The 144,179-nt window shown below is 44.5% G+C and overlaps 3 protein-coding genes across 5 annotated transcripts in view; all 3 read left to right on the top strand.

The window, feature by feature from the left end:
- The window catches only part of GCLC (glutamate-cysteine ligase catalytic subunit), a 26,059-nt gene extending 6,736 nt beyond the window's left edge, over positions 1-19,323 (top strand). The window contains exons 2-16 of the mRNA XM_053381053.1: positions 2,196-2,308; positions 3,928-4,110; positions 4,591-4,704; positions 6,826-6,884; positions 6,971-7,107; positions 7,478-7,552; positions 9,287-9,403; positions 10,890-11,028; positions 11,450-11,562; positions 12,199-12,291; positions 13,418-13,522; positions 14,800-14,881; positions 15,276-15,379; positions 16,249-16,369; positions 17,188-19,323. Of these exons, the coding sequence (XP_053237028.1) occupies positions 2,196-2,308; positions 3,928-4,110; positions 4,591-4,704; positions 6,826-6,884; positions 6,971-7,107; positions 7,478-7,552; positions 9,287-9,403; positions 10,890-11,028; positions 11,450-11,562; positions 12,199-12,291; positions 13,418-13,522; positions 14,800-14,881; positions 15,276-15,379; positions 16,249-16,369; positions 17,188-17,387 (1,755 nt within the window). The 3' untranslated portion in view covers positions 17,388-19,323. The remainder of the gene's footprint in view (positions 1-2,195; positions 2,309-3,927; positions 4,111-4,590; positions 4,705-6,825; positions 6,885-6,970; positions 7,108-7,477; positions 7,553-9,286; positions 9,404-10,889; positions 11,029-11,449; positions 11,563-12,198; positions 12,292-13,417; positions 13,523-14,799; positions 14,882-15,275; positions 15,380-16,248; positions 16,370-17,187) is intronic.
- Positions 19,324-54,904: 35,581 nt separating this feature from the next.
- ELOVL5 (ELOVL fatty acid elongase 5) lies at positions 54,905-124,753 on the top strand. 3 transcript variants are annotated; one of them, XM_053381076.1, is made up of 8 exons: positions 54,905-55,033; positions 99,589-99,654; positions 102,436-102,623; positions 109,339-109,416; positions 116,116-116,287; positions 119,684-119,808; positions 120,542-120,676; positions 122,091-124,753. In XM_053381076.1, the coding sequence occupies exons 2-8, from the start codon at positions 99,597-99,599 to the stop codon at positions 122,220-122,222; spliced, it is 888 nt and encodes a 295-aa protein (XP_053237051.1). In that variant the 5' UTR covers positions 54,905-55,033; positions 99,589-99,596; the 3' UTR covers positions 122,223-124,753. The 3 variants fall into 3 exon arrangements, with proteins under 3 accessions (XP_053237051.1, XP_053237048.1, XP_053237050.1); XM_053381073.1 differs by lacking the exon at positions 54,905-55,033 and adding an exon at positions 55,812-56,025; XM_053381075.1 differs by lacking the exon at positions 54,905-55,033 and adding an exon at positions 85,091-85,110.
- Positions 124,754-141,495: 16,742 nt separating this feature from the next.
- GCM1 (glial cells missing transcription factor 1) overlaps positions 141,496-144,179 on the top strand; it is a 14,902-nt gene continuing 12,218 nt past the window's right edge. The window contains exon 1 of the mRNA XM_053381077.1: positions 141,496-142,100. Coding sequence (XP_053237052.1) covers positions 141,999-142,100 — 102 coding nt within the window. The 5' untranslated portion in view covers positions 141,496-141,998. The remainder of the gene's footprint in view (positions 142,101-144,179) is intronic.

The raw sequence follows: 144,179 nt of genomic DNA, 5'->3' as shown, positions 1-144,179 counted from the left end.
TGTACAGGATTTTGCAGCCTTTGCTTTCTGTTAGTTGGTTGGAGTAACAAGCTTTAGGTGCCGGGATTTATTTTATACCTGCAATTGTGTGTCTAATATTGTTCTGGACGGAACAAATACATATATGCAGATGACTGGAAAAATAATGTTAATGCATGCAACCAATTTCCACACGTCTCTAATATTATTCCCCTACCCACCCACTCCCCCCAAAATAAAAGTCACTAAGTTTGTTCCCTAAACACAGCTTTGGCAGAATCTGAGAATTTGCTGGTAGCCTTACCAGCAGACTCAACAAACACAAAAATATAGCCAAACAGTATTTAGGAATTCAGTCTCTTACTACCACAGTTGCCATGCATAGAGCTTAGAGGTGGAGATGAAGATACAGGAGGTTTGGAAAGCTTAGTGTACAGTTAGTTATCAAGGATTCCTATTTAGGAAAGGTGTATTGTGTTTTCAGTTGGACAAAGCAGTACTTAGTACTGAATTTGCCACAGGGATGCCAGTGATACCACTAGCAGGTATTTTCCCATCCCTGCTGTGACACATAGAAACAGACTGGACAATCAAGTGCCATGGCTTGGTGAGTTTCTATGCCTGTGATCTGTCACTGAAACTTACTGTAGGATTACATCTACTCACTGTGGCTGGGAAGAGGCAAATGTACTCTGTACTGGTGCAGCCATTCTTTAACAGATGCCTCTATCACAGCTTGCTTGGGTCACATAATGCCTGAGATTCCTCACTTGTCAGAATTTTTCTAAAATGCAGATTCCTTGAATTAGACGTTTTAGGTTATTTCCCCAGTATTTCCCCTTTCTGCATTGTGTATATTTGTGTCTGCAATCAGTAGCTCATGGATAGTGACTAAATCCCATTTGGCTGAGAATATGTTTCAAATTAAAACCTCAGTTTAGGACTTCAATGTTAGTAAATTGAATCACATATTTGTAAATTGAATCACATGTTTGAAAAGTGAAGTAGGAAGAGGCCTTCCCCCCCCTTCCTGAATTCACAAGGGAAAACAAATTGAAGCATAATAGAATTCTACAAAAGCACACATAAACAGTCCAGTTAAGAATCCCTTTTGTGTATTATGGGTTCAACCATAATAAACATCACTTTTTAAAAAATTGTCTGTTTTTATAGTATTGCCCTGCTTTGCGGTACACTGTTCAAAGAAAAGCACACTTTGTTCTCTACAATCTATCACATTTTTTCCCTTTAGTTGTGTACAAAATACTGTAATCTCTAGGTTTAGTTCTCTATAGTAAATCTAAACCCCGCTTCCTGGTTTGTGGTATGTGTTGCACATCCTTTAGTTATGTTAGACCACATGACACAGATTAGGGCACATTGCTCTGGTACAAATAGAGGGGAAATGGCTAACAGAAATACCTATGGCACATACAGAATCGCTTGTACAGTGGTACCTTGGGTTTCAGACGCTTCAGGTTACAAACTCCGGTAACCAGGAATTATTTCCTCCAGGTTGAGAACTTTGCCCCAAGACAAGAACGGAAATCGTGCGCCAGTGGCATGGTGGCAGCAGGAGGCCCCGTTAGCAAAAGCACGCCTCAGGTTAAGAACGGTTTCAGGTTAAGAACGGACCTCTGGAATGAATTAAGTTCTTAACCCGAGGTACCACTGTACTCCATGCAATATATAGATTCATGTATGCATATTTACAGTTGTGTGTCTCACACCAGTAAAAGCACATCAGGGATTGAAATGAGTCTTTTCCCTTAGCCGTGTGATTATGTAACAGGCTAGTGCATCTATGAGGAAGCAACTCTTAGGCTTTTTCTAGTGTGTTTTTGAAAGAAACAATAATCTGAAAGGAATAGCATTAGTGCCAAATTGAATTTTCACAAATAAGGGAATGGAAGACAGCAGATTAGTTCCCCAGGGAGGGAAATTGTCATGGGTGGATTCCCCACCCCCCACCCCGATTGAAAACATCTTGAGGATGCTGAAAAGCTACAGTGACATCTGCTGAGTATTGTCACTTGTGGCTTTAGGGATTTGCAGGTTTGTAATCTTATTTGTGATAATGAAAGTTCAATAAAACACCTGAGATTTCTACCTACAGAGCATTGCCATGAAACCATCAATGTGTTTACAAATGATGGCTAGCCTGCCATATTCATCTAGTGTGCTAAATGTTGTGTGTTCTTGTTTTTGCACATCAGGTGGAATACATGTTGGTAGTATTTGACCATAAAAACAAGAGAGCGCAGTTGTCCCTAACTGGAGGAGACGTTCTTCATACTTTGCAAGAAAAAGGAGAAAGAGTAAACCCAAAGTAAGTAGCAACTGTCCTTAGAATTGGTTCACTTATTTCCTGAAGTTCAGGTGATTTTCTAAGTCAGTATCCAAGCAGTAAACAGAACGTGGTTTGTATGTTATTTGCCATGTGGCAACTAGCGTTTATCAAAGTGGTCAGCTTTGATATAGGTTGTCATTTTGCATGCCAGAACACTGTTAATGCTGATGTCTCTGAGCAGTATTTCTCAGTTCGGATGATTGGGACTCCCAATAGGCTGGTTTCGCCGCCTGTCAGCCAGGAAGAGAGGGGACATGTGACACACAGCAATGTGGCCCTCCAAATGTTTGTCACATGCTCCTGGGTCTGGGTAGCAGGAGTTAAACCCATACTATTGGAGACATCTCAGCCCATGTAGTAAGAACCTTCATGGCAGCATTCAAAATTCACCAGGCACATTTTGCACCTGGCTATCAGCCACTTTGGGACGCAGGTAGCGCTGTGGGTTAAACCACCGAGCCTAGGGCTTGCCGATCAGAAGGTCAGCGGTTTGAATCCCCACGATGGGGTGAGCTCCCGTTGCTCGGTACCTGCTCCTGCCAACCTAGCAGTTCGAAAGCACGTCAAAGTGCAAGTACATAAATAGGTACCACTCCGGCAGGAAGGTAAACGGCGTTTCCGTGTGCTGCTCTGGTTCGCCAGAAACGGCTTAGTCATGCTGGCCACATGACCCGGAAGGTGTACGCCGGCTCCCTCGGCCAATAAAGCGAGATGAGCCCTAGAGTCGGCCACGACTGGACCTAATGGTCAGGGGTCCCTTTACCTTTACCTATCAGCCACTTGCGACCAAGTGGGAATGCCCGGACGTGGCGCCTGGCATCTTCACCATCTCGAGGTGCGTGCCTGGGGGATCCTTGTATCTTCACTGTTTTCACACACTAACAACACATCCTGTAGAATTCTATCCATGATATTTTATCTGCACAGTCTGAATGGATTTCAGGAACCAAAAAGTTGTATTGAAAAATATGACTTTCAAGCTATCTGGCCCCTAATGGCAACTAGGCATTCCGTTTTGGCAACCGTAACCGTAACTCCTTTAAGGAGCCATCATGGTAGGTCATGGTAGGCCAAAATTCTCTTTCTCATAAAGATGATGGTCTTATAAACCTAAAGTAGACTTAGTCCACTCTGGGCAAACTGATCCAGCTGAGCAGGTTCATAAGCCTATGTCAGAAAACACATGACTCCAAGCTAAGCATTCATTCTTATATTCGTCCTTTATACCTGACTTCATTTAGCAATGTTGTCTTTTTGACTTTCTTCAGTAAGGTTTTATTTTGGATTGTTTTATTTGATGATTCAAATGTGCTGTAAATGGCTTTGAGTTACTATCTTAAAAATATAAAGCGGTATAGAGATGATGTTGATGATGATAGACTTACAGCAGTGGTGGCCAAACTTGGCCCTCCAACTGTTTTTGGACTACAACTCCCATCAACCCTAGCTAACAGGACCAGTGGTCAGGGATGATGGGAATTGTAGTCCCAAAACAGCTGGAGGGCCAAGTTTGGCCACCACTGACTTACAGTCACAGTTGTATGCTGTCCTTGCCGTTGGTCAAAAAGATTTCAAATGCATCATTGCTTCCTTCACAGCCATCCAACTCTGTGGAGGCCAGAATATGGAAGCTATATGATTGAGGGGACCCCTGGGCAACCCTATGGAGGGACAATGTCTGAATTTAACACTGTGCAAGACAACATGAGAAAGCGACGCCTGGAGGCTGCTTCTGTGCTGAAACAAAACGAAGCTGTTTGCACTGTGACATCATTTCCAAGGTTTGTCTCCATCCTTCTAATATGGGCTGAAACAGCATTAATCATGCTGCCCACCAGGGCTGAGTGTGCCTTGCCACCTGGTGAGAGATTCACAGCAGCCTGAGAAGCCCAGGAATAGCAGGCATTCCCCTTGCTTTTTCTGTCCTCCTCCGGGGTTTCTTGCAAGCTAAGAAAGCCATTGCCTCTTCCTCCCAACTCTTTGCACAGAAGGAGGGTGTCTTACAGCTGGTGACTTATCTAACAGGGCTTTTGTCAAGCCCTCTATCTGCTTCCTAATCTGGAGATTAGTGTATTTATACAGAGTACCTGTAACTATTTCCACTTCTGTCCATGTGAGAAAGTTGTGCCCAACCCCGAAGTATTTTGTCTTTACGTTACTTTCCTTTTCATTTTGTTGTGACGTGTTTGTAGTAATTTCCAGCTTTTATATGTTTTTGATTATTTTTAAAAGCCTTTCACGGTTTGCTTTGAAATGTGTAGACTGGGCTGTCCAGGATTTACGATACCAGAGTGTGTGCCTACCCCTGTTGAGACAGGAGCTTCCAAGTCTCTCTTCTTCCCAGACGAAGCCATTAACAAACACCCCAGGTTTAGGTGAGTATATTTCGGAATGAAGAGAGTTGTCTTTTCTCTCTGGATGTGAAAGTCGTAGAATAGTATTTCCCTTTGGGTGGAAAGCAAAAGTTCCTGAGGATGTAGTGCTTTTGAAAACAAGCTGCGTACTGCCCTCCTTCTGGGTGCACACCAGAACTTCTTTTTCCTGTGTGCCCCCTAAAGCTGTTCTGTAGAAGATTTGAGGGTGGCATGCAGGGAAAGGTGCATGCGAGGCAGCACCATTGAGCAGCCAGACATCCTTCCCAAATGGAACTGCTTTTTTCTGAATACCACCTGAATAAAGTGTACACTCATTGATACTTATAAACTCCTTCAGGTTTAAATTTCTTTGCTCAGTAATATATGTAGAATATGTATATGTTGACTGTGGCCAGCTTCTGGTACAGTTTTATTGACATCTGATGAACGTTCCTTACATTAGGAGCAGGTAGTTGAGACTTGCACACCCCTTTCCCCTCAGAGGACTTTCTCTATTTATAAACTGGTTGAGGCTGTGCAGAGGCGTGTGTGTGTGTGAAGACCCTGACGGCTTGCTGCCTCCTGGCAACTGCTGCTGCAGCAGAACATTAAATTATAGTTGAAGATAAATATTCTGCTCCCCCGGCTTTCTCTTACAGCTTCCTGTTGTAGTTGTAGCAGAATAACAATGACTACTTGCTACTTTGCCAAACCTTTATTAGGCATTACAAATATAGGCCATCATGAAACATCCATATCTAAAATTTTAAAATATATACAAATAAACAGGCATGTAAAAATATGTCATTATGAGGATTTTCATGGGAGTTTCTTCCCGCTAAATAGTGCCATTCACTACTCTGAGAGATACTGTTGATAAAAATTTGCAGTTACTTCCAGGTTAATGTCAGACAGATAGAATCTGATATTTTCATTGTGCCGTGACGTTAGACTACGCAAAAGGGAAAGCACGTGTTTGTGTAGCTGGTTGTACCATGGACAGTAGAAAAGAATATGTTCTGCTGTGTCCGGCACATTCAAAAAAAATCTGAAATGTCTATCATTTCTGGGGATGTTTAAATATCTGCCCTTGACAAAAGTTGAGGGGAAAGCGTTCAGTTGGGCTAATTTGAAATGTAAGTGACCCTGTTATCTGTTGTATTTAAACCATAAAACTTGGGGGAGCAAATTGTATTTACAGCTAACTCAGTATTTTGTTTTTCAATGTCCCTTAATCTGATTTTAATATTACGATAATTGTATTGCTCACTTGAATTATATGAGTTCCAAGTCAATACCAATAGATCTGATTTTTTAATGTAAGTGTTGGAACCATCTGGATTTATAAGAGTCCTTAAATAAGTCAGAAATCAGACTCGAAGGCTGGAAATGGAAATGGCAATGCAACCAGTATTTTATAGTGCTAGCCCACACCCAATATTCCATCGTGTGTATACCTAGTTCTGTGCACATCGTCTCATACTTGATTGAACTTGGGAGACCCAGGATATGTCTCAAGAAACTTGAGCGTATCTTATCTAAATCACTATTATATGCTTGTACAGTGGTACCTCAGGTTAAGTACTTAATTCATTCCGGAGGTCCGTACTTAACCTGAAACTGTTCTTAACCTGAAGCACCACTTTAGCTAATGGGGCCTCCTGCTGCTGCTGCACCGCAGCTGCATGATTTCTGTTCTCATCCTGAAGCAAAGTACTTAACCTGAAGCACTATTTCTGGGTTAGCGGAGTCTGTAACCTGAAGCGTATGTAACCTGAGGTACCACTGTATCTGTATTGGGATCCCAAAAAGTTGCTGGGACACCACTTTAGCTTGAAAAATTTGAATAACGGTTGGTATAAATTTGTTACCTTTCTGAAAATAAAAGCAAGCTATATATAGTAGCAGAATATAACATTTCTGCTTCAGAGGGTTCTTCATCCAGGGAGTCCTCTGAAGCAGCAGTGCTGTTCTGATACAAACCTAGCTGAGTAGGAAGATGGTCCGCAAAGGAAAATCCAGGAAAAAATTAAAAGTTTACACCTAAGTTTAAAAAATAAAATAATATTCTGCTAATCGCTAAAAAGGGTGTGTCCGTTGTTTGTTGAGATGGCATTTCAGCAGGTTCCTTTTCCATTTTAGTACTTTAACAAGAAACATTCGACACAGAAGAGGAGAAAAAGTAGTGATAAACGTACCAAGTAAGTGAGCAAATAATTTGCTTTTCAAAAAGGGAAGTAGGACCATTAGCAACGGGTTTAACTTTTTGTCACCCTGTCTAATGCAGTATTTAAAGACAAGAATACGCCGTCGCCGTTCATAGAAACATTCCCTAATGATGATGGTGAAGGGGCAAGAGCAGTCAAGCCTGACCATGTCTACATGGATGCCATGGGGTTTGGAATGGGCAACTGCTGCCTTCAGGTAAACTCGCGGAAACAAATGCTTTAGCAAATGTATATATTTTTGCTAGTGCTTTTAAGCAATATTAACTTCCATATTAAAGCCTGCAGCTCCTGCTTACATAAACTGATTGTATAGCCTACTGGCTAGCCATCCCTAGGAGGGAAGTGAGCAAGGAACTGCTTGGGAGACCATACTGGGATTTCCCATTACAATTGCGTCTTCATATCTGCATGAAGGGGTTGGTTGCAGTTGGTTAAAATAGTGCAAGTGAGCATAGGCTTTTGCAGCTTTGGTGTCAGGGGGAAGTTGGTTCTACAGCTTGCTGAAGTGACCGTGCATATTTTATTTCTTTTGGTTTAATAGCGGTTGGCTTGATATCATCCTACAGGTAACATTCCAGGCTTGCAGCATCTCTGAAGCAAGATACCTTTATGATCAGCTAGCGACCATCTGTCCCATCGTGGTGAGTGAGCGGTAGAATTTATTCCACCAAACATTATATAATTCATAAAGAAAATCAACATAAAGCAGGTCAAGTGTGTGTGTGTGTGTGTGTGTGTGTGTGTGTGTGTGTGTGTGCAGGTCAAGTGAAATTGGGTATACCGTATTTTTTGCGTATAAGACTCACTTTTTCCCTCCTAAAAAGTAAGGGGAAATGTGTGTGTGTCTTATGGAGCGAATGCAGGCTGCGCAGCTATCCCAGAAGCCAGAACAGCAAGAGGGATTGCTGCTTTCATTGCGTAGCGATCCCTCTTGCTGTTCTGGCTTCTGAGATTCAGAATATTTTTTTTCTTGTTTTCCTCCTCCAAAAACTAGGTGCGTCTGGTGGTCTGGTGCGTCTTATAGAGCGAAAAATACGGTAATTGAAACCCATTGAAAAATCCTGCAAATGCCCCTCTCTGCCCTTTTAGTGACGTTTCAGTGATATCTTTGTGGGGTCACTTCAGGGTTCGGCGCGATGCACATATACACGGTCGCACACATATTGAACGTGTGTAAATGTGCGTGTGTGCCCGCATTCTATTGAGTAGAACAACCTTTGGGCTTCAGGTTATATTGGCCTTAACGGTCATATCTCTTAATTAGATTTTTGTCATAAGTAAGGATAACTTTTGTTTTCAAACAAGATATTACAAAAAGTTAATGGCTTCCTCCTGGCGTGTAAGTGGTGTCACTGCTGCGCTTACCAAAGAAGTTCTGGTAAAATAAGAGTTTGAAAAATCCTATTTTACTTTCACAGCATTTGTGAAACAGGCACTTAAAGTTGAACTCTTTGGTGCCTCCTCACTGTGGAAACAAAACGATATAAGGGAAGTGGCGCTGTTTTAGGAAGTGGTAAGGGAAGACTGGTGGTGAATGGCAGTAGTCAATAACGAAATTATGTATGAATTATTATTTTAGTAGATCATGCTTTATCTTGTGTTCTGTGTTAATTATTATAACGCATTTCGTATATTTTATAAATTTTATTTTTAAGGGAAAAAATCAGCAAGAGAGGCAGGGCAACAGAATATTTGTTGCAAAGGCCCATGTACCCCATAAGATCCAACCCTAACCTTATGGTGTTCAAATGCACAGGGCTCTGCACAGGTTTTCTGAATACTACCAACTTGGGGGCACTTTGCAAGAACTGATGGAGGATGAGAACACAGGGGTTCAGAGAAGTGGTCCAATCACCCTAGAATGAGATTTGCAGAGCAATTTGTGCACGATGTGTTACGTTATGCCAATAAAATGCTCTCTTTTGAACTGGTTATGCTTGCACAACTTGCTTGCCTGGGGATAAAAAAAGCCCTGTCCTCCTAGGTGAAGTCTTTTTGCCAACTGATGGGCAACACCGAACGAAACCCAGTTGTCATTTTTTAAAAAATAGAATGAGGTATTCCTCATAGGACTCCCTCTGTATATGCTTCTTCCTGGAACATAAATATGCAGCTGTAGTACACTGAATGAGATAGTGCATGCTAGATTAGGAAGAGGGAGACTATATTAGAGAATTCTAACCGAAGCTCCACATTATATGTGTTTTATTAGCCAAAAATGTGCTGCTATTCAGTAAGATACAGCTCTTGTAGGAGTTCTCTGGTTGAAGGCAAGTTGTGGGGGGGACGTGCCTTGTGTTTCGGAACGAAACATCTTTAGATTTAAATGGCGATACATTAGCAGCTTTCTGTACTTCCTGACGCTGTTCTTTTAGATGGCATTAAGTGCGGCAGCTCCCTTCTACAGAGGCTACGTGACAGATATCGATTGCCGTTGGGGAGTGATATCTGCCTCCGTAGATGACAGAACGAGGGAGGAGAGGGGATTGGAGGTAAGTGCACACAAGGACCTGAGCGATAATAATAACAGCCTGTGTAGCAAATGCTTCTGCAGTATGTATTAAGAGTTTGCGTTGCCTTGGGACAAAGTCCAGGGCAAAACGTGAGAAGTTTTTTTGGCTTGCTGGAGATCTCTGTAAAGGAGCATGAGTCAAAGCGGGGACCTCTGAAGTGTTTTGTGGTGCCTTAGCTGTCCAGGCATTTTAAAAAGGGGGCTACAGGCACTCAGGAAAATGACCATAATCCACTCTGGATTGGGCTGTACAGTAGTACCTCGAGTTACAGACACTTCAGGTTACAGACTCCGCTAACCCAGAAATACAGACTCCGCTAACCCAGAAATAGTACCTCGGGTTCAGGATGAGAACAGAAATCATGCAGTGGCGGCAGCAGGAGGCCTCATTAGCTAAAGTGGTGCTTCAGGTTAAGAACAGTTTCAGGTTAAGAACGGACCTCCGGAACGAATTAAGTTCTTAACCCGAGGTACCTGTGTGTGTGTGTGTGTGTGTGTGTGTGTGTGTGTGTGTGTGTCATCCCTTAGCAAAAAAACCAAAGCAAAAAACACTCTAATGCCATTTTTTAGCTTTCTGTTAGTGAAGGGGAAGGAATGAAGAAGACTTGGACCCCTTGAACTGGGTCTTCCAAGTCAATTTGGGCTGCTTTATGAAGCACCAAACTGGGATTCAACCCAAATGGCATGGTCAGTGCGCACTCCTAGTATATAGCCTTAGTTACAAAATGGTTGTTTTTAAAAATTCATTTAAAATCAAGTTTTAAATTGAATACAGATTTGGCTAGTTAACAAAGGTTTCACGTGGGTTTTTTGTTTTTTGTTTTTTTTTTTAAAAAAGCTCTTTTGGCACAGGAATGGGGAGCTTGTGGACCTGCACACCTTGTTGGACTACAACTCCCATCATCCCTGACCTGTTATGATGCTGGCTGATGACTGCTCCCAACAGTTTTCCATAGATACTAAATAGGGTTTGTAACAAAGTATTGCAGCCAGTTTCTACGCTCTGAAACCACCCCCTTGAAACCAAACCACGGTTCAGGATAATGCTGTTGATGATGGTATCAAGAGCCGATGAGAAATCAATCAGAATTAACAGGGTTGCGCTCCCGTTGTCTTGATAAAAGTCATCCATTGACAAAGGTCCAGATCACAAGCAGTAACCAAGGTTTGTTCTTAGCTTATGGCTTGTGGGTTGCTTGGTAGAAACACCATGAGCATTGGTTCAGACAACAGAACCAGCTAGACTGGGGGCTGTTTTCTCTTTGTGGCGCAGCAGTGAGTGGGGGAAGAGGGGGAATTTTTAAATAGCATACACCAACTCAGTGCTTGTTCACGTGAAATCATTGTTTGTTGTTTAGTGTGGCGTGAACTGGGCCTGCTTTTGGTATCTATTGCCAGGTAACATTTATAATTACTAGATATGGTTACTATCACTAGATTCCCCCCCTTCTTCTTAAATTACACAGCCGTTGAAGAACAACCGCTACAGAATCAATAAATCCAGATACGATTCCATAGACAGTTATCTCTCTGAATGTGGTGAAAAATACAATGACATTGATTTGACGGTAGATAAAGAAATCTACGAGCAGTTAGTAAAGGAAGGTAAGTTTATTTGAAACTGCGTGACAGTGACGTTTATGTTGATTTCTGTCTTAACAATATGTAATCTGTAAGAAGGGCTTCTTGTGATGAATTTTGCAGTAGCTGTGCTTGAAATACCATGGCGCGTAAAGTAGGATATTTATAAAGGAATTTTCTGAAGAGCACACCTCATCTAGAAAACAGATTTTGTTCTTAAGTAGTAGGAAATAATGGATTAGCAACAAATAGCAACACTACAAGCCACAAACCATAATTCCCTTTATATTCGCAAAAGCTCATGGGTTTATGGTGATTATTCCACTTCTCAAATAATTCTTAGTGAAGCAACTGCAGGCAAATATGAATTCACCTAGTTATCATATTTGACAGGCCAGTTTTCTTCTTAATATTGAAAAGTGTCCCAATTTCTTGATTTTTATAGGCATTGACCATCTGTTGGCCCAACACATTGCTCATTTATTTATCCGTGATCCTTTGACTCTGTTCGAAGAGAAAATACATCTGGATGATGCAAATGAATCTGACCACTTTGAGGTTGTATCTTATACTAGTGTCCTAATAGTAAAAGCTGTCTTTTTTCTGCTTAGTGTACTATGGACTGCTGTAGAGCATGCAACATGCAACTGCATTCAGATAAGCCAAGTGATTTGCAGTAGTTTGTGGTCCATGGACATTTCTTAAATTACAAGCGTATCCATGTTTGAGACATAGAATAGACCCATTGTCTAAATTTAAATAATCAGATATCAGCAGAAGTGCAGAGTGAACCAAAAATATCTAAACATACGGGTAAGCATTCAGAGCAAAAGTCAGTATTGACTTAGAGAGACTCCTATAACTCATCGGGCACAGTGCAAAAAGCAAGTGAAAGGACAGACAAAGTGTGCTCTCACTGGAACCAGCATCCTGTCTGAAGAGCTGCATCAAATTCTACTGAAGAAACAATAGTTTAAAACGACAGAAATGTGCTCACAATCTTAGTTTCAAATTATTGCTCTTTTGTTGGGGTAGAATAAAAGCCAGCATGGTGTGCTAGTTAGAATTTTAGACTAGAACCGGGGAGGCCTGTGTTCAAATCATGACGCTCACTGTGTGGCAAAAACAGTTTAATTACCACTCTTGAAGCTGTTAGAGGTCATAGCCTTAATGTGTATTTATTGTCTCTCGCAGAATATTCAGTCAACAAACTGGCAGACAATGAGATTCAAACCACCGCCTCCGAATTCAGACATTGGATGGAGGGTTGAGTTCAGACCAATGGAGGTAAGTAAGAAGCATGTTTCATAGATAGTACTGTTAAACCACAAAGCCTAGGGCTTGCCGATCAGAAGGTCGGCGGTTCGAATGCCCGCGACGGGGTGAGTTCCTGTTGCTCGGTCCCTGCTCCTGCCAACCTAGCAGTTCGAAAGCACGAAGTACAGGTAGATAAACCTTCCGATGGGAAGGTAAACGGCGTTTCCGTGCACTGCTCTGGTTCGCCAGAAGCAGCTTAGTCATGCTGGCCACATGATCCGGAAAAACTTTCTGCGGACAAACACTGGCTCCCTCGGCCAGTAAAGTGAGATGAGCGCCGCAACCCCAGAGTCGGCCACGACTGGACCTAACAGTCACAGGTCCCTGCAAATGAAAACTTTACAGTCCAAAGCATAGAGTTGAAGGGGTTGTAGCTGTCTATTCACATCTGTCATGTATGTCTTTTTAAAGAAACATCAACGGTTTTGATAAGGTGTGCAGTTCAGCTTCACTCAGATCAGTGGTGATTCTTGCCACTTGATTTCACTGCCTGGTGTGTTGCACCCAGTCTCTGTCCAAACACAAGTAATAGGTATGGACATCTTAAAATCATGAAGGGCAACTGCTTTTATATCATAGCTTAATTCCCCCCCCCCAAGAATATAATCCACAAATGTTAGCTTCTGGGTATAGAAAATAAAAGTGAGTGCGTGTGTCACTACTTTGCTAACGCTACAGTAATGGAGACTGTTAGCAGTCCTGGGAAGAAATTGTGTGGTGAGGGGAAGCTCTGATCTATACATCACTTTCCAGCTTCTAACTGGAATTTCCTTCACTCTGGGGCAGAGGCCCCATGTTTGCCTGAATGCAAGATTCCCCCCCACCCTGCAAGGTAGAATCCACTTAATCTAATGGGTTGAATCCTTGCAGGCTCAGGGATATTCTGTGCCCGAGAAAGTATGGGGTGTCTACTGTTTTTGCTCCATTGTGGAAGAGGGCACAAGCCCAAAGGCCATTCCCAGTCTCCTCACTGTTGTGTGAGTTTCAGAGCAACAGAGCAAAAAAGATTTCAGACTGTGAACTTGCTGCTCAACCATGTTAGTGGTTCTTCTGGCACACTTGTCCATCTTATATTCGGTGATTTCTCAATCCCTAGGTCCAGTTAACAGACTTTGAAAATTCCGCCTACGTTGTGTTTGTAGTGTTGCTGACTCGAGTCATTCTCTCCTACAAACTGGATTTTCTCATTCCTTTGTCCAAGGTAAGAGGAGCATTTTCTTCCTCGGTCTAATGTATTCAAACTGTGAAAACAATTTTTTTCTCACCTAAGGTGAGGATTGACTTAAAGTACACATGCTCCCCTTTGTATGTATTACAACTTTTTGTATTTTTTAAAAAAAATTGCTTTTGTTAGTCTTTTAAAAATTCTGTTCATGGTTTGGGATCCAAGCTTACGTGAACAGAAGGCAGCTCACACAACTGAATTTTCTCCATTCTCAAAAGGCTTCTCTGGAGTGTGCCTTGCAAACAGTGCCTTGCAAATGGCATAGGCTGTGCTTGAAGAGGGATCCCTTGAGAACAGGGAATTGCCTAAATGTGTGTGGAGGCACTCTGTTGGCACAGTGGTCCTCTCTCCAGTTCTGCGACTGTAGTTGCAGAAGTAGGGTTCCACTCCAAAGTATAGTTCTGTTAGCTTTCCTAATATTCTGATTTTGTGGTTTTCGGAGACCCTTGCCCAAATCAGCTTCTTTGCTAAAAAAACCCCCCGTGTCTTGCAGAAAATTCTAGGCTGTGTTGTAGGATGTGCACTTGGCCTGGAAAGATGCCTAATACTTCTCGGAAGCTGCAGGGTTTGGTAGTTTGCTGTAATAGTTTTGCAAACCTCGCTTGACAGGGTGAGCACATTATGAAGCCACATTACGACCAGGTGGGACGTTTCTCTATCTAGTCCAGTATTGTCTGCACTCACTGGCAAGATCCCAAGCAGAAGTCTTTATCCTTTTAACAGGAGATGCTGCGAACTGAACCTGGTGCTAACAAAGCACGCCAACCCATTTTGCATTGAACTTCCCGCAAGAAATCAGACTTTCAAGCTGAGCACTCTGGTTCCATGTGAATGTGAAGCTGTGAAAGGGGGAAATGTCTCTCTGTGTGTGTGATGTCTAGTTGCTTTCTATATATTTAAACTAGTAAGTGAGTGAACAGCTCAAAGTCGTCTCAAATTGCTAAATTCCTCCCTACGGTTGTGTACACGAATAAACAAATGTGTGCCCAGAATAGCTTGTGAGGTGGCAACCATTTTTCATCGTAGTTGCTGTCGGAGGAACTGCAGTTGTGACCAAGTAGATGGCTTGCTGATTCACCCTGAAGTTTTTCCCAAGTGCCACTTGTGCAAATGATTGCGTTTAGGAAGCCAGATGTGTAAGCCAACCCTATGAAATGCAATTTCCAAGACTCTCAGACCTAGACTGAACATTTTCCTTGCTACTACCATCTAGTATATAACCTTTCCCCCCACCCCATGTCTCCTTTCGCTAGGTGGATGAGAACATGAAAGTAGCTCAGAAACGGGATGCTGTTCGGCAAGGCATGTTTTATTTCAGAAAAGACATTTCTAAAGGTAGGCTCCTGTCTGTCTGTCTGTCTGTCTGTCTGTCTGTCTGTCTGTCTGTCTGTCTGTTTGCTGGTCGGCTTTATTAGACACTTGAAGTATATACGATGACCAGTGATTAAGTTAATTCTATGAGAAAATTAGTTTTAGAAAACTGTTACAATGATAGACACTGAAATTCAGCCAGGGGGATTTGAGGAAGTCACTTAACAATGTTACTAAGATTGGATTAAGTACAATTAAGAGGTTTGTTTGTTTGTTTGTTTGTTTAAAAATTTTGGAAAATCAATTAAAAGGGGGGGGGAATGAAGTATATATGATGAGCATGAATCTAACGGTTTTCTCTAGCTGTTCTGTGTTCTCTTTCCTCCCCCCCCCCCCAAATGTGTCTTCGTCTGAAAAGGTGGCAATGCTGTAGTGGACGGATGTGGACCAGCTCAAAATGGTACAGAGACAGATTCTGAAGAATATACCTTAATGAGCATAGATACAATAATCAATGGAAAGGTGAGGACGGCTTCTACATTTTAAACAAGGCGGAAGCTTCATATTAAGATCCATAAACAGACTGCAGGGAAGTGTAGACGCTTTCTCTTGTCTCTCCTGGTGTATACCTTTGATGCTCTGCTCCTTGCTCCAGCGACTTCCAACCAGCCCAGTACCCACCCACTACCCTCAGGGAGTTTTCAGTCTTGGTGTATGAATAGGGATGGGATGGAGGGCCTTAACTTCCTTAACTCTCTCTGGATTGGGCAGGGGTAGGATTCAGTAACGTCGTGGGCCTAAAGCATTCAGGCAGGAGTCTCGGATTTGGGACTCCTGAGGACAGAAGATGATGGATGCTGATTCACAAGACATATGTAGAGCCCTGTTGGATTGGGCAAAGCCCCGTCTACACAGACCAACCAAATACCTTCAGGATATGGCAGTGTAGTTTTGTTAATTCATTTTGAAATTTATATCCCACCTTTCCGCCGATAATCTCATGGTGGCGTACATGGGAACTCCCCATTTTATCATTAGAAATAACCCTGAGAGGCAGGTTAGGTTGAGACAGTGACTGGCCCAAGGTCACCCAGATCTTAATTGGCTGAGTTGCCTGTCTTTCATTTTGACTTAGCCTATAAGACAAGGGTGGGGAACCTGTTGCCCTCTAAGATGTTGTTGGACTACAACTCCCATTATTCCATTGGCCATGTCTGCTGGGACAGAAGGGAGCTGGAAGGCCACGACAGGTCAAGTTTATGGGGTCTCAAACTAAATTTTCTTAAACTGTTAAGACAGGTTGAGAATCCCTTGGAAGAGGAAACCTTGGGTTTGAAGTATTCGACTAAAAGGAAAAACCTTTTATTTCAATTATGATCTGCCTCTTGCAGGAAGGAGTATTTCCTGGATTAATTCCAATTTTGAACTCTTACCTTGAAAATATGGAAGTGGATGTAGATACAAGGTGCAGCATTCTAAACTACCTGAAACTCATTAAAAAGAGAGCATCAGGTAAGGAAACACTCTTGGCATCACCAGCGATACAGGTTTTTGGAAGTATTTGAATCGGAAAGCTTTTAATGTCCTAAGTAGAATAGTACATGATGCAGCCTGCTTTGGTTTTAATTTAATTTTACTTTATATGACCTTCTCTTTTGCCAACTCCTTTTATCACATTCATGTCTATTTATTTGCAGCAGCCTAAAAGTTAACTACAACTCTGACTGCAAATCACCTTTCCATTTTATCCATTTGTTTTTGCTAAATAGCAAAACCCCCATGGAAGTAAAACCTTCAGAAATTTAAAACTCTGTAGAAAAACAGGAATGCAAAAAAATGTTTTTGTGGATGATGATAGAGAAACTTGATAGAACTTATTTTATTTACAATGTGGTTTGAGATGTACAGTCGTACCTCGGAAGTCAAACACCTTGCGAGTTGAACGTTTTGGCTCACGAGTGCCACAAACCTGGAAGTGAGTGTTCTGGTTTGTGAGTGTTCTTTGGAACCCAAGCATCCGACACAGGTTCCGCAGCTTCCTGCAGCCAATTGGAAGCTGCACCTTGGTTCCGGAACGGATTCTGTTCGACTTCCAAGGTGTGACTGTATCTGAAATTGGTGTTTTACTATTGAAACCCAATGAGTGCTTTACCTGTATTCCTTGCGTTGGATATGCAGATGGTTTGAGACAGCACCTTGGACCTTGTATTCAGTTATAAAATGGCCTTGCAAAGTAAGTTACCTCTTAAAACAGAAAGCGAAGGGATGGGTATATATTCTCACAGTAGATAAGAAAATGTGAATTTGTGCGATGTTTCCTTCTCCCCCAGGAGAATTAATGACAGCCGCTCGATGGATGCGAGAGTTCGTTGCGAACCACCCAGCATACAAACACGACAGTGTGATTACCGAAGAGATTAATTACAGCCTGATTTGGAAATGCTACCAAATCGCCGAAGAGCAATTTGAATGCCCTGAACTGCTTGGTAACAAAGTAAAATACAGCGGAAATAAAACCAGCACTTTTTGATGAAAGGTTTTAATCCATTGGGGGGGCATTCTCTGCTAAAGCACTAGCTATATTTACTGGTGTGAATACCTGCAGTTTCATAGTGTAAAGACCAAAAATGGTTCTACTGCACTATTAAGATGGGCCAATCTGCCTAATATTCTCTTAAAACTTCCTACGATAGGTGTATTCTTATATTTAAGGTTTATACTGTGTACATGTAAATAGTAAAATATTTTTTTGATTTAACATCAATGTATTTTAATAACATTATACTGAAAGTCATTGTGAACCAGCTTGTAACTTTTTATATGCTTATTCTGGAAGAAAAAGAAAAAGTTCATGTTCTCAAACAGCTTTGCAAAGGTACTGTATGGGTACTTGTATATTATCAGCATTCCAGACCTTGAATGTTTACTCTGACTTTTGTTACCTGGGATGCACTGAATCTACTGTACTTTAAAGAAAAGAAAAGAAATCAGAACCCGATTCACATAGATATATCTTCCCGTTCTGCCAAGAGAAGAGATAATAGCAGTGCCGATCCTTCTGCTATGGAAGGCGGAATCAGTAGATATTAATTCTACTATTGTAAATGAAATACGGCAAATCTAAAATTCTCCCTCCTTTATTCAGTTTGGGTATAAATCGGTATGTTCCTATTCTAAGAGTGCTCTTGCCCTTTTTGCAAAACTCTTGACACCTTCAGTTAAATGGGAACGTGTCACTGATGTGTTGCTTCCTAATAGACAGAGAATCTTTTAAGTTCCTTCGAAATCACTTGTTGCAGAGGAGTAATTAGTAATTGGCACACGCCTCCTCTGTGGTTGAAGGTAACATGACCCTAGTTAGGATAACAGAAGTTACCATAACTCCAATATGTTCTTACCTCGCTATTTTCTGGCTCAGTTCATGCAGTGGTGGTTTGTAACCTGATGTTCAGACTCAATCAGCAGGCTGGGGAAAGAAGCAATTTTTGGTGATTTCTCTCCCCCCCCCCCATTGTTCCAGAAGGTCCCTTCAACAGATTCTGGGGGATGGGGCGCTACAGGGCAAAGGGGGAGGGAATCAACAGTTGTGCACCTCCATTTTGCTGCTGCAGTCTTTCCACCTCATGTATCTTCCCAGGGCATAAGATCTGGAGCCATGATGGAGCATCAGGCAAGCACCTTACCCCATTCTTCAGCTCCACTATACTTGCAAGCAGCTCACTGCATACCTGGAGAGACCCCAATCGCATATTTCTTCGCTCTTTTAAAAGCTTGAAAGGAAAACGAGAGCTTCAGTTCTGTCTTAAAGTCTAGACTTGGATGCGGCACAAAAATAAGAGGATATTAAATTGCAGCAAACAGATTGCAAGATAAGGTTTTCTCTCTCTTTGTGACGCAGTTAAACGTGCCCAACATTTCTTATAACCTGCATCCTCTTTAGTATATAACTAATGATTTCAAGAAGAATCATGAAATGCACTAATATATCTGTGAGTCAGGAACCTCTGAAACATAAAGGAATTGTATAGAATTTAAATCTAAAGACAATGGCTGTGATTTGTACATAATAATAACCTGAGATTTAGAGGGAAAGAAGAGGCTTTAATATTAGCTGCTTAAAGTAAGACTACAGTAAGTCACTTTTACTGTATGATAGGTTATGAAATACTTAATAACAAGCGTATATAAATATCCTAAGGTGTAGTGACTTACAAAGAGTCCGTGGGGAAAAACTGCAGTAAAACTGCATTGATAACCATATGCCTGCTGAGAGATTAGAACTCATTTGGTGTTCATAAGTGTGCATTAGGAAGTGCTTGTATCAGGTTGCAGCTGAGGGGGCAAAGGCTCACTCATCTGTGGAATGAACAGAAATTTGCAATATATGGTGGATGTCTGAGTGTAAATCTAATTCATAGACATATTTTCCACAGAAGTTGAAAGCAAATAAAGTTTTTTTAAAAGAACCTAAATTGTTTTGTCTGTTTCCTTCGCATACCCTTCTGCCGTTGGCTTAGCAGCTGCGCTGCCACCACTCCTGAGGAAAGGTAAGCTGCTCCTATATGAAGTTACAGTTCAGCTTCTTTGAGCATCCATGTGGAAGGGAAACTTGAAATGTCATCATTATTATTATTATTATTATTATTATTATTATTATTATTATTATGTTTTGTTTGTTTCTACCCTGCACATCTGGCTGGGTTTCCCCAGCCACGCTGGGCGGCTCCCAACAGAATATTAACACGATAAAACATCAAACATTAAAAACTTCCCTAAACAGAGCTGCCTTCAGATGTCTTCTAGAAGTCAGATAGTTATCTGATGGGAGGGCATTCCACAGGGCAGATGCCACTACCAAGAAGGCCCTCTGCTTGGTTCCTTGCAACCTCACTCCTCTCAGGAAGGGAACCACCAGAAAGCCCTTGGCCCTGGACCTCAGTGTCTGGGCAGAATGATGGAGATGGAGACACTCCTTCAGGTATACTGGGCTGAGCTTTAAAGGTCAGCACCAACACTTTGAATTGTGCTCGGAAACGTACTGGGAGCCAATGTAGGTCTTTCAGGACCGGTGTCATGTGGTTTCGGTGACCACTCCCAGTCATCCTCTAGGGATAGGAGGATTGCACTGTGGCATAACAGTTACAGTGTTGGACTAGGACCTGGGAGGGCAGGGTTCGAATCGCCATAGAGCCACGAAGCTCACATGAGTGACTTTGGGCCAATCACCATCTCTGGGCACCTAACTTAGCTGACAGGGTTGTTGTGAGGATATGATGGGGAGGAGGAGGACAACCCAGAGCACCTTGAGATCTTTGGAAGATAAAGGCAGTATAGAAATGAAATGAATATATGTATGGAAGGAATGAGGAAGCAGTACTGTAGTAGGGTGAATGGCTGTGGGATAAATTACTTGGGCAAAGAGTTGAAGCGGCATGGCAATTGTGAGCTAGAGAGCTGGGGCAGGGGAGGCTATATAATAGAGAATCCAGAGGAGAGCTGTTCAGTGTTGCATTTGATGTGAGATAAAGGGCAAGCGCTCTGAAATGTTTCAACATCTCATCCATGTTTTGTCATGATTCCAACATACCTTTCACCTGATTTGTGAAGAGCTCAGGGTATAACAGCATGGCATGTTTCAAACATTCCTAAACTTGCCCTAGTACAAATGTTGAGGCACTTGACATCAGCATGGCTGCTTGTTTGATTGCCTGAAGGGGAAGGGCAAGACTGCTTGATTTAAACACACACACACTGAAGATTTCAGCAGATAGCAACTGCCTTGAGGTGCATCAAATCGGCTGGCATCTAGGTGTGGATTGCTGAGGCTCTCGACTAGCAGAGAAGGTTCAGAAGGTACATGTCTTGCTAAAAGAGGGAATGGTGATAGAGAAATAGCAATACAGTGGTACCTCGGGTTACATACGCTTCAGGTTACAGACTCCGCTAACCCAGAAATATTGCTTCAGGTTAAGAACTTTGCTTCAGGATGAGAACAGAAATCCTGTGGCGGCGGCGGTAGGAGGCCCCATTAGCTAAAGTGGTGCTTCAGGTTAAGAACAGTTTCAGGTTAATAACGGACCTCCGGAACAAATTAAGTACGTAACCAGAGGTACCACTGTATATGGTTAATTCTACTGGTAGCAAATACCGGTAATTGCCACCCCTTGGAAGCAGCATGTAGTCTCTCAGTGTTAAAAGTGGGATGGACTTTTCTGATTTCTTTCAGGCAGTAGTCTTCAAAGTTTCTGGACCTGGGACTTTTAAACACATATGCATGTGAAGACCCACTTCTTAACAGTAAACAAAAAAGGTTAATAAGGTGGGTTTGCAACAGTAGCCATTTCCATCTTAGATCAGGCCATGACCTGGTAGTGGGTCCCAATGCACCAGTTAAAATCCAGTTCTGTAAACCAGTCTTTCCCAAACGTAGGTCTCCAGCTGTTTTTGGACTACAATTCCCATCATTCCTGCCAGCTAGGAATGATGGGACTTGTAGTCCAAATAGTGCTGGAGACCCACGTTTGGGAAACACTGCTTTAAAGCAAGAGGTCCTTCAGCACATAGGCAACTGTACTGCTCCTACTCCCCTACACCCAGGGGTCCTTTACCTTCTACATCAGGATCATTTCCCTGCAAGCAGTCACCTACCTCTCTAATCCCTGCAGTGCCTCGTATCTGCGAAGGAGGAATTGGCCACCCCTCATGCTCTTCTCGCAACCCTTACCACTATCTGCCTTTTGTGCTTCTCGCAGCGGAAGGTGGTGTCAATCTTCAGCTGAGCTACGGAGTGTGTAGCGGTCAGCTGAAATACTGTGCTAGGAATGAAAATAGTTTAATTTCCTGTGCAGATACGATGAGCCAGAAGAAATAATGACAAGCTACCAGGGGGAGTCTGACCCCTTTTGTTCAGTGGGCTACATTCCGGCCATGCTGAAGTCAAGATTTCTATGCACACAAGGCCTCGCACATCTTTCCATCCAGCCAAGCAAGGGGCATCATCGCAGTTCAGAGACACAATCCAACTAAGCAAAAGTCCTCGGGGAGGATGCAAAGCTGGGCCGGTGAGAGATATGGCTTGTGGCCTGGACGGAGTCCCCTGGCCTGGATGCAGAGGTCCCTCAAAAGGGGTTCTCCACCCCTGCTGTATAATGGCTTGAGCCAACTGAGTAGAGCAGCTACAGTACTACTTGTTGTCGGGCATACGCTGGCACAGAATTCCTTGAACACCGTTCTCTCTGCTCCGATATGCCATTGCGATGAGCCATGAGATGAAACCCAAAGGGCACTTGATGGGACAAACTCTTGAAATCAATTATTTCAAGGACTGAGTATCAAATTCTCTGTTATTTTATTTGGGCTTGCTGCTGCTGCTGCTGCTCAGAATCAATCCCCCCCCCTCCCAAAACAATTCACAGATAGGCCTTATGATACCTGGTATATCCAGCTGGTGGCAGCAGTGCTTTTCTTAACATAATGCAGTGGAATATCCTCTATCCTGTGAAGGTGATGGGCAGATGCAGAACCTTATTTTCAAAACGATGACCAAGGGCAACAGTTGTAATTTTGAGTGTGTGTGCGAAGGTTCCTGTGGAAATTATTCACACCTGCCATTGTCTCTTAATTTTCACAGTGAGTTCATTTCCCCCCAAACTTTCAAATGAGAAACGTTTTAAAATTAAAGCCTGAAGTTTTATTACACCACCCAAAATCATGAGGATTTTGTTCCAAAAGCCTAATATCTGGTGATTCCAGAGTGAAGGAACATAAAAAATACCTTTAAAGCGCAATGCTTCCCCTCAAGGAATGATGGGCACTGTTGTTTATCCGTCACAGAGTTACTATTCCTAGCTACGCTTAACAAACTACAGTTCCCAGGATTCTTTGAGGAGGGGGGCAGAAATGTACTCGGAAAGTTATAGTGTGTGTATGTAGCCTCAGGACATGTTTCTGTGCTCTGGTGGGGACGTCTGCCAGGTCAGCTTCCATTCTTTAGAAATGTATCAAATGAATGTTTGGTCATTGGACAATGTGTAAAGGGAGCTTTTACTGAGTAGGTGCTGCCTTTTCTGAGCTTTGCAAAACTTTTAACTTGTTTAAAACATCCGGTTTTATCAGCAAATTATAATTTATTGAGGTTTGATGATTAAATGATCTCTAAAACATGATAAAGAAAAAGAAAAGAAAAGCAGCAAGCTCAAAGCCCTGTGCAAGCATTTGATCTTCACACTGTTCCAAATACATTGGGGGGGGGGGGGAGAGAGCAAGGCTGCACTTGTAAAAAAATCCATGCAATTCAGAATCCTAAAGTCACAGGATTCCAAAATGCAGCAGGACACTTGTCGTGCTTCCTGCTTTTACGCCTCACCCCTCCCACACTGCACTGGAGCCTCCACAGTTTGGCAGGGTCAGCAAGCATAACCCTCCTCTTCCCTTCACACATGTGGGATCAAAGGGTTGAACACCCAGACGAGGTGGTGATGACCCACCATCAAGTTCTTCCATGAAGGCAGGAACTCCCAAGCACCTCATTTTAGAAACTAAGCGCTTGGCTGAAATGCATTTAAGATTGCCTCGCGAGAGCCTTGCATTGTATCACAATTGGAACTAGAATGGACTAAGGCCTTGTAGTGTTTTGCTTCTCCTTTCTGATTGTCCAATACTTTAGGGAGCTGTGAAACCAAGTGCAGAAATGTTTGTACAGTGGTACCTTGTGTTAAGAACTTAATTCATTCTGGAGGTCCGTTCTTAACCTGAAACTATTGCACGGTGCACATGTTGCATGGGGGGGGGCGAGTTTCCTGGACATTGACGGGGTTTGCTCCTGAAGGGGAAAGTTTGGGGTTGTTTTGGTGTTATTGTTGATATTTGTTAAATTTGTTTGCTGCCCTTGGATCAGTTCAGGACATGAAAAAGCACCTCATACCGGTACATAATACAGTGGTACCTCGGGTTAAGTACTTAATTCGTTCCGGAGGTCTGTTCTTAACCTGAAACTGTTCTTAACCTGAAGCACCACTTTAGCTAATGGGGCCTCCCGCTGCCGCCACACCGCTACTGCGTGATTTCTGTTCTCATCCTGAAACAAAGTTCTTAACCTGAGGTACTATTTCTGGGTTAGCAGAGTCTGTAACCTGAAGCGTCTGTAACCTGAAGCGTCTGTAACCCGAGGTACCACTGTACATCTTTTGTGTGAAAAGCAGCCAACCAAGAGTTTCTTGGGTTTTTTGGAGCGGGGGAAGGGGACAATCCCTACACCGCAGACTTTAAAACTATGAACACAAGCCTTCAGAATTTCACACCCTTGAGGTGTCAGCCAAAAGCAGCGCAACTGTTCCTTATTTCAACCGTGCTTAGAAAGAGTCTTGTTTTCTAAGTGTACACAGAGCTTAGCTATGAATGGAAAAGATTAATGGGGTGGGCCCTCTATTACAGTGAAACGTGTTAGGGCAAGTATTGGCTTAACAGTGTGCACATAATTTAAGTTTCCCTATTTGAATTCATATCCATTGGTCGTTAAGTGGGGAAATGATTTTTGTGGCACATGTTTTGGCACACAACTGCACCCAGTATGGGGGCAAAATATGTGGTCTAAACCACTGAGCCTCTTGGGCTTGCAGATCAGAAGTTTGGTGGTTCAAATCCCTGCAATGGGGTGAGCTTCCGTCGCTCTGTCCCGGCTCCTGCCAACTTAGCAGTTTGAAAGCACATCAAAGTGCAAGTAGATAAATAGGTTCTGCTGCAGTGGGAAGGTAAATGGCGTTTCCATGCACCCTGATTTCCGTCACAGTGTTCTGTTGCACCAGAAGTGGTTTAGTCATGCTGGCCACATGACCCGGAGAAGCTGTCTATGGACAAACACCGGTTCCCTTGGCCTGCAAAGTGAGATGAGCTCCATAACCTCATAGTCGCCTTTGACTGGACTTAACTGTCCAGGGGTCCTTTACCTTTTTTTTTACCTTAATACTTATGCAAAACTAAACTTAGGAAAATTACTTATCAACCATGTACGCCATGCAGTACACAATGTATAGATGCCACCACGTTGGCTACTACTTGTTGTTGTTTAGTCATTTAGTCATGTCTGACTCTTCGTGACCCTATGGACTATTACTGACTGGCTGCAGCTCTCTAGGGTGTTGGACAGGAAACATTCCCAGTCTGGCTGCATGAGAGGGAGATAGTTCTCTGAGACTATATGTATGGTGAATGGGCATGTGTACATTAGTCAAAACTGCAGACAAAAATGAATATATTAGGAGAAAATTGTACTGAAATGCCGAGCGATTTTGTGAGAATTTTAAAAATAAAACAATTAGCAAATTGCTGCAGAACTGTGGAGAACTGAATTTAAGATTGGAAAAATGAGAAACTGACAGAACCTACATGGGAATATCCATCTATTCCCATTCTCTATTATTTAGTGTCTTAGAAAGATAGGCGAAAGATTATAACAATGGTGGAATTAGGAAGAAGAAAAAAAGAAGAAGGAATGTTTCAAAAACCACCAGCCTCCAGTATTATGGGTTGAGGAGAAGTTAATCCCTAAGAGGATTCTTGTAAAGTAAGTGAGGCATGAACCGTTCAAACTATACAGCCCCTAGTGCGATGCCTGATAATGTCCTGTTGTAACTTGTCAAATTAAAAAAAAGGAAATGCTTCAAAGACAGAGACAACAACTTTTGAGAGATTAGCTCTGATCCATGCATTCAAATTGGTGTGAAATCCATATTTCTCGTTACTGCAAAAGGCTGAAGGCAGATATGGGACTGCATGTGGTTTGCCTTGTGTAGCTCAGATCACCTGTTTGGGGCAGGGGCAAGAAGAAATGAACCCAACACTCCTAAAATGCACACGCAACATGTGTGTGTGTTTCATCCTGTTGACTCAGGGATTTGCTATTCCTAACATTTAAGTGATTCTTTGATCATTGATATCACATAGACTTACTGGCGTATATCAAGTTGCTAATATGTGAGTGACCTCAACAAATATCTTAATTGCTACTGGGTTAAGATTTGCTGCTGAATGTGTGTGTACCATTTGCATGTAACTGGAAGTTGATATGATAAACTGGCAAGTTCATAACAACAGCAAGTTTATGACAATTTGTGCAAAGATAAGTTCTTTGGGCTGTTCTGGTGCTTATTTTTGCTTTTGCTTCAAGGGCTTGTATATTACCCCCTATATTTGGGTATCATTCGCTCTGCATGATGGATGTCTTTTGCAATTTTATTCTAAAGGCAGACTGTGGTGCACTTTATTTATCTCATTTTATTATACTATTGTATAATAAGGTAAAGGGACCCCTGACCATTAGGTCCAGTCCTGGCCAACTCTGGGGTTGCGGCGCTCATCTCGCTTTGTTGGCCGAGGGAGCCGGCGTACAGCTTCCGGGTCATTTGGCCAGCATGACTAAGCTGCTTCTGGCGAACCAGAGCAGCTCACAGAAATGCCGTTTACCTTCCCGCCAGAGCGGTACCTATTTATCTACTTGCACTTTGCCGTGCTTTCAAACTGCTAGGTTGGCAGGAGCAGGGACCGAGCAATGGGAGCTCCCCCCATCGCGGGGATTCAAACCGCCAACCTTCTGATCGGCAAGTCCTAGGCTCTGTGGTTTAACCCACAGCGCCACCCACGTCCCGTATACTATTGTATACTTTGATGCAATATACTAATATCGTTTCCAAGCAGTATACAGCAGAGATATAGCATATATCATGAAATCAGTTATAAGTAACCCTTTTAAAAATTTCAACAGAAAGTAGAACAGTTGGATGTCATCCTAGAGTGAATGTTTTCAATCATTCCTTTTATGTAACTGATGGGTGGAAAATCGGAAGTCCTTTTTATCTCTCATTTCTTTCTTTTTCTTCTTCTATTTCCTCTCCCCCCTCTCCTTTGTTTTCCTTGGTGTGATCTGCTCTGGGCGATTATTGGGGTCCAAGGGTTACACACACTTGAAGGTGATGCATGGTTGGTGGAAGACCCTGAACGAGAGTCAGGAATGGGAATATCTCTGAGGTTGAGAGGCTGGGAGAAGAAAGGAAATATCCAAAATGGAGCTGAGAGGGTTCACCTCTTTCTGTGGGAGACAAGGCTTTGGAGCTACATTTGAGAGAGGACTCTGCCTTTTCTTTTCTTTTCTTTTCTCTTTCTCTTTTTATTTTGATTAGTTTCTTTTCTTGTATTATGAAAAAGCTTTAATCAAATCTGTAGGAATAATGGAGGACGATGGGAGGTTGAATGCAGGTGAGCTGTGCACAGGCAAGCAAGCAAGCTGCCAGCTAGCTCTGCCAAAGCTCTTTTTATTAGCAATACACAAAACCAGTCAGATACACTATGGACTGTGACTTGTATGCATCTTCCAATCCCGAGATCGTGGGGTGGTACAAAGTTATTTGGGCACCTGTTTCTACCGCTTCATTTTCCCCTTGAACAATGTATGACGAAGGAGACAAAGGTCACGACAGACCACTAAGAAAGCAAAGGTTAGATAGAGGGCATGATGTTCAGACAGCTGTGGCTTTGTCTGCGGGTAGAGGTGTGCTCCACATCCAGCGATCATACCTTCAAAATCTGATTGGGGGGGGGGGACTCACTTAAAATGCGTATTGAAATAAAAAGGTATTCATTCACTAGACACTGGAAGTTCAAAAAGAAGGGGAACTGTCTGTTCTTAACCAGGAGGGACAGCTACAGAATTGGACCCGCAGTACTGAATACATGCAATGCATCTGATCCACAGAGGACCCCTAACACTAATTTCCCTGAACATCTCAGCGATTGGGCAGGGATATAAAGGATCTGCCTCACCTTACAAATTATTAAGGTTCTGAGTCTTTTTTGACCTATTGTCAGTCAGGGCCTAGAGTAGACGTAGGCTTTGAAGTGAATTCAACAGCTACAACTCTGTACCACAGGCTACCATGTAAAACAGAAGGACGACCAAGAAAACTTAGGATGTGCCATTGCATGCCTTTCCAGGGGACTTGAAGGTTTCAGTCTAAACATGTGAATGTTTACTCCATGGGCTTGCTCCCAAAAAATGAGGCAAAGAAGAACTGGAACTGAGCTTTTGCTGAATTGTGCCCAAACCCCAATGAGCTCAACAAACGTTACAAGGACAGAAGACACATTTTTCTCCTTGTCTCCTTGGTAGGGAAAATGACTTTATTCAATGCATGAGAAAGTGTTGATGCTGCAGGCATTCGGTTTCCAGCACACTGTATCTTGGACAAGGTCAGAAAAAATACAGATGATAAAACAAGGAGTTGGGAATGAGATTTCCTTTTTCCTGGGTGCTACCGATAACTTACCCTTCTGTGGGGAGAGATTACGGCCATTTATAAGATGCAAATGACTTCAACGACAACAAGAAAACAATTCATAACATTATGCTTGGGAGATTTGCTTTTTTCAGAAAATAAATAAATTGCAGTTTGAAACCGTTGTGTTTCTAAGAACAATGTTGCATTCCTCTGCTTTTCTTTGTCTTCTTTGAAAGCACTCACTGTACTCTGGAACAAAATGGCATCTACTGTGCTTTTCAGCAGAGAGATAAAGACTTTCTACGGTTCAATGTGCCAAAGCTCATCAGTCTTATCTTAATTTCTCTGACCTTATTTCTCAGAGCTTGGATACATGCTGAAGAATATGACAATTCAGACGAAGGAGTTTTAGGTACAGGAAAAAAGATGGTGGCTGAGATCTAAGGAGCTGGTAAAGTGGAATTTTTGGCTGCTTCTTGTAGTCAAAAGGCAACTGGCTGCCTTGACAATAGATCTCTATTTCCCTGCGTTTCAGAGATGCATTGTTTAGGTGAGTGGAAGCACTTTCCCAGTGAGTTTTGAGGCATGTCCCAAATTTGTCTGGGATCGACTATTTTCCCTTGTAAATCTTCGTGGTTATCAGATTTCAGACATGCAGGGACAAACGAGACATAATCATCATCCTGTGATGGGAATTCCCAGTACCATTTTTCTGTTCCAAAATGCCAGAAGAGGAGGGAGATTCTAACCTAATTCCTCTGTGTCGCAGCCCTGATCCAAATCCCACCCCTCCCCAAGCAGTTAGTCATTAAGAGGAATTTCCCCCTCCACTACTAATAATGATATCTTCAGCAGAGATTTGGGCTGGAGCCTTCTGTAGCTATTGGGGGGGGTGGGATTTGGATTGGGAGGTCTATAGCATGGGGGCAAGGAGTTAGACCCACAGCAGGACTGTGATCAAAATTGTGGAGACGGGCACTGCTGCTTCTAATTAATTTAAAAAACAAGGGTATTCCAGTTGCGGAGGCCTCACAACACACCTGCTTTGAGCCTCACTGTACCATATCTAGTTAGCTTTCTGTTATTCTGTTTCTGTGGACTGGTGTTGGAGCAGATGAGCAAAGAAGAGAGATGCTTCTTTTGGAAGGGAAGAACACTTTTAAGAAATTGGGGGACAGGTTTTTGGTATAGCATTCTCTCTATCTCTTCTTCCTTTCTTTCTTTCTCTTTCTTTCTTTCTTTCTTTCTTTCTTTCTTTCTTTCTTTCTTTCTCAGATGACCTTAGCTTCACTAAATGACTATTAACAGACTGCTGAGACATCATTCTCTCTCTCTCTCTCTCTCTCTCTCTCTCTCTCTCTCTCTCTCTCTCTCTCTCCCCCTTGTTGTTGTTATTATAAAACCAAGGTGCGAATGGGGAGATCTGACCTAATGTGATCTGCAAAGACCTGCTAAGATGCTTCCTGGCTTCCCAGTAACAGCCCTAAAAGGACCAATTAAACCTATTATTTTAAGGATATTATCTGTGCCTGCTGGATCAGTTTCCTCCATTAATTGTTATGGGTCTCGCAGGAACAGCCATCCAGCACACTTTAAAAGAATGGATGTGCTCCAAAAGAGCTGGAATACATCTTCTGTATGAGCGGCTTTTTGTTTCGGATGAATTTGCATGCAGTCAATAACAAGGCTGTTCAACTGGAGCTGAAAAACAGCCTTACAATGCCAGGCCCTGAATGGATCCTCTGTTAAAGAGGATGAACCAATTAAGCCACGGGAGCACATGAGAACTCTGATTGGCTTCCACAGGATTGGACCAGTCCATAAGCATTTTCTCACTGGCTTTGACCCCCTCGGGCTCTGCTCTCAAGTTGCGATGAACACAACTTGAACTGCGCTGGAAAGGGGGAGTGGAGGCAACAGCGGTAGCAGGATCTCTTGGCTTTAACAGTGATCAAAAATATTAAATTTCTAAATGTTCAGCAGAAAACGTTCACTTTTATAATGGCTAAACGAATGCCTTTGTACCCCTGCGTTGAGAGAAAACAAAATGCTACCAAGGTGAATAAAATCAGAATTTCTCCCAGCATTGAATCAAAGTATCCAAAAGGCCAATTATTAAGACAAAGGTGTGTCAAGCGGGGTGCAGGCCACCCAGTGTCAGGGATGGCATACTTAGTGCTTCTCACAGTGATGACCTCAAACACACATTTTTACTCTCCTCACCGCCACCGCCCCCCAAACGGATGAGCTGCAGACTTCCATTCATGCAAAAGGAATGTACTCAGAAGAAGAACACAACTGGGACTGAGTCTAAACCTGCTCTGCAGACCCCAGCTGCTCCTTTATTTTGTTATTTAGGTAGCTTATGCATCAGCTAGGTTGCTCAGTTCAGATGGACACTGATTTTGCAAGGAAAGGCATCAAAATGCAGTATGCCATACAGGACAGGTATGGGTTGCGGGGTGATGTGGGAGAGATTCTGCTTGAACAATGCCCAGAAACCCTTGACTCAAAACAGACTCTGAATCACAGGAAAGCCCAGAGTGGATAAGGTGGTTGTTTGTAATGTCAGTTTCCTGCCATGTGAGAACCATTAAAGTCAAATACTGTATGCATTCATGCCCACAGCCATCGATCGGCCCATGAGAGTATTTTTTGCAAACTCTGTCATGTGGGCCTGTGCTACAGCTTCTTTTGAAAAGGAAGTGCTTTGTCATGCTATCATTCCTACAGACAGACCTTCACTTAGTGAGATTACGCAAGAAAGGGGAATAGCTCAGTTGGTAGAACAGAAGACTCTTAATCTCAGGCTCATGGGTTCAAGCCCCAGGTTGGGCAAAAGTTTCCTGCATTGCAAGGGCGTTGGATGACATGACACTTGTGGTCCATTCCATCTCTACAATTCTGTGATTCTATGACTCCCAGAGAGGAGTTTGCAGTTACTTTGCTTTCCCCAGAGTCTGGCTTAGTGTGTCATCTGAACCTGGACTTCTTCTTAAGCTCTTTCCTCTTGCTAAGCCCCACCTTCTGGTTAGTGAGGAGAGAGCTTAGCCAAACAACACGCTAAGCTGCAACTGTACTTCACAGCTGCAGAAAGGACCATAGAGAAGCCAGGCACCTGCAAGCTCCTTGTTTGCATGGTCTCACCATGCCACGCTTTGCCTTAGCTGGTGCTGTGAACCAGACCATTGTGGCTTGCAGGACACAGTCAAAGAGAGACAGAAACACAGGCTCCTCCTTGCCACAGGAGCACCACACAGGCATCGTTGCTCAAGGATTTTTCCAGCAAGGGCTTTTCCTTGGCCTATTTGCATATTTTGAGTTGCCATTGAAAGCCATTCCGCTGTGTTAGGGAGCCTGCTCAGTAGACCTGGGTTTCACAGTTTTGTGAATTAGGGTCTTTAGACAGTGGCAATTTGTCAGATTTATCCATAGAATCATATAATTGTAGAGTTGGAAGGGACCCTGAGGATCATCTAGTCCAACCCCCGGCAATGCAGCTGTCCCATACAGGGATCGAACCTGCAAGCTTGGTGTTGTCAGCACCACGCTCTAGCCAACTGAGCTATCCAGGCTGTGCTGCATCCAGTAGCTTACATTCACATAGTTCCCCACTCTGATGGGGTTTTCTCTTGTGGAAACAGGTGATGATATTCATTCATTAGCTAGGTTTATTAGATCCAGACTTCAACGACTTGATTATTTCTATTATTATTATTATTATTATTATTAATAATATTATTAGGGGGTCGTATTGATTGGCTTGAGTTGCCCAAAGCTGTATGTTATGCATATGATTTGTGGCATCACCTCCCATTTTAACACCTTAGGTTACTCCCCCCTCCCCACAGGTCTCCTGCAACCTCTTCACTTGGACTGCAAAGTGAACTGAACTGAAGCCATTTTAAAATCCGTACGGTATAGGCAATATTGGGGCAGAGCATTTCCCAGGCTCATGTAGTTGGCTGTCAGGCTCTTGTTAGCTTGCAACAACTCATCACCAAAAGCGTGCTTGTAAAATACGTGGTTAAAATTTGCATCAGTGCCGGGCAGAGAGGGGAGGAATGCCATATTGTCGTTTGGTTTCTGAGTTTTCAGATATGAGTAAGCAGCTAATAAAATAACGAATCATCGTTACCGGATGCTAGCTGGCAGCCTATTGGCACAGTACAAGATGTTTTAGTTAATTAAGTTGTGCAACAGTATCATCTTAACATCAAAGCATATGGTTTTATTTGGGTGACAACTGTAGGTAGCGAGTGTCATGCTGAAAACGTATCATAAACAATGGCCTTAAAACCCCACTATATACAATGTAATGTTTCTGTTTCATTCTGGCCACATGTGGCAGCTTCTCAGGTAAAAAGGTAAAGGTAAAGGACCCCTGGACGGTTAAGTCCAGTCAAAGGCAACTATGGGGTTGCAGCGTTCATCTCGCTTTCAGGCCGAGGGAGGCGGTGTTTGTCCACAGACAGCTTTCTGGGTCATGTGGCCAGCATGACTAAACCGCTTCTGGCACAACGGGACACCGTGACGGAAATCAGAGCGCATGGAAATCCTGTTTACCTTCCTGTTGCAGCAATACCTATTTATCTACTTGCACTGGTGTGCTTTCAAACTGCTAGGTTGGCAGGAGCTGCGACAGAGCAATGGGAGCTCACTCCGTTGCGGGGACTTGAACCGCCGACCTTTCAATCGGCAAGCTGAAGAGGCTCAGTGGTTTAGACCACAACAGACACCTGAAGCATAATAGAAAATGATTCATAAAGTAAGTGATATTCAATATCACTATTAAATCTCCATAGCAGACAAGAAAACCGACCTGATCCAGCACCCCTTTCTGCATGTCAAGGGTGTTAGCCAACTGAGTTCAGCTCAGAAAAGACCTATTAAAATTAATGGATCTAAGTTGTTCATATCTAGTAGTTTCAATGAATCTACTCTGAATGGAACTTTATTATACATACATACATACATACATACATACATCATACATACATACATACCCCACCCATCTGGTTGGGTTTCCCCAGGCACTCTGGGTGGCTCCCAACAGAATTTTAAAAACACGATAAAACATCAAACATTAAAAACTTCCCTAAACAGGGCTGCTTTCAGATGTCTTCTAAAATTCAGATAGCTGTTTCTTTCCTTGACATCTGATGGGAGGGTGTTCCACAGGGCGGGTGCCACCACCAAGAAGGCCATCTGCCTAATTCCCTGTGACCTCACTTCTCTCAGTGAGGGAACTGCCAGAAGAATAGGATACAGTTCTGAGTTCCTCAATGCACAAAGGAAGTAACATCTCTCTGTAGGCATCCTTTGGCACTGTCCCTTCCATTGAACTGATTGGGGAACTCTGCTGGCATGGAAATCCACAACAAAAGTCACCATAGAGCTCTGGACATGGTCCAGCATGTGAGGTATTAATTAGATTCCATTTAATTGAGCCTTGCTTTTACAAAATGGTAGTGGAGTAGAGCTTCTTTAAGTTCTTTAGATGGCTGAACCAGTTTAATTAATTCCCTCACCTGTGCAAGCAACAATTATTGCCCACAGCAGAGGGTCACACATTCTCCCTCATCTATGTTGCACAGGAGCATAATAATAATAATAATAATAATAATAATAATAATAATATGTTTATTTATACCCCGCCCATCTGGCTGAGTTTCCCCAGCCACTCTGGGCGACTTCCAATCGAGTGTTAAAAACAATACAGCATTAAATATTAAAAACTTCCCTAAACAGGGCTGCTTTCAGATGTCTTTTAAAGATAAGATAGCTACTTATTTCCTTCCCATCTGAAGGGAGGGCATTCCACAGGACAGGCCCTCTGTCTGGTTCCCTGTAACCTCACTTCTCGCAATGAGGGAACCGCCAGAAGGCCCTTGGCGCTAGATCTCAGTGTCCGGGCTGAACGATGGGGGTGGAGACGCTCCTTCAGGTATACAGGACCAAGGCTGTCTTGTACAAAGTCCATTCACTGGACCATTTACCTCGAGTAGTCCATACTGGCTAAACAGCCAGTCTCCAGGTTTTCAGAGATGAGTAATTCTTAGCCTTACTTGAACTGGGGACCTGTCTCATGTCTTCTGCTATGAGATTCAGCACTGGTATGATGGAACCCCGTGCTGACTGTCCTCTTCCTCTCCTCTGGATCAAACTGCAAGGCTAATCTAATAAAAATATGAATCAATGGGATCCAAAGCACCAGTTATTCTGCTCACACATGGTCCACCCCAACATTGGGAGGCCCCTGGAGTCCATGAGACTGCTGAGGCCGACACAAAAAAGAAATATTTGCCCCTCTCCTCTTTCTACTTATGCAACACGGTGCTGTGAGGGTGTTTGATCCCAGTCACAGGCAGTAGTTCCCATTCAAGCATACTGACTCAGAAGATTAAATAGGATTTATGAACCTTGTTTTATAAACTCTAGATCAATAACGAGAAAAATAGCTACAGAGTGTGTCCTCTAAACCCTAGTAAATTGCTGAGAACTGCAAGGCAGGTTTGCAACACACAGGAAACTGGAAATGTTCTTTCTGCACGAAAAACTTGAATTTGCCTTTGGATAGGTATTTATAGTGTTAGCACTAAGAAGAAACATTCCTGCCTTGTTTCTGGAGCATTTTCTTTAGAGAGGTGAGTTCAAACAACATTAGTGTGACAATTCTGAGCATACGAACTTAGTAGGCGTGGGGAATCCCTTTCTCAGCCCATTTTTGATACCATAAAATGGACGTAAATCCCACTTGGATCCCTGGAGTCTGAAAGGGCAAGCTGACCAGATCATATATGTGGTGTCTTTGATGTGTAAATATACCTTGCTAGCCTCTCTCACCACCAAAGGAACACAAGTGAATAGCAAAGAGAACCTGTACAAGTGCCGCTGACACAAAACCCCACACATACATTAAGTAGAATAGAAACATCACCACCCACCCCCACTCACCATGCCCCCCTCCACCTCTTCCCCCCTTTTTTCCTAATGTAACACTAATGTCTCAACAAATGAAACTGATCTGTAGAAAATGTAACTTGGAAAAAGAGACATTGCGCATACTTTTGTAAACCAAGAAAATTTTAAATAAAAATACATTTTTTAAAAACTAAGAAAATGTGGAGTTAATTTCCGATTCTTTCCTGGGGGTGCTACATTTTTTAATTGCCTGTCGAATGCTAATTGATCTTTCTCTGTCCTTAATAGCCCATCCTGTGAGCGAAACCTAAATCCTGTTAGAGGAACCTAAATTGAAGCCATCCTTGTACCCATTATTAATATAATGCGGGGGTTCCAGCTTCAGAAGAGTTCCTATAAGAACCTTGCCTTGGAGGAATTAGCAGATTGAGGAACATGGAGAGAGAGAGAGATAGAAAGTCCTTTCCACTCCAGGAAGTGCATATAGAAATGCCCTTCTTCTCCCTACATTAGCGAGCTCTTGGTGCCACCTTTGCTTGTGCAGTGATTACACCAATCCCTGCTCTCATCTCAGACCTATTTGCTTATCAAGCAACCAACACGCATCACACACACAAAAATGGTCAAAGAATCCCACAGTTAACAAACCTGGAAGGAAAGGGCAAAGAATGAAGGTAGGGAGGAATAAGAGCAACCACCACCACTCCACCTTACATGCTCCCACCATATTGGTGGGTATTTTTGCTAGTTTCATATATCCTTATGACGTTCGAGACATGCATAGTCCTGAAAAGGCTGGGTTCCGTTAATTAGTGAGCGGTACATAGTCAGTACAATCTGCATTGTATTTCTGGCTGTGCAATAAATCACAAGAAGCAGAAGCTGTTTCTAAAAGCACACCTATCTGTATTCGAGAAAACGGTGGGTGCAATATGGCTGAGCATACAGCATAAAGTAGAACAGAGAGTTTCATCCTTCTGTTGAGTCAGCAATGATTGGGTCTGGAATATGCTCTATTAAAACAAGAAAGTGGAGTTTCTGCAACTCTCAGCTTGCTTTAATTATAACATCAAGGTAATGCTGCTCTGTCTGAGCTAACTGGGTGGCACCAAGAGAGTTTGTGCGCATCTGTGATAGTTACCTGAAATGTTCACAACGGGTTGGGTCCAGACCCAAGCAAGTTGAACTTGGAGCCCATTGAAATCAGTGGGACAAGGGAGTCGTTGCTTAAATTTGATCCCATCAGAAGCAGTGGGACTTGCGTTCAACTGACTTAGTGGAACCCTATGTTTCGGATATGTTACATTTCTAGTCCAGCACTCTATGTCAACCTGCACCACAGCATCTTCTCTGCATGCCTTACCCAGCAAGCCACCCCTGAGCCAAGGAGATAAGTAACTATACAACCTTTAGAAGACATCTGAAGGCAGTCCTGTAGAGGGAAGTTTTTTTAAAATGTTTAATGTTTTATTATGTTTTTATATATGTTGGAAGCCACCCAGAGTAGGGTTGCCATATTTCAAACAGTGAAAATCTGGACAGAAAAGTGTTTGAGCTTTTTATTTTTTTGGCAAAATCGCAAAAATAAATGCCGTTTTTGAGCTATTTTTATGGGAACTTGGCAAAACCTGCACTGCCGACATGGACTGCCATACGTCCAGATTTCCCCACATATTTCTTCTGATTGCCACCCAGACACTGCTGCCAACTGCACTATTCTGGATATGTCCAGGAAATTCTGGACGTATGGCAACCCTAAGCCAGAGTAGCTGGGGTAATAATAATAACAGCAATGAAATAGGACATCCCCATTTTCATCAGAGAAATGTTGGATGGTATGCAATGCCCACTGTTTACCCAGACCAGCCCGGGACAATTTCCACAGTCGTCCGGTTTTCTGAGAAACATTGGTGACTGGACATGCTTGTTCCGGTTTAAGCTGGCAGAGAGCCTTCCGGAATACTCGAGCAGATGGATGGATGTGTCAGTAGTGAAATCTTTTTAAAAATATGCTCTGACTCATGGAAACCTCAAGGAAAGTCTGATTTAACCCACTTTTGAGAGAACTTCCCTGGGTGTGGCCAGCTAATGATGACCAGTTGGCAGGCAACCCTCAGTCGCACCACGAGGCCTGAGTGTGTGGAGCTAGTCAACCAATATGTTTGGCTGTGTCAGGCACCGAGAAACCTCAGCTCATGGGCCTTATCTGGCATTCCAGATCTGACTCCAGATCTGGCAGTCCTCCTAGACAACACCTAGATTTCCTTCAGGGGGTTCCTTTCTGCAGAGAGCCTCTTTCTCAGCACATAGCAAGGAAATGCAGCGTGCCTCACCATCACTCGCCAGCTTGAAGTGTTTCCTGCCTCACCGGCTCACTGTGTTTTCTCTCTCCTGAGGAGAAGAGGAGGAAGAGGGTTGGAGAAAGGAGTGGGGTTGGGAGCATGTGTGTATGGCACAGATGGAGAGCAGCTATGTGGTGATGTCATTTCCCGCACACCTCCTGAATTCCTAGGTATTCTGAACGTGTGGTAAAAACGAGCATTTGGCCTTGTGTTGCAGAGGCCTGGACCCCCACGAGCTGTTGTATGTGAACCCTAGTAAGATTGCAGGTGGCTGGGCACCGTGTGGAAAATGCTCACTTATGATCAGTGCTAATTTTTTTAGAGAAAGAGGTGCCAGCCAATAAACTGAAACTGACACGGGGACAAATAGAAGACGATACCTTCACCCTGGTATGGCTCCCCTTCATCACATACACAGCCCAGCAAGACAACGACAAGAATCCACCAACAGCATATGAATCAATATGGCTAACCTGACTCAAAAACACCCACCCACCCCACTCACACACGAAAACAAAGTTCAACACAGCCAATCACAAACAAGCAACCGCACCCTAGGCCAGCCACAATTTCTCTCACCACCAAAGGAACACAAGCGAATAGCAAAGTGAACCTGCACAAACGATGCTGACACAAAAACCCACACATACATTAAGCAAAATAGAAATATCGCCTCCCGACCCCATCCCCACTCACCAGGGCCCCCCTCACCTCTTCTCCCCTTTCTTCTTCCTAATGTAACCCTAATGTTTCAATAAATGAAACTGACCTACGGAAAATGTAACTTGAAAAGAGAGACATTACACATACCTTTGTAAACCAAGAAAACTTTAATAAAATATTATTTTAAAAGAAAGAAAAAGAGGTGTCGGAACTCACCATGGCAATGGTGCCCACCTGAGAGGTGCCGGAACTGAGTTCTGGTGAGTTGCAGCTGGAAAAAAAAAAAGCCCTGTTTATGGAACTTTGTATGTGCTGTAGGGATGAATGAATGGATCTGTGAGCTTTGGTTTCTCAATTTATTGATCTTAAATTCCATTCTCCATATTAGTTTGTGATTATTTTTTTCTTTAATGTCCTCTTTTAAAAAATAGCATTTCACTGCACGTTTATCCTTATGTACACATTTCTGCAAGCGACATCCCCCAATCTAATGCATTTTGTATGTTGCTTTCACCAATTTATGCATTTAGGTGCACACTTTTTTTTAAGGTATGCAGTGTTGTACCCTGCAAAATTCAGAGAAGGGTGGCTTTTTAAATTTAAAAACAACAACCCAATACTTTCTTTCTTTATTTATTTAAAAATAAACTTTTATAATTTTTTAAAATAAAGACAAAATACAAACAAAGTCAAGCACTCTGACACAAAGGGGGGGGGATGAAAAAACTGGAATGGCTAGAAGGAAGGAGGAGGAAAGATAATACCCCATATTAATTCATGTGATGCTCCAATGCATTTTTAAAGAAAAAAACATGCCAGAGCTCACCATGAACTTCTCCCTTGTTCTTTCAGAATAGCAATGGTATCCACCTGAGAGGTGCCAGAAACGAGTTCCGGTGAGCTGGAGGGGAAAGCCCTGCATGCATCTTTTATAATCAAATTCAATACGTTGAGAAATCACTTTTATCCTAATCTTCTAAAATATACGCTCTCCACAAACGTAACTGAACGATGGGGAGGAGGGTCTGTGTTCTATCTCCGTTGTAGCGACGTATATCAGGAATTTAGACCAAATAGCATAAAGATTCTCCCCTAGTTATTTTTCTTCGGCACCTGAGAGCATTTAAATAACAATGAAAAGAAAGAATAACAACAAAGGAACAAGAAAGAAAAATGAAATGAATGAATGAAAGGAAGGAAGGAAGGAAGGAAGGAAGGAAGGACGGACACCACCCCCCAAAAAAATATTTTTTATAAGGTAATGATTGAGAAGGGTGATTTTTGAAGCATAGCTGCACTTCAGTTCACCAATTGTTCTGAGGATGTGTGAGCCAGGTAGGCTCATGCAGAAATGTCAGCCTGACCACATTTCTCCACATTTCTAAGGTTCCGCTGGTGATTCCCTATAATGCATAATTTGGGGGGAGTTTTCCCTAAGAAGAATGAAGAAATGAAACCAATACCTACACAAACTCCATGAGGGAGTTTGAGCTGCTGTTCTACCTGCGTGACAGACAAGGAAGAAAACCTCCTCACAAAATGCAGCGAGGATTAAAGTATTGAGGGGGGAACATTCTTCACTGCTCAAGGCAGACAGTGGGGATTTAAAACACAAAGCATACCTGTTGGCTTTTATCTTTTTATCTGTGTGGTTGTCATCCCACTGCCACCCCCACCACCCGCTCGCTGGAATTATGAACAGGCCGGGGTGTTTTGTTTTTTGTTTAGTAAAAAATAAACAAACCATGCCACCACTTATAAGAACATTTTCCTTCTGACTTGCCCAGATTTTGTTGGCATGAATCACCGGCTGGTGTAATCCTATTGCTTGGAACAAACAGTGTGGTTGGACTAGCAGCAGTTACAAGGAAGGAAAAGGCTCTGGGCCATGAATTTTCAGCTAAAGAGGTACAGCTGGCATTGAACAGAAAGTGAGCGCTTGGTGTCTGAAGATCAGGTGCATGGCTCTCAAAGAACCCCTAATGCAGGCTTCCTCAACCTCAGCTCTCCAGATGTTTTTGGCCTACAACTCCCATGATCCCTAGCTAGCAGGACCGGAGGTCAGGGATGATGGGAAATGTAGTCTCAAAACATCTGGAGGGCCAAGGTTGAGGAAGCCTGCCCTAATTTTTCCTTTGGAGCATGTAGGGAAGGACTGTTGTTTGGTGGTAGAACATCTACTTTGCTTGTAGAATCTGGTCCCAGGTTCAACAGAGTGATGATGAGCTTGATGCATGCAGCGACATATACGCGAGACAAATTGTTAGCTCCACTGAGCTCAATGAGCAGGTCTGTTCACAAAGCTGTAGCCCCCCCCCCAAAAAAAACCCAGATAAATGGGCCCTCCATTTGCAATGTTTACTTAAAGAATGTGTACAAAGGGAGCATCTTGTGTTCCTGGGACAGTGGTTTAAGTTCACCATTGCAAGATTTAGTGCTAGATTTTGGACATCTGTCCATTGCATGGACCCATGATGAACCATATTCTGTGGGTGGGTGTGCGAGTAAAAAATAGTGATAATACCCTCCAAAGTGGGAATAGTGCTCAGGAAGCTTCCTACTAACCTACTAGCCTTAGCCAGCTGCTGTGGTGCTTAGATCTAGGGTTCGTCTGTTGAGTCACGGAGCAACGTTTGAAGGTGACTCGGAAACTACAACTAATCCAGAATACAGCAGCTAGACTGGTGATTGGGAGTGGTAGCCATGACCTAATAATACTGATCCTGAAAGACCTACATTGGCTCCCAGTATTTTTCTGAGCACAATTCAAAGTGTTGGTGCTGACCTTTAAAGGGCCTTGGCCCTGTATACCTGAAGGGGTATCTCCACCCCTGTAGTTCAGCCTGGACACTGAGGTCCAGCTCCAAGGGCCTTCTGGCAGTTCACTCACTGTGAGAAGTGAAGTTACAGGGAACCAGGAAGAGGGCCTTCTCGGTAGTGGTGCCCACCCTGTGAAACGCCCTTCCGTCAGATAACTATCTGACTTTTAGAAGACATCTGAAGGCAGCCCTGTATAGGGAAGTTTTTAATGTTTGATGTTTTATTGTGTTTTTAATATTCTGTTGGGAGCTGCCCAGAGTGGCTGGGGCAATCCAGTTAGATGGGTGGCATATAAATAAAATAATAATAATAATAATAATTAGCAAAGGCTTGGCCTTGCTAGTACCTGCCATGTTTGGAGTAGAGCAGATTGTATTATCATTCCTTGTTTTTCAAGAGCCATTAAACTATGACAGTTCCTGGACATGGTTTGGAACAAGTATAGAGGTACCTTGGTTCTCAAACTTAACCCGTTCTGGGAGTCTGTTCGACTCCCAAAACTGTTCAAAAACCAAGACATGGCTTCCAATTGGCTGCAGGAGATTCCTGCACTCGATGCGGAAGCCACGTCGGAAGTTTGGCTTCCGAAAACATTCGCAAACCGGAACACTTACTTCCGGGTTTGTGGCGTTCAGGAGGCAAGCCATTTGAGTACCAAGGTACCACTGTAATATTTTTTCAAAGGCATTTTACAACTGCTTTCAGATACTTCAAGAGACTCCCTAAAGAAGAAGATCCGAAACTATTCTGAAAGTAAGGAAGAAAGTGGGTGCTTCCAGGTGCAGAAGACCACCAGCTTCCATTGTTTGTTGGCTGCGAAACTGCATCAGACCACCCACCCCATCACAAACCCCCTGCCAGCGCATATGAGGATGCAGAAGGATGACCGCAGACACATCTATCCCCAGACTGATGTGGAGACACACTGTTGTCACGCTGGTCAAGAGTGATGGATGGATGTTCTGCGGATGCACAGTTGCAAATTGGGGGAGGAAAGTCCTTCTTACAGTATAAGGTTGTTTTTCGTTGAGCTCTAGAGTCACCCAGTTCATTATGCACGTTAGGACAATTGATTGCGGCTTGCCAAAAGTAAATAAATAATCTTTGTGACTGAGCAAATAAAGGAGCAGTTCTGTGCTTCTAAAACCATAGCCGGGCATCCAGTCTTACAGAGCTGAGAGCAGAAGACGATTTTGGAGGATCAGAGGCTGATCAACAGTCCTCATTGTTCCATTGATCCCCGTTTTGAGAACTTGGCTCTGGCTCAGAGCTCCGAGGGACCGTTGGCCAATTAACACCTTCGTCTGAGGCCTTGCCAGTAGTGCTGCTGTGGTGCTTGGATCTAGGACTTGCCTGGTGAGTCATGCGGCTTTCTGCACCTGACCCTCTGCCTCTGGGGATTTATAAACAGAACTTGGCTTTATACAACACTGAGTTATCATGTGCCAAACAAGGCTGTCACCTTAGTCACTGTGGAGGAACAGTGCTTTACTACCCTGAACGGCTTCTGTATTCCATGGGAATACACATTGTTGCCTGTGTGTGCACTGCTGGTGTATACAGTGGTACCTCGGGTTAAGAACTTAATTTGTTCCGGAGGTCCGTTCTTAACCTGAAACTGTTCTTAACCTGAGGTACCACTTTAGCTAATGGGGCCTCCCGCAGCTGCCGCGCTGCTGGAGCACGATTTCTGTTCTCATCCTCAAGCAAAGTTCTTAACCTGAGGTACTATTTCTGGGTTAGCGGACTATGTAATCTGAAGCGTATGTAACCTGAAGCATCTGTAACCCAAGGTACCACTGTACTAAAGGAATGTATGGAAATGTCTTGTTGCAACTTGCAGGGGGAGTAGAGGGAGAACCATACTATGCTATCTATATTTGATAAAATAATAATAATAATAATAATAATAATAATAATAATAATAATAATAGTAACAGTAATAATAGTAATAAATTTTTTATTATTTATACCCCTCCCATCTGGCTGGGTTGCCTCAGCCACTTTGGACAGCTTCCAACACACATAAAAACATAAAATATAAAAAACATAGTATATCTATAGATATAATATTGATTGATATTGATTGATGTTTCGTTGGTATTTTTAGTTATGCTTTATGTATCGTTTGTTGATTTTATCCTCCCACGTACTCTGTCTTGCTAATTTTTTTGCAGAAGTGCAGATTATAAATACATTAAATCTGTAAAAAATACTTAAGAGTCCTAGCGTGTGTCCCCGAGACATCATCCAAAGTGCGATGTCATATATCTCCCGCCGAGAGAAGGAAATTAAAAAGCTCTAAACTTCCTTCAGCAGATGTCCCAAAGCAGATCGTGACCAGTTCCTCCAGACTCACAGCCAGGCCTAGGAGGTGTTGCAGGGCATCACAACTTGGATGTAGTGAAGGGGAGAGGCAGGAGGGTGACGAATGTTGGCCTTGCACAGGATGCTGCTGAAATTTGAAAGACCAAAGCCTGTCCCTGCCCAAGCTTGACAAGGGAAGCCTGTAAAAAAACAGATGAAACCAGGAGGGCCTTCAGATTAGGTGTATCTAACAGCATAGACAGAAGTTTGCTGAGCTTGGCAGAACGGCTTTGAGAAACAAAGGCCTCCTTGAACTCAAGGCAGTTCTCAAAATGATACAGATTGCTGAGCCTGGAAGAGAGGCTTCAAGAACAGAAAAGTTACTTATAAGAAAGATTCTATGAATACGGTGTGTTCTCAGACTAGGGTCAGAAGACTTGCATTTCTCCCCTTTTTGGTGTGTGTTTTCCTCCAAAGGGAACATTTTAGATTGCTGTAACTTGAGAAATGGCATTGCATTTCTTTCTTTGTAACACTTGCATGTCTTGTATTCCTTTCTGCAGAAAACAGCAGAGAAGGGGTAGGAAGGACACAGCAGCCTTGCTATTGGTGACAGCCAAGTAAAGTCTTAGGGAGCTTCTGTGACATCACAGCAGCATAGCTAATGGTGGTGTGGCATCCATAAAAGTTTACTGTGTGCCATCAGAGCAGATCAGCCAATGATACTAAGCACAGCTGCAGGTGAAAAGGTAAAAGGCTGAGATTTTTAAGGAGAAAAACCATAGTACTGGTGAGTCCTTTGCTAGTTATAAATTTATTGTGTCCAGGCATTTTGTGTTCTTTCATTGTGCCTTCAGTCATGGAGGACATTGGCACAGGGAGAATAATTGCTCCTGCCTTCAAAGGCCCAGATACTTTGTTTAAAAAATGCAGTCTCAGTCTTTTAAAAATGCCTTACTTTTTCATACAATGGCATCAGTGGTGGGGTTGGGGAGAGAGCTGACACAATGATTCTTATGCAATGACTCATTGTAACAAATATTCACGGTGAAATCCTATACCTATTTACTGAGAACTAAATCCCACTGAGTATTATTCCTAGCATCGAGAGCGTAGGATTGCAATCTCAAGGACTAAAAAAACCAAATCAGAACTATCCTGTTTTAGACTTTTACTCAGCCCCCACTTCTGAGCATTTACAACCTGAGCCTTTCTACGCAAGCTTCCCTTTCCTCTTTAAGCTGATTCTTCCAGGGCCTGGAAGAATCAGTATTTTTGAGCCAGGAAAGCAATAAGGTGTGGACTGAGCTTTAACCATATTCTGCCACCTACTTTGGCAGCTCTCTTTAGCTTGTGTGTTTTAAAAAAATATAAAACAAAAAATAAAAGAAAGCAAAGCGAAAGTCGTTCCTTGACTCTGAATGATGTTATAATGGTGCAAGAATCAAATTCTAGCTACTGAACCCCTAAAGGTAAAGGGACCCCTGACCATTAGGTCCAGTCGTGGCCGTCTCTGGGGTTGCGGCACTCATCTCGCTTTACTGGCCGAGGGAGCCGGCATACAACTTCCAGGTCATGTGGCCAGCATGACTAAGCCGCTTCTGGCGAACCAGAGCAGCACACGGAAATGCCGTTTACCTTCCCGCCGGAGCGGTACCTATTTACCTGTTTGCACTTTGATGTGCTTTCGAACTGCTAGGTTGGCAGGAGCAGGGACCGAGCAACGGGAGCTCACCCCATTGCGGGGATTCGAACCACCGACCTTCTGATTGGCAAGTCCTAGGCTCTGTGGTTTAACCCACAGCGCCACCCGCATCCCATCCACTGAACCCCTAAAAGGAAGCTAATTGAAGGTGGTTTGAAGGTACATTCCCTGCAAATGTGCTGGAAACAGCAATCTGCATGGGACCCTTGTCTGTTTGCATCTCAGAGGTGGGGTGCCTAGTGCTTCCCCCCAGGGGGTACTCAAGGATACGCAGTACCGGCACATCTTTTTTTGGATGTTAAAAAGTCTGGCACTTACTGTAAAAACTTCATGGTGAGTACCAGCACCCATTATTCTAGAAAAAAACAGTGGGAATGTGCATGTGTGTATTTTGTCCTATGATGAACACTGCGTTGAAGCTAGATGGGTAAACCGCACTGCGTTCAGCAGTGGAGGCGAGGGCGGGGCAAGTTGCCCATAGGGGCAGGTGAGGGTAGGGCACTCCACAGTCTGCCTGCCTTCTCCCACTCAGCTGCCCTTCAGCTGCGGGGGGGGGGGGGAGGCAGTGGGTGGACTGTTTGGGCAGCACAGAGTCTGTGTGTGCTCAAGCCATCATGTCTCTCCCAGGAGAGACGTGTGGCTCGGGCACGCTTCAGGCCCCGTGGTGAGTGCCGCCCAGCATTTTGTCACCCCCCTCAGTGGTGACACCCGGGGTGAACCACATCCACCACACACCCCTTCCTCCACCCCTGACTGCGTTCCCACTGAAACCAGTGAATTATGATTATATTTCCACATTTTGGGTAGGGGGAATCTAACAGCCTGTATAGGTAAAGGTAAAGGTAAAGGTACCCCTGCCTGTACGGGCCAGTCTTGACAGACTCTGGGGTTGTGCGCCCATCTCACTCAAGAGGCCGGGGGCCAGTGCTGTCTGGAGACAATTCCGGGTCACGTGGCCAGCGTGACATCGCTGCTCTGGCGAGCCAGCGCAGCACATGGAAACGCCGTTTACCTTCCCGCCAGTAAGCGGTCCCTATTTATCTACTTGCACCCGGGGGTGCTTTCGAACTGCTAGGTTGGCAGGCGCTGGGACCGAGCAGCGGGAGCGCACCCCGCCATGGGGATTCGAACCGCCGACCTTTCGATCGGCAAGCCCTAGGCGCTGAGGCTTTTACCCACAGCGCCACCTGCGTTTTCTTTGGCACTTCTCTGTTTTTCCATTCATGCTGGGACCTTATGGTAAAGGGCAGATAAGAAATCTAAAGAAGTAACGAAGATTATCTTCTCCATCACGGAACAGGGGTGAACCAGAATAGACCAAGGGATTGGGATTTTTCTTCTCCATCTTATTTCTCTGAGGAAGAAATAAGGGAGAGGATGTGGGTTCGGCTGTTTGTCCAACACTTTCTTTCAAAACTCCTGTCATTAATAATAATAACAAGGTGCTTGGGGAACAGGGGAAAAGCAATCGAATTAAGCGGCGGTTTCTACAAACCAAAAGGACAGTCTGTTCTCAGCTGGTCTTGTTCTATGATCTCATAATAGAAGCCATGGTTTCAGCACTCTCCTCTGTATAATAACTGCCAAGCAAGGAACAAAGAATCAAGAAAAATCTTGCTCAAAAATCCCTTTTCTCCACATCAAGGAGAACGATTAGGCTGCTAGTCAAAACAGCACAAAGAGAAGCATTTATTTTACTTTATTTTCTTTGTGTGGCACCGAGGAAGACGTCACACATTCAGAACAGAAATTAAGACCTTGATTCGCCTTTTCACCTGCCAGTTCCTCTTGACCCGACTGTGTGGTCGTCACAAAACACTTGTGTGGAATACACACAGGCTGGTCTCCTTTGTGTCTGCTGGGTGAACCGGCAGATTTCAGTACCTTTCTCATGGATAATGGGAACCAGTATGGCATTCCCTTGTTTTGTGGGTGGAGCAGGAACCACTCAGCAGTGGAGCTGTAACTTGTTACATTCCAATTCAGTGTGTTAGGGCTAGCATACATAGGCCTCAAATTGCTTGGGACCCAAGGAGCACCTTCTCCAGGATCACAGGAAGGGAGGCCCTGGCAGCTGCTGGGTGCTGCCCAGTTGGTTTGGATCTGGGTGGGACAGGGCCTCCTTGGTGGTGGTCCCCTGTTTGTGGCATGCACTCCCTGGTGAGGTGTCTCCTTCTCCTTTCTCCTTCCAGGAGGAATTTCAAAACATTCCTGTTTTAAACCAGGCACTTGATTGATGGTTGAAAGAAAGAGATTTGTAGAACGCCAGCCAGCAATAGGCAGGTATTTCTGCAGGGAGAGCACTCCACAACACTGGTGCCATCAGTGGGGGGAAAACAACCCATCTTGATGTTACCACAAACTGATCATCCTCAGGTCATGGCAAAACCGACCGAGTTCCATTAGCTGATCTTAATGCTTTTGCTGGGCAGTGGATGGGAACTCAGTCTCGACAAGTGGAATGCCCATCAATGGCTATGCATTCAGAAATATGCATTCTATGACTGAGAGGGTGGTGAACTCCTGGTTCCAGCTTCACCTTTTTAGGCCTGTGGAAACATTTGGATTTTTGTGGGGGCACCAAGGGCCCCCCTTCTCTCCACCTTCCATGGATCAGTCCTCTTGAGAGGGTGGGGGAATGTGTGTGCATACACACAGAGAATTCTCTTTCCCAGGGATCTGTGTAAAAGTCAGATCGAGAAGAATTAACCTGAGCTTTGAAAACCACCCAGAACTGGGAAGAGGAAATGAGAGAGAGTGTCTCACTTCCTCAATGCATAGTTTTCAAGGGAGGGAAACAGAAACCCGTGCTCATAACCAAGAGATTAGTTGGGGGGGTTATGAGCCCTCATGGCATCATGAGACCCACAAGTACAGTGGTACCTCGGGTTACATACGCTTCAGGTTACAGACACTTCAGGTTACAGACTCCAATAACCCAGAAATAGTACCTCGGCTTAAGAACTTTGCTTCAGGATGAGAACAGAAATCATGCTCTGGCAGCGCAGCGGCAGCAGGAGGCCCCATTAGCTAAAGTGGTGCTTCAGGTTAAGAACAGTTTCAGCTTAAGAACGGACCTCCGGAATGAATTAAGTACTTAACCTGAGGTACCACTGTACAGCACTTGCGGCCCCTGCGTTAGAAAGAGAAGAGACACACATAGAAAACTTGCGCAATCACTTATGCACCCAGTCTGTCATCTCAGGAAACCCCATTTCTCATCCAGGTCCTATGATTTCTTTTGACCATTCTTCTCCAGTGTGCCCATCAGCAGTTGATAGATCTCCTTCAGTGGACGGGGCATTTTTGCATGAGCCTGTCTTTTACACAGTGCTGCCCAGTCCACTGAAATTAATTAGAAAGTCCCAAGTATGCTTTGGTGCGTATACAGAGCCCTGAATCAATGGCATTTTCCAGTGAAAGGCAAGTTAAACCACAACAGTGTTTATTTTGGGGGTTTCAAGGGTCACAAGATCACAGCCTCTGCCGAAAATCCTCCATAGCAAAGTCTGGTTATTTAATGAAGAGCTCTCTAATGATCGTTCCAATCCAATATAGAATCTGGCAGATAAAACCTGGACTCCCACCAACATGTAATTTAACTTCATCAAGCCGGGAGACATGATTGAGAGAGTGTGCCTAAGAACCGACTCTGAAGGGCACTTCATAATTGCAGTGCTAATGGAAATACTCCATCAGTACTAATTTATTTCACATATCTAGAGAGTCTCCAAAATAAGTGAAATGACTTCGCGGCAAATATCAGTTCTGAAGGTCACACTGTTTTAAATCCTCTTAACTTACTCGCAATGTGGGAGAAAAGGGCAGCTGCTGCTATCACTCACAGCATCTGTGCAAATCCTGCTCCGACATAATTTGTAGATAGCTAATTTACAGATGGTATGATCTGGACTGGCCACAGTTCTTTCAGAGATCAAATTCCCAGCTGCAAAGTGTAGCCTGTGTCACATTGATGCCATTTTTATAGCCAAGATGTAGCAATCACCTCTCAACAGAATGGCCGCAGCTCAGTGGTAGAACCTCTGCTTTGGCATGTATAATGTCCCTGGCTCAGTCTCCAATATCTTCAGATAGGGCTGGAAGTGTCTCAGTGTCTGAAACCCTGGAGAGTCATCGCTATTCATCATAGACAATGCTGAGCTGGATGGACCAATGGTTTGAGAAAGAGGTAGCCTCCAGGTGTTGTTGACTACAACTCCCATCAGCCCTAGACAAGATGGTCAGGGATGATGAGAGTTGTAGTCCAACATCTGGAGGGTACCACACTGGCTACCCTTGAAGGCTGCAATCTCTGTTTACCAGCAAGCCCCAAGCCCCCATTTGTTCTTCGACTGCCACAGTCAAAGCTTCCTTGATGGCTAACCAGAAGCCACAGCTGAAGTGCAGAGACAGAAGCTCCACATCTGCGCTGACTCTCTGTCACCGTTCTGGCATAATTGAAGGTGTTGATTTTTACATATAAATTCTACCTAAAAACGCATGCCATAATACGTAGAAGAGACTACTATTTCCTCTAGAAGGGCAGGAGAGGACATTCTGGGAATGGTGTTGTGCTGTAAATCAAAGACAGCAGAGCATCAAACAAGAAATCTCAGAAGGGGCAGGAGTCCTGCACAGAATAACCGCAAGTGACAATTTTGTTGTTTAGTCATGTCCGACTCTTTGTGACCCCATGGACCAGAGCACGCCAGGCACCCCTGTCTTCCACTGCCTCCCGCAGTTTGGTCAAACTCATGCTGGTAGCTTCGAGAACACTGTCCAACCATCTCGTCCTCTGTTGTCCCCTTTTCCTTGTGCCCTCAATCTTTCCCAACATCAGGGTATTTTCCAGGGAGTCTTCTCTTCTCATGAGGTGGCCAAAGTATTGGAGCCTCAGCTTCAGGCTCTGTCCTTCCAGTGAGCACTCAGGGCTGATTTCCTTCAGAATGGATAGGTTTGATCTTCTTGCAGTCCATGGGACTCTCAAGAGTGTCCTCCAGCACCATAATTCAAAAGCATCAATTCTTCGGCGATCAGCCTTCTTTATGGTCCAGCTCTCACTTCCATACATCACTACTGGGAAAACCATAGCTTTAACTATACGGACCTTTGTTGGCAAGGTGATGCCTCTGCTTTTTAAGATGCTGTCTAGGTTTGTCAACAGGTGACAATACCAGGCACCAAAAGTAATTTAGTACAGGGCAAATTCAGGGAGGATACTAGACCGATGGCTATATACTGTACAGTGGTACCTCTGGTTGTGAACAGGATCCATTCCTGGAGCCCCATTTGCAATATGAGCAGAACGCAACCCGCGTCTGCAAGTGCGCAGGTCGTGATTCACCGCTTCTGCACATGCGCGTGACATCATTTTGAGCGGCTGCACATGCATGAGCAGCGAAACCCGGAGGTAACCCTTTCCGGTACTTCCGGGTTGCCGCAGGACGCAACCTGAAAATGCTCAACCTGAAGCAAACACAACACGAGGTATGATTGTATTACCTCCATGTCACAACCAGTTGCTAGTGATAGTGGTTTTAGGGTAGTGTGACTGGGTGCTGTGCTGCAGGAGGAGCCACAACAGTGACACACTGACCAGATGCTTGGAAGCTGTGGCTGGATGGTTTCGTGGGAGCCGATTGAAACTAAATCCTTCGAAGACAGAGGTCCTATGGCTAGGTCAGGATGGCATGGGGATGAGAGACCAACTCCCTTCTCTTGCGGGGGCCCAATTAGTGCCATTGCCTTCCGTTAAGAGTTTGGGTGTAATCCTTGACGCCTCCCTTTCCATGGAGGTGCAAGTTACAGCAACAGCCAAGGCGACATTTTTCCACCTTCGCCGCATCAAGCAGTTGGTCCCTTACCTTTCCCGCCCCGACCTGGCGACAGTGATCCATGCAACGGTCATCTCCAGGCTTGACTACTGTAATTCGCTCTTGAAGCTGTCCCAGAAACTCCAGCGGGTATAGAATGCTGCAGCGAGGCTCCTCACGGGGTCTCTGCCATGGGAGCATATTCACCCAGTGCTTTTCAAGCTGCACTGGCTCCCGGTGGAGTACTGGGTCAGATTTAAGGTGCTGCTTTTGACCTTTAAAGCCCTTCACGGCCTAGGACCCTCGTACCTACGGGACCGTCTCTCCTGGTATGCCCCACGGAGAGCCTCAAGGTCCATAAATAACAACACCCTTGTGGTCCCAGGTCCTAAGGAAGTTAGATTGGCTTCAACCAGAGCCAGGGCCTTTTCAACTCTGGCTCCGGCCTGGTGGAACGCTCTGCCTCATGAGACCAGGGCCCTGCAGGATCTGATTTCTTTCCGCAGGGCCTGTAAGACAGAGTTGTTCCGCCTGGCCTTTGGCTTGGAGCCAATTTGATTCCCTCCCTCCCTTTCTTTCTTTTTTCTTTTCCTTCTCCTCCTGCGATGAGGCTACATTTTAATATTTTAATGTTCCATTATTTTAATGTTGTTTTTTATTTTTGTTTTTAAGTTGTAATCATTCATCTTGTTTTTATTATTGCTTGTAAGCCGCTCTGAGCCTGGCCTTGGCTGGGGAGGGCGGGGTATAAATAAAAAATTATGATGATGATGATGATGTAGAGTAGAGCATGAGAGGCAAGGGGCACTGAATTTCAGCATCACACAGGGCACTGCTGAAATATAAGAGCCCAAAGTCTGCCACTGCTGGTGATCACAATACGTAGTGTGCTATTGTGTTCAGCTCCTGCTTGTGGGCGGGGGTGGCAACTTGAATAAAATTCTGGGGAGGGCCCAGATAAGCCCCACCCTGCATAACTGATCACAAGACATGGCACATGCACAGCATTTGAATGGCAATGCCCATCACCTTTGGGGAGCCCCGGCCCCTCAAATATTTTATTGGGGAGGCTGAAGGGACCTCAGCCCCTATGCGTTGGCTCCTATACTTGTGGACTTCCTATAGCCATGAGGCTGACCACTGTGGGAGATGCAAAGCTGGACTAGATGGGCCTTTGATCAAATCTAGCAGGGCTCCTTCCATCAGTAGTTTTAAGATCCACGAAGCTGAGACTTCTAACAAGTCCATTTCATCTCGGCACGAATTGTGGACGAAAAGGGCATATTGAACAGCATTATCCTCAATGGCTCCACTTGTTATGGAACTCCAGTGGAGGTTTCCCCCCTCCCTCTCCTCCTTCCTAAAAGGTCTTTCTGTGCTTAATCAGTGCTTATGGCCAGCCAAACTTTGGAGGGTTTAAAAGTGAGGTTAAAAAAGCATGACATTATGTAAGTGCCACATATCCCCTTTGGTCCCCTGCCCTTTTCTTGCAGGGCAGGCTGGAGACTTTGTCCCTTTGATTTCCTAGGAGTCAGCAAAGGTTTATAACAGAGAGATAGTTTTGGAGATGGCTGTGTTTGCACAAGATTAAAATATTTACCCTCAAGTGGCCTGGATGATGTTGACGGAGCCACAGATAACGGTTGTGAAGGTAATGATGGGTCTATGCATATTGCATAGGTCTCCAGTATGGTGCCTGCTCATACACCCTCAGAGGCTATCCCTGGCACCTGCATAAGAACAGAAGAAGCGGCTTTGGCCCATCTGACTCCATTGTCAGGGCTGGAGTCAGGTGCAGGCCACCAGCAAAGCAGTAACTCACCCCAGGCCAGTAAAGTTAACTCTTTATTCAAGGAAACAACCACAGTTCTGGCCTAGTGGCCTCTTTCTAGGAGAAGAAGAAGAAGAGTTTGGATTTGATATCCCGTTTATCACTACCCGAAGGAGTCTCAAAGCGGCTAACATTTTCCTTTCTCTTCCTCCCCCACAACAAACACTCTGTGAGGTGAGTGGGGCTGAGAGACTTCAAAGAAGTGTGACTGGCCCAAGGTCACCCAGCAGCTGCATGTGGAGGAGCGGGGACCCGAACCCGGTTCCCCAGATTACGAGTCTATCACTCTTAACCACTACACCACGCTGGAGGTCTTGTCCTGATGAAGCAGTTGCGAGGACTGAAGGTCCCCATCTTCCCAGTGACCCCCTAAGACTCCTCCTCTCCAGGGCCTTTCCCACGCAGTGACAGGCTGTGTCTGTGCACAACCACCCTCTTCTCTGCCCCCTTCCTTTCTCTGTGAGTTCGAGGGGACCAGAAGGTAAGGCAGCTGGTTGCAGCAGGAGGAGAGACTCCCTGGATTCTTCCACAGCCTGTCTCCACTCTGCCTCTTGGCCTCCACTTGAAACTCAGAGTCAGAATCTGAACTGTCACAGCCTCTTCCTGTTCACCTCTCCTACTTCCGTCACCTCCTCCTCCTCCCAGTCTGCTGCCTCTTGCCACTTGCCTGTCACCCCACCACCATTCCCCGGGCTCTGAGCCTTCTTCCCTTGGTGGTTTCCCAGCTAGGGACCTCCTACCACTCCTCTGCATCCAGCCACACCATGACATCAATACAGTGGTACCTCGAGTTAAGTACTTAATTCATTCTGGAGGTCTCTTCTTAACCTGAAACTGTTCTTAACCTGAAGCACCACTTCAGGTGCTTCCTGCTGCGCCGCTGGAGCACGATTTCTGTTCTCATCCTGAAGCAAAGTTCTTAACCCGAGGTACTATTTCTGGGTTAGCAGAGTCTGTAACCTGAAGCGTATGTAACCTGAAGCATATGCAACCTGAGGTACCACTGTATTATCTACATTACTAGGCAGTGGTTCTCCAGGCTTTCTGGTAGGAGTCTCTCCCAGCTGTACCCGGAAATGCTGAGGACTGAATTTGGGACAAAGCAGATGTTCTACTACCACTGAGCTACAGCCAACAGGAGCCAATAACTTGGGGGGGGGGGGGAGAGAGAAACTTGCAGATGGGAGGGGACACTTGCAGCATGCAGGCAACTCCCACAACAGTTTCCGTAGCTTGCAAATGTGCCCATGGACCCAGAAAAAGTTGGCAAACCCTGCCACTGTATAACCCGCCCTGAGTCCTAGGATAGAAAAGAAGCTTCCAAGCCGCTCTGTTCTCTTGCTTGAAGGATTCTCGTCTGAATTGTGCAGTGAGTGTTGCCATGTCAGGCCTTGGGGCTTAGCTGACTCTGAGGATATTCTGTTCCATTTCCTCATTCGGCTCTTGGTTGTGGTGGTAAAAGTACGCAAGAGCCCTCCTCCTTATCTCTCCTGAACAGCGCAACTGAAAAGAGATGCGTCGTTGGGGGCACAGAAGAGGCAACGACTTTTTCACTGCACGTGTGAACGCTTCCAACTTTTGTGACATCTGTGAACGTTGCACAGAATGTTTGAAACGGATCGGTGCCCTCTGGGGCTTTTATACACCGGCTTTGCAAAAGCAGGAAATGCAAAAAAAAAAAAGTGTGTGTGGGGGGGGTGTAGTTTTGTTGCTTTAAAGCTATTTCATTCTCAGGCACCACAAACGCCCTTAGCCAAAATCCACATCATTCCCCCGCTCCGCCCCAGAGTCCGCTGAACCGGGTGCTGGGTGGCCGGGTCAGCGCGCTCGAATCCCCCCACCCGAAATCCCGAGGCGCCTCCCCCTCGCCGCTCCGATTGGACACCTCCGCCGCCGGGTAAATGGGGTGAGCGGCGGGCTGGGGTGTGCAGCGCATTGGAGAAACAAGCGAAGTCAGCCCGGGCCCGCCCTCCGCTCTGGAGGAGGTGCGGCGGCGGCAGGCGGGGTGGGGAGGAAGGGGAGCCAAGTCTCGCTCTTCCTCCCTGCCCCCTCCCCGCAGGTATCTGTCCCAACTGGGAACTCAAGGGCGACAGCGCCCCCCCCCCATCTCCACGGGGCCGAAGGGCAAGGCTGCAGCCAGCGTGGAAGCGACCGGGTGGAAGGGGGGGATGTGAAGAGCAAGGCTTTACGCAACCTGCGCGCTTTCCAGGCGACCAGCATCCCCTTGCTCCATCGGGCCAGCTGCTTCGGAATAGCTCCGCACTCCAGTGGCGGAATCTGGCCTCCAACTCCCCCCCGCTTCCTCAACTCTCCGCCCTCCCCTTTCCCCACTTGTCGTGTGGGTCCGCCTATCCCGCCGGCCGGCCTCTGACTTCCACAGGAAGGCTCAACACGGTTGTCTCCCCTGCTAGCGCTCAGCTCAGCCTATGCCGCGCGTCTGATCCTAGGCGAAGCAGGACGGTGCCAAAAATAAAATTAAAAAATCGCCCTTCAGCGCTGCCAAGTAAGCTTGTTTAGTTAGTTAGGATCCGCGGGCGCTTCAAGAGGGTGTCGCTTTGCTTTTCCTTTCCTCTGCCCTTTCGTAGTTATTATGAGCTGCTAATCCCCCTCCAAAAGTTGGAAACTTTTAGGTTCCTCACCGCCCGAGCCCCTGGAGCTGTTGCCAGATGCCGCGGGAGGTTTAGGGCGCAGTCTCGGGCGTTTATTCAGAACTCTGCCTCCACACAATTAACTCGGGGTTTCCCCTGGATGTCCCAGCGGCTCGCAGCCTTAGGATTTCTCTTAAAGGACAGGAGAGGAAAAGCCGAGCAAGGGATTCCGTGCGTGTTTCCTTGGAAAGCAGAAGACCCGCGACGGCGGTCTCATTCCTTTGCGCAGCCTAATCCGGAGTTAGGCGCACCTAAACCCACCGAAACCCGCGCCTTTAAAAGCGCCTAGCTCTGCATGGGAAGCACATCGGCTTTACTTGGGAGGAAGCACTATGGGCGGACACTCGCCTGCACAGAACTATGCACAAACGCGCGCTTGTTGTTGCCAACTGCGCGCATGCAAATATGCGCAGGAGCCTAGCCTCAAGGTCAGGCACTGGCGCTGCCCGGCGGCTCTAACCTTCCCTATTCACGCCTTCCCTCCCCCGGCCGAGCGTGCCATTGTCCCTCCCCAACCCTCTCCCAGCCCCCGTGGCGTCACAACGCCCCTTCTCGCCAGAGCTCTTCCCATTTGTCTCCCGCCGCGATTGTTACGTCACAGTCAGCCCACAATTTAGCCGGAGATCGCGCCCCCTTCCTTCTTTCCCTCCTTGGCGGTGCCGGAGCGCCGAGGCTCGAACCCGCCCCTTTCCCCTCCCCGCCTCTGCAGCGTGACTGAGCCGGCTGGCTGCTGCTTACCGCTATCTCTCCGCCTCCCTTCTTTTTTATTATTTATTTTTTGGTTTTAATGCTGCCTCGGGATCTATCGCCACCTTAAAACCGCCTGCTGCTGAGTGCGCGCAAAAAGGTAAGGGATCCGCGCTTGGCCAGCCTGGGCCTCCGCCGGCTGCGAGGTGGGTGGGGAAGCTGTTGCTTTTCTAGGGCGGATGCTCCCCACACTCCCATTGCCCTTGTAAGGGGAAAGAGAAGGAGAGAGGGCGCGGGCTCCCTTTCCTTTCCCGCGCGGCCGATCCTCTGCTCGCAGGGCAGGATCGGGGACCGGGATCTCGCCCGCCCTCAGCCCAGGCAAGCAGCGACCGGTGGCTGGCTGGAAGCAGCTGGCGGACGCCCTGGGCTTGCCGAGGGGGCGACTCCGACGTGCTGTCGGCTGGGGAGGATGGAGGGAGCTGGCTGGTGATTCTAGGCAGTGTTCATGCAAATGGCAGTGCGCGGGGGGATGTGGGGCTGTTGCTATTATGTCCCCGCCGTCCATACAACACACACACACACACACACACGGGGGGGGGGGAGAACCGGTTTAGGGCGGGCCCCCCATGGCGGCTCCACGTGCATCCTCGCCTTTCGCTTCCCCGTTATTGCTGCGGGCGATCAGCGGAAGAGGCGGCTCCCGTCTCGAGTTTGAGAATGTTTGGGGCTGGCAGAGCCAACTCGCTGCTAGCCGGTTTCTGCCCAGCAGGGGCAGAGAGAGAGGGAGAGATCGGCAACAAGTGCTGAGAAAAGCTCCGCGTTTGTACAAACATCCTCCGCCGCTTCTGGCGGGGGAAGGAGGTGCTGGTGTGTGCCGGCTGTCACTTTGCAGCCCCGGTCCCGCGTCGTCGGAGAATGACGGACGGGGCGCGTGAGCAAGCAGGTCTCTCCCCCACCCCGTGCAGGAAAACTCTTGTGGACGCAGGTCGTTGTTCACGTGTGATGAGCGCTCATCTCGCCGCCTTGGGAAGCCGTTTCCGGCCACATGTACCCATGTCGAAATAGTCGTGCACACTCGGCCTTGCGAGGGTCTAATTGCACAGAAACGAAATGCTTCCAGCGAATCTGTGGTCTGTTTGTGCTGTGTAAAGTGTCCCAATACACCCAGCTAGCTTGTTCGATCCATCTGAACTTGGCTGCCGGGGTGTTGCAAGCCCCCTGCCTTGCACTGCGCTGAGCAAAGTGATGCTGGTGCCCTTCTGTGATAAGCAATCTTGGCTAGAACGGAAGGGTTGCAATGGAAAGTTTGCTCCAGTTTGGCTTTCTGCTCAGGATTCCCCTTCGACACTTGGGAGGCTGTGTAGCCTAGTTATGTAGCCAAGTGGCTGATGTCTCCTGCCAACAGCAACCAGTGCATTCCCAAAGGCCCACTTCCTTACAGGAAAACAGTGTGTCCTTCCTCAGGAAGGAGAGACCAGCACTGAAACTCCCAGAGAAGAACATTCTTCCTGCCCTTAAGCATTTCATTGAGCTCTTCCTTCTAAAGCACCCCCCATGACTAGTAAGTCCAATGAATAATAATTTTTATTTTTATTTATTTTCCCTGGCAACCATCCCTGTTCCTAGGGGAGATTTAGATCCCTTCCATATGACCTGTTTATTGAGCATTGATTCTTATTTGTTTGCACAAAGTTGCAGGGAGGTGAAACAATGTTGGCAATTTATTCAGCATTCCTTCCCATTTGTTTGCGAGTATAAAAATTCCACTGAGCAATCACAAACCCCTGCAGCTTCCCATCATTCTTATCACAAAACTGACCTCCACCCACCTTTTCTTTTTCAGGAAGTTGATTTTGCTATGCAAATCCACTTTAATTATGCAACTTGAATTTGCTGGTACTGTATGTGATTGAATCGCATCTGGATATAGTGCAGTCCCATTCACTCCTCCCCTCCACGTAAGCCCCACTGAACACAGGGAGATTTGGTTCCATGTAAACATGCATAGAGTTGCTTTGTTAAACTGTATGAAGGGCAGCCTTCTGCCTTGAGGCTACATTTTGTACATTGTTAGAAATTGGAGAACTTTTTAAGTTCAGTTGGAGAACTTTCTGTGTTCAGTTTTTGTTGAGCTAGATGGGAAGCAACGTTCTTTGGGCAACAGGCTGCTAAAAAATGCTTCATTTGTTTTTGGCCCAGTGTTCAGGTGCACTACACCTAAATAATATAAACTAAGGCTGCTTATCTTACGCCTGCTTATCTTTGAGTGACTCCATTTGAACTCCAAAGGGACTTGCTGGTATGCACTGAAGGGTTGGGCAAGCCTGTACTCTGCTTCAGAGGAAGGTGTAAAAAAAAAATAAAAACCCCTCCCAAGTCACATAACATCATCGCCAATGACTTTCAATCAAAGAGAATCCCTTCTTATCTCAAACAAGGGTGACTTGATTAGATGTAGAGTTTGGAAGCAAAGTTTATCTGTCCCCACCAAAGCAAATGGATGGGGTTGTTTTTATGGAACTCTTCAATCCCACTTGATTGTGGTTCTGTGCCTTGGAAAAGGCAGGGGAAACTCCAGAGCAGCTGAAATAGGAGTTGCTTGTTTTTTTTCACTTTGGGGAATTATGCAAAGCAGCTTGGAATCTTTGACTAGACAAATGTGTTGGTGATGAAGCATCCCTAAGGCAGTGATTTTTTTTAATTATTTTTTTTTGGCAGGGGGTGGGAGGGAATGTGCACTTCTGAGTTTGATTAGATGTCGGATTTATAAACATTCATCAACTGCCTTTCCTTAGTGCCTAATCATGGTACGTATATTAAGATATTTAAAAATCCCCAGCGGTGCCTATCAAAACTCGGCATGTTCCTGTGTTAGCTGAGAAAGTGGATGGAACTGAGTTGAAAGTATGCTCTTGAAAACAAAAAGATTCTGTATTGCAGAGATCACCTTTTTGTGGAAAGGCAACACCATTGCTTAGTCAGCAAGGAGGTTTGATCTTCAGACACAAAATCCTGCCTTCCCAGGGCAAAAATATGCTGACTACAAAGCACTCAGCTGCACCCGGAAGAAGAGAAACAGCAAGGTCTTGCCTGGCAGGCTGATCCTATGGTCCTTCTACACAAGGCCTAACATCAATGTAACCTTGTTGCTGCTGGTAGAAAGCGCAAGAATAGCCATAGCAATGAGCCAAGGTAGCAGTAGCAACAGACACATCACAGTGGCTGACAGTACTGAAGCCACCCATCAAACAATGATCTTGCACATGGGCGACTTGATTGGAAGACACCAGTCAGCACATTGGGGTGGCATGAACTCTGTGATGAGGTCACCCGATCCTTATGGATCAGTTGAAAACTGCTGCGATCCTGGTGTGGAGTACTTTAATACGCTTTTATTATTGTCCTACAAATCAAAGCATACACATAACTCTTACATTAATAACTCCTGTTGTTGTCTTCTTTCTGTCCCAAGAGACAATGGAGTGTGCCTCTGGGGGGTGAAGTCAAACCTCTGCATTAACAGCCCTGAAGTGACCTCTCCAGGGTGCAAGCCTAGGCAGTGTGTATGGAGGTCCTGGGTTGCCCAGGCAGCAAGACCTCCCCTCTTGGCCCCACTGACATGGTCCGAAGGAAAGTAGAGCAACAAGTTTGGCACTGGCTTGGCTGCAGGAGTTGTCGGAAGGAAACATACAAGGTACCATCCAACCATCTTAGGGACTCGAGTCTGGATTTGTGTGTAGGGTTTACTCCTTAGTCTTTTCTTCTCCTGAAGATATCCCTCAAAGCAGCAGAGGTTTAGGACCAGTTTTCCTTCTCCTAGATGGGCTACCTTCCCAAGCTGACCTCCATCTGCCCCATAATCTCTGTAACAATATCTATTTATATCTTAATAACTGTAGCCTTGCCTTTAACTGGTACATTTTTCTAGAGGCACTGTATTATGAAAATGATTGGCCCTAGGTTAGGGGTCTGGCTAGCCTCTTTTGATAATCTGGCCCTGGCTTAAACAGCCTCCATCTCCATTGTCAGTGGGTCGGGGCAGAAAAGTCAAACGCAGGGTACAGATATTCTCAACCGTCCTGCAATCTTTCCCCAGGCCCCCCACATGGAAGGAATGAACTCTCAGTAGGCAATGGACCACAGCTGGAGAACTTCTGCTATAGCACCTTCCTTCTAAGAGGAATCTGTCAGCTTTCTCTGTTATTCCTTTTTGGGAAGGTACAGGAGCTCAGGAAGAAGTGGGCAGTTGTAACTGGTTTCTCACTGGTAGCAGTCGCTGTACTGCAAAAACTTGAGCTTTGCATGGCACTACAAGGAGTTAGGGGAGAGACATGTTTGCCTGCATGAAAGAATGGGATGCCTGTTTGTCTGTGGGCGGGGATGGGGAGATAAGAGTAGCATCAGTAGACATTAGCTATAGGTAAGACAGTCCTGTAAGGCTGGCAACGGCATGTTTGCTACCATGTCAGTGCCTACAGTATTTATTCTGCGCATCTGCTATGCTCATCTGGAACGGGGTGGGGGGTATCTCTGGTTAATATGGCCAAGGCTGTTTTGGACTGGACTGGAAGGACTGGGTGAATTACAGATGCTTCTTAGAACATTGCAACGCTTTGGAGTGAAGACGACCCTTTTCGAGACACAGCATTGGACAAGTGTGTGCACTAATCTGAGTGATTTGTTTTGCTTTTCCTTCTGTTTGTCTTTGGGGTTGGGGGGGTATCCCTACTAAGTGTTATAAAACACGCCTGCACTTTTCTGCCAGTGCACACAACAAACCTGGCCTTCCTGTGCATGCTGCAGGAATAGTTGCCATATTTGCATTACTGTTGCAAATAAATATTCCTCTTGTGATGCGTGCTGGTTCCCAGCCTTCCTTAGTCTTATTCCCAGGGCTTTTCAATCAGAGGCTGCTTAACTGTTGTCAATGTATCTTCTACGGTGCTGTGTTGCTGTCGCTGCTGCTCGCAGTTAGCCTCCCATGGGAGCTTTGAGTTATTGTGAAGGGCACAGAGTTTGTTCGAATTTCTATCCCACCTCTCTTCCAAGGAGCTCAAGGAGGCAAACGTGCTCTCCCGCCATCCGCACAACAACCCTTTGAGGTTGGTTAAACTGAGAGGCAGTGACTGCGGCAAAGTCGGTGAGCCTTATCATGTCTGAGCCTCATCATGGTTGCTATCAGGGGCTGCAACTTCCAGGCAGCATAACCAAGGGTGAAGGGATTTCTCCATGCTGATTGGCCCTCACACCTGCCAGTAGCTCCTCACTAAGATTCACAAAGCAGCTTTGCCATGTTTTGAATTTCTCATGGGAGGAGAAGGACCATCCCACACTACAACATTCAAAAACCTTGCCCTCCAAAATGGCTTAAATAAAAAATTGGAGGGAGTTTTCAAACTAGCTGTTCATAGAGCATTCATCCTGGTATGTTTGCATGGAGAGTATATGTATGTGTGTGACATATATACAGGGGTGTGTGTGTGTTTATAGGGATGTGGGTGGCACTGTGGTCTAAATTACTGAGCCTCTTGGGCTTGCCAATCGGAAGGTCAGCAGTTCGAATCCGTGCGACAGTGAGCTCCAGTTGCTCTGTCCCAGCTTCTGCCAACCTAGCAGTTTGAAAGCATACCAGTGCAAATACAGTGGTACCTTGGTTTACAACCATAATCCGTTCCGGAGGTCCAGTTGTAAACCAAAACAGGTTGTAACCCAAGGTGCGCTTTTGCCAATGGGGCCTCCCCCCCCAAATTGGTTGTAATCCCAAAAAAGGGGGGTGTAATCCAAAAAAAGGGACACGCACTTCCAGGTTTGACGTGGTTGTAATCCAAAATGGTTGTAATCCAAAGTGGTTGCAAACCAAGGTACCACTGTAGATAAATAGGTACTGCTGTGGTGGGAAGGTAAATGGCGTTTCTGTGTGCTCTGGCTTCCATCACAGGGTTCTGGTGTGCCAGAAGTGGTTTAGTCATGCTGGCCACATAACCCGGAAAGCTGTCTGTGGACAAACTCTGGCTCCCTCAGCCTGCAGAGCGAGATGAGCGCGGCAACCTCATAGTCGCCTTTGACTGGACTTAGCTGTCCAGGGGTCCTTTAACTTTTACCTTAACTTTACACACACAATATTGCTAGCTAGACTCTTACTGTGCACTTTTATGTGCAATTTTTTGTTGCTTATTGATCTTATTGTGGCCAAGGGCCAGCTGAAGGTCTGTATTCTGCCCCCAGGCCTGAGGTACCCCACCACCACCCCACTCCTTGGAGTGCTTCTACATAGAAATCTTCAAGTGGCTATTTTTGTTGTTGATTTTTTTAAAACATGAATCTAATACCTATAATCTCCAAAGCGTTTGTGTGCATTACAGGCACCTATAAACTTCAGCACAAAAAGAACAGAACTTTAGAAGAGGCAATTTAAGCCTTTATTGATCCTCAAGCAGAACAGGAAGTAAACAAGAGGCAATTGTACTACAAATGGGCATTCTGGCTAATGTGGGCTTTTAAGTTCCCATTACACACCCCAAAGCCTCGCATGTTAAGGTTCCTGGCACCATTTTGGAACTGGCCCTTAGAATCACTGCAGGAGGGATACTGAGCGAAGGGAGAACTAACCTCCTCTCCCTTCCAGCTGCTAGAGATGCAGGAAGCTGGCAATAGCAATAATGCCTCAGGTAGCTGATATTGCTTTTAATGTGTTTTTGTTTTGCTTTTTTTTTTAAAAAAATAGCAATACTTAAAAATGGTCTAGTGCTGAGGGCAAGACGCAAATATGTTTTAAAATCTACATCAGCAACAGAATTGTGTTTCATAGTTCTGAAAGTGCGAGAGGGAAGCAGAAGCAAAGATGGCTAATAAAGGCAGGAAATGGGAGGGAGGAAAGGAAGTGGAGGCCTTAATTGGTGTTAAATGGTTGCCAGAGAAGCAACAGACTTAAGTGGGGTTATTTTTGTTTTTTATAGCAGGCTTACGTTTACTACCTTTTCAGGAGGTTCTTGGAGAACTTGATGCCTGAGGCAGGAAATCCAAATGCTTTTTTTTTTTTTTTTGCATATTAGTAAAAATATAATGGCCATTTTGCTGCCTTTTTACATGGAACCCCACAGGGTAATCTTCTTCAGATGGGCTGCCTTCCCTGGAAGCTGCTTCTGGTGTAAAGGCAGCAGCTCAAGCGGCTCAGTAGGGCAGACGAGTGCCGTCATGTTATGCCACTTATGAAAGAATTGCAGTGCTTGCCAATAAGCTGCCAGGCGAAGGCAGTGGCACCAGATACCTGAAAGGTTGTCTCACTCCTTGTATACCCAACGGATCACTCTGCTCTGCAGCAGCCTGCAGAGTCCGCACCACTAGATTTGCAGGAGGCCCTGCGACATAGGCACTGGGCCTTTGGTGTGGTGGCCCCTTCGCCACAGAACTCCCTGCTATTACATATCTAGTAGGCACCATCTCCATTGTTTGTTTCTGGTGCCTAATTGAATACCTTTCTTTTTCAACCAGCCTTTTGAGGGAATATTTTTTTATCTCAGTCTCTACCCAATTTGGATTTGAAATTGTTTTCGTAGTTTCCGGTCATAGAAACATAGACTTGGGAGGGTCCCGGTGGATCATCTAGTCCAAACCTCTGTGATTCAAGAATATGCAGCTGCCCCTTACAGGGATCGAACCTGCAACCTTGGCGTTATTTTGTCAGCACCACGTTAAATCATTTTGTAGGATGTGGTTCGGAAATGAAAGGGAAGATAGAGAGAAGGTCCCCGGGGCTTTTGCTTAAAGTGGAGAGACTCTTCTTCCTTGAGGACAGTGATGGGTGATCTTCCCTTTGCTTGGGAATATTGGGTGAATGAAGAGCTAAAAACCTACCTTTCCTGGCTGGAATCTGTTGGATGCTTGGGATCTTTTTGCTGAGAGCTCTTGGAGGAAGTTGGGAAGCTGCTCTCTCCTAGTTTTATAATGTTGGTGCATACATGCTGATGGCGTCGTGTGCAAATGCCATAACAGATTGCTCCCTTGGAATTGTAGTCTTTTTCCAAACACAAAACACCTTTGCCAAGCACACAAGGCTCCTGGGAGCACGAAAGGGTTTTAGGTCTTGATGGGGCAGGGCAAGAAGCAATTGCACTAATTGATTCAATTCAAGATGCTCTCCAAACGACAGGAGACAAGCATCCTGGTTGTGGCTTCGAGTAATGTTTGACCCCGGAGTAAAGGATTAATATGATAGAATTCTTACTCCTCCTAACCAGTTTTGAAGCATGAAGAATCATTATGTTGTCAGCCAGAAATGAACGTTGGTGGGGATTATACTCTCTTTAGAAGACATCCAACCATTACTGTATTTTTCGCTCTATAAGATGCACCAGACCATAAGACGCACCTAGTTTTTGGAGGAGGAAAACAAGAAGAAAAAAATTCTGAATCCCAGAAGCCAGAACAGCAAGAGGGATTGCTGCGCAGCGAAAGCAATGATCCCTCTTGCTGTTCTGGCTTCTGGGATAGCTGTGCAGCCTGCATTCGCTCCATAAGACGCACACACATTTCTCCTTACTTTTTAGGAGGGAAAAAGTGTGTCTTATAGAGCGAAAAATAAGGTATGTGCTGGACAAACTTGTACTGTGAACCAAGTAATTTTAAAGTGCATTAGGAGCAAGAGAGGATGATTCCATGAATTTTTATTTGATCAGTTAATTTAGGCAGGGAAATCTAAGCCTTTCCTCGGAACTGGTCTTTCAGCTTGGGGGAAGTTTATTGCAACGATACTACTAGTATTTCTAAGCCTGTTAAAAAGGAGGCTCAACCTTCTCTCTCTCTCTCTCTCTCGCTTTTGCCCTTCGTTGCAGCTGCCCGTGGTGTGGTTTCTTTACACTAGTCTTTCCGTTAGCATTCCCCGCTTTGATCCAGCTTGTGCTACTGGTGGGAGGGAGCTCTCATGCAGAACAACTTTTGGTTTTCTGGTAAGCTGTCAAGCAGCTGTTACAGGAAAGGATAGGTGTAAGTTGATCAGGGAGAAGTGTTCTGATGACATCACACAAGATGGTTGCCTTTTTCTTGACAGGAAACCACTGTGTAGACCACAAAGCAGCCGCCCTGCATTACTTTCTTGCCTCCACCCCCCCCACCCAATCATCTGCTTAAAAATAAGCTGTGGATGTTTGCCCTCCTTAATTGTGCCTCTGTAATGCAAGCCTTGCGTTTGTGTTTCCATGTTTTTCTTCTTTTTAAAAGCCACCCAGTTGCAAGTACTGGAGGCCTGGGAATTTGCATACCTCATCTAAACCAGAATAATAGCTACGGCCGAAAAATAATAAGCCCACTCTGCTCCATGCCTGTTGTGGAGTAACACTGTAAGACAAACCCCTAACTGTAATTAATTCTACTTGTTGGAATGCAAGCAGGGTTTTCTTAACCTTTCCCCCCTGTTTTTGGAGATTAAAATAAGACTAGAATAACTAGAGAATTTTGTAACGGACCTTGGACACCGTCTTTTCTGAACTCTGTGCTCTGGAGCAAATAAATAAGGCTTGATTTACTTTTGCATCCATCTTCATTCTTACTTGTGTCTGTGAGAAACCTTGGCTGTCCTTTAATATAACTCAGCTAAGCAATTAAGAGCCTCACCTGCTGCCAGACAGACTTTGCCCCTTGAGACTGCAGTAGGTTGGGGTCGAAAATGAGAATGGATCCTTTTTACCAACAATTAAAATGTGGGCCGAGAGAGTTCTAGTGTAGCCTTCTCTGACATGCTAATTTCCATTTGTTTGGTTTTGGCACAAGGCAGTGGTGGAGGAAGCCGCTCGGGTGCCTGGGACAGCACGCTGAGGGGCGGAGTGAGCCGCCCATAGGGGTGGGGCACACCGCGGGGCCTCCAGAGTCTGCCTGCCTCCTCCCACTCAGTCGCCCTACAACTGAGGGAGAGATGGCAGGTGGACCGTTTGGGGCAGCGCGGAGCCTGCGGGCGCCCAAGGCACTGTGTCACTCCCGTTAGAGACGCATCGCTTGGGCGCGCTGCAGGCCCTGTGGTGAGTGCCACCCAGCGTTTAGTCACCCCCCCTCAGTGGTGGAACTGGGGTGGTCCACACCCACCGCACCTATCTTCCTCCGCTACTGGCACAAGGGAGCATTGCAACCCTTAAATCTTTGCACTGACAATTGGTGTTGTCCAGTACTAGAGGTATCACTTGGCGTTGCTGATCACATGCTTCTCCTGTCTGCTGTGGATGTGTATTCACTGGACTGCTTGGGCCAGCGGAAAGATGCACTTTGGCCAGAGAGATATCTAGTTCACTTCCATCATCAATCCACAGAAATGGCTAGACTTCAGACTCTTGTGTCTTCTTCAGATGACCTTTTTACTGAGCATTTATCCTGATTCACTGGCATAAAGCTTACCCTGATCTTATATGAGGATATCGTTGAGTTGTTAGCTGGGAGGTTATATATAGCATTCGTCCTGATTACTTTTTGCAGCTATACCTCCTATCAAGAAGTCATTGTCCCACACTTTTTAGTGCATTTCCCTGCAATTTCTCTTAACTACAAAAAGTTATACCAAAAAGTGGATTTGCTGCAACAAAGCGCTTCAATCCACTCCAATTGCGCAAACATGAATTTATGGTATGCGGTGGTCACTGTTTTGGAGAAGGGACTCACTCTGGAGGTGACTATGTATTTATTTTACTAACCCTATATAATCCTTGTTATACAACTCAGATTGTTTTCCTCCTCTGTAAAACAAATTCAGTCTTGACCTCCCTTGGGAAGTGGAGGCAGTGAAATGCTTTGTGTGCTAAAGGTCATGACAAATCGTGGACCTTTCTGCTAACAGCATCCCAAAGGTTAGGGCACCTTGATAGCTACCTTCATTGCAAGCTAAATTTGTGGCTTGTAGCCAAATTTGTTTAGAAATCTTCTCCATACATTTTCTGTGGTCCATGCCCACATCCAGCTCAATCCACAAAGAACTGCCAGTATGGTGGGTGATTTGTTGTGAGTGTTCATACCAGTGAGACTCTTGCAACACTACTTCTTAAAACTTTACCTCTCCTTTGTTCTCCATTACCTGTGTAAGAATAAAAGATAGTGTCTTTAAATCCAGTCCAACAGACAAAGTTAATCTACAGTCTTAGCTAGCAGTGCTGTGAATAACGGGGATAAAACTTTGCCTTTTTAATCTGGTTCTTATTGATTTCTCTGCTTCCCGTTACTGGTCTGCTGCGTTAAGTGCAGGGGGACATCAAAATAGTCTCTTCTATAATTATCTGCAAAATCTATACTTTAGTCCCAGAGTTACTCTGTAAAGCAGTGAGCTGACGTAAGTTTAAAGGAGCTGAAAATCTTAAACATGGATGAGAGTGTGGCAAGTAGGGATGGATGAATTTGCCCATTTCAGTTCCTTGCAGTTTCTAATTTTTCCAAACTTTCTCCACATTTCCACACCTGTTTGTACTCACCAGCTTTCAGGAGCGAATTTATTCTCATATACACATGTGTGTGTGTGCAATTTGGCCTAATTAACCCCAATTTTTCAAAGCAATTTCCTCCAACATAATGCATTTTTCTATGTTGATTTCTTGAATATATGCATTTTACTCTAGTATGTTTGTTTATGTCCGCATCAATTGATTGGAGAACTACCCAGCAAAATTCAGAGATGTGTGAATTTTAAAGGATGACTGTGTTTCAGTTCATGTTTTGTTTTGGAGAAGTGTGACTTGAGGCCTTTCCCCACGTAACTATGTAAAGTGGTATAGTTGCTGGGGGGGGGGGTTGGATGGGAAGGGGGCATTCTGACACACGGCATCCTCATTATTTAGCTAAAATTCCACAATAATGTACTTGGGGGAAACGGCTTTCCCCTCCCTTCTGCCGTGAAAAACTTGGCATTTGTGAAAGATCCGGAATGGACCCACAATGTTTCCATTTGCGTGGCATGTGTACAAGCACCATCCTGTGTGGAGGTAGGGTGGGGCTGGCGCATGTGGTTTGAGGCATCTGTTTTGCACCACTTCCTTTGGACAGATGCAAGCTGTCAGTTTGTGAGCTCAGTTCGGAAGAGAGAGATGGCAGGTAGAGGCAATGGTGCCAGGGACAGCAGTCATTAGCTGCAGACAAAATTTAATCACAGTAACCAGGTTTCCCCAGAGCTCAGGCAGATACACAATTCCTCTTCCAAGCTCCTGTTCTCTGACAGTATTAGTATTCTGGAATATTAGGCATTAAACACCCCCACCTCCCCCCCCCCCAAAATCTGTTCCCCCCAGTGCATGTGAATAACTCTGACATTTACTTGCTGGAGGAACACAAAGATATTTAAGGAGCATGGAACGTTTCTCAATTTGGGCACAAGCTGCCATTTGTTCAGAAAGGAAAACCCCAACCGGTCATCAGAAAAGTTGTGCAGGCAGAGCAAAAGTTTTGGTACCCAGATAGGACGGATGAAGCATTAAAACTGGAAAACTCGTGGGTTCGTTGTTTCTCAGTTTATAAAGAACTGCCTCTTTGTGCCCCTTCTACCAGGGAAATGTCCTCCAATCAGCTGGTTAGCATCAGCTCTGCCCACACTACACAGATACAGCCCTGCTCAGCAGTTTGTGCTTCCTGGCACTAAACCCAGCCTACATTGTGAGGGAGGGTTTGCTTTATTTTTCAAATGTGAGAGGGAGGAATCTCCTCCCCCACATCATGGTCACTATTCTCTCTTGGCTATAGTAAAATCTATATTCTATTTGTGGTTGTATCAACCCATAGTTACCTTTTCCCCAGAAACTCAGAATTTGTCTAGCCTCTGTATTTAACTTCCCCCTCTCAGAATGACCGTAGTCTTGCTTCTTCTTTAATGGCCGGTGAGTCGCTTTGTCATTGTAGTTAAACGCTGATACTTCTTCTGCTTCCACCAGCCCTAACTCCGAGGCTGAATCCTGAATTTCCAAACTTGGCATGTTTAGAATGTGAGCTTCCTCAATAAGTAGCTGAGTATATAACAAACGTATACCTGGCACACATTTTCAAGATAAATTAGCCCTGATTTATGTTGTTTTAAAGACTGTGGGTATATAGACTCTCTATAAATTGACCTGTGAGTGGACTGCTTAGTCAAGAGGATAATGGGAAAATCCGTGTTGGAATGTAGTCGTCTTGCTCCCTTAATCGTTTTAATGATCTTGCTGTCTTTATAAATATCGGCATCAACAGTGCATGTAAAAATATTTCTCATTAGAAGTGAGGGATGAACGTGAAACATTTATTTATTATCTAAGGCATTGCTGCTTTGCCCACCAAATCCTAGAGTCTCCTGCAATAACAGATTGAAATACAACATGGGTGCACAGGCTGGCGATATTCTAGCTGTTTTTACTTCAGAATAAATATGGATGTGAACTTTCCAGGCAAATGATACCAAGTTGATGGTGCTGAGCATGAGCAATCTTGAGATTTTCTTACCTCATTCCCCTCCTTATCTGTGGAACCCTTATATCCTGGCTGAAGTAGCTGTATGATGCAAATGATTTTGAGACATTATAGAGCAGTGGTTTTCATGCTTTCTTTGGGGGGGACCTCCTTTTACCTGAACCACGTTTGCACAATTGTCTCTCTGCTTAATAAGCGAAGAGATGAACAAGCCTTTCGCTCACACACATACACAGCCCCTTTGTTCCGCCATCCATGTGGGTTGCAGTTAAACTAGGATTCATTTAGTTTCCTAGTTCATCTGAACTAGGGAGCTATGGTTGCCAGCTTCGGAAGAAGCCAGGGTATTTATCCCTGGTTTGAAGTTTGTTTAATAGTCTGGCTTATTATGAAGCTGGTAACCATAGTTTCCTGATTTCACAAGAAATTGGAAACTGGTTAATTGGTGGCTTCCTGTTTTAATTGTGTGAAGGCAAGAACAAAGGGCTTCATGTGTTGTGAAATGAGCCCTTCGTATCTTGCCTTATAATTGTCCAAACTGACTCATTAAGTCATCTGCCAATAAACTCCAGGTTGTGCTCTATTGAAAGCCCACTGGCGGAGCTATGGAAACAAATAATGTCCGCCACTGCGTTGCAGATAATTTTGGTGTATATTGTAGGGCACACAATCCAATTGGGGTGAGGCAGTTTAGAACACACTCAACTACTTTCATATGCCCACACATTGCAGGGGAAGACAAATAACGTCGAAAAGCTTCCCTGGAGAAAAGCTTGTCTGTCATTCCTGATCTCATGGCCAAACTTGCAGAGAACCCCAGATTTCTCCTGATTGCGGTCTAGAAACAACTGCAATTGGGTCTTGCCCTCCTGCTGCCCAAATAGAGAATGTATCCAATGTTTTCTTCCCTTCCTGCATATTGCACAGAAAGATTGTAATGATGGACAAAGCTGTTCTCTTCTAGCAGTTTGTTAGCTATTTGTTCGCTGGAATGGCCTTCACTCAGCCCCCCATTTCCCCCTTTCCCCCTTTCCTGTTCTGTATGGGCAAAGCTAGACTTGTCACAATTCATGCAACCAACAAGTGTACCAGTGGATTGGGGTTTTAAAAAATACAGTGGTACCTCGGGTTAAGTACTTAATTCTTTCTGGAGGTCTGTTCTTAACCTGAAGCACCACTTTAGCTAATGGGGCCTCCTGCTGCTGCCGGAGCACGATTTCTGTCCTCGTCCTGAAGCAAAGTTCTTAACCCGAGGTACTATTTCTGGATTAGCAGAGTCTGTAACCTGAAGCGTATGTAACCCGAGGTACCACTGTAGTAAATAGCAGATAAGGGTCACCTATCTGGATCAGGGTCAGAGCAGGAATCAAAGGTTTAAAGACCCCCCCACCCCCCAAAAAAATCTATCAGCATGGTCCTGATCCAATAGCTTCTCCATCAACTGCTCTTTTCTATATAAAAGGAGGATTTACACACTTGCTAATTGTGTGAAGGGAGCTATGACTAGTGTGGCTTTTGTGAACATGCATTTGTCAAGTTCAGCTCTTGGAGAAAGACACAGGAAAGTCTAGTACTGCTAGATACCATTTTGGAGGAAAGAGTCTGGCCTAAGTCAAGCAACCCAGTCCCATCCTGGACCAAAGTTTGCCTTCCTTTCTTCCTCCATAGCAGATTTTGCTGAATGGGCATCTCTGCAAATAAGAGCCAAAGGTTTTTGATAGCTGTTCCCCTCCCTCTCTCCTTTCCCCCCCCTTTTTTAATCGGATTACAGTAACTGGCCACCCACATTAATCTTAGATTGTTCATTTATGTTTAATCTTGTTTACTAGAGCAGAGACCCTCTGTTGACCTTTGCACTCAATTTACTTAATATGAGCAGCAGACTTGGGAACCCTTGAATTTTCACTTCCATGTCTGATATGAGTGTCCTCATTCCTTTGGCCCAGTATTAAATATTTGTGCCACTAACCGATTTTTGATAAATCCTCACAGAGGTTTGCAAAAGATAAAAATACTAATGAAGTAAAAAAACAAAGATCAAAAACAAAGATCCAGAGTTGTAAAAGAGGAAAAGCAAAGCAACAGAATTTACCTTTGAACGGGATTGAAGAGACCTGACTTACAATCATGGGTTTAGCATGGTGTCAGAAAAATGTGAGTTGGCTTCAGAGGAGCCTTCCTGGGGAAGGAATATGAAAGGCAACTAAAAGACCTCTACCTGGGAGGTCTTCTGTCTAACCTCTGAGAACAGGGCACTGGGGCAATGGCCTCCAAAGTTAATCCTGGCACATGGCCAGTTTGGTTTGGGTGACAGACTGCAATCCTTCAGGTATCACAAGTCCCAAATTGTCAAAGGTCTTTAAAGGTACACATCAGCACTTTTGACTTGGGGTGGGAATTGGTCGTCTGTGGATGTTTATTTAGGACTGGAGAATGGTGTTCATATCAGCTGTTCCAAGTTAGTTCCAAACACATCTGCAATGTATATTGCAGTCTCCAAAGGCAGGCCTGAGTAGACTGCTTTGCAGTATGCTAAAAACTGGTGTGCACCTGTGGATTGTTTTGTTCCACATTTTTACTTCAGTGCCACTTGGGATACTTTTTGGCATATGCTACTGTGAAGTTTTAACAGCCACATATGTGTCTTCTCACAGTTGTTAGATGTGTAGTGACTTTAAACAAGGGTGCAATATTGCTCATGTTCATAGCACAAACATATCCCTTCCTGCTTTGCAGTTATGCAGTTCTCTTACTCAGTTTTCACTATGTATTTTACTTCAGAGTATCTTGTTGGAAATGCAGAGAACTAATCTATAGTCTTAAGGATGTAGTCATACCTCAGGTTACAGACGCTTCAGGTTGTGTTTTTTTGGGTTACGGACCCGCCGAAACCCGGAAGTACTGGAACGGCTTACTTCTGGGTTTCGGGGGTCACACATGCACAGAAGCGCTAAATTGCGCTTTGCGCATGCGCAGACGCACCACTGCAGGTTGCGAACGCTGCGGGTTGCGAACGTGCATTCCGCACGGATTGCGTTCACAACCCGAGCGTCCACTGTAGTGCCTTACCTGTAAATAGCAGTTGGCTATTCCACTGGGTAGTTCTGGGGTTCTCAAAGCACATCAAATGCTGATCATGTAATAAGTAATATATTTGAACTTTGCATGAACTGCAGAGCATTCTGGGTGGCACTGTGACACATGACAGTTCAGTCAAGTTGGCTGTATGGTCAGCTGAAGCACACATTCTTTTTGCTCAGAGGAAAAGCATATTATTGATAATTCAGTTAACGTGGACTGGCCCCGAGCTCATTGCCTTTAATTTCTTGCTTTTGAACATCCCATTGCTCTTCATTAAAACTGCCCCATGCCCATTAGATGGAAACTCTCAAACACCTTTTCATGATAGAATTCAGGCTTGGGTTTCGCACTTAATACAGATTGAAATTGGGTATCTGTTTTTATTATTTATTGGCATTCCCAGGTTCTCTCAGTAGAAGTTCCAGAGGTGTCCTGTGTGAGTGGGAAGGCACTTCTGCAAGGAAGCCTCCTCAAATTCTTCCCATTTCCCTTCCCAGTTGCAACTCCCTTTGCCCCAACCCACCCTGTTCCAGAGGGTCCTCAAGGGGTTTCGCACTTAATACAGATTGAAATTGGGTATCTGTTTTTATTATTTATTGGCATTCCCAGGTTCTCTCAGTAGAAGTTCCAGAGGTGTCCTGTGTGAGTGGGAAGGCACTTCTGCAAGGAAGCCTCCTCAAATTCTTCCCATTTCCCTTCCCAGTTGCAACTCCCTTTGCCCCAACCCACCCTGTTCCAGAGGGTCCTCAAGTCTCTGTAGTGGCTTTGGTGGGGGGCATAGGAGACTATAGTGTTGCCGATAGAGAACCAGGAAAACTCTTCTGCATGAGCTGAATTGTACCAGCTGTTCTCTGGATCTAGCCCATGACTATTGTATTCATTGTAATAGAAACATAGAATTGTAGGCTTGGAAGGGATCACAAGGGTTGTCTCATCCAAACCCCTGGGATGCAGGAATCTTTTGCCCAGTGTGGGGCTTGAACCCACAAGCCTGAGATTAAGAGTCTCATGCTTCTTCCCAGCAGCCAAGCAAATTGGGTCTTCCAGCTGCCATCCCAATCACAGCTACTAGCTATACCTGTGCTGACCTAGCTGGAGAAATGGAACCATCTCTCTTCTCTTTCAATAATAATAATAATTTTTTATTTATACCCCGCCCTCCCCGGCCAAGACCGGGCTCAGGGGGCTAACATCAGGTATAAAAACAATTGATTAAAATACAACTTAAAAACAGGATTAAAGTACAACTTAAAATGCAGCCTCATTTCAGTGGAAGCCCAGATCAAAAACTGTTTGGGGGGGAGAAAACGTCAAATCTTCACCAAGGCCAACTGGTCCTACGTGGGCCAGAAAAAAGCCAGGGAAGTCCCCAAATAGGGGTTCCATCACAGAAGGAAAGGGAAAGAGGGGGAGGGGGATCAGGCTGGTTCCAAGCCAAAGGCCAGGTGGAACAACTCTGTCTTACAGGCCCTGTGGAAAGAAATCAGATCCCGCAGGGCCCTGGTCTCATAAGACAGAGCGTTCCACCAGGCCAGAGCTAGTGTTGAAAAGGCCCTGGCCCTGGTTGAGGCTAATCTGACTTCCTTAGGGCCTGGGACCACAAGGGTGTTGCTATTTATGGACTTTAAGGTCCTCCGTGGGGCATACCAGGAGAGGCGGTCCCATAGGTACGAGGGTCCTTTGGGGACAGTTACTCACTGAAGAACAAGTAACACCCCAAGCCCAAGTGTTAACACGAAGGACAAATTTGGTGAAATTAAGCAGAGCTGATTTTGCCTTGAATTATTCAAGGAAGGCCGAGCTGGGTGGCACAATTCTTCTTTCCTTTTGCTTACGGGAGCTCTGCATTTCCTCTTGCTCAGACGCAGTGGCCTCTTTTGATCGCGCCTGTCAAGTGTGTTTCTCCTGCTGTGCTTCCCTCTAACCAGGCTTCATTTCTGTAGGCATGCTGAAACGTTTATTTCTTATGACAGACGCTACTTCAATGTTATCGCCTCCTTCTCCTCCTCCTTAAAAATGAGTTTAAAGCCTGGAAATTAAAAAAAATGGTACCCTTGGGCAAGCAATCTTAGTTTCCTGTTAATAGTTATTTTTTGTGCCATGCTGCTTTCAGACATAGTTCCACACAAATGTGGGCTTCATCCTGCACTGCTGCTGTCTTCAGAAGATGCGCTTTGGGGGTGGTTGATAAACCACCTTGTTTGCTGACCTTGAGCAAGGGTAGTAATGGAATGGGTAGCATTGTCTTCTTCCTTATTTTTTTGGCAGGGAATGGGAAAGCTTTAGCATAAGAGAGATCAGTCTACCATACAGGCAGGACAGTGTCTTATACTTGAACCTACTTGCGACAACACTTAAGATGACAATCAAAGTCCAAATCGTAGTACAGTGGTACCTTGGTTCTCAAATGCCTTGGTACTCAAACAACTTGGAACCCAAACGCTGCAAACCTAGAAGTAAGTGTTCCGGTTTGCGAACTTTTTTCAGAAGCTGAACATTTTCTGTTTTGAGTGCCACGCTTCCGTTTTGAGTGTTACACTGAGGTGTCTGTTTTTGCTATTTATTTTGCATTTTTGTGGCTCTTTTTTGTTTTTGTGACTGTGTGGAACCCAGTTCAGCTACTGATGGATTGATTGTGTGACTGCAGTACATTGTTTCTTGCTATCATTTTATGGATCAATGGTCTCGTTAGATAGTAAAATTCATGTTCAATTGCTGTTTTAGGGGTTGTTTTCAAAAGTCTGGAACAGATTGATCCATTTTGCATTACTTTCTATGGGAAAGCGCGCCTTGCTTTTGGCACACTGGTTTTGGAACAGACTTCTGGAATGGATTAAGTTTGAGAACCAAGGTACCACTGTAAAACATACACACACAATCCCAGTTTTGTGAAGACCTAACCTTCTGATTTCAGTGGTTTTCTCCTTGCATAAGTCTGCCTCCCTTCTCCAAGCTGGTGCTCTGCAGATGTTGTTGCACTAGGGTTGCCATCATCCCAGGCCATCCCTGATGGGATTTGGAGGACAGGAGGTTGGGAGAGCTGTTTCTCTTGCAGCTCTGTCAATGGACACAAACATTTCCTTGAAGTGGCATTGGACTAAACCCTAAGGAAACAGCTCCATTCCATGGAAGGAAAGGCTTAATTGGGCCATGGTAGCCTCATGCAGATATTCCCTGTTGATTAGAGCTGGGCAACGTATCAATACGTCATCCAAAATCAGTCTGAAGTCCACATTATGGCAATGTTTTCATAATATTTAGTGGTATATCGTGAATCATCATGTGTATGTGTGTGCTATGTAAAAAAATCAAGATGTGGGAACAACTGTGAAGCTGGTCGTCACTTGTCTCATTATTCCTGCCACCCTCGTTGCTCAGTACTATAAAATCATACAGTGGTACCTTGGTTTTTGAACGTAATCCATTCCGGAAGACCATTCTAGTTCCAAAACGTTTGGAAACTGAAAACTTAATCAGAAGCCTCAATATGGAAAACTCAATACAGAAGTCACATGGCATGTTCAACTTCCGAGGCGCATTTACTTCCGGGTTTATGGCGTTCAAAAACCGAAATGTTCGTCCGTCAGTGGAGATGTTCAAAAACAGAGGTACCACTGTAGTTGTTAAAGGTAAAGGGACCTCTGACCGTTAGGTAAAGGGACCCCTGGCCAACTCTGGGGTTGCGGCGCTCATTTCGCTTTATTGGCTGAAGGAGCCAGCGTACAGCTTCCAGGTCATGTGGCCAGCATGACTAAGCTGCTTCTGGCGAGCCAGAGCAGCACACGGAAACGCCGTTTACCTTCTCACCAGAGCGGTATCTATTTATCTACTTGCACTTTGATGTGCTTTCGAACTGCTAGGTTGGCAGGAGCAGGGACCAAGCAACGGGAGCTCACCCCGTTGCGGGGATTCGAACTGCCGACCTTCTGATTGGCAAGTCCTAGGCTCTGTGGTTTAACCCACAGCGCCACCTGCACCCCAACAGTATGTTAAAGGTAAGTAAAAATGTCTCAGTTTTAGACCCTTAAGTAGTAGCAGTTGCCAGTTCGCCTCTACATAGTTCCATCCTTATTTCAGACATCATGATATATCAATATATCATGATGTTTAGCTGGTGATATATCACAATGGTGAAAACCAGACATCGCTCAACCCTACTGTGGATGGAAGCTATGCATGGAGAAGGGGCTAGTGGAAGCAGGCTGCTGGTCCACTGCAGCATTCTGCAAGGCAGTGGTTTCCCCTGCGAATATGCATGCATAGCGGAAAGTCTATGCATGAGCAGCAGTGGATGCGTCTTATGGAGACATCTGAGCCAACACTATGCAGGCATCTTGGGGACATGGCCAGTGAAATTGGAAACAGGCCCAGCAGCACAGTCCCATTGACCCCTTCTTCTGCATGGAGGATGCCCCAGTAGGATTTCTTTCTAATGCCATTTGTGAATGGGTGATAGGAACACTACATATGAGCTTATAGAACTGCAATGCAATATTCAGAATTTTGAAATGGTATCGCTCTTTTTGCAATGGATCAGGAAAAACAAAACCCTCTTAGAACGGATTGCAACTAGTTTTAAATACCACCCCTACCCCCCCCCGGTTCTGCATAGATTGCGTATATCCCCTGGTTTATTGCAATATTTAACAGTCTCCTGACACTGACTGTCATTCATTTCTGCTAATCTGTACTCAGAACTGGCGGCATAAATGGCCCGTGGCCCTTAAGAGAACAATAAATCACAAATAAAAAATACGTGTGGCTTTCCCTAGGACGTCAAATGAAATAAAAACATAAGCGAGTCATTTGAGACAGCTATATCAAAACACCTGTTTGGCTCAGATACTTATCAGATAAGTTGTGTAAGCCTGTTCTCCGAAGCCTTCATCCAGAGAACTTCCTCTTGGCAATATAACTTCCTTATATACATGTCGTGCACATTGATATCGCCACCCAACAGAACCGCTGAAGGTCAGTTTTAAACGATCGCATTTGCAAAATGTCAGTGGCTGGCAATTTCTTTTTAAAAGTGTGACCATGCCAAAGGGCTTTGAGCCATTTTTTAAAGCATGCATTTAGAGCAGTGATGGTTGATACTTCTTGGGACTGCTGGGGTGGAAGTCAGGGAGCCCAGTGGTAGGTGGAATCAGAGCCCATGGCAGGCAGAGCCATCTAGAATTCTAGTTTTGTCCCCATCCTTCTGCCTACTAAGTCCTAGAAGGGCAACATTGAGACTAAGGAGGACTCAAAAGACAGGAAGTGCCACCTACTACTTCCTGGTTGGAAGTAGGAATGAGGTTGAGGCCAAGATTGGTGAAGCACTGCTCCATTCACCCCAATGGATCAACCTCTATTGCTTTGGATACAGTCTTCTGTATGAAGGGCTGTCCACTCCGCTTTCAAGATCAAGAATCCTAAGTAGGGAGAGCAGAGACCCTGGAGTTCATAGAATCATAAAGTTGGAAGGGACCCAAAGGGTCATCCAGTCTAACCCCCATGCAGTGCAGGAATCCTTTGCCCAACGTGGGGCTCAGACCCATGACCCTGAGATTAAGAGTCTCATGCTCCACCGACTGGGGTTAATATTTGGGCAGCAGCTCATGTAGAGGGCCCATAGCTCACCTGGTCACAGCTTTCCCCACTATGGTGAGGTAAACATTTCTATTTACAGTGGTACCTCGGGTTAAGAACTTAATTCATTCTGCAGGTCTGATCTTAACCTGAAACTGTTCTTAACCTGAAGCACCACTTTAGCTAATGGGGCCTCCTGCTGCTGCCATGCCGCCGGAGCACAATTTCTGTTCTCATCCTGAAGCAAAGTTCTTAACCCGAGGTAATATTTCTGGGTTAGCAGAGTCTGTAACCTGAAGCGTTATGTAACCTGAAGCATATGTAACCCGAGCTACCACTGTACATCACAATAAGTACTTTTGAAAATTGTATATGTACAATTAACATACTAACATTTCACAGAAATCTTGTCCTTGTTTGGTGTTTGTATTAACCCTTTTGCTGTGGTGCATGAGTGGCCCTCAGACCTCTTTTAATATGTCAATTTGTCCGCTATTTCATTTGGTTTCCACAGTAATGCCTGTTTTAATTGTAAGAATAAAAAAAGACCATGGTGTATAAAGGTATTTCAAAATGGGCTCCAAGTTTTTTCCCCTTTGTAATATTCTGAAAAACATTGTAATCTAACTGAGATATAAATATTAGCATTAGGAACCTGCTCTGCCACAGAGAAATCAACCTTGAAGCAACTCTAGTTTTGCAGCCCGTGGTTTCGAAGTGTAACTATTCTCTCCTGGGCTCCATTGCCCCTTTTGTAGAAAGCATGAGATTCCTTCCCTCGTTTTTCATTCTTTCCACATTTGCATCTGTGCCATCTACTACTTCATTCTCATTTCTTGCGACTCCAGACTTGCTCCATGTTACGTTTCACGCCTATACATAGTCTTGCAAAAGCGAATTCGTGTGCTAAAACAGCCAATTGCCACATCCTGAAAATTCAGGTCAGGAGCTTCTTCTTAACGCCATTCCCAGGCATTCTTAAACAGTCCACGGAGGGTCAATGCTCATTAGCTCCACTCTGTCCACCCACCAATTCAGCCTTCCCCACATTTAACAGAAAGGTTTTGAGGGGGTTTGTAAGCACCTTCTGTTTACAACGCAGGAAGGTCATTGTGGAGTGGGCAGGGCTGGTGCATATGCCCCCTTTGCAGAGAGGGTTTAAGAATGCCTTGTGAGGGGGTCTAAATTAGGGAGAGCCTGAAGTTCCATGTCAAAAAGAAGCCTTGATGCCTGGGAAAACAACCCAATATTCGAAATGGATGCTTACATATATATGCCATGCTAGGATGATGCTCTTGTAACTTGTTAATTGTAGAGCAAACTTTTTCAGCAGTGGGCCGGTCCAGTGTCCCTCAGACCTTGTGGGGGGCCAGACTATATTTTTTTGGGGGGGGGGATGAACAAATTCCTACACCCCACAAATAACCCAGAGATGCATTTTAAATAAAATGACACATTCTACTTATGTAAAAACACGCTGATTCCCGGACTGTCTGTGAGCCAGACTGAGAAGGCGATTGGGCCGCATCCGGCCCCCGGGCCTTAGGTTGCCTATCCATGTTGTAGAGGGAGCACAGAATGCCAAAATCTGCATCCCTGGAATCCTTGAAAGCAGTCATGCTTCCAGTCCTCTCAATAATTCTTACAAAAGCAATCCTAAATATACTGATCTGAAACGACGTTTACTTTGATACCAAATGAGAACAATGTTCTTCGAACTGGACTTTGACATCTTTCTCTCTGTCTCTGCCTTCAAGGGCTTGTGCATTGTCCTACTTTTGCCACCTTTTTTCCGTGTTCTGCTTGATGTATTTCTATTACCGTGGGTACTAAGCGTTCTTTGTATTTGGCAACTACCCTTAGTCTCTCCTTCAGGCCGTCGATATCTATCACATAGAAAGCATTGTCCTTACCAAGAGGCTGAAATGTAAGATAATGTCAGGAGCTGGATGACAAATAATACTCAGTTGTCTTTGTTGGGTGCGCTTTTTTAAGGGGCGGGGGAATGGGAGGTTGGGGGTCAAGGAAAGGAGAGAAACTTCTTATTCCCCCCCCCCCCGAAACTTTGCTGATTTCCCATTCCATCAAATAACCTTTATTATTTGGAAGGTAAGTTAGATTGCTAGCACATGGAAATAAATATTCTGGGATTGCAAGGAGAGAGAGAAAAAGTGCTTTGGGGAGTGATTTGCAGCCAGTAGAAAGAGAAAAAACTTGCAGGTACACTTCACCCCCTCTTGAACTCTTGGGGTCAAATTTCTTGCTGATTTAGAAATGTAGATCCAAGCTCCCACAATGCTTTTCTGCTAATAATATTCTCAGTTTGAAATTACAACCATTAAAAAAAAGGAAAATTACACACACACACACACACACACACACACACAAACCCCTAAGATGGAAGAAATCAAAACTCTTCACCTGGCTCTACTGGAAATTATTTACCGCACTTTTTTTTTTTTGAAACAGCAGAAGTGCACAGTTAATGCTGTTATAGAGGGTTTTGTTTCCTTAATCCAGGCCTGCACAACATTCAGCCTGTGGGCAATTGCAGTGCTTTCCCTGAGTGTCTGCTGCTCTCGGAGGTGGGGGCATTTTAATTATCCATTGTTTGCAGCCACCTATTCCTGAGCTCCTTTGTGTGTTTGTGTGTTCTCTCTTCAAATCCAAAGCTTCCCAGTGCTCACTCGGTGCCCAGTTGTTTTATGCACAAGTTGTGCACAAGGTTTATGCACAAGTTTTATTCCCAGTTGTGTTTTAGCACAAGGAAGGGTCTGAAGGCCATGCCACAAAAGCAACAGCAGGGAAGGAGGAGCCCTTGAACAACCCATCTCCTTGGTTTCCTCCTTGCTGAGGGTGGAAGTAAAAGCGGCCGAGGAGAAGGGCTGTACGGAAGGCTTGAAAGTTTCCTTGGCTGGTTTGCTCACCTGCCTTCCTCTTGCCAGACCAGCTGAGGTACAACTGCACATTCTCCTTTGGGCAGAACCTGCAACAACTGGAAGAGTTTCAGGTAGGGTTTGTGAGAGAGAAATGGAGGAGGATGACAAGGGATCTAAATCAAGCAATTCAGTTTTATTTTCCAGTATACCTCCTTAAGCCCGGGATAGCCAGCATAGTACACTCCAGATGTTGACAGACTTGGGTTCCGTTCATTCCAGATTATTGGCCGTGCTGGCCGGGGTGGATGAAAGTTAGAGAACCGCAACATCTGGACGGTTTCATGTTAGCTATCCCTGCTTGAAAGCTTAAAACGTTTTAAAAATATCTTTTAGGTGGGGTGGGGGGTCTTAAGAGCTAAAGGTGACATAACAGGAAAGTCCTGCTCCCCACTTTCAAGCACCTGCACCCCTTTGTTAATTTCAATTGACATAGCAGTGCTACCGAAGGAAATGTGTAGCTTTTTCTACTTGCTGCTCTAAATCTGCGGCCTCCTCCTCCTCCTCCTCCTCCTCCTTCTTATCATCATCATCATCATCATCATTCCTTCAGGAGGACATATGATAGTTTGGGACAGGGCTTTTTTTCAGCTGGAGCTCAGCTCTGGTGGACACCATTGCCATTCTAAGAAAACAAGGGAGAGGTTCGTGGTGAACTCTGGCACCTCTTTTTCTAGAAAAACAGCACTAGTTTGGTCATGTGATCAGAAAAGCAGCATTTGTAGCAAGGGTTAAATGCTCCATCCCCTCTCATCCCCACTGTTCCAATTAAAATTAACCACCCCCTACTGCTTTGCTCTGTATATGCTTGTATGTGTAGATAGTAGTCATTCTGATTTTTTCGCAAGGACAAAGTTGCATCAAGCAATTGCTCTCCCATCATATGTTTCAGTTCATGTTCCTGTCGTTTCCTTGTTGAAAAAAGGTGGTTTGGGGTTGGTTGTCTAAGAGCTCCAAATCAGCTCTAAATGTGCAACTTGGGTGTGCCTGTCTGTGATTGACTCTCGCCCCAAAATAGTGACAGTCTGGAAGTGCACTAAGAATGGAGGAAGAGCAGACAGGAGTCCCTCACTCTGTAAGAATTGGTTAAATGGATGCTGCTTGCTGAATTACCGTATTTTTCGCTCCATAGGGCGCACCTGACCATAGGGCACACCTAGTTTTTAGAGGAGGAAAACACACAAAAAAATATTCTGAATCAAATGTTGCACTAAACTATTTAAAGCAGCAAAGTGTGTGGCTCCTGTCCACTTTGCTGCTTTAAAGCGAGCCTCAGAGAAGGGTAGGAAGGGGAACCATGGCTTATCTAAGTCCAGTTAATAATGCTGAGCCTGACTTATGGCCATCGAGATTAGCCTGGCCGTCTCAGTGGAAATCTGGGGAGGCTGAGGTGGACTTTCAAAGTGTGGTTGTGTCTTCCTGCCCGGCATCTATTTCCTGCCCTCTTTCCCCCCTGCACCCCCGCACCCTGCTTCAAAGCAAGCCCCGGAGGAGGGAAGGAAGCGGAGCCATGGATCCTCTGCTCGCAACTGCAGCGGATTCCCTCCACTTTGAAGCAGGAAAGTGGGAGAGGAGCTGCTTACAGAGTGTAAGCTGCTCTCCTCCCACTTTGCTGCTTCAAAGGGAGCCCGGGAGGAGGGAATCTGCTTCAGTGGCAAGCAGTGGAGGATCCATGGTCCCCTTCCTTCCCTCCTCCGTAGTTGCTTTGAAGCAGGAAAGTGGGAGAGGAGCCGCTTACACGGGTTTAAGCTGCTCCCCTCCCACTTTGCTGCTTCAAAGCAAGCCACGGAGGAGGGACGGACGGACGGAATCCCCTTCCCTCCCTCCTCCCCGGCTCAGGTCAGCAGCAGCGGCTCTTGCTGGCTTTACAATGAGCTGGAAGAGCTGCGCAGAGCGTGTCAGCAGCAGCGGTTCTTGCTAGCTTCGCTCCATAGGACGCACAGACATTTCCCCTTACTTTTTAGGGGAGGAAAAGCGCCTCCTATGGTGCGAAAAATACGGTACTATGAAAAGCTGTCTTTTTACCAGCCCTTGTTTACCCAAATCAAGGTCCAGAACCAACCCAGGAATGGAAGTGAAACCTTTCGGACATATTTTATCATTCGGAACAATTAATGCTAGATGAAGTGATGGAATCGTGACCTTGGGCTAAAGAGCTCTCCTCTCCCTGCCATTATCAAGTTAAAGATCTGATCTCTACATTTTCATGTGCCTACAACTTGACCTTAAAGAGAAACTAGCCTTTCCTTACCCGTCTCTATTTGCAGGCCACCACCACCTTTTCCACTGGCTGGGGAAACTTTTTTTTACAAAGTGCTTTGCAGCCAGACAACTTGAGTGAAAGTGGCACACTCTGCTCCCACCTCTAGCAGAGCAATCTGCTAACTCTCGCTGCTGGAAGAGGAGGTGGTGACAGCAAAGGGAGCAGATGAAAGAATTGCCAGGGAGGGGGATAGACTTTTGGGCTGTCATCTGACAGTCCTGTTAGGAAGGCACGCTCTGTTTGTCTGCTTATGAGGACCAGAAGGCAAAAATGCTGGTCAGGTCAGTTTTTATTTAGCTTTGCTTATGCGAGCCTCTTGGGACAGAGTGTTGAGCAGGAAGCTTGTCTGTTTTCCAACCGGTGTCTTATGGTAGCATATGTATGTTGAAGCTGAGAGTTTTATACTAAGATGTAGCTCAGTGGTAGAGTCTCTCTGTCTTGCATGCTGAAGACCCCAGATCCAATCCTGGCATCTCCAGGTAGGGCTTGGGTATGCCTGCTGCTTGAAATTCTGGAGAGTTGCTGCCAGTCCCATAGACACTTGTTGTTTAGTCGTTTAGTCGTGTCCGACTCTTCGTGACCCCATGGACCAGAGCACCTCAGGCACCCCTGTCTTCCACTGCCTCCTGCAGCTTGGTCAAACTCATGTTCGTAGCTTTGAGTACACCATCCAACCATCTCGTCCTCTGTCGTCCCCTTCTCCTTGTGCCCTCCATCTTTCCCAACATCAGGGTCTTTTCCAGGGAGTCTTCTCTTCTCATGAGGTGGTCAAAGTATTGGAGCCTCAGCTTCAGGATCTGTCCTTCCAGTGAGCACTCAGGGCTGATTTCCTTAAGAATGGATCCGTTTGATCTTCTTGCAGTCCATGGGACTCTCAAGAGTCTCCTCCAGCACCGTAATTCAAAAGCATCAATTCTTCGGCGATCAGCCTTCTTTATGGTCCAGCTCTCATTTCCATACAGCAGAGTTCAAAATTAGCCAGGTGCATTTTGCACCTAGCTTTCGGCCACTTTTGACCACGCGAAGATGCCTGGGCACCAGGAAGGTGCCTGACATCTCTACCATCTGGAGTTGCATGAAGGGGGTTCCTTGAGTCTGGATTGTTTTCATACACTAATACCACATCCTGTAGAATTCTATCCGTTACATTTTACTTGCGCAACCGGAATGAATTTCAGGAACCAAAATGCTTTTTTCTTTGCCGTCTGAGCAGGAGCAGTGAACAACGTTACAGTGAATTGTTGTAGCTTGTCTTCACTTGGCCCACCTCATTGTCCTGCTCACAGTCGTGAAGAATATCCCTATATTATGAATGGTCTGTGTCACCATTAAGGAAAAAGAGGTAGTGGCAGGCCAATATATATGTGGGCTGTCTCTGGAGCAAGTGACTTTTCTTCTTTAAGTTCTCAAAGCTCTTAACCTAGCTCAGGGTTGTCATCTGAACTGGCCAGATGCTTAACAATCACAGTCAGTCTGTCATTTGAAGAACTTTAGAGCTGTCTTGCCCCCAAAGGGCAAGTAGACATTCCGTTTTGGTGTAATCTTGGTTTAAGAAGCCATTTGGCGCCTAGCTTATATATCTGAGTTTCTAGCACTGGTAGACAGTAGTAAACTGGATGAACTCAGTGGAGGGCAGCTTTCAATGTTCCTGTGGATGGAAGAGAACAGCCATGTGAAATGTTGGCTGCTCCGGGATTAGCCTCTTTTAATGGACTCAAACAGATGATACTCCTCAAGCAGCCTTGCATTTTGATCGGTTGTCGGGTCACATATTTCACAGTGATATTAGCTGAGCTTTGTTGACAGCAAGGAGTTAACACACAAAGGACTTTGTGCTTGCCCCTTCAAAAGTCGCTGGGTCAGCCTGAATGCTGACTCTGCACGATGAGAATCTCATTTTACCTTCCGAGCCAAAGAAGACCTTGTGCCAGGGAGTGACACTTGATTCATAATACTGCCAGCGTTACAAGCAGGGCAAATCCATATTCCAAACCAGGTTATTATGACTTTGGAGACATCTCTAGCTTGCAAGCCTGCTCTTATATTGCATCTTTCTTGAGTTACCAGTGAGTATAGCTTCAGCATCTCTCATTTTGATAATTATCAGTAGTGTTTCTTTGGAGGCTGTTGCTCTTACATAAAACCAGGGATGTTTTCTGTGACCATAGAGGTAAAAGAGATAGTTTGTCTGCTGCGAAGGCAGAGGAGCATATTTTAAAGAGGCAGGGAGTGACCTTTCTACCTTTTTTTAAAAAAAAAAACCTACCCCAGTGAGCTTCTTAACGATTCCTAGTAGCAGTTAGGATCTAGAAGAAATATCAGTGGAAAGAATGTGGAAGAGAATGAATAAAGTGTCAGGCAAGCTACCTGAAAGGTAGACTGTACCAATAGGAATCTTATACAGTAGGCGTGCTTTCTGTTTATATGAGGACACCAGTGGTTATGTGGCATTTTACAGAGTACAAGAGGAGCTCACAAATAAATTTTAGGTCAGGAACAGGTGGGAGAAACAAACCAGGAGCTCTGCTTACTGTGGTGGCCAAGCATTGAATCCTGGGTATTTTTTTTAAAAAGCCATGGTTTGTTGGCTTGCATATCCTAGCTTGTTGGTGAACAACTGGCCAATATTCTGGTTCAGACATGTTTTCCCAGTGACAGCGATGGGGATTTTTACAAAACATTTTGAATGGAAAATCATCCTTTTTTGTAAAAAAAAAAAAAAAATCCTGCGCAAATTAGTGTTTTCAGTCTTCATCAGAAAATTTCCAATTTCCTGCAGAGGGATTGGATTTAGCACGTTCAGTTTCCTTTTATTTAGTAAACAAAACTGTAAACTTGCCAAGCTTGCCTACTGCTGCATTTTCAGCTAGTGCATCCGTTCATTGTTGCTAATGAATTTTAAGAAATATAAAATTCCCACAGGGATTTTCCCCTCTCTGCTTCACTGGCTAGATGCCCTGTTTATTGTGATGTGCAAACGTGGCTGTGTGGTTGTTTCAGTTGTGCATGCTCAGAGTTCCATTAGGGCATTAGCTGGTTTTTGGACAGATGTTCTGGGAAGCAGTCCCAGGCACAGGGCAGCGAGGGAGAAGTGATGGAACTGTTGGAGGATGCAGGAAACCTTTGAGCAGCTACAAGTGGTGGAACTAGATGAGCAAAGGTCATTGGCAGGATTGTATCAGGAGATGGGGGTGGCGGGGGCAAGGCTATGGAGGAGGTTGAAGGACCTTGCACTGAATGCGGAAACAGACAGAAAGAAGTAGAGAGATAAAATTTGCCAAATCATTTTTATTGCTTTTTCCAGATCGTACCTAATCAGCCACAAATTAAAACAAATTTAATACAGTTTCCCCAAAAAATTGGTTTCCCGCCCTCTATTCTTGATGTGTCCAGTTTCCTCCTGTTGCTGCTTTATTTTCTAATACACGTTCCATTAAACTATTTTATCCCTAACTGTCAGGGAACTGCCAGTGACTGACACAGCCACGGAGAAAGGGCTGTCCAGCCAGGGAAAGGTTTAGCCAGACAACGTTGCCTAGAGCTGCAGCACCCTTTACGCACAAGCAACCCCCAATTCCCTTTACAGCAATCCGTCAGTCTTTGACGTTGCTTGTGCACAACGACAGGACAGGCAGCATCATGAGTCAAACTGGAGGAGCAGGCGCTGGAGAGGGAGCAGCGGTAGCGCCAAATCTGGAGGAGAGAAACCGAGATTTGGAACAGCAGGTGGCTCTGTTAGCGGTGCGGCTAGATGAAAGGCGGACTCAGGATGCCCAGGGAAAGCCCACCCCCATCGCAAGGAAGGTACCGGGACTGGTGCACAAGTTTGGGGGAAACCCCAGAGATTACAATGCAATCAGGACGGAGGTACAGTACGCGCTGGAACTGCAGTATGATGACTTTGCTGACGATGGGGAGAGGGTCGCTTATGTTATCGGGCATCTTCAGGACGCTGCCAGGGAATGGATCCTGCCATTAATGGCAACGCAGAATGCTGCCCTAAAGGACCTTAGGAAATTTTTTGGCGCCATGGATGCCATGTTCTCAAGTGGAGTGGAGCAGAGTGTGACTCACAGGGAACTGATGGCGTGCAAGCAAGGGGGCCAGTCAGTTAGAGAGTACTGGTCGCGTTTTGCGATGCTTATCCATAGACTTGGGTGGGAACTGGGCTCGGAACCAGTGCAAATCCTGTTTGAGGAAGGCTTATCCCCCTCAGTGAAGGATGAACTTTCCTGCGCGCCCCGCCCTCAATCGATGGATCAGCTGACTAAGGCTGTACTTGCGATAGGAGTATGCCAAGAAGCACGCGCTCTAGAGAAGCGGGAGGGGAGAGGAGAGCGTTGGCATGACAACCGCATTCCTGAAATACCGGAGCAATCTTCCCAGCCAGTGGAACCAATGGAGATTGGGGGAGCGCGCGCGGGGGGGGGGGTTTCAAACTCCAGCAAAGTTCGAAAGAAGGAGGGAAAGGAGGGGAAAACAGTCAAGAAGTGTTTCCTCTGCCAATAGCCAGGACATTTTGCCAGGGTCTGCCCTCAAAGGAAGGCATGGCAAGGAATGGTGGGGGCTGCTGGCTGTGAGGAGGGGGGAGAAAAGGAGCAGGGAAAAGCCAACGCTTGGCTGCCGATCAGCGGGCACAGCAGCCAGGCCAGCAACCAGTAAAAGTGCCCAAGCCAGACCCCCCCCAAGCAGCCATAGCCATAGAGGTGGTGCTAGAACTCCCTAATGGGCACCCAATCAAGGTTAAGGCACTGCTGGATTCAGACAGTTCCTGCAATTTTTTCAGCAAGGAGCACCAGCTACACCTCCTGCCTCTAGAGTGTCCCTTACAAGTAATGACCATTGATGGCAGAGAACTCCTGGGAGGGGAAGTGACGCACCAGACTCCCCCCATGAGAATGAGGGTCTCCAGACACACAGAAACCATTGCCTTTCACGTAGCCACACTGGCAGGACCACCAATCATACTGGGAATGAGCTGGCTGGCACTACATGATCCAGTAGTGGCATGGCACCAGCGGACAGTTGCTTTTGGGTCAGCTCACTGCTTGAAACACTGTCACGGGGGGGAAGCCCCGAGGATGGCCGTAGCCAGGGTGGCAGGGATGGCGGTGGGGGGAAAGGGGAAGGTACCGCCACAATACGCTGACCTGCAGGATGTCTTCAGCGAGAAGGAAGCGGATAAACTACCCCCCCATAGGCCCTTCGACTGTCAAATCAACCTACTCCCAGGAGCTCAGCTACCAGTGGGTAAACTGTATGCCATGTCGGACAGGGAGATGCAGGAGTTGCGGGAGTTTATTGACAAGAACCTGAAAAGAGGTTTCATAAGAGGATCAAGGGCGGTGGGAGGCAGTCCGGTGTTCTTTGTGGACAAAAAAGACACTAAACAGCCCAGATTGGTCGTAGATTTCAGGGCATTGAACCTTGTATCGGAACCCGTGACCTTCCCAATGCCCAGGATTGACGATATTTTAACCAGGGTGAGGAAGGGGAAAATTTTTACCAAGCTGGACCTTCGGGGAGCGTACAATTTGATTAGGATGAGGGAGGGGGATGAATAGAAAACCACCATGTTCACCCCTCTGGGGGCCTTTGAGTACCTCGTTATGCCTTTTGGATTACAATCAGGCTCCGCCTGTTTTCAATCTTTCATGCACCACGTGTTGGGATCCCTGCTGTACAAGAATTGCGTGGCCTTTTTAGATGACGTGTTAATCTATTCGGACAACGAGGAGCAGCATGTCAGAGACATCTGGGAAGTGCTAAAGAGGCTACAGGAACACCAGTTGTGGGTCAAACTGGAGAAGTGCCAATTCCACACCCGAGAGGTCGAGTTCCTGGGATACAGGTTGTCGGACAAGGGCCTAGCTATGGACCCAGGCAAGGTGCAGGCAGTGCTGGAATGGAAGACCCCCAAGACCCGGAAGGATGTGCAGAGGTTCCTGGGGTTTGGGAACTTCTATCGGAAGTTCATCAAGAACTTCGCCCACTTAACCGCACCCATCACAGATTGTCTCAGTAGCAAAAAGAAGTTCGTCTGGACAGAAGAGGCACAGCAATCTTTTGAAAGGCTAAAGAGGGCGTTTGCTTCGGAAGAGCAGCTCTTGCACGTGGATCTGCAGAAGCCAATGAGGCTGGAGACAGACGCGTCAGACCGAGCCGTAGGGGCGGTGCTGCTCCAGCCGGGAGACCAGTCCAGCTGGAGGCCGTGCGCGTTCTTCTCGAGGAAGCTGAGCAAGTCGGAGCAAAACTACACGGTGTATGACCGGGAACTGCTTGCAATTTATGATGCCTTTCGATGCTGGAGACATTTGTTAATAGTGGCGTAGCACAAGATCCAGGTGTGCACGGACCATAAGAACCTGGAATACTGGAGGACTGCACGAGTACTCAACCAGCGACAGGTGCGATGGGCTCAGGAGTTCTCCAAGTTTTTCTTCGAGATTCGGTACGTGCCAGGAGAGGAAAACGTCAGAGCAGACGCCCTCTCCCGGAAGCCGGAGTACATGGAAGGAGAAGGACCACCAGAAGCCCGACATGTGATCCCCGAGGACCGATGGGTGTGTGGGGGAGTATTAGTAGGGAGACGAGAACTAGCCGGGCTGACGAGGGACGACGAGTTCGCCCAAACCAAAATCAGGGAACTCAGGGGCACGGGGGAAAACCATGGGGGTTTTGAGGAGAAAGAAGGGGTACTGTATTACAGGGGAGCACTGTACGTACCAGGGGATGACTTGAGGAGAAGGGTACTCAAACAACTCCATGATAACCTGACGGCGGGGCATTTCGGTCAACACAAAACCATGTTGCTTGTCACCAGGCAGTTCTGGTGGCCAAGAGTGAGGGAAGATGTACGGGAGTACATACAAGGGTGCGACTGCTGCCAGCGAGCGAAGGGGGAGAGGGCGGCGCCCGCGGGGTTACTGGAACCCTTACCCACACCGGGAAGACCATGGGAGGTAGTATCCATAGATTTTATGACCGATTTGCCCAAGTCAAGGGGCAAAACAGCCGTCATGGTGGTTGTTGACCTGTTAACAAAAATGTGCCATTTTATCGCTTGCTCGCATGCGGTGACGGCAGAGGAAACTGCCAGGCTGTTTGTGGATCACATCTTCAGGCTGCATGGCGCCCCCTTGAGGGTTTTGTCCGAGCGAGGGAAGCAATTTACTTCCAGGTTCTGGAGGAAGCTCATGAGCTTGCTGCAAGTCGAGGTGAGCTTCTTGACGGCCAGACACCCGGAGACCAACGGGCAAGCGGAAAGAGCGAACAGTATACTCCAACAATACCTATGCTGCTATGTCAGCGAGAGGCAGAACGATTGGGTGGAGAAACTAGCGCTGGCCGAATTTGCGTACAATAATGCGGAACATGTGTCCACGGGAATGAGCCCGTTCATGGCCAATTATGGGTGTCACCCCAGGGCCTTCCCAGGGGAAGGGGAGGAGAGGTGGAGTGTACCTGCAGCGGAGCAGTTTGTGGAAGAAATGGAGGCCTTACACCAACAACTTAAGATGAACTTGGAACGGGCCAAGGAAGTGTACAAGAGGCAGGCAGACAAGCACTGTAGGGAAGGGGAAACCATATGGGTTGGGGACCGGGTGTGGTTGTCAACCCAAGGGTTACTGTTCAAGGGAGGTTGCAAGAAGTTGCGGCCAAGGCGGCTGGGACCTTTCGAGGTGACACAGCAAGTTAATCCCGTGGCCTTTAGGCTCAAGTTGCCGACCAGCATGAAACTACACCCAGTGTTCCACAGGTCTTTACTCTCACCATATAGGGAGGGACTGGAATTTCCAGGGCGAGAGAGAGAGGTCCCCACACACCCACACGTAGAGGAGAGGGAACTTAGTAGTCAAGCCACGGAAATACTCGATTCAAGATGACGAGGGGGACAGGTGGAGTATTTGGTGGCTTGGGAGGGGGAATCCGAGTCGGAAAACACGTGGGTTCCTGCGGAAACCATCAGGGATGAGTTTCACAGCAGGTTCCCAAGGAAGCCCAAACCAACAGCGAGGTTCTGGGAGGAGCAATTTGGCACCACAGATGAGGAAGAAGATTTTATGGGGTTTCCGGCCTCCGAAGAGGAGGGAGGAGAGGTATCCGAAGGAGAGGAATCGGACTGGGAAGATTACCCTGTGCGAAGAGATAGCAGCAGGTGGAGAGCAATGTTTGAATCTTCAGAGGATGGGGATAGCTCCTTCCGGGGATTCCCCGCATCACCGTCAGAGGAAAGGGAGGAATTTAGGCCAAAGGAACGGGACGGAGGTGAGGGGGGTCCTGGGGGGGAGGTGGATGTCAGGGAACTGCCAGTGACTGACACAGCCACGGAGAAAGGGCTGTCCAGCCAGGGAAAGGTTTAGCCAGACAACGTTGCCTAGAGCAGCAGCCCCCTTACGCACGAGCAACCCCCAATTCCCTTTACACTAACCATCAGCTATCCGCTTGCCTATTCCTGCATGTGCAATATTTCAACATTTGCAATTTCTACAAGAGAGGTTACTCCACAAAGTGTCAAATCCACAATAGATCAGTAATGATCATTTCTAAAACCAATTCCTTTCCTGGGTGGAGATTTCAATGAGTGGTGTTGCATGATCAGAGTGGTGACAGAGGCACGTTATTACAGCGGCAGAGTGCTTGACAGATGTGAGGGGACCCAGGTGATACAGCAGAAGACCAAAGAGGAGGAGGCTGTAGTCTAGGTGAGAGATTACCATGGCGTAGACTTGAGTTCCTGCGGTGGGAAGGGCCGCATTTTTTGCAAAGCAACACAATGTAGCTGTGGACTCCGTATGAGGAACAAAGGAGGGGGAGAAAAACCAAGGTTACATGTTCAACAGGGTAGATGGCAACATTGTCGACGAACAAAGAAAGTGTGCAGGGTGAAGCAGGAACAAAGAAAGGAGGCTTGGGAGGAAAGATGAGAAGTACAGTCTTGAGAAGATTGAGACTGAGACAACAATGAAGCGTCCAAGCAGAAATATTGGAGAGACAGCTGGGGTTGTGAGGTTGGGGCGAGGGAAATGCTTCAGGGGGAGCTGTGCCAAAGACCTGGTGTATCAAAATCTCCAGTGCACTGCCTTGAAACTAGGAGAAAAGAATCCTAACAAGACAGCAAGCATAGATTAAAGCCATTCATGCCTGGATGTGGGTCTGTTCTGGACTGGCGTCTGAGCCACAAACACAAGTTTGAACTAGCCGGAATTTATCCTTTGATCATGTGGCTTCTGACATCTTTTCACAACTCTTCCGCAAGGCTAGCCTGCCATTTCTGTACTGTGACTAATTGTACCGTGCTGAATTTCCCAGTGTAATAGTTATACTTTTGAACTCTGGCAGAGGAGATGTTGTTTGGCTTGGAGGATTGTGAAAGTCATCTTAATGGGAAGAGATGTGGTGAGTTTTTTTTGGTTGGGTTCATCTGGACTGCATCCTGCAGATTACCTCTTAATTCTCAGGGAAGTGCTTTGGCTAGCAGGCTCTAACTTTGTCAGAATCACTTACGGCTTTCATTCTCCATGTGAGGCAGACCTCTTGCAAAGGCACGAAGGGTTTCCAGGGGAAGACAAGCTCCTTTTATAATACCTTCCAACCAATATGAAGGAAGAGATTGCACCCCATGCCTTTTTTTGCTCATTGCCAATAAGCGACGAAGCCTTATGTTCTGGAAGTTACTTTTACATCCTTGCGAGACTTTTGTCACCTCTAAGCAGACACTTCTTGTCACAGTTCTCATTACTATATTTTTTAAAAATAATAATAATGCCCAAACGGCACATGAGAGTGGCATATCAGTGTCTTTAAATGCAAGGTGGTCTTTAAACAAAAATTCTAGCCAGCAAATCAAAGCAACACTTTCTTTGCAGCAAAGGAAGAATTGGGAGTAGACTTTGAGTGCACTCCCAATTCTTCCTCCTTTTTAATCATCATCATCATAAAATAATTTATTTTTTATACCCTGCCCATCTGGGTGGGTTTCCCCAGCCACTCTGGGTGGCTTCCAACACAATAATAAAATACAATAATTCAACAAATATTAAAAGCATCCCTAAACTGGGCTGCCTTCAGATGTCTTCTAAAAGTCTGGTAGTTATCTGATGGGAGGGCATTCCACAGGGCAGGCGCCACTACCGAGAAGGCCCTCTGCCTCGTTCCCTGTAACTTCGCTTCTCACAGTGAGGGAACCGCCTGAAGGCCCTCTGCCCTGGACCTCAGTGTCCAGGTGGAACGATGGGGGTGGAGATGTTCCTTCAGGTATACTGGGCTGAGGCTGTTTAGGGCCTTTTAGCTGTGGTTTGAACTTTCCCATGCCTGATATCATATATGACATCAAGCCCTGCAAATTGGATGTGGTTTATGTGAAACAACATGGCGGACCACCCTGTGGTTCAGAGGGACTCCACCACAAATCTTAAAGGGCCAAAGGAGTGTGGAGGTAGGAAGTGCTGAAGCCTCTCCCCAAGTCCCCCCCCCCCCATGCACACATAATTGGGTTCATTCTACTCATCCACAGAATATCAGAAGACAATTGCTTCCCACTGAAGCCTCCTTAAGAAGGGTAGGCCTTCACGTAATACAGTCCTTGTTGCAAATATCACGCACTATAGCTGGAAAAAGAAAGATAATAAAAAGAACCATCACTGTTGCAATGTTCCTGTTTTTCTTTGCAATTTCTGTCGTGACAGTCAGCTTCTGTTTCCTCAGAGTCGGAGGAGACAGCAAAATATAATTTTTCTCCTCGTTACAAAAGAGAATGAGAGTTGCATTTCCAGAAATCCCTGCAGTTTCTTGGAAAGGGAAAAGAAAAGAGAAAAAGGAGGGACTGCTGCCACTTGAGCCGGTGGATTATTTTTTTAATGGTTTATTTGTTAATTCAGATCCCAAACGTTATGTCTACATATTTGGGGATATACGTAACACATACACAGACACAGTCTCTCGCTCTCCATTCAGAACACTGCAGCAGATGTCAGGAGTTGGCACAAGTTGAGATAGAGAGGGGAAAAACATACACAAAACGCTTTTGTAACAGCATAGCTAAGCCTCCACAGTATATGATGGTGGTAGCAGGTTCACATTTTTAAAACACGAGCCAGCCCCACCCAGGTATAATGCAGGAAGGTGGGATAGTCAACTGAGATTGAAAAACAGGGTCAATGGGGCAAACAGGAGCACCAAAATCTCCCAGACAGTTCATATTTTTAGACTTTTTTTTCCACCCAGGCTCTTTTTCTGAAAGTAGCGTTTTATTTCTTTTTAAAAAACTGAATTCAGTTTAAGCAGTGGTTTTGCTTATATTTAGATGTGAAAGCCTAGACATATTTGGAGAGGAACACAGATGCTATGTACCATTCCCCATCCTCAAAAAAATGATCTTTTTAAATATTTCTAACATTGTGTTTATTTTGTGGGGGGGGAGATAAAACTCTAAAAGAAAAACATTATGGCTGCACACTGAGGAAAAACCTCCAACAAAGTAGTTTCTCTTTTGGAATGAGTGAAATGCTTTGAAAGACAATATTTTATTCATTCAGGGTGTGTAGTATGAAGAATTTTATATGCCAAGTTTTAAAAAAATGTATATAATGGTGTATTTGATGCATTACACTGTATACATTTTCTCCATGTTTTCACCCCACCCCACTGAATGGCTTTAGAAACCTTGCATCTCTTAATACATATACAAATAAATTTACACAAGCACAAAACCATTCTGGCTTATTCCATAATGGTATTATGTAACCAAATCAATCATTGTCAATTCAGCCAAGTGAGATGACCATATGGAGATTCAGGTGGCAAGTGGATGACTCACCTGTAAATGTTCTCCTCCCCTGAGTTTCTAATTACAAAGGGAAAGAGGACTTTCTTATCTCAGTTTGTTTTGCAAGTAATATATATTTTTGTATGCAGCCTTTACTATGTCATGCTATACTTGTTTACACTAGTAAACCCAGTTTATATTTCACAAGCATGGACACACACTGCTGTTAGAAGACACCTTCCTCCCCCATGATCCAGGGATCTGGTGAGACAGGGGACACCTCACAGCTCATGTGTGTTTGGGCCTTGTGTTGTGCTGGAATGCTTGTCTCAATGGCAAAGGAAATGTGATGCTCTGCATTTTGACTGCTTAGTTTTGGAATAATGCCCCTTCTGCTTCCCTGCCCCCGGAAGCACCTTGGGGGATCCCATTCCAATTGTTAACTTTTGTTGGTATGAGCCATTTTGTGACATACCTTATAGAGAGATGTGCAAATAGATTATGTTTCACACAATCTTCTAATTTGCACGTTCCATGCCTCTAATTGTTTTGAGTTATACTTCCAGTCCATGGAGGAAAATGAAAGTCCCATTTTCCATTATTCTAGAAGTCTGTGTACTTTGGTTCAATTGCGTAGATCTAAACTTTCTAGCTAATGTTGTTGAAGCCTGTTAATCATTTCAGGGAGGATTTGGGGCGGGGCTTTCGGGAGAGAGGAGAAATTGGTTAGCTGTGCAAGAGCTTCAAATCACCTTTAATCATCCAAGCTTAATTTACCAGCATGTGATTCGATACTACCTGAAATTAGTGACCATCTAGAAGTGTCATGGTCCTGACATGGGGTAACTGTGCCCCTGAAGGACCAGGTGCGCAGTCTGGGAGTCTTTTTGGGATCACAGCTGACCATGGAGGCGCAGGTCAATTCTGTGTCCAGGGCAGCTGTCTACCAGCTCCATCTGGTACGCAGGCTGAGACCTTACCTGCCCGTGGACTGTCTGGACAGAGTGGTGCATGCTCTGGTTATCTTCTGCTTGGACTACTGCAATGCGCTCTATGTGGGGCTACCTTTGAAGGTGACCTGGAAACTACAACTAATCCAGAATGCGGCAGCTAGATTGGTGACTGGGAGTGGCCACTGAGACCACATAACACTGGTCCTGAAAGACCTACACTGGCTCCCAGTACGTTTCTGGGCACAATTCAAAGTGTTGGTGCTAGCCTTTAAAGCCCTAAATGGTCTCGGTCCAGTATACCTGAAGGAGCGTCTCCACCTCCATCGTTCTGCCCAGACACTGAGATCTAGCGGTGAGGACCATCTGTCGGTTCCCTCACTGCGAGAAGTGAGATTACAGGGAACCAGGCAGAGGGCCTTCTCTGTAGTGGCGCCCGCCCTGTGAAACACCCTCCCATCAGATGTCACAAGAAATAAACAACTATCTGACTTATAGAAGACATCTGAAGGCAGCCCTGTTTAGGGAAGTTTTTAATGTTTGATGTTTTATCATGTTTTTAATATTTTGCTGGAAGATGCCCAGAGTGGCTGGGGAAACCCAGCCAGATGGGTGGGGTATAAATAATAAATCATCATCATCATTACCTGGGTATCATTTCATGCAAAAAAAAAGGTGATATTCCCGCTCCTGAGTGTGTGTGTGTGTGTGTGTGTGTGTGTGTATGGGGCGAGGGGAACCTACTAATGCAAATCTGGGGGGAAAACCATCCTTAGTATAGCCATACTAAGGAAAACCATCCTTAGTATAGCCATATTACTGATAGTGTGGATTATGTCAATCTTATTAAAGTAGCCAGTCTTATTCCTGGGTTGAGCAGAGCAGAGCTAAGAAAGGGCATGGTAGTTCTGTGGCATTATCCAGCATTGGGTGGTGGCTGTTGTTGTTTAGAGAAATACAGTGAGAAGGGATGACTACTTGCTTTCCCACCCAAGAGGGGGGGAAACAGGAGATGCTTGGGGGTGGGTATATGGAAATGTTCGTGTCAAAGTTTGAAGCAGCTGAACAACATCGCTGAGGTTATTGTGATGTGTGAATAAACAACTGCAACAAATGCCCTTGGAATATGCTGCTTTCCTTTTAACAATTTAATATTGATTTTATCTCAGCATGGGCCTGTGAAACCTTTTGTTGCTGCGAATCACACCATTTCTTCTGATACACACACCCTGTTTCATATGCCCTGCCTGGTCTTGTCTGAATGTAGCATTGCTGGCTACTGAGAGATCTCAGTAAAATAACTCTACAGCTCCATGAAATGTGAGTTCTTTGCATAGTTCAGGGTTGGTGGGGGGTAGCAGCAGGACTCCCTTGTGTGTCAGTAACTGGGAATTGGTGGCCGTGATGTGGGGTTGCCATATGTCCTCTTTTTCCAGGACATGCCCTCTTTCTTGTGGGTTTGTAAAATGAGAGTCGTCATAGCGATCCGTAGTTAAAAGCAGAAAGTCTGCAAATGTATCCTCTTTTTTGCTCTTCCAAATATGGCAACTCTAGCAGTGTGAACAGCTCAAAAGTTGCAAACTTGCACAATATATGGGACAGACCTGGGAGATACAATGTGATTACTTTAGGGAAAGAATGTAGTTCTGGAATGCTTTACAAAGAGGAGTATTTTCTTATTAACCTCCATGTTGATTGTGCTTTATTATTCTGTGCCTGCATCCCGTTTAGTGATAGATAACGTGTGTGTGTGTAGCTGCCTTATACTGGTCCACCTATTCCAGTAGAATAAAAGGGACCCGGCTGGCGCTGTGGGGTAAACCACAGAGCCTAGGACTTGCTGACCAGAAGGTCGGCGGTTCGAATCCCCGCAATGGGGTGAGCTCCCATTGCTCGGTCCCTGCTCCTGCCAACCTAGCAGTTCGAAAGCATGTCAAAGTGCAAGTAGATAAATAGGTACCGCTCTGGTGGGAAGGTAAATGGCGTTTCCGTGTGCTGCTCTGGTTCGCCAGAAGCGGCTTAGTCATGCTGGCCACATGACCCGGAAGCTGTACGCCGGCTCCCTCGGCCAATAAAGCGAGATGAGCGCCACAACCCCAGAGTCGGTCACGACTGGACCTAATGGTCAGGGGTCTCTTTACCTTTACCTTTATTCCAGTAGAATAATAGAATTTTAGAGTTGGACGGAACCCAAGGAATGCAGGAAACTCAGCTAAAGCATCCATAGCAAATGCCATCCAACCTCCTAGGAAGGTATTATGTACTCTGCTTAGCAATGCTTCATCCAGGCAGAAGTCTTCCCAGTTGCCAGGGATCCTTTGAACTGAGGATGCCAAAGATTGAGTCTCTGAATGCAGTAAAATGGTTCTTGACTGCGCTTTAGTCTCTGCCGGTTAGGAAGATGTCAACACAGCACCACAAGTGTTGGTGCTGACCTGGTAACTGGAGACCTGATTTTCCCCCTTAAACACATCCACCCACCTCTGGACATTGGTACAGAAGCAGGCAGCAAAGAGTACCCTCACTTTCAGATGCTGCAGAGCTGCATGGTTTTGATAGTGCCACCCCTCCTGTATGCATACTGTCGAAAGGTGAAGTCCCAGGAAGGGTTTACTTGATAAGCTTGGTTCTGCTGTGCTTATTTGGAAGGTGGCATTAAGTCATTATAAGACACTGTTTATTCTGCTGTGTTTAAACTTGGTCTGAAATATCAGGGCTGCGGGTAAGCTTTATTTGGCAACTCTCATCTTTTGGTTAAATGAGCTGCTGCTATGGTTTCGCTGTACATAGACTTGTTTTGTTTTGTGCATACAGACACACACACACACACACACACACACAGGCCAAAAAGTGACTCAGGATTATTTATAAAGTAGGAGGGGAGGAAGGCAGGTGAAGAGTCCCTTTTTAATTATAAGTGTTTCCTGTGCAGCTACGAGCTATAAAACAAGTTCCTGCTGCATCTGTTTCAGGCTTTGACTTGTGAATATTGTTTTTCAGTATCCAAGTAAAGTAGAGATGGCTTCCATTTTGTCTCTTTTCTTGTATGCTGCCTTCAAGATGGCAGGAGATGTTTTTAAATACGTCTTTAGGGATGTAAACTTTATGGTGTGCTCTGTTCAGCGTCAGTGTCTTCTCCCATTATTTGTGGTCTTCCTGCAGCTCTTAACTACTGAATGCAAAAGAAGTTTTACAAAGTTACGCCATGCTTTATGCATTTGAAACTCCATAAGGAAATGTGTATCTAACGTAACGTTTTGCGGAATTTCCCTAAATCTCCTTTAAGCCTCCCTTGCGATAAGTAGAAGAGTACCATTTATAAATGCACATTTGAAGAAGTATAGGCTCCTTATTTGTGTCTTGGCCTTGGGAAATGCAGAAAGTCATGTTAATACCATGATGTGAGTTCAACAGCACTCTTTCCACCTGTGATTCAGAGGTATACTGACAGTGGAGCAGCCTTCAGTGCAAAAGATGGGCTTTATTCCCCCAATATTCCTGCAAAAATCTTCCAAGTGTTCAGAGGAATACTTGGGGAGCCTGTGGCCTTTTGATTGTTGCTGGACTCCAACTCCCATCAGCCACAGCCAGTGCGGTCAATGCTTAGGGATGATGGGTGTTGCAGTCTAGCACCATCTAGGGAGCCATGGATTCCCACACCCACAAACGTATCTCATGCTAGTTTAAACTGTATCCCGATAGCAGCATTTCCATAGAAAAGAGCAAAATAACTGTTTTCTCCCCATCTTCCACACAGGTTGCACAATGACGTCTCTGGATGAAACAATCAATAGCTATCTGGATGTTTGGCTTGGACCCAGAGGTAGGTGGTTTATTTGGGAGAGGGTGGGCTACCTAGTTTCTGATTACTTGCCAAAGGTTTTTATGTTCCTGAATACAGTGACATTTTAAAAAACTCTTAACTAAGATGTTGTGTAGTAATCACTGGAATGAGGACTGAAATCCCTGCATGGTTGGTTTTTTTGTTTTGCTTTGTTTTGGCTTGCAATGGATACAAGTGCTTTATTAGATGTATACTTTTATCGTTGTTGGAATTCAATACAAGGGGTGTTCTGATTTATGCCACTTTAGGTAGCTAGATCTTTTGGAGAGGTGGCCTGTAGTTACATTAATAAATAAACTCCCCAGCAGCAGTGTCAGTGAGAGAATAGCATATTTCTGCGCTGAATTCTGTGTACAAAATAGCTCCTTTTAAGACTCTGCCTCTGTGGTTCTGTTCCCATGGAAAGCACAGTCACGAACAAAACGAAATAGTTGCCCTTTTTATGTGTTTGCTTAGAGATATTGCATTTGAGGCACCCTCACTGATCTCACCCTCTGCATCAGCTGAGTTGGCACAAAAATTGAGCCCGCATGTTCCGATGACCCTGCGGGGTGAGAATTCTGTAGTGACATTCGGTCCTGACGTCAGAGTGGAAAACACATGAATGAGGCAGCCCATTTATGTTAGCACATGTTCAAAAACTCCTGTCAGTTAATAGACTCATAAACATTACAGCTATCGGAAAATACGAAATTGCTCTTGCATTTGGCGTATGTTAAACAATTGTGGAAGCAATCTATCCAAACTGAACCGCTGAAATGCCATTGATATCTGTGGGAAAGATAAAAGCTCATATTGTAGCTTAAATGACAGAACACACAATGCTGTATGGAGAAAGACCCAAGTTCAGTGTTCAAATTTAGCCAGGCGCCCGGCATGTTTTGCACCTGACTTTTGACCGCTTGTGACCAAGTGAAGATGACCTGAGCACCAGGAAGGCAACTGAGATCTCCACCATCTGGAGGTGCATGCTTGGGGATCATTGGATCTAGGCTGTAGAATTCTATCTGTTACATTTTACCTGCGCAACGGAATGAATTTCAGGAACCAGAATGCTTTTTCTGTGCAGCCGGAGCAGGAGCAGTGAACAACATCATAGTTAATAGTTGCAGATTGTCTTCACTTAGCCCACCCCACTGCCCTGCTCACAGTTGTGAAGAATATCCCTACATTATGAATGTTCTGTGTCCCCATTAAGAAAAAGAGGTTGGAATAGGTCAATATATATGTAGGCTGTCCCTGAATCAAGTGGTTTTTCTTCTTTTAAGTTCTCAAAGCTCTAAGCCTAGGTCAAGGTTGTCATCTGAGCTAGCCAGATGTTTAACTGAGAATCAATCCCAGTCATTTTTATCCTTTGAAAAATAAGACTTTAGAGCAGGGTTTCCCAAACCTGTGTCTCCACCTCTTTTGGACTACATTTCCCATCATCCCTGGCTAGAAGGACCAGTGGTCAAGGATGGTGGGAATTGTAGTCCCAAAAAACCAGATGGAGACCCACATTTGGGAAACCCTGCTTTAGAGCCATCTTGCTCAAAATGGCAACTATACATTCTGTTTTGATGACTGTAATCTTGGTTTAAGGAGCCGTTTGGCACCTAGCTTATATATCTGAGCTTCTAACACTGCCCAAGTTTGCTTCCTGGTGTTTCCACTTAGAAGATCTGAGAAGGCTTCTGCTTATGACCTGTGCGTGTTGCTGCCCATTAGAACAGATAGCATTATCCTAGCTGGACCAAAGTTCTGATGGTGTAAGACTGGGCTCTCCAGATGTGACTGGGCTTCCGCTCTCATCAGCTCTGCCCATTGGCCCTGCTAGCTGGGGCTGATGGGAGTGCTATAACATCTGGAGGGCACCAGGTTCCCCATCCCTGGTATAAAGCAGCATTATAGCATCACTTTGCTTAACTCTACTATGACACACCCATGGGAATGAAAGATGCTCCAATTTTCTTGGATCATCCCCAGGTTTTCAAAACATGAAAGGCCGCCCCCCAAGAAAGTGCAACTCCTCGGAATATATTTTTTCAGATTCAACAGCAAAGCTTAATTGTGTGAACATGGGATCTCGGATCTCTTTATAATATTTAAGCACTATTTAAAATATTTACATTCTCCTTATTTTGCCACAAAGCCTGGTAGTTCAGATGGGTGGGAATCAATCAAACTGAGAAAGTGGCAACTTGGAAGGTGAGGCGAGCATCTTGGCTCTGACAAAATCCATCTAATTTCAGATAATGGGAGTAATGGAGATGTCAGGAAGGAGAGAATGAAAAGTAACTTGGAATATAAAAGCACCAGATATCAAGATTTGAGAGAGAAGTAGGAAAGGCTAGTGTGTCAGGTGCTCCTTCAGGGAGCAGCACTTTTGTAAAGGGAGCATAATTAGTTGTTTAGCAACAGAGCAATTAAATAAAACCTCGCCACGGGTGTGGGGTTCGTGTGCAATTCAGAGCAACGGGCTTTTCTCACTGTATCTCCCAGCTATTATTCCTTTGGCTTCTCTTAGAAAGCCTTGCTAAAGGGGGAACCGAATCTCCGCACACATCAGATACCACTAACACAGATTGTCCTCCCAACTTCCTTTGGTCTGAAATGTTGGTATTGAATCTGGTCAGACGCTCTGGAGCAACTGCTTCCACAACATGCATAAATGTGTACCCTGCCTTTCCTAGCAATGAATATTCTTCCAGTCTTAAATCTGAGAAGTCTTTGAAATGGCCTTAATCCAGATAAAAATGTTGCCTTTGTGTTCCGTTTCAGATCCCAGAGTAAAAGGATGGTTTCTCCTGACCAATTACACACCTACCTTCATCTTCACCGTCTTATACTTATTAATCGTATGGTTAGGACCAAAGTACATGCGGAACAGGCAGCCGTTCACCTTCAGGGGTATTCTAGTGGTCTATAACCTCGGGCTTACGCTTCTGTCCCTCTATATGTTTTATGAGGTAAGAAATGAAGAGGCTGTGCATTTTTCTCGCATTGCTTGTTCCATGCTTTCATACAAAATATCAGGTTCAGGAGGCCTCTCCGAATAATACAGTTTTAGAAGACTTCTAAAAGCAACTGGGAATGGCTCCCACCAAATCACTGTTTTTGCAAGGAGTTCCACAGGGCAGAGCCTGCCATACAAAAGGCTCAGTCCCTGGTAAGGTGGCAGAAAGGATGTGAAGGGAGAGAGTCTATGTGCTGACCACCTCCATCACAAGGATGCTTCAGAAGGGAGTTGCTGCCAGGAACATTATGTGCAGGTGTATTTTGATGCATTGAACAGAATGAAAGTTTATGAGTCATGGTGGAGGGGAGAGCATATGTGTACAAATTCAACAGAGCTTTGTTTGTTTGCTTTGTTGCTATTCTATACGATTTATGCTGTATTCATTATGTTCCATTATGTTATTTTTATCTTTTGTTTGTAAGCTGCTTTGGGATTTATTTGAATAAAAAGCAGCATAGAAATAAAATCAATCAATCAATATCAAATCAATCAATCAAAAAGGCCAGTCAAACCTCAGGGGTGTGTAGGACCACCAGCAAATGCCCCATCAGTGATCAAGGTGGATATATTTGTCTGGAAGCTTGGGCTTCACAATCCTTGTAATATATTTCCTTCTCTGTCGCCCCCCCCCCCAACTTTGGTAAACTTTGACCAATTGTGACTCCTAAAAAGTTAACCATTATAGTTGCACAGTTCATACATTTACAGGCCACCAACGCCTTTCTGGTGGCAGAGGAACATAGTCTTCTAAGCTCATCCTGCAAAAGCTTTGCATGTTTGACCGTAGCATTTACCTCAAGTGCGGTTTGGCAGAGAAAGTGGCTCATACATTCCTGAAATAAGTGAACAAGCAGGGCCGTTCCACGCATGGCTGAATGCACAAAACCCTCCTGCCACATTTTATGGGAGATGTGTGGTTAAGTGACAGAGACCATAACCTGCTCCTATGTCATGGCAAGCAGCTCGGAAGACCAGAAAACTGCATGAAATGAGTCTCTAGCAAACGCATCCTTTGAATAATAGTTACGTAGAACCCTATGATATTAGAAACGCATGTTGTTGTTGTTTGGGGGGGGAATTATTTACATTTTCACAGTACCGTAAAAAGAGCAAACTAATCTACAGGAAATACAAAAAATAAAGAAACTAAAGGAAGAAGGAACAGGAAAAAAGAAACTACTCATTGCTTATATTGTAACTTGCATCCCCATCCCTCTCTTCCCACAGCCTCTCGTTACTGTGGTACCTCTCCTTACCCACTGTGGCGATCACACAGGTCCCCAAATGTTTCACCGTCTATTGTTCCCTGTGCCACCACTTTATTTCTTGCTGCCACCACCCAGGCCCTACCTGGTACAATACTGAGTCCAGTCAGGGTTAAATTGGGACATAAACATCTGTTTATTTATTGCAGTTTAACAAGCATGTGGTTTCATAAACAGTATCAGTCAATTACATTCATGGGGTGCCTATCCAGACCTATAACTTCCGCTACCTGCTCTCACTCACTAAACCACCTCTCAGATATTTACTTGTCTTCCTAGCCCCTAACTGTTCCTGACTCAGCTTATTTCGCTACACTAACTCAACCTACCCACAGACTTTATCCCAATTCACTTCCACTCCAACCAACCACCCAACCTCCAGCAAACTCCTCCCTTTGCCCCTCCCAGAGCTGGTTTTATAGTCCCTCTGATTCCACCCCCCTCCCCCAGGTTCTGATAGGGTAACCTGTTTAACTATTTCACCTCCAGCACTCTCATATGGTAATGTCACACCCACCTCTCACACAGGGTTCTCAAACTGTCCTCCCCTTATCTGTATACTGTTCTTGTTGTTGTTTAGTCGTCTTAGTCGTGTTCGACTCTCCGTGACCCCATGAACCAGAGCATGACTTGGAAACTCTCACTTCTCAAAGCTTCTCTTTTTTTTAATGTCCATGGAGTTTTCTTGGCAAAATACTGGAGTGGTTTGCCAGTTCCTTCTGCAGGTGTATCACATTTAGTCTAAACTCTCGGCTATGACCTGTCCGTCTTGGGTGGCCCTGCATGCCATAGCTCACAGCTTCTCTTGAGTTATTCAAGCCCCTTCACCACAACAAGGCAGTGATACATGAAGGGGAAACAGTTCTTACCAAAGTACAATAAGAATATGAGAATAAGAATAAACCACCAAGGGAGATAAAAGTAAAAAGAGGAAAAAGAAGAAAGTAATAGATAAAAGGACCTCCAGCTACCTATCTGTCGGTTGTGTATACGATATTTCTTGTTGAATCTAGGTTATTCAATTATTCCTCCCCTTGCTAGATTTTGTTTTTCCAGCTCTCCAGTTCATTTATCAGTTGCTTGGGGGGGCATGGCGTGTTCTTGGTTTGCACAGAATGGCCTTTCCTTACCTGGGGAGGCAAGGTTTATTTTCCCATTCTATAAAGGTCTGGAGGCTCTGTAGCCTAGTTATTCTGGCTTTGGTTGGTACCTGAGTAGGATGTTCATTCAAAGTGTTCTAAAAGATCCCAGCTAAAATGGGAACAGGAGCAAATGTGCTAGAATAGGAGTTCAGAATCTTCTACAAAAGTGGCATGACAGTCTTAAACAGTTTGTCCCCACGCCTTCTCCCTGCTGAAAAACCTCACAACAAACAGCACTTCTCTCGGAGAGTTAGATACCTAACTTTTTATATTGCTTGGGAAACACCTAATTATTGCAGATACGACAGGAGCAGTTTATTTGTTTAGAGATCATTAGTCTTCATTTACTTTTCCACTTGAACATACTTGCTGTGTCAAAGTAGGTGTTCAAGTGAGATAGTGGCATCTGTGGCATGTGTTCCGGAGCAAATATTTTGGCACCAGGATTACCCACAATGAACACATCTACGCAATCCTTTCTCCTTTAGAACCTCACAGGAATGCATGTTTCCCCCTTCCGATTTTTAATTTGAAGGGAAATATCTGGCCAAACAAATAACTTCAGATACTGCATTTGGATTTCAGGGTCATGTTGCCTTAATAGAAACGGTACATTTTAAAATGTACCTTTTGTGTGTTTTTTGAAAGCAAAATAAAAATGAAAATCTGTTACCTGCTCCTCCCTCTGTGACACTAACCCACCTGGTATTTTTTTTTTTTAAATCCCTTGTGTCATTGCTAATCACATTGTTAACCTAATGTGTGGTTAGACCCTTCAATCAGTAGCCAAGGCTCAACAGAATATAGTAGACTAGTTAATAATGCCAGTGATCTGCAAGAATGGAAAAGGTAGGGAAATCTTGACTTCTGTGAACAGATAATAATTTAGGATGCTGTAGTAGTAAGGGGCTTTCTAAATGGTGGGCACAAATCTGCATTATGTATAGAAGGGTTTCCTTTTGTTTTGTTTGACAGCAAAGACAAAGCACAAATACACCAAATTGCTGCTGCTGTAGAGCTTGTGGGAAATCCTGTAGGGAACAATTAATGGTCAAGTCCTCCTTCCCATGTGTGCTCAAGCCTCTTTGTCATTTCATATGTAAGATGAGATAACTACAGAGACTGAATGCAGTGGCAGCAGGAATGGACAGCAGGTTGCTATGGGGAACTTGCAAACTACAAATGGAGAACGTATTGTTTGTGGTATTCCCAAAGCCAGAGTTTCTTGAGAAAGTTTGAATGGAACTTCTGCAGATAATGATTATGCTATCATTGGGTAGTACTCCCACCCCCATACCCCAACAAAAAGTTAGAGTATCTTGTTTTCAAAATGCATGTTTTTATTTTTGTACTGGAAACAAAGCAGTAGTTTTATAGTGAGGTTAGGTGGGGGGGGAATGCCAAAAGAGAGCTGCTTATTACATTGCATATATATTTTTGTTCCACCCTCTTCATCCAAAGAGTTTGGAAAGCATATTTAATTTTATCTTTCCTCCCCCACCCCGCAGTTTTAGCCACCCAACAGCCCTGTTAGGTAGTCCAGGCCAATAGAAAGTGACTGCCTCTAGGCCACCAACTAAGCTTTGTGTATATGAACTGGCCAAGTCCTGGTTCAGCCACAAGAGCTATATCTGATTTCATAAAAATGCAGAAATCTCAGGCATGCTAAAGCAATGAGTCTTGCACATTTAGAACTGTTTATGGAAACCAGTTGACATTCACTATATACGCACTCTAAATGTTGAGGTTAGTCCTTTGATTTTAAAATGCTGTGTGTGGTTTTATTTTGGGGGGGGGTCAAGGAAGATATATTACATGAAGTTCTAGATAAACATTTTTCAGAAGACGTTATCTAAATTATAAATCCTGGCCTCTTGCCTTGAGTTGAGTTTTGTTTTGTTTTGCTTGCTGGCCCAGCCAAGTCAATACTCATGAGATTTGACCAGTATTTTTGTCAAATCTAAAATTATATTTTCATGTTTTCTTGTAAGGAAGCTTCTTGTGGTCAAGTCAAGAAGACTTGAAATAGAAGTCTGATGGAAAGTGTAAAAGAAGACTGTTTCGGAATCAGACTCTACTCTCATCCTGCTTTCATAGAAGCCCCTCTTAAAGATTATCAATCCCTCCCCCAAGAGTTGCAGGCTATTTCAGCATTGTGATGTGTACATACAGTGGTACCTCGGGTTAACTACTTAATTCGTTCCGGAGGTCCGTTCTTAACCTGAAGCACCACTTTAGCTAATGAGGCCTCCTGCTGCTGCTGCGCCGCCGGAGCACAATTTCTGTTCTCATACTGAAGCAAAGTTCTTAACCTGAGGTAATATTTCTGGGTTAGCGGAGTCTGTAACCTGAAGCGTCTGTAACCTGAAGCGTATGTAACCCCAAGTACCACTGTATCTCACTTTTACCTCTAGGCTATTGGATAGCAGACATTTCCAAAACCTGACAGAGTAGTGCATGATAGGGAGTCTCAATCCCAAAGGCTCCTCTGTCCAGCCCTTGGGAGGCAACACCCATCAGCAGCCCTACTCTTCACCCTCCTTCAGTGAACTCTTAGAATCATAGAGTTGTAAGGGACCATGAAGGTCATAATCTTAATCTCAGGGCCATGGGTTTGACAAAAGATTCCTGCATTGCAGGAGGCTGGACAAGATGACCCCCACTGCAATGCAGGAATCTCAACTAAAGCATCCATGATATATGGCCTTCCAGTCTCTGCTTATAAACCTCCAAGGAAGGCGAGTCCACCACCTTCCGAGAGAATCTGTTCTGCTGTCGAAGAGCTCTTACTGATGTTTAGTTGAAATCTCCTTTCTTGTAACTTGAAGCTCCTACCCTCTGGAGCAGGAGAAAACAAGCTCGCTCTATCTTCCATGTGGCAGCCTGTGGTGATCACACAGGGTCCCCGGTCTATTGATCCCTGTGCCACCACTGTGCTCGCTTCCCCACTGCCACCAACACGTTACTCTCGGGTAAAACACTGAGTCCAGTCAGTTGTTAAAAGTGAACTAAAAAAACCAAGTTTATTTTACAAGCATTAGCAAATTTATGGTTTCTCAGATAATATTCCTGTCAGTATCTTAACTTTAGTTTCTTTACTGGCCTATACCTTCCTAATACCTTCTGACTGATTATCTCAACTGTTTGACTGACTCCTCTTAACAAATTCTCTCCCTCTTTCACACCAGACTAGCCCAACCCACAGACTTATCTTCTCTGTCTCTCCTAACTCCAGACTGTCTCTTCAACAACTCTAACTCTAACTCCTGACTTCTCCCTTTGGGTTCCCTTTGGTTAGTCATTTTAAAATTAGTTAACCCTTTCCTTATGAACCCAGTATGATATCACACACCTAGGAGGGCAAACGCCACACAGCCCTTTAGATATATGAAGTTGGCTATCATATCTCCTCTCAGTCTCCTCTTTACCAAACTAAACATTCCAAATTCTCTCATAGCACTTGACTTCCAGACCCTCGATCACCCTCCTCTGCTCACAATCTGGCTTGTCAACATCCTGCTTACCGTATTTTTTGCCATATAGGATGCACTTTTTCCCCTCCAAAAATGAAGGGGAAATGTGTGTGCGTCCTATGGGGCGAATGCAGGCTTTCGCTGAAGCCTGGAGAGCGAGAGGGGTCGGTGCGCACCGATCCCTCTCTCTCTCCAGGCTTCAGGAAGCTATCCGCAAGCCTTGCGAGCCTGGAGGGAGTTGCCGCCAGGCTCGCAAGCCTTGCGGGCAGCAGCCTGCAGCCCGAAGCATGGGGTGCCCTCCAGAGGGCGCCCCGTGCTTCACGCAGGTGTCCGCAAGCCTTGCGCGTCCGGCGGGAGTTGCTGCCGGGCTTGCAAAGCTTGCAGATAGCAGCCTGTTCTGGGGGCTGGGGGGGAAATAAATTTTTTTTATTCATTTCCCCCCCAAAAAACGAGGTGCGTCCTATGGGCCAGTGCGCCCTATAGGACGAAAAATACGGTAAATTGTGGCACCAAGAATTGGACACAATATTCCAGGCGTGGTCTGACCAAGCCAGAATAGAAAAATCCCCCTCTCACTCTCCACTCTTTTAAAAGCTGTCGTTTGCCTCCAGCATCTAATGAAACTGCTTTTGGGGGACTTTTACCCTAAGGTCTTGTGAATATGACTTTGATTCTTTTAAGTTTGTTTTATTTATATATATATATATATATATATATATATATATATAATTGTAAAAATGTGCAATGTTGTCAATGGCCTTCTTTCTTTTTCTTTCTTCATTTAGCTGGTGACAGGAGTATGGGAAGGCGGATACAATTTCTTCTGTCAGGATACGCACAGTGGAGGTGAAGCTGATATGAAGGTAACATTATAAGCTGACTCTACTCTTTTGCTTTGCTTCTTGCTTTTGGAGCATATTTGGGAAGGACGTGTACCCTTCTCTGTTATTGCCAAAGGAAAGGCTTTGCTGTAATTTGCATGCTTTGATAGTGCCTTGAAAGGAAAGTTAGTGCATCATCACTAGATCCATCTAGTCCATCCAGAGTTTCCCAAACTTGGGTCTCCAGTTGGTTTTGGACTACAGCCCGCATCCATCCCTGATCTGCTAGCTAGGGATGATGGGAGTTGTAGTCGAAACACAGCTGAAGGCCCAAGTTTGAGAAACCCTGATCTAGACATATCTGAACATAAAGGAGTAATGCAAGCACCCAATGTTGATAACTCAAGGCTTGTAAGAAGTGCAGCCCACTCTGTTCTGTGTATTGCTACTTACATATGTTTTCAGTGGACCTCTCTAAAATTCCTAGCTGGAAACTCCCTCGTTTTATGAGAAGCCTGACTCTGTAGGGTGTGTGGGAAATACATGTAACTGTAATATGGCTTACTGGCACTGAATAAAGATACTTTCCTGGAATAAAATTGTGCTTTAGTTGGTTGAATTCATCATTTGGCAGTGCCACGGGTGATTTGGTACACTTAAAAACTGGTCACATCCCTTCTGTCGTTAACAAGGAGATGAAGACGGCAGTGCTTTCATTGGTTTAGGAGCCATGCAGATAAATATTCAGGAGGCAATTGAACATGTTCTGTCAGCTGCTTTCATTTCTAGCATTAAAGGATGCTAGACAAGACATAGAAATCTCTGTCCCAACTTGGCCAGCCATGAATCTCTTGCTTAACTCCGTCTTGCACATAGAGCCAAGTGAAGGGTGGTTAAATGCTTTGGGTTAGTCACTATCTATAGGCTTAGCCCTACTGCACAAGGTTGTTGCGAGGCTAAAACTGGGGACACCGCTTCTAACATTGGATAGCTTTAGCATACAATACTCAAGAATCAAAAGTTTTGTGTCTCTTTTGTAGGAAATGTGTACATTTCTGGGCATTCCGCAGTTTTCCATTTTGAGCTCTTGATGCTGGAGGTATAGAAACTTTTGCAAACGAAGTGACAATAGAAAGAAAGAAAGAAAGAAAGAAAGAAAGAAAGAAAGAAAGAAAGCTTTTCACTAGCTTGAATTGCAAAACTTGCTCACTGTTTTGTAAGATATTGGTTGGACCTAAATACTGCCTGATGTAGGTTTTTGGATTTCCAACCACACCCACTATGGACCAACACAGCTATTGGCCATCACTTCCCCTCCCCTTGCCCCACTTTGCCACAGGGTGAAGGAGATGCTATACTAGTAAAATCAGCCAAATGGCATTGTCATGTGTAGTGGGGAGAGAAAGGGCAACCATTCAAAACACAACCCACCCCCCTGTATGAGAGCTGAGTCGTTCTTCATCCAATCCTTGGCTCTCTTAATGACTCGGTTCCTCCTGAAAGAGATCTGTTTCCTGTAGCCATTGTTCCCAGCAGCAGGCTGTCACTCCTAGCATTGTAGTGTGGTCAAGAGGCAGGCTGGGTTCATTGTTCTCCAGCTGACCATGAGAACTTCTGGGACTTGGTTTGCGTTATGCAGTAACTGAATGGGAACTTAGCAGATGGTTGCTAGAAACATAAGCTTGTGGTTAATGCAATGTGGCATAGAAGCCACTATGCCCATAGAAATTCTAATCTACCTATTAGATTAGAGAAATTCTAATCTACCTATTAGATTAGAGGAGGACAATTCTCCTCTAAGGAGCTCAGGGTAGAGCACATACGTGAGGAAATGTTGCTTCTAGCACTGCACCCTATGGAATATCACTATGAACTTTTCCCACCCTTTTTTCTACAATATAATATAATAATAATAATAATAATTTATTATTTATACCCCGCCCATCTGGCTGGGTTTCCCCAGCCACTCTGGGCGGCTTCCAACAAAAGATTAAATATACATTAAAATACCAGTCCTTAAAAACTTCCCTAAACAGGGCTGCCTTCAGATGTCATCTAAACGTCAGATAGTTGTTTATTTCTTTGACATCTGATGGGAGGGCGTTCCACAGGGCGGGCACCACTACCAAGAAGGCCCTCTGCCTGGTTCCCTGTAACTTTGCTTCTCACAGTGAAGGAACTGCCAGAAGGCCCTTGGTGCTAGACCTCAGTGTCTGGGTTGAATGATGGGGGTGGAGACACTCCTTCAGGTATACTGGGCCAAGGGCGTTTAGGGCTTTAAATATCAGCACCAACACTTTGAATTGTGCTCAGAAATGTACTGTGAGCCAATGTAGATCTTTCAAGACCAGTGTTATGTGGTCCCGGCAGCTGCTCCCAGTCACTAGTTTAGCTGCCGCATTCTGGATTATTTGTAGTTTCCGGGTCACCTTGAAAGGTAGCCCCACGTAGAGCACATTGCAGTAGTCCAAGCAGGAGATAACTAGAGCATGCACCACTCTGACGAGACAGTCTGAGGGCAGGTAGGTGTACCAGATGAAGCTGGTAGACAGCTGCCCTGGACACAGAATTGACCAAAATGACTCCCAGGCTGCGTACCTGGTCCTTCAGGACCAGGGAGTCCCCCACACCCATCCACCCCCTGTCCCCCCAAAACAGTACTTCTGTCTTGTCAGGATTCAACCTCAATATATGAAGCATCATCCATTGGTTCCCTCTGGTGTCTTATAAATACATACAAATTTGCGCAGACTTTTCTGGACCAATAAGGTTAGACCTTGTCATTATTGAATTTTTGTTTTTATATGACTGTCTATGTTTGTATCTCTGTTTTTAGGATACTGTTTTATTGTTTTTATGTTGCATTATTGGACACCACTTAGATGTTTTTAAATACTGAGCAGTTTAGAGGTGCTCTTAAATAAAAAGCAAATAAAAAAGCTCATGTGGTGTAGGATAGGCTGAGAAGTAATAGCTTTCCCAAGATTAGTGAGTAAAGTTCATGGCTAAATTGAGAATCCTGGAAGAGCTTCTCCACACTCTTTCTTTCCTGGGATGTTAGATGTTGAAGTCTTAGTGTGAACCCTATTAGAACATTTCTGTATCCTGCCAGGATATCCCAGATAGATTTCTTTACCTGTCAGTGTCCAGCAAGCAAAATGTTCTTATAAAAGCAAATCTGAAATTGGCCTGCAGTCAAAAGAACTGGAAAACCATGAAACTATTTTTAACTTGTCTCTCCCTCGGAACATAGTGCCTGAAAATTACATCTCCCATTATAGCCAGTGAACAAATAAGAATCATAATTGCCTAATTCCCTCATTTTCAGTTCCTTTGTTTCTTATAGTACTGAACACTTCTAAGGAAACACTTTCTGACATTTGCATGTGACAGTTTGAATGGAGGAACAGTAATAACTAGCGACAAAGAATGAAGTATCTCATATCCTTCGAGAGGACACTGTGAGACAGATGTAGTGCACAACTCATTATATAAAATGATAAAATTAGATCACAGACAGAAGCAGTGTTTTAAAACCTGAAAAGAAATGACCCTGTTACAAGTGTCTACATTTCAAAAGCAGCGAGTAACTTCTTTAATGAAGGCTACAAGACGATTCCACTTCTGTGTTGTTTTGCGGCATCCCGGGAAAATCAGCTGTCTTCTTCTGTTTTCCATGTTAGTTTGCTTTAGCTGACGCAAATCAATAAGCTTATGCTTTTACAAGTTACCTTTTAAAAAAAGAAGAGAATGAAAGATATTTCAGATGTGTAGATGTTAAAAGCATGAGCAGTATCGACCCAGGTTTCTTTAGGACACTGTTATGGGTGACACCAACTTGACTCAACAAAATTTTGGACAGCTAATTTAGTCAGTGGTGCCAAAACCCAGTAGGCCAGGGGGACGGGACTGCAGGACCAGGGGCCAATTGTGGCCCTTCAAGTTTCTTTAGGACTTTTTGGACTGGTACAGTCCCAGAAGTTCATCACGACATGCCTTTTGGGTTCTCATGCCTAGAGCTTTTGAAACATCACTGAAAGGTCAGGCCATGTAATCATGCCAATGAGTTTCCTTTCTAACTTTCAGAATCCCTCTGTTATGAAATTTGGGGCCGGTTCAGATGTCACAATCTTGGCCTGATAAACCATGTTTTGTTCAAATGGGAATGAGCCATCCCCTGTATACTTTCTCTCACCTGCTTGGGTGATTCTCTTCAGAACAGATGTCTGGGTTTCTTATACCAGAGTTCTCTGTATCATCCAAACCAGAAAGGGTGATTGGCTTTTACCAAAGAACCAGATAGGCTCTTACCAAACCAGGAGACATAGCACCAAACAATAATAAGCATGAGGTGTCTTGGATTTTGTGTGTGAAGTGTATGGGCTTAAAATGGACAGTAGTTTTCTTTCAATTTATTGAAAGTAGACTTAGCTGTTGTCTTCATCTTCCAACCAGCAGGTTAGCTGGAGTCTACACACTCTTCTTTCTTCTTCTTTTCATTGACATTATAGAAATAAGATTAATATCTTAGGGAACAGATGATGTTATACGTTGAGAGGGATTCCACAAAATGGGGGACAGTATCATCATCATCATCATCAGGTTTATGTGCATTGGACTGAAAATAAACTTCCTGTAGAGAGAAATGTGGGAAAGATTTCACGACAAATAAAAGTCCTAATTTTTCCAAAATTGGCTCTTCTCCATACAACAGTGTGGATATCTGTCTGCTCACCTTTCTGAACTCCAGTTTGGTTTTCAAGTTCTCAGTGTCAGGCATGAGGTTGAACAGTTCCGTGTCCTGTAACATCATCTTAACACAGGTTTCGGCATGTTTGTGGAACAAGAATTCTTCGTGATTTCACATTACGGTTGCTTGCTTGCAGCAGTGTTTCTCTCCTTCCACATCAGCCAAATCTTCTGTGCCTGGAGGAAAGCAATTTCCTTTTAGGGAATACAGTAGCACAATCCTCTGTTTGTTGCTCAGATTGTTCTTCGGAGATCACAGTAGCAGTGTAGAGATTAAAACCTCTCCCCTGAGTGTCTTGGTGCACCTGAGGTACACTTGAATAGGCTTCTAAATCACTGCCTCTTTTGCTTTAGTCACTGTTTTGGTTTTATGACTACAATCCAGAGCATGCCCGGGGACTTAGGTCCTCCCAGAAAGCACCTTACTTTATTTTGAACAGCACACATGCATTGCCGGCTGTTTTTGAAACTTCCCTGTCTTGGGGACAACATAGCAAGCTGCCTTCGACCTAGCAAAATCAACAACTCTCAGGTCAAGACCAAAGCCCTGCTGAGAACATGGAGCAAGTTACCCTGTTCTGGTAACTAATGCACAAAGAGGCTTCCGGGAAGGGTGTCAGAAAGCCACAAATCCCATTCACCAACCCATACATCTGCTGTGTACTCTGGCCCAGCACATCATTGGATGTGGGCACATTAAACCCTGGTCAGGGTACCCCAGTCAGGAGGTACTATACATCTTTGTGGACAAGGCCTTCTCTCAGACATGACTGGCACATGAGTCAGCATCTGAGGGGCCATGTTCAGTACCTAGAGATAAGAAGGGAGAGGCCTCGTCTGCCACTCGGTCAGCATTGCCTCATGCAACTCCCACCTTCCTCATCTGCCTGTAACAGCATGATGGCCTATTTGTTGCATCAGGTCAGAAAGAAGGCAGCGCTGGTACACTGGGCTGGAGCTGCCACTAAGTATTTGTGCCTTCAAGTATCTTTTAAGTTTGTTTTTTAAAGTGGTCCTGGGGATAGCTCACTCTGTGGAGCATGAGGCTCTTAAGCTCAGGGTCGTGGGTTTGAGGGCCACTTTGGGCAAAAGATCCCTTCATTGCAGGGGGTTAGGGGTCCCTTCATTGCAGGGGTCCCTTATGACTCTACAATTCTTTGATCTATGCTTTATTATGTCTTCTTGGTTCAAAGTCTGTAGACTTTACTGCTATTTTCTTATGACTACTTTATGTGAACTGCTTAGAGGTGTTTTTTTAAAAAAAATAAGTGGCTTATTCATTTTGATAGATGATGATGATAGATAGATGATATAAATAGATAGATGATAGATGGTAGATAGATAGATAGATAGATAGATGATAGGTGATAAATAGATAGGTGATAGATCATGACTGTCACACTGTATGGCTGAGCACCCAATAACCCAATTTTCAGTTGCCCCAATGGTTGTTGAAGACCATCAACCAAACTTGGCTAAACCATTCTGCTGGCTTGCTTCCTGAGATCATCATTTCTGAACCATGGTGCTGTTATTGGCAAAGCATATTATGTAACACTAAGCCATCGTTTGCTCATGACTTGTTGAACAAACCATGGTTAAAAGAACCTCAGAGACCAGACAAGCCATGATTTATTTCTGCAAAGCTTTGTTTCCCACCTCCTGCTCTTGCCTCATGACTGTGTAGCTTGGCGTGTTCCACTGCACTTAATGCAAGCCATGGTTTCACATGCATCGGCCAAGCTATGGCTTTAAATAGTGGTTTGTTGCTACAAAATAACCAGGGTTAGTATGCTAGGCTGGATTCAAATGAATGACATAGTATTCTGTTTGAACTAGGCCTATATTGCAATGATTATTGATCACCAGGATCTGAGGGGCGGGGCAGGGCAGGGAGAGATTATCTGCTGGGTCAGTAGAATTTGCCATGAGCTATCTTATTTCATTTGCCTCTGTGGAACAAACGCCTGACCTCTTTTCCCCTCCTTTTAGATCATACGTGTCCTTTGGTGGTACTACTTCTCAAAGCTCATCGAGTTCATGGATACTTTCTTCTTTATATTACGGAAAAATAACCACCAGATCACCGTTCTTCACGTCTATCACCATGCAACAATGCTTAACATCTGGTGGTTTGTTATGAACTGGGTGCCTTGTGGCCACTGTAAGTATTCTTGTAATTCGTGACTAGAGACCTGTGCGTGTGTGCATTTCCTGAAAGACTCCTTCTGTTTGAAGAGGGTGTGTTAATGCACACCTTCACTTTTTGGGAAAACAGTCTCCTTGGTTGGAAATGGGTAGGGTTGTGCTGGTTTGCCAGCAGCTTGTTGTGATTCAAGGACCCGCCACCCGCTTGGGGATAAGAAAGACACATGGACACAGTATATTAGGTTAATAGGCTAAAAAAGGCCACAATTTTATTGATTACAGCATTGGCTAAAACAACAGAGCATGACTCCACCCCCTCAGGGAGGGGTGAGTCTAAAAAGGGTTAACCACCAGTGGGAGGAGCCTGTTGATGCAAATACAACTGAAAGTTCCCCCTGATGTTACCGGGGGTTGTGCCATGGCCCTAGCCACCAGCAAGGGCATCGGACAGGATCCATGACCGTCAGATTCCTTTATCGGAATACCCATAAAGTGGAGGAGTAGGCAATGGCCACACCCTGCCCTCCAATACACAAACATATTCCAATGCCTAACTGCCAATACCTAAAAGTTGTGACGATTTGCTACAGGGTAGGCAAAAAACCAAGTGGCTGGTGCCAATTTGCCAGGTGGATAAAAATTCTTACCAGGCCCCTTGGACAACCAAGGCACCAACCACAGGTCCATAGCAATGTCAATAACCAAGCAGTGAACTAAAGGGAGGGTGGGTGGGTGATCTGACAAAAACCAGCAGCGGAATGAAAGGGAAGTGCTGCCGCGGCCACATGTGAGTGACAAAACCCCGTCCTCAAGCCTCCACCTGATTGGTTGGCTACCTGGGTGCATGGTGCGGCAGCCAGGCCAGCTGGGCAGGGGCTGAAACACCCCCTGCCAACGCAGGAAACGGCTCCTGCTCACAACTCCTCCCCTCTGTAAGGAGGAAAGGCTTAACAGCAACCTCCTCCTCAAAGCTGTGTCAGTTCTGTACATCTCCCTCTGTTCTTTCCGCTGTTATCCAACTGCTCTTAGGGTTTTCTTAGCAAGCCATCGACTTTGCATACACAATTTCTAATAACTTGAAGCCAAAGCTTTCATCCATGTCTTTGACATGGTCTTTTAATTTGTTCTCTGGTCAAATATTACTTGCAAGCTTGCTCTGTGGTTGGCTGGCAAGCTGGATTTGTTTAAGTACAGTGGGAAACTGGCACTCCAAAAGTCTTCAAAGAACAGTGCATGGGAACTGCCATGATTCTACGTGATCATAACCAACCTCAGTAGAACTGTTTTACCTGCTGCCAGCCTGCTCTCTCTCTTAAATATAATATTTATTAAGTTTCCATTTTGTAACATTTAAATACATCCTTATTTTTCCACAGTAAATTTTTTGCTCTTATGAGCTATTCAACTTCCCTCCCACCCACCTCATGGTTTCCATATTTCCATATTTGTATTTTTTCCTACTTATCTTTCATCATTTCAATTGTCACATTTTTAAATAAATATAAGAAGTTATGAATCATAATCATTACAAGACTTTTAGATCAATCCTGCTAGTGTTGTTTGCAATTGTCCTTCAAACATGGTACAAATTTACCCCAGTCCTTTTGGAAAGCTTGATCATGCTGGTTTCTAATTTTCCCAGTCAGCTTCGCCAGTTCTGCATATTCCATCATCTTCGCCTGCCACTCTTTCCATTTGGGGGCTAAAAGAGTCCTTGCTGCTCTAGTTGCATACATCAAAAGTTTTTGATCTCTCTTTGGCATTTCTTCACCTACTACAGTCGGACCTCTACTTATGTATCCCACTGGATACGTAAACTTCGGGTTGTGAACGCGGGTTGTTTCACCCCCATGCATGCATGCGCAGAAGCAGCACCTCCGGATATGGACTTTTCAGGTTGCGGACGGACCCCCGGAACGAACTAAGTTCGTATCCATAGGGTCCACTGTATACCCAATAGGAACACTTCTGGTTTTTTAACAAACGCACACTCAGCCTGCTCTCTTTTTTATTGTAATGAATCTTTGCATTTTAAAAAAATGTGCTGGTTAAATTGTAAGCCACATTTGAGCATTTCTTTTAAAGGAAAGGCAGGAGAAAATGAATTTGAATGAACAACAACACTTGCAAACTGTACGGAGAATATTCAGAGCTGGCAATCCAGTGTTTGTAGCTGCTGCACCAGCCCATTGAAAGAAAGGGATGAGGAAACATTTGCTGCTTGCTGCACTTTGATGCCCTTGGTGGCATCAGTTCTTTGATGATGCACATCTGGGTGTGAATTCACATTGGGGTACTCATTCAGCTGCAAAGCCTCTGCATATACGACCTGGTGCAGATAGGGCTTCCTGTTTCCATCTCTGCCTTACTATGCAGATGGAGTGAATGTCCCTAACCTGAAGGCTGAAAGCTTGTTGTCGCATGCAACTGGATTCAGGATCAGAGCCTGTGAAGGAGCTGGCAATCTTATTACCATTCATGTTGTTATTTAGTCGTCCTAGTCCTGTTCGACTCTCCGTGACCCCATGAACCAGCGCATGCCTTGAAAACTCTCACTTTCTTCTCTAAGCTTCTCCTTTTTTATGTCCATAGAGTTTTCTTGGCAAAATACTGGAGTGGTTTGCCAGTTCCTTCTCCTGGTGGATCACATTTAGTCTAAACTCTCCGCTATGACCTGTCCATCTTTGGTGGCCCTGCACAGCATAGCTCATAGCTTCTCTGAATTATTCAAGCCCCTTTGCTACAACAAGGCAGTGATCCATGAAGGGGATTACCATTCATAGCCCACCTCTTAAAAACACAGTCCAAGCCAGTCTTACGAGGGGAGAGACATTGCTCTTAAGGCAGTTAAACCCAATTTGCATGGCAGATCTGACTTTCGACACCTGTAATTCTCTCTCTCTCTCTCTCTCTCTCTCTCTCTCTCTATATATATATATATATATATATCATTGCCTTTGCAGTTTTGTGTTAAGTTTTTGAAAAGTTCAGCAAGTCTGAGGAATTGAAATGGGGCAGGGGGCAGGAAATAAATGAGCAATGAATTGTAATAAAGGGGAAATGTAATAGATAGAAGTATGTTATATATTACAGAAGGAAAGGGCAGGAATGGAAACACCAGGGAGGAAGGATGGGAAGTCAACTTCTTCTTCTTCTTCTTCTTCTTCTTCTTCTTCTTCTTCTTCTTCTTATTATTATTATTTAATTAAATTTGTATTAAATTTGAAGTTAAATTGTTAAAAAAATCTTTGAAATTCAATAAAAAAATTAATTGGCAAAAAAGAAAAGGAAAGTTCAGCGGGTCAGTTTAGTGGTTTAAACTTGCATAGAACAACAGTTTAAGCATGTTTCCTATAATGCATATTGTTGCAAAAAAAAAAATTCAACTAGCATCTCTTTCTATTGTTTCCAGCCTATTTTGGTGCCACCCTTAACAGCTTTATCCATGTCCTCATGTATTCCTATTATGGGTTATCGGCCGTTCCATCCATGCGTCCATATCTTTGGTGGAAGAAGTATATCACGCAGGGGCAGCTGGTGAGTAAATGGTGCTTCTGTACATTCTTTTTCCCTCATATACTTATATGCTTATGCTGGTTGTTACTGTGTGTTACTCTAATGGGGGACATTAGTTATATAATGCCCCCTTCAGACTGGAGGTCAGAATCTTTTTAAGATGACGAAGCTGCATATAACAGAAGTAGGGAATCCCTTATGCCCTAGCTACTGCTTACAAACCTCTCACTTGTAAGTCGAGCTTTACTATGCTTTCCTAACCATGGAGGAATGGGAGCAATACTCAGCTCTTTTCACTGTCTAACTCAACCCTTGTGAACTTAAGACCAGCCACATGATATATTTTTAAGCAGTGACCCTACAGTAGAGATTGCAGTAGCTTCCTTCGTTTTCAATGTGAGCTGCCTTGGGAAGGTGATAGATTTTGAGATACATAAGTAAACTTGTAGTCTTTCCTCCCCCTTTCATAAAATCGACATGTTCTCTACTTGCGAATACTTGAGCTTAATTGAATGGCACAGCTAAGCGGCCAGATTCGTACAGGGTGTGCAGTACCTACCCATCTCCCACTTGGGGAGCAATGGGGTCTTCCAAGGGCACAACCACCAATCTCTTACAGCCAAGTACAAAAGGCAATTTAAAACCTCCACATTCATACCCAGCTATACTGCTACATAGGGAATGGTTTCAATGTACTCCTTCGTTTGTCTGTTTTCTTGTTCATCCTTTCACTTTCTTTTTTTACCTTTAACAGACTCAATTTGTCCTGACAATCTTCCAGACAAGCTGTGGGGTGGTTTATCCTTGTCCATTTCCCCTGGGATGGCTGTACTTCCAGATAGGCTACATGATCTCCCTAATTATCCTTTTCACAAATTTCTATATTCAGGTAAATTAAGATTTATTCCTCTTTTTTTGTTCTTTGTTTTTTGCAAATGTCGATAAAGAAAAGAACAACTAGAAAGTTTGTGTATTGGAATGCACTTTTAAAAATTAGTGGACAGTTGGATCCTAGCAGAAGACATACTTGGTTAACTTCCCAGGACCACCACCAATAGTCAATTTTATAATTACTTTGGTGCTGTAATGCAGCAACAGGAAGCACTCCCTGCCAACCTTAGGCAACAAATGGAGATGGGAACTTGCACTCTCTCTTATGCACTTGCTGCTATGTGAGAGGATTGGCCTTCTCTGCTGCCACTAGAATCTTATGTAATAGATACAAGGGGCAGTCAGTTCCTATTGACTTGACTAACCCGCCAGCCCCCCAGTGTTGGTCCAAAAAGCATTTCAAATGAACAAAATGGACTTTTCTGACATGGAAATGTACTTGGCCTAGTGGCTGCAGCTACTTTGCAGTATTTATACAGTGGTCCCTATTCAGAGAAAGCCATTAGCATTTAAATCCCATTGGTGTTAGTTGCAACTAACTTTTCCCATTGATTTCAATGGAACATAGGCACAAGTGACTTAAAGAGGATTGGGACCAGTTGCTTAGTATCAGGTCAGGTATAACTTAAAGCAATGTGTTTAATGAAGGAAACTACTTTTTCCTGAGCTGTTTTGGAAAAGAAACAACTTGAAGACATATTCAATGGTCTTTGGTTCTAATAGGAAAAGAGTAGCTATACGTAGTGGCTAGAGATACTATATATATTTGTTTTGTTTGGCTGTAATGCTAAACAAGACTTCCCCAAACTGATGTTCTGGACTACAACTGCCTTCATCCCTGACATTGGCCATATGAAATCAAACCATAGTTTAGTGTTGCAGAAATGAGTTCATGCGCTGCCCAAATATGGGGAGCTAGGAAACTTCCACCTCAGTTTTAGATTAACCACAGCTTTCTGTGTTGTCTGAACTCAGCAGACTGCTTAATCTTAACTATGGTCAGTTGAAACCAAGCCAACTTCAAATTATAGGTTAAGAAACTGGCTTGTTTCAACAAACTGTAGTTGACATTAACCATAGTTTAGGGGCACATAGGCAAGAGCCTTGGTTTCATTCTTGCCTTTCCTTTGGCCACTCTTCCTCCCACTAGTTTGCAAACAAACTGTAGTTTCCTGTTCCATTTTATATGGGAAGTTGTGGTTTGTAGAAACCATACCTTGCTCCCATACCATGATATCAAACAGGGATGTTATGTTTTGTCTTTGAATCTGAATAGGGTTATGCTTCCTAGTCTTACATCCATATGAAGGGGCAAGATGCTTGTTAAATAACAAAATGAAATTGGCAAGTTTGCTGCATTGTTGCTGTGTGGGGCAAAAGCTCACTACTGACCTATGTGAATTTTTTTTTAGACTTACAACAAAAAGGCAGCATCCAGAAGGAAAGAGTATCAGAATGGTTCCATGGCTGCTGTGAACGGGTATACAAATAGCTTTTCTTCCCTTGAGAACAATGTGAAGCAAAGAAAACAAAGGAAGGATTGAAGACCAAACTGAGAAGCCATTTTGATATTCCGGGCAACAACAACAACAAAAATCATCTGATTGTAAGCACAATATGTGTTGTGCACTGATATAATTCTTGACAGCTACTGTAGCTATTCCTGCCTAGAATAGTGTTGATTTATGTAGGACTTAACAAGTGCAAAACATCCTAGAAACTATCCATAGGCTCAAGTTGATGGTGTTGATCATACTGGGTGGTCACAGACACAAGTGTAAACTGTGGAAGGGAGTATAATTGTAGTATGTGTGCATATATCTATATATAAATACATAGATATATTCGTCACTGCAGTTGCCTTACTAGTCAATATGATAGGTGCTGAATTATGATTCACAATTTCAAGACTGTAATCCAAACTCATATTTTTTAACTGTAGATAATGCATGTGATTGTGATTTGTACAACAAAGGTTTTTTTGTCTGTGTTAAGGTGTTTTTCCTCCCCCAGTAGTTTAAAACACACATGCCTTAAATTTGAAGTAAAGCAGGGCCCAAAACTTAATACTGGTTTGAAAATGTATGGAAATGTTTTGACTCTGGGAGCGACTTCTCATGGGGCTGACACCCAGTTACCAAATAGACATGCTATAGTGTCTGTTGTGAACGGTGCACATGTGTAGAAAGAATGGCTTTCCCCCTTCAAAATGCTTCTTGGGTGGCAGCTGGGATAAGACAGCTTGCACATGCTCATGTGCACTCTTGATCAATGATGCAGCCTGTGTGTGCCCCTGTATTTGAGGGTCCCAAGAACAAAATGGACTGTTGAGAAGCCATCCTAGATGAGTTGGGCTCCTTTGGTGAGTCATCTAGAAGTCTGCTCTGTGTTGCACTGAAGTTGGAGTAATTCTCCCACACGTGATCTTTTTGAAATGAAAGATTCACGGGAAAAGCTGGACTCTTCATTTCAGTCACGAATTGTGCAGGAGAAAGACGTTTGATTGTGCTTACTGTCTTTTTAGTTCCATTATCACAAGTTTGCAGCAGTTTGGTGGTTCAGTTTGATTTTGTCAACTAGGTTTTAATTTGCATAAGTGACGGGGAAGTTAATTGGCACTTAAGCAGCATCCGTACCTGAATGCTGACTCTCTCCCCTTCTTTCAGCATTAGAGAATGCAATGGGGGGGGGGAGAGAGACATCTTACTCCCTTTAAAAATCGACATTCCCAAGTTGTAGCCTGTCCCTTTTAAAATTGCCACAGAAGTGTGAGATGAACCACCTGCGGCATTTGTCTTTCCTATCCTTCTGACCAGGAACTGTGTTGAAGCCACAGCTGGTTCATCCCCCCAGTTCGTTAAAAGTTTAAAAGATGTAAAAGTGAATCTCCAGGTTGCATCCTGGCCAGCCAACCATTGACCTACCTGCAATTTAACTGCAAAGCAGTTTTCTGACTGTTGCAGAAGTTGTGACATGTCCACATTCTCCATTGTTTGACAAAACTCAGCTTGCAATTCTTAGCTGGTGTTTTTCTTGCTGTTTGCATAGCAAGCTTTGAGTCGGATTCCAACAGCCACAGGTGGAATCCCACTGGCAGAACAGGGTTTCCATCACTTCCCTTTTTCTCAGAAAGCTGACCTGGAGTTGAGAGGATCCTTGAGAATGATGAGGATGGGGTTTGGCTTGTGGCAAGGAGGGCTACAGCTGAGGGAAAATGGGGAGCTCCCTCAGAGCAAGCAGAGATACTCTTCACTCATACGGAGTCAGCCTTTGGATCCAAACCATTGACTTAAAAAATGTGCCTATAGCAAAGGGGGGTTTGTGTGTGTGTGTGTGTGTGTGTGTGGGTGGGTGGGTGGGTGGGTGTGGGTGTGTGTGTGCTGGAAAGTGTGCAAATTGGGCCATGCCAGACTTTTATTGTTGTCTTGCGAAAAACCCTTGGAAATAGGTTGGTGATGAATGTCTGTTTCTTAGTGTGTGTTGTGTATTTCACCTGTACTTCCTCAGCCTGTTAAAAGTTTATTAAGAAACTTGTATAAAGTGTGTTGGAAACTTCCCCGCCCCCCCACACTTGCAATGTCATAAAGCAGGCACCTTTAATGGATATACTATGTAATTTGGTGGAGTTTTAGCCTACTAACTTGTTGGTCATTGAAATTCATTTGTCTCAAGCCATCCTATTGCTTCCATCCCCCAAGTTTATATATTAAGTATAATTTGATATTTATACAAATATCAGTTTTACCATGTTTTGCACAGCTGCTATTGGGGGAACTAATGTGTTTTCCCTAATGGGCTCGCATATTATTTTTATTTTTTATTTTTTGCTTGTTTTTGAAATGAGAGGCAGAACCAGTTTATGTTTGTCTGCTTTATGTTCTCAAAGCTTGTGTGTATGTATGTGTCCTTGGTTTCTAGGTACTGATTTGCAAAGTCTTTACATATTTCATACAGCAGCTTCATCATTCAAAATATGCTGTCTAAACATGTGTGCTAAAAATAAAAAAACTAGCTTGTCTGAAATATTGACATTGTCAACATTTTGTGTTTTTAATCATTAAATTGTTATTGAGTACCTGTGCCTGCGTTTCAATACAGTGGCATCTTAGTGTATTTGAGAAGCTTTGCCGTGGAAGTGAAATTTTCATTATTAACAGTTCTGTTATGTGCAAATGAAGCCATCAACTGACCACTAAACCATGGCTTAGTATTACGTGGGTGAGCCTGCATAAGCCTATAAACACTGGGCTCATGTAGTCCCTTCTGCCACATGGCTTGGATAAGTAATTTACCTAAGTTTAGTTTTGCATAAGTATTAAGGTAAAAAAAAAAAAAAAGGTAAAGGACCCCTGGACAGTTAAGTCCAGTCAAAGGCGACTATGGGGTTGCTGCACTCATCTCACTTTCAGGCCGAGGGAGCCGGCGTTTGTCCACAGACAGCTTTCCGGGTCATGTGGCCAGCATGACTAAACAGCTTCTGGTGCGACGGGACACCATGACGGAAGCCAGAGTGCACGGAAACACCGTTTACTTTCCTGCCACAGGGGTACCTATTTATCTAGTCACACTGTTGTGCTTTCAAACTGCTAGGCTGGCAGGAGCTGGGACCGAACAACAGGAGCTCACCCTGTCACAGGGATTCGAACCATTAACCACCTGACCGGCAAGCCCAAGAGGCTTAGTGGTTTAGACCACAGTGCCACCCACGTCCCGCTAAGTATTATGTACAAAACAATGGTTAGTTAAACAAGCCAGCTTCATAATGTTTGGGTTTGAAGTTGCCTTGTTTAGAAACCAGCCACTGCTTTTTATAAACCAGGATTCCTAGTTTGTACGTAACACTAAGGGATTGTCCACATTTGATCATTATTTAGCTGTTGACCCACCCCCACTTTTGAATTATACCAAAGTAGTCCACACCTGCACATATTTGCATTCATAAATGAGGAGGAACTTGGGTCTTTCTCGTTTATACCAGTAGGTGTCCCATTTTGTATTTGTCTCTGCCTTCTAATTTGTTGATTCTGTTACGCTAACCATAGCTGTCAACTTTTCCCTTTTCTTGCGATGAATCCTATTCGGAATAAGGGAATTTCCCTTTAAAAAAGGGAAATGTTGACAGCTATGACGCTAACTCAGTAGTGACTATGCATGCCTGCAGATAGCTGTGCATGCATCATTAAAAAAAAAAAATCCCCAGACAAGAAGAGTGCTAGACCACACAAGCAGGAAGTTGTAGATGTGCATGTGCAGTTTTCTGGTTTTGTGCAAATGTGAAAGTTCAAAATGGAGACAAAATTCCTGCATTCAGGAGCATGCAAGAAAAGAAACGAAAGCATGTGTGGTATGGCTTCATGGCATTCAGTGATGTCTGCATAAATAAAAGATCAACTTCTCAAAATTATCAGAGGCACACAATTCAGATCACTCTGAGGTCCACTTAACATTCTGCAACATTCAGTGGAGGTTTTGTTACTTTTTTGACCCAGCATTTTTCTTTGCTGCCTGGTATATCAAATTCCTTTTCTCATAACACAAAGAGACCCTCAATTTTCCCCACTGCAGGTCTATTCAAACTTCTCCTTTCTTAAAAAATAATGATGATATAAACATACAAAAATCAGATTCCAACAGCCCCCCTGAGTCACCACGACTGTGGTACCAGGTTGTATATCTATATAATTTTTGCTTTTTCCTCCTTTCTTCATTAGCTTTCATCACTTAACTCTCACAGAGGGTCTGCTAATTGTCTGAGAGAACGGTGTCTTATTGTGTGCTGCACACTCCGGTTCTATATTCTTCTTAAGAGATGTGGGCTAGTCTTGTGAACATGGAAGTTTAACGTAGGAGTCCCAGGCCACAATCCAGTCAACTACTTGAGGCTTGGCCAAGGATCACATACCCTCAATGGGACATCTGTTCCTCCTGGTATCTCAACATCAACATTCCTCTCTTCTTCCCTCCCCCTCCCGCATCTATCACAACCTACTACAGTGGAAACTCTACTTGCAACCATAATCCATTCTGGAGGTCTGGTTATAACTAGAAATGTACATAAGTAGAAGCACACTTTTCCATAGAAAGTACAGTGGTACCTCGGGTTAAGAATTTAATTTGTTCTGGAGGTCTGTTCTTAACCTGAAACTGTTCTTAACCTGAAGCACCACTTTAGCTAATGGGGCCTCCCACTGCTGCTGCGCCACAATTTCTGTTCTCATCCTGAAGCAAAGTTCTTAACCCGAGGTAATACTTCTGGGTTAGCAGAGTCTGTAAGCTGAAGCGTATATAACCTGAAGTGTATGTAATCCGAGGTACCACTGTAATGGAAAAGTGAATTGATCTGTTCTAGACGATGAAAAACACCCCCTAAAACAGCAATTTAACATGGATTTTACTAACAATACCATAGATCCATAAAATGTAGGCAATAATCAATGTACTGAACTATAAAATAAATAAGACAGTATTGTAGATGAAAACATTTATTTTTTTCCTTATGTGCGCTGAGGGTGGGTGGGCTTACCTGGCTTCAAGCTGGGGGTGGGGCAAGGGTCAGTAAAGAGCTGATGCACTTCGGCCAGGGTCACTTTTTTTTCTTGCCAGGCCAGGTTCTTCTCTGGACTTCCTCAGGTTAGTTCCTCGGTGGGCTTTGGGGCTGCAGTGCGCCCTGCTGTGCCTCTTGTATGCGGCACCTCTTCCACAGCTTCAGGGGTGGGATGGGGGCCCTCTCCCTGGCAGCAGAGGCCTCAGTGCTGCTCTGCTGCTGGCTGGGCAAGCTCCAGGCTGCCAGCAAGGCCTCTGTTCATATCTAGAGGAAAGTTCATAAGTCGAAGCACCTACTGAAGGTCGTAACTGGAATCATATGTAAGTAGAGCCATACATAAGTTGAGGTTCCACTGTACTGAAACACTTCTGAGGTTGTGGGAGCTGGAAATCCTCCTGAAGTTTAAGCACAGTTCAAAATGCTTTGGGGATGGGTATCAAAAGCCCAGCCAAGTGTGGAGAAGCAGGCAGTTCTCTCAGTTTGACACCCAGTGGTTGCAGGATTTTATAATATGGAAGTTATATCCGCATTGCTCCTCTTTTTGCCCCAAATCAGAATATAAAGATTCTTCTTCGTAATATTGATCATTATTTCATTATGTCAACCCTAACCTGCCATCACCCACTTACACTTAGTACCTAAAATCAGGAGCAAATTGGATGCTACACCATTTGTTTGCACAATTAGCCATTGAATTTATAGAGTGGTGTTCAGCCAAGTATTCCTGCTTTCAAGGGGTTGGATTAGATGACTCTTGCGTCCCTTCCAACTCTATGATTCTAGACCTACTAAAAGAAATGGCCCTAACTTGGTCAGGCTCATTCATTACAATAGGACTACAGTGGTTCCTTGGTTCTCAAATGCCTTGGTACTCAAACAACTTGGAACCCAAACACTGCAAACCTGGAAGTAAGTGTTCCAGTTTGCAATTTTTTTTCAGAAGCCGAACGTGCTCCGTTTTGAGCGTTACGTTTCTGTTTTGAGTGCCACACTTCCGTTTTACTCATAGTTTCCAGAAGTCACAGCAAACAAGTCCACAGCCCAAAGAAGAAAAACAGTTCCAAACAACTTTAAAAGAAAAGTGCTGGGTTTCCTTACAAAAGGATAATGCAGTCTTTGGGTTAGCAAAGATACAGGCTGTCAAATCTCCCTTTAGAGAGAATATTCATTCATGTGCAGCATTTGCTGAGTTGGGAACCAAAGCTGCATGGCTTCTTCCAGAAAGCATGAAGGAGGAAAAGAAAAGAAAATGGAGGGGAGAGGATACTAAGCCACACCCACACTGGTAACTTGAGCTCAAGGCTCAGGTTAACCCTTTCATGCATAGAAGTGTGAGTTGGTAATTGTATATTACAACAGTATATGCTACCCAGCCTTTCATAGAGGCCTAAACTAGCCTGTTGTCCCAGGTGTGATAGAGTCTGCATGTGGAACATTGGCTTATTCATTTGGAATAGAAAAGGGCACCAAATTGTTTCTGGAAGCACAAACTTCTGTTTTGAGTGTTACACTGAGGTCTGTCTGTTTTTGCTATTTAGTTGGCGTTTTTGTTTTTGCAGCTCTTTTTTGTTTTGTTTTTTGTAACTGTGTGGAACCCAGTTCAGCTACTGATTGATTGTGTGACGGCAGTGCATTGTTTATTGCTTTCATTTTATGGATCAATGGTCTCGTTAGATAGTAAAATTCATGTTCAATTGCTGTTTTAGGGGGTTTTTTAAAGTCTGGAATGGATTAATCCATTTTGCATTGCTTTCTATAGGAAAGCACACCTTGGTTTTGGAACACTTTGGTTTTGGAACAGTCTTTTGGAACGGATTACCAAGGTATCACTGTACTCCAATTTAGTTGACTATCAGCCATTGTTGTTAGTGTTATGTACTGAAGTTCTCACCCTGGGCCAGCAGGGGGATACTGTAGATAGTTCAGGTCCACATATGCAAATAAGGGATAGAAAGTGACGTTCAGTGATTGGATAGTTACAGAAAATGGTTACTGTTGCGTTGTAGTGGAGCTCTACATAAGCAAGCTGACTGAACCCTTCAGTTCAGTTCTGTTCTGGCCTGTGAATAAACAAGAGCTGTTTGAAGAATCACTGTGTCGTCTGATATGTTCACCCACAACCTAACAGTTAGAGTGAAATTGCAGGTGGGAGGACCATATCCAGATCCTGACAGGTATAGGGACTGTGGTGGGCCGTCAGGCTCTTTGCCCTCTGCTCTGGTCCTGAACTTGTCCATCTGACACCTGCTATTTGCATGAAGAATAAATCTTCCATTGCCTTCCTGACACAGGTGGTAGGAGAAGTGGGAGCTGTGTCTGCAATTAACACCAGTTCATGCCAATTTATAAATATGTGAATAATGTGACACCTAGTTTGACCGTCATCTACTTACTGAAACTCAATTGTTCAGAAATATAAATAAAATTCCCAACATATGAGAGTTAGCTTCCATTGCATACACTTAATTTTGTGTTGAACTTTTTAAGTTAGTAGACTCCCTTCTAACACTCCAAAAAGGCAGTGGTGTTTTGGGGTGGAGCGGGGGACAGACCCTGAATATCCCTGGATCCATCTTCAAATGACTGGATGTTCTTTATCAGGGTCTGAGAGCAGGGAGCAAATTTTGGTTTTATCTCCAGACTTGGTTGCTTATTCAAACACATATCCTGTTCTCTTTGTTGCTCTGATAATGAACCTTGCAAGACATTCTCTGACAAGTCAGTGCAATAAGACATCACCACCTAGTCTGTGCTTGGCTCATCTTTTGCCGAAGCCTCTACTGGTCAACTGTTCTATATCATGAATGCAGTCATTCTGCACTGTACACAGAAGGCCTATTTGTGGACTGGGGTGTGTGAATCCAACACGGCCAGCAAGATGCATAGAACAAGATTTAAAACTATAAATGGAGGAATGGTATCAGAACTAAGGAGGAGGTCTGCCCCCACCACCAACACCACTGTGAATCTTAGGAAGCTCATCCCAGAATTTCTAAAATTTGTCTGGCAGAGGAGAGGGAAAGGGTTTTCTGCAAACAGAGCTGTCATCAATTATTTGCAAGGTAACAATTTTGATATGCCCTTGTAGGAATTCTCCGTGGTGCTGACAGCCAGAATATAATGTCCTCTGACAAGACAATGAAGAACACATTTCCTTGCTACCTCGTCAGACCTCTCTGCATACAGTAGCAACTCTTAGGGAAAACTGAGGGAGAGGGGAGTAATTCAAGTTGCCACTAGATTATAGGGCGTTCACATTTTGATAATGAATTTTACAAACTGGACCCTGGACAATGAACTGTGAGGGAAATTAAAGGCAGTTCTCCTTTTCTCCTGCAATGAATTGTCCATGGCAACCGTACAGTTCCTAGTGTTGACTGATGGGCAGTCCTGACTTTATGCATTCTGTCCGTCGTCCATTAAATGTGAGGCAGCATAAATTGGGTTCCCATTCAGTCATTGAGCAGACAGAGACTTGCTTTACTTCAGCGTGTCTCATGTTCCTTCAGACCACAGTTCCCACACTTCCATGGTCGATATGCCAAACATCATAGGCCATAACAAGCATAGGGAGAGAATTGTTCCCATCCCACTGGTTCTCTACAATCCTCTCCCCACTTTATAAACTGATAGTGGACATACCACATAATCTATTTTTTAAAACTGTAATTATAATTATTGTACTCATAACTTGTCCTTCCTCCAAGAAGCCCAGAATATTATATTTCAAATGTGGAATTTTCCAGTCTTGCCCTTCAAAAAAAGTCTGTAAGGTGGGCAAGACTGATATAAATCAGTTGGCCCAAGGTCAGGAAGCAAGATTCATAGCTGAAAAGATCTTCCCAATCTACCACGCTCTTAAGCTCTGAGTTCCACACTCTACTAACCAACTTACTCTATGCTTACCTATTAGCTGGATTCTGGCCCTCTGTCCATTGTGTGGTTGAATTTAAGATCTTAGTAGAGAATTAAGTCTTGTTTTAAATTACCGTATTTTTTGCTCTATAAGACGCACCAGACCATAAGACGCACCTAATTTTTGGAGGAGGAAAACAAGAAAAAAAATATTCTGAATCCCAGAAGCCAGAACAGCAAGAGGGATCGCTGCGCAGCGGAAGCAGCAATCCCTCTTGCTGTTCTGGCTTCTGGGATAGCTGCGCAGCCTGCATTCACTCCATAACACACACACACACATTTCCCCTTACTTTTTAGGAGGGAAAAAGTGAGTCTTATAGAGCAAAAAATATGGTAATGGGAATGTAGCTCATTGTATTTGATAATTAGTGCTTTAACATTATGCTAATGTCCTTGGAGTTGAGCTGCTTCTTACAGAGGACCAATGTAACTTTCCAAATAGGGTACCAGTCTAAGCTTCATGCAAATATTTGAAAGGACAGGTCTGAAGGGCACCTATTTATGCACAGAGACAGCATCCTTCAAAGGCAGCAGCTCTGACACTTTGCATTAACCCAATGAGCCTAAAATGGAAAGGAGGTGATCATCTGTCCTGCTCCAGTGACTCATCTGAACTCACCTGACACAGCTTCATTTTCTACAGCTAAACAGATCTGTCTCTGGTCAGTACGTAGAGCAGTGTTCCCTTGAGGTCCTTCGGAGGAAAGTGTGATGAAAACAACAAGTTCCTCACACTTTGTGGCAAAGATAAAGAGGTATTGTATTGCATGACCAGGCGGCAACCACCTCAGCCCCCAGGGATCACCAGTAAGTAATAATGACACGTGACCACGTGTTATGGATTAAAAATCGGCCACAACTTTATTAAACTTTCAAATGTAGAAGACCTTGGTTTAGGCATTGGGCGTGTATCCCTCCCAGCCCCCCAGCTGGGGGGACTGGGGCTTCTAAGGGTAAATGGGATATGGGGGTGCTCTGCAAGACGTATGTGTACGCAGGCAGCCCACCTCATATCCCCGCATGCAGGGTAGTTCACTGGCAACCTTTCAGTGTATGGCCAGTGACACCTATATTACAACCCCTTTAAGAGGTGACCCTGGAATCGCCGCCACAGGTGGGGGGGGTGAGTCACCACTTCATGCCCCCCCCCCATTTTAGGGAAGAAAAGACTAAAGGAAATTAAGATAAAGGACCAGAGACTATTCATGTATGCCACAGCTTCTGCAAGGACTTTGCTGGGCCAAAATTGGAAATCACAAGAAGTTCCTACCATTGCAGAGTGGCAGGTGAAGATGACAGACTATGCGGAATTAGCCAAATTGACAGGAAGGATCCGAGACCAGGACGACCAGAGATTCCAGGACAATTGGAGTAAATTTATTGAGTATTTAAAAGCCAGCTGTAAAAATTTAAAAACACGAGCAGGACTGAAGTAACTCCTACAATGTAAAATAGATAAGATGTGAGAATAAAATACGTGAAAAAATGTGATAAGGGATACCAAGTGAAGGGATGGAGGAAAGTCATAGCTCAGCAGAGCAAAAGGGTTTTGATGGATGTATGGATTGTTGAAAAAAAGATAATGTAAAGAAAATAATAAAAAATTATTTGGAAAAAGAAGAAGAAAAGACTAAAGCCCAAGCCTTATACCGTCAAAGTTGTGACGAATTGCTACGGGAAGGACAAAGCATGCCAGTGCAGGAAAATTTCTTCCCGGCTCTTCAACAGCAACCAGTCAAAAGACTGCAGCAGCGCCCGCTAAACAGGAAGAAAAAGGTTAACCTGTAAACAAGAAACATTAAACAAAGGGAGGGATGGGTGGGTGAAGCTCCTGAGCTGACTGCCTGGCTGCTGCTGCTGGCTCCACCCCCTATTTATATTGCTGGCCCCATCTCCCAGCATATAACCTGCGTAACCTGTGTAACCTGAGGCTGGGCGTGAGCCTCCACAGAATAACACAGAGAGGCAGGCCAGCACATACAAACTGGAAAGTTCCCCGGGGTCCGAAGCGTTGCGCGCAATCCCGCAAAGTGCACCCACAGTATAACGTGTGAGTGCTCACTATGGGAGAGGGAGAAAAAGTTCTCTCTTATCCACTTTCTCCCCGCACTGCACAATTTTATACAAAAGTACTAAATCAGTTGCAGGGTCTGGTTCAGGAGTAGGGCTACAGGTAACAGATCTGGCCCAGTCTCAAAGAGTGAATACAAGCCTTTAAAATAGTGCTGACTAGAGAGCCAGTGTGGTGTAGTGGTTAAGAGCGGTAGACTTGTAATCTGAGGAACCAGGTTCGCGTCTCCGCTCCTCCACATGGATTTGCTGGGTGACTTTGGGCTAGTCACACTTCTCTGAAGTCTCTCAGCCTCACTCACCTCACAGAGTGTTTGTTGTGGGGGAGGAAGGGAAAGGAGAATGTTCGCCACTTTGAGACTCCTTTGGGTAGTGATAAAGCGGGATATCAAATCCAAATCCAAACTCTTCTCGACGTACACCCTCCCTTTTTGCTCGTGCTGACTTGGTAGGTCACGTAACTGAGTCGAAAGGAGTTTGGAATACTTGAAAGTCTCCCTTTCATCCTTCCACCACCACACCTCTCTTCTAAGACTAACCCCAGCCTTGGGTCAGCTGCCTTTGGCTGAGCTGGTGTAGAGAATTTTGATCAGCGTATCTCCAGCTAAGCCAGGATGAAGGTCTTCACCAGCATGCCACCTATTCTAAACTCTGCCCATCCCAGTGGATATCAGGTTTGGATTTCTCCAGAAGATGATCACTCTCATCAGTGTCTGAAAAGGGGGTCATAAGAGGAGCAGAAATGTAGTCAGGGGCAATAGCCTGAAAGCCAGGCTGTTCAAGATGGAGGATTCATGGATGAAAATTCGTAACAGAACATTTAAAACCTGTATGCCTCTGTATTCATAGCCCAAATACACCATGGTGTTGTTTTTAAATCAATATAAACACAAAGAACACAAGCTATTGCAATCAGCATGCCAGCAGGAGTAGCTTCAGTGGGGCAACAGGGATCCATTGCAGTGATGGTATTCCATCAGTGTGATTAATTCATAAGGAAGGAACTTTCTAAAAGCTGATAAAGGAAGTCAATCTGGTAGGGGAAAGAAGTTAAAAGCTTGCGCCAATAACTGTGCATCTGAAGATAAGAGAGTTAAAGATGCAAAGAGTATGTTACAGGTCATTCCGTGTTCCCAAGGAAATTGATCCCTGGTCGATTGTAACTGGGCAGAAAATGTCAGCTGTTGTCAGGGCCCGGTTCCAAAATGGCTGCTTAATGTAGCTCCTAATGCCTGCTGCGCTTTGCTTTATCTCCTGATTAGTTCAGGTACTTTGATAATGTGAAGAGGCCACAGTCCTCCATGTCCTTCAGCCTTATGGCAAAGTTAATTTGCTTCATTTCAAACTGTCATATATTTCCCAATGCGATTTTTCTTCACAGCTGGCTGAGCTCTAAAACTAATTGAGTAGCCACTTCAGCTGTGCAGGGACACGTTCTCTCCTCTCGTGCTGAGAAACTTGATGCATCCTGCAGAACATACAAGCACCAACATCCTTCCAAAAAGATTCACACTACCAGAAATATTTATGAAATAGTTATCAGGCTGCAAAAAAGAAAAAGAAAATAAACCCTTTTGTCATCCGCCATCTATTTCTTCCTGTTGGCTTCAATAAGCGGCTGCAATGGTTTTTTTAAATTTATATAACTAGTTCTGTGTCAATTCAATGGAATCAGACTCAGAATAGCATTTATTGTTGCGGCCCATAAACGCACCTTTGACCGTAGTGATTTCTCAGCATTTTTGAGCTTGAGCGAACATGGAAATCTCTTAATACAACATGTAAATATCTAACCATGCGTTACAGATTTACAATGGCCATTCATCACTTGGTTCTTCGTTTTGCTGTGTTGTAAATTGTTTTGATTACTCAAAAAAAGTCTGTTAAAAATACAATATGTAAACAAGACTGTTTTTGTTAATTCAAAATGTATATTCAAGTCCACACACACACACACACACACACACACACACACATTCAATTAAGAAAACCCCTTTTGTTATATGTTGTGCTAAAAGATTTCCATGTTCACTCGAGTTCAAAAATGCTGGGAATTAAAAAAAAAAATGCTGGGAAATTACTACTGCTAAGGGTGTGTCATTAACAGCCCTTAACAGACTCCATGGGCAACCAATACCATTCACAAAGAATAATAGAGTTGTCAGGGACCTAGAAAGCCATCTAGACTGTCTCCCTGCTTAGTACAAGATAGCCACGAGTGAAGCATTTCTTTTTACTCCTCCTGCACATCTCCCACACAGAGGTTTGGTTAGCTCTGTAATTCTGAGAAGAATATAAATCTTATACAGTAAGTAGGTCAATATTTCGTGTTTGCGAAAGAGCTGAGAAAGAGCGTCTTACATGGCACTGCTTTTTGAGTTTATGGAACAGGAAGGCTTCCAGTTTTGGCCTTCAGAGGTTATTGAGAATACATGATACAATGCAATAATTATCAGTTCTTCCATCTAAAATTAAATTGACATAAGCCCCTTCAGAAGTCCAAAGAAGCGATACTGATGAAAGTGGTTTCAAGATTCAAAATTACATTTTAACAATCAATAATTATAATCCTATTCTACAATATTAATGACTTTCCGCTCACCCACGCTCGATGTTTATAAATGTAATTACATATGATTGCATTTTAAAACTCCCTCATATCGAGTTCCATCCTCTTTAACTGGTTTCTTAATATAACCTACTATTTTTTTTCTTAGACTTCAGTATATAACTATTGCAAATAAATAAAGAACAAAATAAAAATCGAATATTTACAGGTGCTTTGCTTACATTATCTCAGCAATCCTTACAACAGGAGGACTGTATTTTACCCCTCACAAAGCTACAATTCCCAGCATGCTTAGCAAACTAAGGTTCCCAGGATTCTCATCTGGTTCAATGCAAACACTACTTAGCTTTGCCTTATGGAGGCTACTTGAACCTAGTCAGTTTTGTTGCATCAGAAATACTCCACCCCCTTGTCTTTCATTAAACGTAATTTATTTCAAAAGCAGATGAGGACTTTACTCAGCCTTGGTTTATGGTTTGCTTTCAGTGCAGATGTTTGATCTGGCTTTAAAACCATTGTACATAGCCAGCGAATAATTTTGCCCTTTGGTTCTAGTTGGCTTTGGGGAAGTGTGATGCCCTCCCACAGACACCAGACATTCAAAACTACAGAGAGGCTTATTCTGTCGCCCTGCTGTTACATTTTTGACAAACTCCAGGCGATCTCTTTTAATAACCGCATGCTTTTGCCGTCCTGATTTGGTGCAAAGATGTTAAACTTTAAAATGCATTCCCAGCTGATGCTAGATGAAACGTAAGGATACGGTCTCTCACTCAGGGGGTAAACCTGTCTCTGAACTCGTCCCTTTCAGTCGGCAGGTTGGAGTTTTACACAGCTGAGTGCTCCTCCGTGCACAAACATCCCCTCCACACAGAAAACCACTTATCCAGAAAATTTCAGCTTCTTCTCCTGAGATACCAGTTTTGTTTGTATTGGTAGTAAGCCCAGACTATGAGGAACAGCTCCAGAGGCCAGCCTCAATCCAGGAGGCCTCCGAAACCAGCAAACAACCATGACAGGATAGTAGCAAGCAAACCTCTGCATTGGCAGCTGAAGCTTCAGCTGCCCACCATTTGAACCAAAATCATTTCCAGTCTCAAAGATAGGGAGTAGCAGCCAGCTCTGCCAATCAGATGGCACCAGGGGCGGTGTGTGTGTATTATAAGGCCAATGAAGGCACCAGAGCAGTGTCTGGAGCAAGCCAACATTCCCTGAGCCCTTCCCTTCATCTCTCCCAACGTTCTTATTGGCTCTGTGATCCTAAAGGCAGTATCTGATTGGCCGATTGGTCGCAATCACTCTTGTGACAGGGTCTGGAATTGTTTAAATGACAATGGCAGGCCCAAAGAGGTTGGCAGCCACAGCGCTTCAGTGTGGGAGATGTACTGGCAGGAAGTCTTTTTGCAGCAGCCTACAAACAAGGGAAGAGGGACATGGGTGGCACTAAGGGTTAAACCACAGAGCCTAGGGCTTGCCGATCAGAAGGTCGGCGGTTCGAATCCCCGCAACAGGGTAAGCTCCCGTTGTTTGGTCCCAGCTCCTGCCCACCTAGCAGTTCGAAAGCACGTCAAAGTGCAAGTAAATAAATAGATACCACTCTGGCGGGAAGGTAAACGGCGTTTCCGTGCACTGCTCTGGTTCGCCAGAAGCGGCTTAGTCATGCTGGCCACATGACCCGGAAGCTGTATGCCGGCTCCCTCGGCCAATAAAGCGAGATGAGCGCCCCAACCCCAGAGTCGGCCACGACTGGACCTAATGGTCAGGGGTCCCTTTACCTTTACCTTTTTTACGAACAAGGGAGACGAGGGCTGCCATCAACAATGGCCACCAATAGCAAAATAAAATAATAATAATAATAATAATAATAATAATAATAATAATAATAATGGTGATGTGGTGAGATGGAAAAGAGTAGGGTGGCCAAAAGGGGAAGTGATAGCACCAGCACTTGTTTGTGGAAGGAACTTGGGCTATTCCATCATTTAAACATTTACTGTCAGTCTGAAGCTGTACAGAGCAGGGTTTACCCTCTCAATCAGGGCTAGACCCAAGACAAAGGATAAGATGGTGCCCTCCCCATTCCATGTACAGACAATAACTGCCTGAAAATAAATAAGTAAATCGCAAACTCTGGAGAACTGAACCTAGAGGTCTGGAGAAATGAGGAGCTGAAACGGATGTACAGTGGTACCTCGGGTTACATACGCTTCAGGTTACAGACTCCGCTAACCCAGAAATAGTACCTCAGGTTAAGAACTTTGCTTCAGGATGAGAACAGAAATTGTGCTCCGGCGGCATGGCAGCAGCGGGAGGCCCCATTAGCTAAAGTGGTGCTTCAGGTTAAGAACAGTTTCAGGTTAAGAACCGGCCTCCGGAACGAATTAAGTACTTAACCCGAGGTACCACTGTATTCCTATTCCTAGGACTCATCAGTACAAAAGAAGCAGGTGCAGCTACACTTCTCCAGTGTAGCATTTATCCCCCCCCCTCCATCTGAAAGCCTTTTAGGCTTCCCGGGAGCTCTGTCCTGTGGCTGGAACATAACTGTGACCTTTGCTCTTAGCTCCGATACAATCAAGGAGATTGGGTTGCTGCAGTAAACAGCTTATTCCTTTGGCTCTTAACAGGGCTTAGCAGAGTTCCTCCAACTTTTTATTTTATTTTTTTAATTGATCAGAATAATAACAAACATTGGCACAGACCAGAATGCTAACAGTGAGAATATGTTGGAAGTGAAAATTGTGTGGTGAATGAACTAGGGCTCAGGTGCCTGAAATGTCACCACACCCCTCTAAACTACACATCTTCAAAGAGGCAGGAGATGATCTACCACAGCCTACAGCCATTGTGTTCCTATTCTGGTTCTCTCCACTGCAAAAAAGAGAGAGAAGAAGGTAGGATTGTGTGAGCTCCAGAAAGGAAACAAAAGAAGCACAGAAGAATGATAATTTGAAAACGACTTCATGTGTAACTTTGTGAGGGGCGAACCACAGTACTTTGAATTCTTGGAGGGAAAGAATGTGCTCCGATTGTGCTTTGAAGGCACTGTGTGTGTGCACACCTAGTGTGGAAATTCCCAGGACAGCTTCACTTGAGGCATCTGCAGGGCAGTAATAGCATTCAGCACTAGTACACCAGGTCACTGGCTTAAGGGTATGGAGTGCCCAAGGCAGGCGCTCTGCTTGCTTGCTTGCTTAAATCTCTTTGAAGTTCTCCTGAGTGCTGGACATAGTTATGCATTACAAGATCACCAGGCCAGTAGGTTGCTTGTCCTGGATTCCAAAGAGTTTCTGCTTAGAATCATTGACTTGAGCTCCTTTAGTCCAACCTGCTGCCCATGCAAGAAATCTGCTGCAGGAAACCAGAGACGTGGCCACCATCCAGCCTCTTCTTAAATACCTCTAACGAAGGAGAGCCTGGCAATTTCCAAAGCAGGTTGATTCCTAGTTTGAAAAGCTTGTACCACCTGGAAATCAAAATCCTTTCCCCTATCATTCCTTTCCTGATGAATAAGAGAGAACGGATTGGTTGGGTCATCTGTCTCAGAGGTTGGGGACATCAGGCCCAGGCCTCATGAGCTGGGGCTCAGGACTCTCCCAGGGTCCCACCTCTTATAGACCAAGCTCCATGCCCTCTAAGAGGACTTTTGCCTAGTTGAAGTGTCTCCTTGAACAGAGAGGTGAGGGTGTGGGTGTGGAACAGGCATAGGCCAACTTGGCCCTCCAGATGTTTTGGGACCACAACTCCCTTTATCCCTAGCTAACAGGTCAGGGATGATGGGAGTTATAGTCTCAAAACATCTGGAGGGCCGAGTTTGCCTATGCCTGGTGTAAAAGCTTATGACTTTTGTAAGGGACGTCTACTGTACAGAGGTAGGCACTCATAGCCATTATTCCACCTGCTTTTGCCTCTGGCCACGTCCATCACTAGGTTGCCCAGAACATTGCCCATGAGAAAATGCATCCCTCAGGCAGAAGGTTCCCTACTCCATATCTGTTATTAATCATTTATTACCTACCTCTCACAGGGCAGGCTGATCCCAAAATCCAGCATTAAAACCAGTTACAGTTATGGGAATAGGGTGGGTCCCTGAAAACACACATCTCAGGCATCAAAGTCCTCAGTAAATAGATGGGTTTTCAGCCCCTCAAATATTTTAAGATGTCTATTGTTGCCTCTTAATCACCTCATCTCTAGAACTGATCTGTCTAACCCCTTAAGCCGTAAATCATAGGAATCGATCTTCAGATTCCCTCACCATCTTTGTCGCCCGAAGGTGAGTAAGAACATCAGAAGATCCCTGATGTGACCCAAGGCTGAGGACCCATCTAATCCAGCACTCTGTTCTCACAGTGACCCGTCAGATGGGAAGGCTGCCAGCACAACCTGAGCAAGACATCATTCTCCTCACCTGTGATGCCCTGAAGCTGGTATTCAGGGGCATGATGCTTCTGACCATGGAGGTTGGTCACTAGTGCATTGGCCAGGCAGGTACGTGGCTGTCACTGCCAATAGCTTAGCCAAGCAGAAGTCTTCAGTTGACAAAGTGTCCCACTCAGGTGTCCTCGGTGGCTAGGAGTGCCTTTTTTTACCAACTTTGGTTGGTTAGACAGCCGTGGCCATTCCTAGAAGAGGACAACTTGGCCATAGTTGTCCATGCATTGGATTACCACAATGCACCCTGTGTAGGGCTACCCTTGCTGTTGGTCTGGAGGCTACAGCTGGTGCAGAACATACAGTGAGCTTACTACCAGCAGCATATAACATCCTGCTTGCGGGATTCACCTGGGCTGCCACTCTCCTACCAAGCCAAGTTGAATATTTTGGGACTAATATTGAAGGCCTTTTACAGCTTGGGACCAAGCTATTGCCCTGTCTCTCACGCACCCAGTAGATTGCTGCAATATGCAGGACAGTTTTCCCTAAAAGATTCAAAGCCGCTCAGGGCTTTTACTGTGTCTGCTGTTGTTCTGTGGAATAGCATTCCCATCATGATGTGACAGATGCCCATTATCTGAACTTTCCTGAAGCAACTGAAGACTTTTTTGTTGTCGTTCCAACAGGTTTTTCCCAGCTGGGTAAACGGGACTTTACCACGAGTTTCTACATGTTAGGTTTTTAGTCTTAAGTATATTTGCTGTACGGGACGTGGGTGGTGCTGTGGTCTAAACCACTGAGCCTAGGACTTGCCAATCAGAAGGTCAGTGGTTCAAATCCCTGTGATGGGGTGAGCTCCCGTTGCTCAGTCCCTGCTCCTGCCAACCTAGCAGTTCGAAAGTACGTCAAAGTGCAAGTAGATAAATAGGTACCGCTCCAGCGGGAAGGTAAACGGCGTTTCCGTGCGCTGCTCTGGTTCGCCAGAATCAGCTTAGTCATACTGGCCACATGACCCGGAAGCTGTACGCCGGCTCCCCCAGCAAATAAAGCGAGGTGAGCGCCGCAACCCCAGAGTAGGTCACGACTGGACCTAATGGTCAGGGGTCCCTTTACCTTTATATTTGCTGTATTTGTGTTTTTAACTGTTTGTAATAATCTTATCTGCAAATTGCTTTGGAATGATTGCATAGAATATCATTAATAAATCAATGAGTAATAATAACAACAATCATATTGAACTCGGTGGGGCTTATCTCCAGGTAAATGGGGTCAGGACTGTAGGCTTTGTCACAATTTTCTTTTGGGACATTGAGGCCAGGCTGTGAAACATCCCAGCATTTGAAACATTTTCTTCCACCCAGAGGGACTGAGTAAATAACTGTATTTTCTGTTGTTTAAATTCTTACGGTATATTTCTAGCACAGAGAAGAACAACAAGTGTCCTTTTATAGTGTTATAGTGTCTTTCTCTTGACTACAATGTGAAAGTTTAACTAGAACGAAACAGGTGTGCTTTGGCTCCATAAATTTCAGAACGAGAACAAGGAGTTGCATTTGGGGGGGCTTTGCTTTAGCTCTGCTACAGACATCTCCAGAAGGCCACACTCTTGTCTCGAAGCTATACTTTCCATTATTGTTGCCGCTTGCAAAACTTTGGATGGAACAAGTTTTTCTAGCAAAAGGATACAGATTTTTATCTTTAATGGTGCTTGAGCAGCCTATCATTTGGCTTCAGGAAACAGCTTCCTGGTTCTAAACACTTGCGAGTCAAGTGGCTGCCAGACAGTCAGCTTCAAAGGCTGGCAGTAGAGACTGCTGTTGCTGAGTCTAGGGAAGGGGTTTTGAAATGCTGAGAGCTGCAGAGGATGTCAGCATGGAACAGGAAGCCTTGGGTCCTCAAAGTGGTGAAATGGTCAGCTGGGACATCAATGACATCAAGCTCCCCAAGGTCGGTATATAGAATTCCAAAGAGTATTGTAGAAATTGCAGCTACTCTAAAAACCATCATATTCTGTCATTATATTATAATATATTATTGATTTGCTTACTTGATCATTCATTTGCATAATTCCATCAGTGTATGCACAACAGATAATACCTCTTTGCTGCCATTGTGCTTTATAATTCCCTTGCAGTTGAAAACTCTTGAAACTCAAGTCGGAAGTTCAGCAGTATTAGCTCAGCCTGGATAGCTCAGTTGGTTTTAGCATGGTGCTGATAATGCCAAGGTTGCAAGTTCAATCCCTGTGTGGGACAGCTGCAAATTCAGGCGGTTGGACTAGATGATAACAATATTACTTACTGTTTTTATTTTTCTTTACTATATTATTTATTTCTTTAAGTCATTTGTATACCGCTAAATTATTTGTAACTCCAGGTGGTGTACATTTTTAAAAATCCACAGCCAACAGGGTGATGAAACAAAAAAAATCATAAAACCTGAGAATTTTTAAAAAAAGATTATATCCATCTCAAAAAAGAAATTCAATGTGACAAATGAAGCGAAACAACAGCAATTCAATGTTTAAAAGTCATGGTAAACTAAGTTTTACTCAGAATAAACCCATTGAAATGGATAGCCCTAGCTTAGTTGTGTGCATTAGTTTTCATGGGTCTACTCTGAGTGAGTAAAATGTAGTTGCATGCCACCCAGTATGCCACCCACTTTTACTTATTACAATAGTAATAAAAAAAAACACCCATGTTACTATGACAATTGTCAACAATGATGATTTCTGGAAACAGTCAAAAGGCAAACTGTGCTTTAAACAAAAAGGCTAGAAAAGGAAAGATTCATCAAAAGTTTTTGAAGATTCAAATTTTTGCCTGTTACCTAAAATGAAAGAGCAACAGGTCCTAATGGATTTTGGTGGGGAGATTGTTCTGCTGTAGGGTGGCTGCAACTGAGTTGAATTCATTTGGTCAAAATGGGTTTGGCGGTAGCTTGAATGAGATTCCCAGCAAAGGTTGGTCATTCGGCACATATATCGTGTTACCTTCTTTGACTGCATGCCACCAGGGACTTCTGGGCTTTGTGCAAGCCTCATGGAGGCGCATGAAAATGCACTCATAACTGCTCAAAACTGAAATATTTTTAAAATACGTCTTCAATTTCTAAACATTGTCAAATAAAACATATATTATAGCATTATTAGACTGTAATTAGAGCTAAATGTTAACAGGGTAACTTAAGCTGAAGTTGCAACAGGAATTTGATAGGTGTTATTGACAAATACGTTGTGAGGGTCTTAGTTCCAGGGTCTCTGGACTTCGCATAAGTTAAGAGCCTTTGCATCACACTCATTCCAATGCGAAAAGAAATTATGTCCTGTGAAATAAAAAGTTAAGCAGAGTGAAGAAAGTGAAAAACCCATTGAGATGTTAAAACCTATCAGCTTCAGTCAGCAAAATTCTATGCAACATTCTCATATTTATGGTAGATCCCAATCAGCTGTAGCACATGCAAGCTGGAGTGTTTCATTCATGTTTACAACCATCCATGTCACAGAAACCATAAATTTTCATGATGTCAACTTGTGGTTAGATAATAGTTGACAATATCTGAGATCCAACCACTAACAAACCACAGTGCCGTGAATGGATATACAGGTATCTATATTTTTCTAAGAGTTTCTGTGTCAAAAGTTGCCAAAACAGATATAGTGCTTGATCATTTTCCCTGAATTTATTTCTTTATTTGATTAGATTTCATACCTAGTCTTTATCATACAGTCCCAGGTTGAGTGGCAACAATAAAAAATGAAATTATAAAATAGAAAAGCATAAAAAATTGAAAACACTTCCACATATAAAAACAATACAAATGTTTAAAAAGAATTCCACGTTTAAAAATAGTTCTAGTACACCAGTGGAACTGGGGTAAAGTAAATTGAAAAAGTAATTTGTAATTTTTATGCAGGTGATCTTGAAAGGGAGAAAAGCCACCAGAACTTGCATGCTATTTCTTTCCCTCTTTTTTCTATCAAAAAAAAATCTTCCAAAAGTCAAACACTCAGATATGAATGAG

Source organism: Podarcis raffonei, chromosome 3, assembly GCF_027172205.1.
Source record: "Podarcis raffonei isolate rPodRaf1 chromosome 3, rPodRaf1.pri, whole genome shotgun sequence".
Classification (NCBI taxonomy): Eukaryota; Metazoa; Chordata; class Lepidosauria; order Squamata; family Lacertidae; genus Podarcis; species Podarcis raffonei.
Note: the sequence above shows the minus strand (reverse complement) of the source record. Positions and strands in the feature narration are given on the sequence as shown.

What these genes read in the sequence shown, in the direction of transcription:
- ELOVL5 (XM_053381076.1), top strand. Translation starts at nt 99,597, where the DNA reads ATGACGTCTCTGGATGAAACAATCAATAGCTATCTGGATGTTTGGCTT. An exon ending in TGTTTGGCTTGGACCCAGAG is followed by an intron (nt 99,655 to 102,435) that starts GTAGGTGGTTTA and finishes GTTCCGTTTCAG; the next exon opens with ATCCCAGAGTAAAAGGATGG. An exon ending in CTGGGTGCCTTGTGGCCACT is followed by an intron (nt 116,288 to 119,683) that starts GTAAGTATTCTT and finishes TATTGTTTCCAG; the next exon opens with CCTATTTTGGTGCCACCCTT.